General features: G+C 48.1%; 2 protein-coding genes across 3 annotated transcripts; both read right to left on the bottom strand.

Annotated features, from left to right (window-relative positions):
- Positions 1–6,729: 6,729 nt before the first annotated feature.
- FAM83F (family with sequence similarity 83 member F) lies at positions 6,730–38,279 on the bottom strand. The gene is made up of 5 exons (XM_045554858.1): positions 37,723–38,279; positions 15,918–16,085; positions 15,221–15,342; positions 13,519–14,204; positions 6,730–7,037 (listed from the first exon to the last, which is right to left on the bottom strand). The coding sequence occupies exons 1-5, from the start codon at positions 38,206–38,208 to the stop codon at positions 6,991–6,993; spliced, it is 1,509 nt and encodes a 502-aa protein (XP_045410814.1). The 5' UTR covers positions 38,209–38,279; the 3' UTR covers positions 6,730–6,990.
- A 12,505-nt stretch (positions 38,280–50,784) lies between these two features.
- Positions 50,785–121,397, bottom strand: GRAP2 (GRB2 related adaptor protein 2). Of its 2 annotated transcripts, none has more exons than XM_045554860.1 (8): positions 121,144–121,349; positions 79,990–80,081; positions 72,797–72,888; positions 69,594–69,713; positions 65,189–65,357; positions 63,107–63,325; positions 61,946–62,068; positions 50,785–50,929 (listed from the first exon to the last, which is right to left on the bottom strand). In XM_045554860.1, the coding sequence occupies exons 2-8, from the start codon at positions 80,065–80,067 to the stop codon at positions 50,921–50,923; spliced, it is 810 nt and encodes a 269-aa protein (XP_045410816.1). In that variant the 5' UTR covers positions 80,068–80,081; positions 121,144–121,349; the 3' UTR covers positions 50,785–50,920. The 2 variants fall into 2 exon arrangements, with proteins under 2 accessions (XP_045410816.1, XP_045410815.1); XM_045554859.1 differs by lacking the exon at positions 50,785–50,929 and adding an exon at positions 58,992–61,321 and having other exon boundaries at positions 121,144–121,397.
- Between the last annotated feature and the right edge of the window lie 499 nt (positions 121,398–121,896).

The raw sequence follows: 121,896 nt of genomic DNA on the forward strand, positions 1-121,896 counted from the left end.
CTTGGCCAGGTGTAGTGGCTCACGCCTGTAATCCTAGCACTTTTGGGAGTCCAAGGTGGCAGGATCACTTGAGGGCAGGAGTTCAAGACCAGCCTGGGCAACTTAGTGAGACTCTACCTCTAAAAAAAAAAAAAAAAAGGTCAGGTATGGCAGCATGTGCTTGTAGTCCCAGCTACTCGGAGGCTGAGTCAGAAGAGTCACTTGAACACAGGAGTTTAAGGTTGCAGTGAGCTATGGTGACGCCACTGCACTCCAGCCTGGGCAACGGAGCAAGACCCTATCTCTAAAACAAACACAAAAAACAAACCCTCTGGGCTCTTGCATGCACCTCAGCACACGGCTGGGCACTTAATAGGTACTTACATAAACTTATGAAATGGGTGAAAGCCAATGACAGCTCCAGAATTTTGGTTCCAAAAGTTTAGTGGGAGCAATCTGGTTGTAGGAGTGGGAGTAGAAGGTTCCTCTTGACAGAACAATGCAAAGTAAAGGTGATAGTTGAGAGTCCATGTTGGGAGCAGCAGCATAGAGACATCCTTGGTCAGAGGTCAGCAAGCTAGAGCTTGGGGGCCAAATCCATCTCACTGCCTTTTGGCACGGTCCACAAGCTAAGAATAATTTTTACTTTTTTTAATGATTGAAACAAAGAATAATAATACCTGTGATGCATGAAAATTATGAGATTCAAATTTCAGTATTAGTAAAGTTTCACTGGGACACAGCCGCACCTACTCATTTATGTACTGTCTATGGATGCTTTGGTGCTACTAGAGTAGTTGCAACAGACACCGAATGTCTGCAAAGCCTAGAATATTTACTTTCTGGCCCTTTACAGGAAGTGCTTGCAGACCCCTGGCCTGGCCATCTGTCTAGCCCAGAGTGAGAAGGACACATGCTGCCAGCCAGCCACAAGGTGTCAGCCTTTCGCCACCATGCTTCCATCCGCATGGGCTCCTTAAGGAACTTCTCCACTGAGGCAGACATGCAGTAGTCCCCAGTGCATGAGGCCACATGACGGGGGGGAGGCCTGGCGTCTACACGAAGAGTGCAGGACTGGCTGGGGAAGCCCAGAGGCTTCGCGTAAGGTTGGCAGTCTCCTCTGGACCTGTTCTGTTCCTTTGGTTTAGGTTTTATTTGTATTTTATACACAAAGAATTCTCCAAACAAACTAAAATTTTTTATTTTACCCAAAATGATTACTCAAGAAAAGTTGTGAGACTTTTACACAACCAGATAAGACCGTGGTCGTCTTTCTGAGGTGGGGACGGAAGGACCTGTGCAAGAGGAACACAGGTCCCCGTCAAGCAAGGTGGCTCACAGGTGGCATCTCTGGCCTTGAAACTGTCTCCAAGTGAACGAGCATGTGGTGCTGTGTGCCAACTACTCAACATGAAAGTGGCAAATATACAGGGGGCTGGGGGGGAGCAAGGGAGAAAATCCAGGAGAGAATGTCCCAAGAGGGAAGTAAGAAGCTACTGGACGTAGCACAACCCCAGAAGTTCCTCCGGGCGCCAGCCCTGTGCTGGGTGCTCACGGGCTCACTCCCCCAGCCTCAAGAGGGCGGTTCTGAGATCATCCCCATTTGACACACAGGGAAACTAACTGGGACATGAAGTCGCTTGCCCGGTCGCTAGCTGTTCAGTGGCAGAGTCGGGACTCCAGCCTGTGCCTGCCTGTTCTGAAGCCTGTCCTCTCTCCACCACACTCCCCTACTGAGGTCACAGTGAGCAGCATGTAGCCACATCACCTTAAGACCATAAGCTCCACCAGTGCCTTCCTTGTTCACCCCATATCCCTAGGTCTGGTGCCCACAAATATCCCCTGAACAAACAAATGAATGCTCCCTGCCAAATGCTGCAGTGAGCTACCTTTGCCTGTCCAATCACCTAACTTCCAAGACGCTTCCTGGAAGAGACGAGTCCAGGAGTCAAAGCTACAAGCAGGAAGTGAGAATCACGGTTCTTTGCACAGGGCCCCGTGGGCACTGCCGGCCAACTGCCTGTTTTTGCCTTTTGCTCCTTTCCTCCACCAGGCTCCCACGCACTTGCTGGCATCATGGCAGGTCCTAGCCCATCTCCTTCTATGACGTGGACATCTGTTTCTGACACTGCTTTTAGGTGGCTGCAGGCAGTGCCCTAACCTCTAGCCACTTTTCTGGATGAAAACTTGTTTCCAGCTGGCTGTCACTTGGAGAGGCCATACAGTGCAGTCAAAGTGCTTGAGGAGGGTCTAGATAACCAGGTTCTAGCCCTTTCCGTGACTTCTTGGGTGACTTTGGACAAATTCCCACAGCTTTAAGGCCCCCGCCTCCTCCCATTTCTGTGTTAACCTTTTGAAAGGAAGCATGCAGAGAGAGAGGGTCATCCCTGAGCTTGGGGACTGGATTCTACCCAGTCTGGAGGGCCTGGAAGATGAAGACCATCCACTTAGGACACACAGTGAAAGGAGAAACCTTCCTAGAGGAAAGGATTAGATCAGGAGGGAGTTTTGATATACCCAGTCCTTAGGAAATTAAATAGCCTAATCCTATTTGGCTTCCATGTGCAGTATCAGGAGTCAGGAAGACAGAAAGGGTCAGGATCACTTCTGGAACCTCTAACCCCTTCACCTCCCCTTTATTACCCCAGCTTATTTTCTGTATTGAATGGCTGTCAAATTTTCAATCACTTAACAAATAGGTATCAAGCACATACTGTGGTTACAACAGTGAGCCACACAGGCAAGGCTCCTGTGCTCAGAGTCTGGTCTCCAGGATCAGGAAGCCCAAAGACAGATGGGGAACTACTGAGTCAGGCAGCAGCCCATGGCACCTGGAAGCCAGGCCTTCTGCAGTCCTGGGCTGGGAGGGCAGAAGCTTCAAGGGGAGGGGTGAGAAGTTCAGGCTGCCTAACTTTGTGAGGCTTTGGGGCTGATCTCACAATTACTTAGCTCAAGAACACTCTCATGTCTGTGCCTGCCACTTCCTGCCCTTCTCCTGGCCCAACCTTAGTCTGGCTCAACTCACTGTGCCCAGGTTGCCTGTTCTGCAGCAAGCCTCCCGCCACTGGAACAGCAGTGTAGATGATCAGTGACAGCCACTGGGGCCTCTGGGCAGGGAGGCGTGAGGGTGGCACACCGCCAGATGATAAACTATATCCACAGCACATGGCAGGGCTAATTAGCTGCCAAAGGGTCTTTGGTGATGTTCACTCAGAATGCGGTCATGACAGTCAGGTAGCAATCCCTGCTTGGCTTGACTTGAGTATGGAAGGCTCTCTGTGGTCAGCCCCGGCTGCTTTTGGAGGTGGGGCCACTGCTGGGCAGACACAGGCATGTCCAGTGGAGCTTTCCATGCAGGACGTAGGTGAGACTGAAGGAAGGGGAGCAGACTGGGAGGAAACTGACAGGGAGCTGAGCAGAGTAAGGCAGATGCGTGTACATAAACACACCTGTTCTGGGGAGCACAAGGCAGTAACTAGAACAGAGATGGAAGATGCTATCACGTCTGTCCCACAAAGCAATGTCTCAGGCAAGTCAGCCAACCTTGGCCAAAGCATTGTGTCCAACATGCCCTGGGCAGGGTGCTCAGGAGCACTTCAGAGCAGCAGGCTATGCAAGCCCCAGAGTAGAGCCGGTGAGCTCAGTGAGGGGCGCGTCTACACCCCAGGACACATTTGCTAACATCTAGAGACATTTTTGGTTGTCTCATCGGCAGGGGTATTACTAGCATTTAGTCGGTAGAGGCTGCGGATGTTGCTAACATCCAACAACGCACAACACAGCCTTTTCCCCAAGGGGGTTTTGCGGCCCCAAAGTGTCACGAGTGCTACAACCCTGAGCTCAGGGAGCAGGCTCAGATCTGCATTCTATGGGATGTGAGATTTGGAGACCGCCGTGTACCTCCCCATCTGAAGAATGGGGAAAATACAACCCTCACTGCTCCCCACCAACTTTACGAGGCTCACTCCCCAAACACACAGGGAAACTGTTAACTTTGTAAAGGGCCCTTTCCTGAGCTTTTCTTAGCTTGAAACCTGCATGGACCAAAACATCTAGCACAGTGAACGGCATTTAGTGGGCACTCAATAGACGAAAAAGAGAAAAGTAACACAATAGTTTAAAAAAAAAAAAGAGCCCACTTCCCCTTTCTGGTTAGCTTCTTTCATATCTCTAGGCTTCATTTTTTGTCGAGCCTTTCTATAAAGTTCTATACAGGCACAGGGAACGCTGTTAGCAGAGGCTGTCTTAAAAGCATATCCTGAGGACAGACAGCTGACAAAGGAGATGGGAAGTGTCGAATCTCAAGGGACAGCTCCTCAGCCCTATGCAGGAGTCCTATGCTTCCTGCCTTATGGGGCAGAAGCCAGGGCAGCCACTCCAGGGGCTCCCTGGGAGGTTGGCCTTGCCAAAGAGCTGCACTAGTTGGTAACACTCGCCCTACAGACGCTGGACTCAGCAAGTGAGACAGCAGCTTGGGGAAGGGGGGAGCGATGCCAGCCCCCAGCCCCGAGGGTGCTGCTCCATCCTGTTCCCCTCAGGGCCCTTACAGCATTACCAGCCTTGTGGAAGCTGCTGTGCGGGGACCAAGGGCATGATCCACCCTTGAACTTGCCATCCAACTGGGAAGGCCAGATGTACCCTTGAGATTTGATGAGTAAGAGTATTTCACCAAGTGTGTGCAAGTGCTGGAACAGAGGGCAGATGTACTCAAAGCTGAGAAGCCAAGAGGAAGAACAGAGTGGGCCGGTGCTTAGGCAGACAAGCAAACATTATGAGCTGCATTTTACGACTTCAAGATCCTCAGCAATCTGTGGACTACAGTCTCTTTCCCAAGCATTTCAGAGCTGGAGGGGGCCAGAGACCATCTTGCCCAAACTCTGTAAGGATGAGGATGCTGAGGCTGTGGGGGGAGGTGCCCTGCCTGGGCAGTCCTGTTCTGCAGGCCGGCATTCTTCCCACTAAACTCAGTTGCTTCCTCTTCAACATATGGTCTCCCCTTCATTTCTACCAAGAAAGTGAGAAAAAACCCATCTTGGCACATAGAGAAACTAAGGCAGAAAGGAAGGCCTGCTCAAGTCTGCAGTGATTTGGAACTTCCAATTGGCAATCTATCAGGGCAAGAGAAGCGCCCGGGCCTGCTTTGGGTCAGGAGCAGGCGCAGGGATAAAGGAGGCCTGCTCCTCTCATAGGGGAGGCACAAGAAGCCCTGGGCTGACCTGCTTAGAAGTTGGTCTCTTCCCTAGGCCTCTTCCCTTGTCCCTGGAGGTGTCCACCCTCTACGGGGAGGATGATGTCTTTCCCCCATTGTAATTTACGCATCTCATGTCTCATGCCTTTGAGGTGACCACTTGGAGCTGAGGTGTGACACCCCCACATCCCCAAATCACCCCCTCCCTTTTCCTTCCCCTCCAGAACAAGCTCATGCCACACTGCCAGGTCTTGGTGCGTAAGGAAGCACTTCCCAGAGGTGTTTAATCCTCACAAAAGCTCAGACAGGCAAGTCAGGGTCCCTTCCCCACACCTGGACGCTCACCTGAGGACTAGCAGGGGTGCCCGGCTCAGCTCCTCCTTCCTTTCCCCTCCCCACTGCCTCAGCGGAAGCTCCTCAGTGGTGCCTGGAAGCTCCTCAGTGGTGCCTCGGCTGCACCGACTTCCTGCTTTCTCTAGAGGATGGGCTGGCTCACCGCAGCCCCTCCACCCTTCTCTTGCCTCTCACATGGGTGGCCCTGCAGACGTCTGCGCCCCTCCCCCAGGTGCTGGTGGTGTCCCAGGGGTTTTCAGAAGAAAATAAAGAGGACAAGACTTTAGGTCAGAGGTCAGAGGCCAAGACCCTTTCATGGGAGCTCAGCCCTTTGCTTCCCGAGGCTCTGACCCTCCCTCACGCTACCCACAGTCACGGGGGAGGAGGCAGTGTGGCAGCGTCTATCTGTCCCGTCTATCTGTCCCCCTGGCCCAGCATCATGGCGCTCAGGCCGACTGCTTTGGGGAGGCTACGGCTCCTAAACGTGGCCTGACTTTTCGCAGGGGCTAAGGCTAGTCTGTGGCTGAGATGTAACAGGGGATGCCCTGGCTGGTGAAGGGGACTGAGGACCCTCTGAGGGGTGGAAGAAAAGGGCAAATTCTCCTGTCCCACAATCTATCCCCCGTTGGGTTGGATTGCAGCCTCCCACAATCCCCCTTGGCCAAGCCCTCCCCTGCCTCGGGCTGCAAACCAAGACATGCTGAGGGAGGTGTCGTCCAGGTAAAGGCACTACGGGAGCCCCACAAGGGCTTGCAGCCCGCAAAGCCAAGACTGCGAGGATGGCTCCGAGGGAAAGGAGACCTCAGTAGGAAGGCCCTCAGAATGGCAGTGTCAAATTCTGCCCCTGGCAGCAGGGAAGCTAAGGCCTATTCCCCTCATTGCATTCAGAGTCTAGTACAGGAGCCTGCAGGGACTGGGCCACAAAGGCCACAGCAGCCAGTGTCCCCGCTGTCCCAGCTGCCTCTTCCACCTTGAATTCAGAGGCTAGAGCAAGGCTGGGACTCGGAGCGCCTGGCTCCGAGCCCTGTCCTCTTCCCTTTTATTCCAGCAGTCTCAGAGGAACCAGAAGCACCAGGAAGCTCAAGTAAGGAGGATCCAGGGAGCTGGGGCTGCCCTCAAGACCCCATCCTGATAAGGTATAAAGACATTCCCTCGCCCCATATGGGGACCTGCAGAGCGAGGTTAGCCCAGTGGAGGGAGGGTCAGGCATAAAGGAGAACGGACACCAGTCAGGCTTCCACTTCATGTAAACAAGGCAGCAGTGACCCTGCCCAGCCACCGACAGTCTGGTGGAGGTGTGTGATCATCTTGAGATGCTTCAGACCCTCCCATTTGGGATTCAGGGTCCCTGAGGCCAGGATGGAGGCTGCAGGGCAGGAGGTCAGTTGGAGTCTTATGTGCAAACTGGTATAGGGTGTGACCTGTGCTCTCGACAGCCCAGGACAGGACAGGTGGACATCCACAGGTCTTGCCCACCACCGTCCTGCGGCTCAGGATATCACGCATTTGCTGGGCTTGGCACCAGGACTTGTTTTACCTGTGGAGGCAAGGGACACAGGCAGGGAAGGATGTGAGTGAAGCGCTCAGTGGATCTGCCTCCAGCCCCACCCTGTGCACCGTCCATGCCTCAAACTTGGGGGCTCGGGTTACTGTCACCCTCCCAAGCTGCTGAGATCTGGCAACCAGGTCAACAGGGCATCCAGGAAAGCAAAAGGAAAGACTTTTCCTGCCCTGGCAGCCTCAGCAGGACCCCACTGGTTGGGACAACACGGGTCTGCCTTCCCCTGACCAGAGGGGTGAGGCTGGGGGAGGGATCCAGACTCCAGAATCAACGACAATTGGCGACTTAGTCTTGCCAAGAGGCCGTTCACCGGCAGCCAATGTCATAGGCGGCATCACAGCTCACAAAGTGCAACCAGAGACCTCTCCAGTGTTCCTCACGGTGGCCATGCTGTGAGCCAGGTGCCATTTGCCCTTTACTACGCCCAGAGCAGTGGGGCCCACAGCCCCCAGGGCCAGTGAGCGACAGTGCCAGAGCTGGTCTGGCCAACCCAGTTCCAGCTCCTGCGGTTCCGGCCGCCTACGCTGGAAGAAGAAAAGCCTGCACCTCAGGAAGGGTCGGTGGTGCTGACCAAGAGCCAGGCCCTGCTGGGGAGGACAGAACTGCTTAGGGGACGGTTTGAAGGGAGAGGGTGGAGAGGAACACCCTGCATGGAGGGGAGGGACGGGAAGAGAAAGCTGCCGTCTTCCAGGCCAGAGACACTCATCTCTCCTCTTCCCCAGGCCTCTCTTCCCACTTCCTTTACGACCCCAAGGTGAGGCCTTGACCCGACACCTCCCACTCTGTGAGTTGGCTCGGTGTCCTCGACTGCTGCCTGCCTTCGCGGGAGCCGCGCGTGTTATTTCCCGCCAGTCACCTCCGCACGGCAAGGTTGTCTCCCTGGCGCTCACACCACCTCCCCATATCACTTCAGGCGGGAGTTTAGCTAAGGTGGCGTCTGCCTCCTCTCCCACAGAGCTGGACCTGGAGCCCCGGTGCCGGCAGCACCCGCCCCGCTATGCACTGCAGGCCGCTGCTCACGCCCCTCGTTGCGCTCAGTAACCATGGCCTTGTCTGGGCCAGACTGAACTAACTCTTCAGGACCTACTACAAACCCAGCCGAGCCCTTGTTATTGGTCCTGCCCCAGACTGGGGCAGGAGGCTTCCCAGGAGGCAGGAGGGGAGATGGATGACCGTGCCCTGAGGGCTTGGGGGGCCAAGGATCTGGGGTTCACCTTCCATGGTGCTGCCGAGGGCCTTTCTGCTGTGGCTCTGCTGAAGTGATTAAATTCTGCCATCCCAGAGCCCCCTCACTGCTCAATACACACCTCTGTCCCCGTTTCCTCTCCTCAGGGGCTTGTTTTACTTGCTTGGCCTGCTAAGCAGATGTCTGGTTCCTCCCCAGAGGCAGCAGCATTTTGGAGCAGGTAAGCAAATCAGTCCCCAGATCTCAGCGCAGGGGAAGAAGCTGGGAAACAGCACAGCTCTGGGGGGCAGAGGAGGCAAGGGTGGCGGAGCCTGCCTCCAAGGCCTGCACTCTGCCCAGCTCTGCCTGGGAGAGGCCTGGGAGAGGCCGGGGAAGAGCCTGTCTTCACCAGGACTTGCTGCCACTATTTTACAGGGCTAGATGAAAGCCAGTAGAGAGACCCTATACTCAGAATTCATCCCCATGCCTCTGACAGAAAACATGGTTTGAGAAAAATTCTTTGTGTCCCAACATTCCTTCAGTGCTCATGTACTGGGAGACCACCCTGTGCAGGTGAATCAGGCCTGCTAAGATCAATGGGGAAGAAAACATTAATAGCCAAAAAAAATTTTTTAAAAAGTATGTGTGGCCTGGGCATGGTGGCCCAAAGAAGCCTATTGAGAGAGTCAAGCTTCAAAGGAGGGTAACCAGCCTGGGCAATATCGAGACCTCGTCTCTATAAAAAATAAAAATAGCCCGGGGTGGTGGTGTGGTAGTCCCAGCTACTCAGGAGGCTGAGGTGGGAGGATCGCTTGAGCCCAGGAGTTCGAGGTTGCAGTGAGCTATGATTGCACTAGCCTGGGCAGTGAAGTGAGTCCCTATCTCTAAAAATAAAACACAAAGGGGGAATAACTGGAGGTGAGGCTCAAAACAGAGACACCAATGGGAGGAGGGGGGCATGCAATGTAGTGGAGCAGCGTGACGTAGGTGTCAGGCTCGGGGAGGACAGCCTGGGGCACCCAGGACCTGCAGTTAGTCTGGTTCACCAGCCAGCAAGGTGGTACAGCCAAGAGGGAGGCAGGGGACACCCATACAGAAGACCATGACCAGGACAATGGGTTGCATCTTCCTATGGTTTCAGGGCTTCACATTCCCTTCATCTGGAAGATTGTCCCCCGATGGCCACATGGCGCTCTCCCTCCATTCCAGTCTCTGCTGCAGTGCCCCTTTGCCAGAGAGGCCTTCCCTGAGCACCTTTCAGAAAAGGGTCACTCCCTGCCCCTCCCCAGTGTAACATGCTCCATGGAGCAGGGACTTGTTCATTCTGTTCCTGGTGTACCAGGAACTTAGAACAGTGCCCAGCACAGAGCAGACATTTCATAGATACGTGTTTATTGAACAAAAGGAATGAGTGGGCAATGGCAAACTACTCAAGGGTTTAGAGCACTACTAATAACAACAGTACCAACGGCAGCAACGGCAGATGTGGGTCGGGTGACGTACACACCCTCACGCACCTAGTACTCCTTGGGGTGGTGACGTGTGCCCTGGCCAGGCCCAAGAGAAACTAGAAGGACAGAGGGATTATGACGCCTGCCAGTAAGAATGAGGACAGCTGCCTCTTTTCTAGAGCTGAGTGGGACTGGTCCCTCGGAAGATACTCACTCTGCTCCCCTCACCCACACTGTGAGCAGGACCCCTCGCCCCCTGCTGGGAAGGGACTCAGGTTTATCAGGTCACACTGCAGCCTCCAAATACCAGCTGGGGCCTGACCTGGGCTTCTCAGGGCTGCACTGAATTTTGAAACCCTGCCTTGACAAGACAGCACTGAGTAGATTGACCCTAGACCTCAGGCCCACCTAGGTCCTTACAAAACTCTGAAGCCAGGAAGCACTTCCCCGACATTCCATCCCTCACAGGGATCCAGATTTCCAGAAGAGTGATCTGAGATCCCCAGGCCCCAGCGATGACACAGGAGAGCCTGAAGTCCCCAAATCCAGGAGCCCAGTGGTCACAGCTCTACAGAGCTAGAACATGCTGCCAGCCAGGGTAGCCCATCCACACATGAGTCAGGGGAAGTCAGGAGAGTTCTGGAAAGGCACTGTCACCTCACAGAACTGTAGGAAGAAGAGCCTGGGCCCAGGGGCCCTGGAAAAGGTAATGACCCAGACGCACTCTGGAAGTTACTCCTCCCCTTTGCCTCTCAGCTGGTAGGGAAACAGGGGGAGGGCCAGTCCTATATTCAGGCCTCTGGCCCTTCCCAACAGTCTTTAGGGATGTAGGGAAATGGTGGCAATCTTAGCCTTCTGGAGACAGCCACAATGCTCTGCAGAAGGCCCTGGAAGCAGGAGACCACACTGCCCTGTCCTCACTGTATGACCATGGACACAGGGGTGTGCCTCTCTGTACCTCAGGGGTCTCGTTTGTGAGACACTGTCATCAGGTAGGCTGGCTGGGAGGACAATGCCAGTTCTGTGTGACAGCATACAGTGAGGGCATCTCCCTGAGGGGACCGTGTGGGGTTTCGGGCACAGCATCTGGAACCTCCTCTCCCGGCCTGGCAGCACCTTGGGAGCGGGGTCTTGTCTGAGTATCCTCTGTGTCACTGCAAAGTCTCTGGCCCGAGGACCCCTACATTGGAGAACCGCACTGGAACATCAGAGCCTCTGTTTAAGGTCAGGACTGTATTGATGGCATTTTTAATGGAGCTCTCCACTGACTGCTGCTCCCTGAGGTTTGGGATCTCCGCCCCGGAGCTGGATGGGCGCAGACGGCGAGCCGAGCCCTGGTGCGGAAGGGAGCAAGGTCCAGCGGAGGCGCCGGCTTCGGCCACTAGAGGGAGCTGCGAGCCTTCAAACCACTGGGCGGCCCCCCACCCCCTGCACCCACAGCCCCACAGGTTCTCCCAAGGGCCACACCTGGGTTTGCAAAAATCTGCATGCCGTTTGACAACTATATGCTTCTTATCAAGCAATTTTACAGCCTGTCAGCTCTTAGCTTTTCCTATTTTTCTCTCTGATGACAGAATCTGTCACCAACCCAGGCTCTCCCTTGACAAGAGGGCAGCAGAGAAAGAAAGAAGAGTCAGAATCTGAACTCGAGGGGACCCCAGAAACCTTGCCTGGCTCACCCCTCCTCTTCCAGATGAGGAACAGCCTGGGGGAGGGGCAGAATGTGTCCTGAGGAGAGGGGTGATGGCTGTGCTGGGGGAAGGGAGCCGAAGTTCTCACTAGTTCCCGGCTGGGAGCCCCACTGCTGGGCGCCGACCTCCCCGCATGCCCCAGGAGGGGAGGCACTGAAACAGCCGCTAGGCCAGTCGGGAGGCTGGAGGCCAGCAGCCGCACTCCTGCTCCTCCCTGCCTTTGCGGGGAGACAGAAGCAGGGAGAGGAAAGGTCTCGCTGGAGAGCGTGGATTTTGGGGCCGCGGGTCTGGGACGCCCAGCCTGGTGGGCAGGGTGGAAAGCAGGAGGGTGATGGCTCTGGGATCGGACGCTCTGAGAGGAGCTTCCCAAGGGCACAGTCAGGGTCTGCCTGCTGGCTCCGGCACTGTGTGCAAACACTAGAGAGCAGCAGCGGCGGCAGACACCGCAGGAGTTGTCCATGCAGGGGACCCCCGATGCTGAGAGACACACTGAAGGTAGCAGGAAGGGACAAGACAATGGGCCTTGCGTTTCCATGGAAACAACACCTCGGGGTGAGGGGCTGAAGGAAGGGAAAGCCCCCACTTCACTTCCAGTCAGGACCTGGGAATCAGTCCTTGTTGCGGGGGGCCTGCCCCTCCCACTCCCTTTCCTGCCAGGTGTTCTCCATGGCAACCCTCCTCCACACCAGAGGTGCAGAGCAGTAGCAGCATCTGGTGCTGGGGGGCCAGGGAGCCCAGGAAGAATGGGGACACGGCCAGCCACCCTTCTGCTGACAGGACACAGCCCCAGGCCCAGGCCTGGGTTTGAATCCTGACTCTACTACCACTTCCTATGCCCTGGGACCATTTAATTCACCTCTCCAAGCTTCCGCCTGCCACTTCTGTACTTGAAGCTTGCTGTGAGGGCGGACAGCAGAGAGCACCTATGCAGGACCCAGCAGGTGGAGGTGCTTAGCCAGTGTTTCCAGGCCAAATGGAGGTGAAACCCTGGCACCCCTGCTGTGCCCACAGCCACAGAAACGCCCAAGCCTGCTCTAATTCTAAGAAGCAAATTTATCTGACATTTCCTGAGCACAGACTGAGTGTGTCAGGGTCTGTAGCAGGTGTTGGGGAACAGCAGAGGGGAAGATGGTTGCAGTCCCTGCTCTGAAGCTACTTGAGATCGGGTCAAAGCTGGGGCTTCTGGGAACGTGTGGGTCCCAGGAGCCCTCAGGCTGCACAGGATGAGACCTCAGTCCCAGCCATCACCTGTGTCGCCAGCCAGGGAGCCTAGTTCTCATTGCTGCAAAGCCCCACAGCCACAGAGGGAGAAATCCAACACGGAAACCCCTCCGACTCAGGGATGCCGAGATGAGAAAGGCACCACCACAGCCCTGGCTGTCACCACCAGCCTCCTGAAAGGCCACACCAGAGACTGCTCCGGAGAAAAAGATAAAGACCAGAGCTCTTGGGGATCCCAGAGAGAAAGGCTTTCTAGAATGATCTCTCCCAGAGGGTGAACAGCAGAGCAAACACCACTCATCAGACAGACACATGGAAAACATAAACTATTTACAACAGAGACAGGAAAGTGGGTCAGGGCACTGGTAGGGCACAGGTGAGGGTGGGGTGTGTTTGACCAGGTGAGGTCCTGACAACAGGAGATCCAGCAAGGCACAAGGTTTGCTAGAAAGAGCCTAGACTTCAGGCCAGGGGTGGGGCCTTAGCCCTGCCACCCAGCTGTGCTGAGCCTCCATTTCTTCATTTACAATGCAGAATCTTTCTAAGGTTACTTTATTTACTTGAGTTATAGTGAGGGCCAATCTGAATGTTCTCTAGGAGTAGTAATGAAAGCTCTCAGACTATGCCATGGGCAGCATTATATTGGGCACTTTATAGCCTCAGCAGAGCTGGGCAAGGCAGGCATCATTCTCCCCTTTCAGAAAAGAGGAAACTAACTCAGAACTGCAGTGACTTGCCCAAGCCCACAAGGCAGACACAGGCCAGAGCCAGAATGGGAAGCAAGGCCCTCTGACTCCAGAGCTCCCGCTCTCCCCGTGCTGGTGGGTGGACGGCTGCCCCTCTGCAGATACCAGGCACTGCTCCTTGATGGGGCCAGAGGCAGGGCCAGAGGCCTGGGGAGGCCGTGGCCCCGAGGGAAGAGGGCTCACCTGAGACATCGGCACTGGAACCCTCGTTGGGCCTCCTCCCCATCAGAAACTCCACTTCGGCAGAGGTCTCGGTGGAGAGGGAGCTGGCCGCGCCGTTGGGTGCTGCAGGCCTCTTGGCCCGTCGACTCAAGAACCTGCTGCCAAACCGTTTGCCCTCCTTGGCTGGGGCAGCCTCCCCGTTGGCAGCTTCTCCCATGCCATTTCGGGTAAGTGCCTCTCGGGATTTGGGCTTCAGGTCTATGTGCATGTGAGAGACCATCCTGCCATCCTTCCGGCTCAGCTCTCCCGAGGGAAGGGGCTCCACGGGGGGCAGCACCTGCTCCACTGTAACCAGGTCATTCAGGAAGCTCTCCAGGCGCCGGGCTGACTCGCCACCTCCACCACCCTCCTCCTGCCCCTGTGGGTTGCTGCCAGCCTCCTGCTGTTGCCGGGTGGCCCAGCGCATCATCTCGCCCGGCGGGTGGCGGCTGCCTGACACCAAGGCATACTTGGGGTTGATAAGCTTGCGGGCCACAGTAGATGAGTAGTTGAGGCCAAGCCTGCCTGCCAGGCCCAGCTGCCGGTACAGGTCCACCTCCTCGGAGATGGCGTACAGCTCCCGGAACTCTACATCAAAGGGCTCCACATTCTGCCCTGTCAGGAGGAGGAGAAGGTTCCTGTCCACGTAGGAGGAACTCCATGTGAACCTGGGAGCATGGGGACAGAAAAACAGGACACGTGTGCCCAGGCCTCTCTTGCCCTCCTAGCAGCCACCTCACACCCCCTTGCCTGACCCCAACCTCATGTTGTGCTGTCGCCAGACCCCTTGCTGCCCGGTGGAAGGTGCCTCCGGGCCTCCATGCTGGACTATTCTCCCTCCACTGACCCAAACCCTTCTTTTCTCCAGATCTTGGCCTCAAATGCAGAAAGCAAGCAGCAGAGGCAGGGAAGAGGTTGAGACATCAGGCCTGGACTCACCAGCTTATACCCTGGCATGCCTTGTAAAGCAGAGCTCACAGGAGACATGCTCAGAGTTGTCGTGAGGCTCACATGAAATAACTTACAGAAAACATTTAGGCACAAACACACATTTAAGAAAAAGTACCTGCTGCTGCCACTATTATTAATATTACCCCATTCTTTATTGGTCCTTCTCTGAAATTTAGAGCACTTAAGTGTGTGCAAAAACCCATCCTTTAAAGAAAAAAACAAAAACAAGACTCATTGTTTAACCGCATAAGAGAACTTATGCCATTTGTTAATTGTTTCATGTGCTTCGGTATTTCTTCTCCTCGCCTAGATTTGAATTTACTTGGAAGGCAGAGACTACACAGACACAGTCTCTCATGTTCCTGGTAATTTACTTTTAAATCAAAATTCTGGAGACATTCTTGCCATACCACACCCTCATGTTTCTTTCCCAGGTCTGGTCCATTCTACTTCCTGCTTGTCCCACCCACCAACTAGCCTCAAAATGCAACTGGTTGCAACTGGACCATGAAAGGTAGCAGTGCTTAGTACTCAGTAAGAGTTGATTCTGTTTCTAAAATAACTCATCAACCAGAAAGTTGAGGGAAGGGACTGGGCAGGAGGCTGTTCTTTGCCATTCAATCAGAGAGTACTTTTTAAAACTCATGACTGTGGAGGCTCCAGTCTAGCACTTTCCTGAATGGTTACCAAGAATAAGGCCTCCTGGGCTCTTCTCTGACCTGGCCCAACTCACCTATAAGATCCAGTGGCTACTTTTTCACCATCCACCATCAGGAACCTTGATGACAGGGTCCCCTGGATCTTCCCCATGGGCATGTAGAAGCCGATGCCTGTCACGGAGCGGACACGGATGTTCTGTTGAGAAGACGAGAAGGGCCCCGACACCCAGTTTGGGTGGGCCTACGAGGCTCTGTGCCAAGTCTTTGTTTGGGTTGGGGAAGAGCCAGCTTGTCCACAGACCCCGCCTGCTGGCTCCTGCTGCCTTCACGAGAGTCTCTGCTTCCTACAGCCTTACACATGAACCCCTCTTTGGTGAGCAGGAAGAAGTCCCCAAGTCTTGCTTTGGGCATGAACAAGCCCAGGGTGGGTCCTACCTGTTCCCACAGCTGCCCAGGAGAGAACTACAGCCCTAACTTTGAACCTGACAGTGAAGTCAGTGATTCTGCAGGCTGAGCCCCCAGGACTGGGCCAGAGCTGCCTCCTTCAGTCTAAGCAGCCTTGGGATAAAATTTAAGCTGGGCATGTAATTTAGTGGTTATCAGTTCATGAGTCAAGGCTTTAGACAGAAGGAAAGGAGTTGAGATCTTGAAGTTCACCTGAGTCTCTCAACTGGGGAAGAGACAGAAACGGAGCCAGAGGAAGGAGCAGAGGAAGTCTCTGTCTCCTTCCTGGCCACCTTCCTACACCCGCGCTCCAGTGGGACAACTTACCCGAATACGGAAGTCAGTGAGTTGCAGGCCCTGACACATCTCCAGGAAATACTTCACTCCTGCCTCGTCCAGGATGATGTACACTGGGACCCGGCGCTTAGAGGCGGCATCCACAATGTCTTGGAAGATATCACGGTCAGTGAAGAGGTCCATGACCACAGCAATAACCTGGACAGGGAAGGGCACTGGTGAGGCACGTTGCAACTAACCCCTACAGAGACACACCCCACCCACAAAGGACCAGCTCACCCTTGGATAACAGTGGCAGCCAAGAGTCAAAAACTCCACCACTCCTGGGTCTCCACGCTCCCACCCACCTCTGAGCATATCCCAGCCCAGGAGAGGGGCCTGGGGGTGCAGGCCATGCTGCTTGTACTTCATCTTGGACAAATCCCCACCCCCCCACCCTGGGGATTTTCCGGTAGCTCTTCAGAAGCCCTATCAGGGGAGATCTAGAAGGCTGAGTAAAGTTGCTCCTGGTGCCCTAGGGAAACAAACAAGCGTAAGGAGATGCCATCGCTGAGATGCAAGGGACGGGCTTGTTTCCACAAGTCACAGATCTGCTCAGACATCACTTTCTCAGCAGGCCTGGGTGCTTTGATCTCCCTGCAGCTGTGCAAAGCCCTGTGCTTCCCCAAGCACAGATCTGGGCAGAGCTCCAGTTGGCTTGGATTCCCTGGCCTCCAGGTATCCATCCCACCCCATCCTCAAATCGGGGTCACTGCTCAGGACCCCTCATGTATAAAGGTCAGTCCTGATTACCCAACCTGGAAGGTGAGGCCTTTCGCAGCCTGGGACAGGTCCACCTTTCTGACCATAGCTGCCTCCAATTTCCTACACACACCACCCTCTGCTCCAGCCACAAGGGTTTTCTTATTGGCCCCAAACATTGTGCACATGATGCAGAGGAAAGGGCCTTGGCTTGGGGTCAGATCTGGTTTTAACCTCGGATTCACCACTTTCTATTTATGTGACCTTGGGCAAGTCACTGAACTTTAATAAGCCCCTGTTTCCTCATCCGCAAAGTGGGGATACTGGTGAGAGTTAGGGACAAAATCTATAAAGCACCGAACACAATGCCTGGAGTGCAAGAAGTCCTCAATAAATGGTGGCTGTCTGGATAGTTCAGGGAGCCTGCTTGCCATTATAACTGAAAGCGCAGACTCTGAAGTCAGGCAGACGGGGCTGGGATACCACCTCCATGGCTGGCCTGGGCTTCCTGGCAGCAAAATGGAGCCAATACCTGCACGTGTCTCAGAGGGTTGTTGAGAGGACTTAGCGAGACGAACCAGGAAAGCACAGAATGCAGGACCTGCACGTGGTGAGCTCGATGAGCACTAGTCACCATCGCCAGCACTAGTCACCATCGCCAGCGCCACCTACACACATGCGCTCTGCCATTACCCCTGCCTCTAAAGCCTCCCTGACCCCACATTCATACAATATCAGGGAAAGCTCTTCACAGTTCTTACATTTTGAGAAAGGAAAAAAAAAAACCTTTTTATCTGAGGAATCCAAGATAAAATCCCTTTAAATTACTGGACCCAAACATGCACTGAGATGTGACAGTAGTCACTTCCTACTCCTCCTTGAGCTAAATAACCACCTCTCGAAGCCACTTGTTATAGGGGTTCTAGCTTGAATGACACCAAGTAGGCACGCAATGCCTTATACCCTATAGTCTGACAATGTACAGTGAGAATTCCTGACCTACGACTTTGCCCCCCTCTCCTATTGATCCTCTTTTCTTTAGAAACCTGAGCCTCTCCCCTGTTCCCTGGAGCACTCTCCAAGGCAACCTGGAAGTGTGTCCGAGGCTGCAGTCCTAAACCTCAGCCCAAATAATAAACTCTCCATATTAATTTTGCCTCCGCTTCTTCCTCTTAGGTCGACTTATTGACGGTCATCCATACATGCAGAATGAATGACTGCTGAGCCCCTCAGGCAGAGTGAGGATCTAAAAACAGATAAGCTACAATTGATAACCTCAAGAGGTTAATCCATGTGGAATGATAAGATATTTACACAAAATACCTGCACATAAGGTAAATGAGTTAAATGCCTTAGGAGCTGCACAAAGGAAGCCATATGGGTTAGAGGGGGATGGGGGAGAGAGAGATCACTCGCAGTCAGGAGAGAGCAAGAAAGACTTCACCAAGGAAGCCGAAGCTTGAAGAATAGGAAGCCTCTGGGCACCGGGAGACATGGGCAGACAGGAGAGAGGCAAGCAGGGAAGCTGGCTAGGCTACCGAGCAAGAGTGTGCCCTGCACACGGGCACCACGGGGAGGAGGTGAGTGGGAGCTTCACCTGCCCGAGGAAGGGTCACCTTTGTCTAATCTACACACAGATGCCACATGGCCTCACAGGGGCCGATGAGGGGAACATTTCAGGCAAAGGGCACAGCACAAACAAAGGCACTGTAATGGTTAATTTTATGTGTTAACTTGGCTGGGCCATGGCACCCAAATATGTGGTCAACATTATTCTGGGTGTTTCTATGAAGGTGATTTTTGGATGAGATTGAAATTTAAATCAGTGGACTGGTCAAGCAGATTACCCTCCATAAAGTGGGAGGGTCTCATCCAATCAGTTGAAGGCCTTAATAGAACAAAGACTGACTTTCCCCCAGCAAGTAGGAATTCCGTCTGCAGACGGCAGACTGCCTTTGAACTCGGACTGCAACTGTTCCCTGGGTATCCAGCCTGCCAGCCTGTCCTGGAGATTTGGGAGTTGACTCTCCACAATCCCATAAGCCAATTCCTTAGACTTGATCAATCTCTGTCTCTCTCTCACTCACACACACACACACTTCCCATTGGTTCTCTTTCCCTGGAGAACCCTGACTGATAGAGGTACCGAGGATGGGACTTAACCTGTACCAAATACTTTCAGTACCCCATGCTGTTGCATGTGCTTTAGGTAAATTTTCTAATCTGGTCCTCACAACTATTCTGCAAGGAAGGGTTGTTATTCCCACTTCACAATCAAGGAAGTAAACACACAGAGGGGTAGAGTCATGTGTCCAGGGTTGTAAAACCAGCATGCGGCAGAGCAAGGCGCTCAGGTCAGCCTGGCTCCAGGGTCTTCATCTCACTGCCTCATAGAGAAGGGACCTCTGCGAGGTATTTTAGACACACCAAATCCAAAACTGGTTCTTTAAAAAGACTAAACAAGATAGACAAAATTCTGGCAAGACTGACAAAATGAGAGGAGATGTAAATAAAATACTGAAAGAAAAAGGAGAAATAACTACAAACATAATAGATTTTTTTTTTTTTTTTTGAGACAGAGTCTCACTCTGTCACCTGGGCTACAGTGCCATGGCATAAGCCCAGCTCACAGCAACCTCAAACTCCTGGGCTCAAGCAATTCTCCTGCCTCAGCCTCCCGAGCAGCTGGGACTACAGGCATGTGCCACCACACCCAGCTAATTTTTTCTATTTTTGGTAGAGACAGGGTCTTGCTCTTGCTCAGGCTGGTCTTGAACTCCTGAGCTCAAGTGATCCTCCTGCTTTGGCCTCCCAAAGTGCTACGATTACAGGCGTGAGCCACTGTGCCTGACCCATAATAGATATTTTTAAGAAATAGTAAAAATGGTAAAAAAAAAAATACCATATATTATACATTAGTGAATTTTATTTTATTTTATTTTTTTTTGAGACAGAGTCTCGCTTTGTTGCCCGGGCTAGAGTGAGTGCCGTGGCGTCAGCCCAGCTCGCAGCAACCTCAAACTCCTGGGCTTCAGCGATCCTACTGCCTCAGCCTCCCGAGTAGCTGGAACTACAGGCATGCGCCACCATGCCCAGCTAACTTTTTCTATATAGATTTTTAGCTGTCCAAATCATTTCTTTCTATTTTTGCTAGAGACGGGGTCTCACTCTTGCTCAGGCTGGTCTCGAACTCCTGACCTCAAGCGATCCACCCGCCTTGGCCTCCCAGAGTGCTAGGATTACAGGCGTGAGCCACCGCGCCCGGCACATTAGTGAATTTTAAAAGGCAAATGACATGGCTAATACACTACAAAGGCAAACTAAACATAATATGCCATAATCAAGTAAAGTTTACTCTAGGAATGTAAAGATGATTCAATATCAGGAAATGTATCATTTTAATGTAAAACATTTCTGGGGTCAAGGAGGAGAAAATCATGTATTATCTTAATAATTTAAAAAGTATTTAATAAAGCTAAATCGCTATTTGTGATTACAATTCTCAGAAAACTAAAAATAGAAGGGATCCTCCTTAACTCTGTAAAATTTATCTACCAAAACCCACACAAAACATTTCAGTTAACAGAGAAACTTAAGATGCATTCCCTTTAAGTCTCAGGAAAGTCAAGGATACTCACTATTGCTACTACTGTTCAGCATTGTATTGTCCTAACCAATGCAATAAGACACCAAAAAGAAATAAGAAACACAGGATTAGGAGACAAAACTACCAATATTTAGAAATGATATAATTTTCATAGATAATCCAGTAGAATCAAGAGAAAAGCTATTAGAATAAGAGAATTTGGCAAGATTGCCAGATACAAGAAAAACTTACAAAAATCAATAGCCTTCTTCTACTGCAATAATCATCAACTTAAAAAAAAGAAAGAAAGAGAGAGAGAGAAAGAGAGAAAGACCCATTCACAACTGCAACCTAAGCACATAGTATCTAGGAATTAATATCTTTAGGGAGAAATTTTCAAAACCCTATTAAAGGACATTTAAAAATACATGAATAAATGAAGAGATAAATCATGAAAAGATACTATGATTTACTATTTTAAAAAATCCAATACTCCCCATATTAATAAAAGTCAAAGGAACTCCAATAAAAGTTCAGTAAATGTTTTTGAGAAATTCAAATGCTTCAAGGACATGAAGAAGAATAAAGATCCACAAACCGCTATCTCAGTTTTGAAAAAGAAAAGCTAAAAGAGGACACTCATTCAACAGAGAGTAATACCACAGAGCCACAGTAGTAAGAGTTGTAGTACTCAGGTAGGAAGGAAATGACAAATAGACCAGTGGAACAGAATGGTGAGACCAGAAACACACACACACACACACACACACACACACACACACACACTCGCACACACCTTTATGTATAAGGGTAGAATCATAACTCAGTGGAGAAAAAAACGCTGTTTGTAGATGCTATTGGGAAAATTGGCTTACTACAATATATAGAGAAAAATAAAGGTGGATCCATCTCTACCTCACACCATACATAAAGGTGAATTTCAGGTAGGTTAAATACCTAAATGTGGAAGATAAAACTAATAAGGGAATTTATGAAATGTAGAAAAATATCTTCATGACATAGGATAAGAAAGGATTTAAGGTTCCAAAAGCACAAACCATAAGGCAAATAAAATGAAATTTAAAAGATGCATTTGACAAATTGGGGATTTTTCTGTTCAAATAAAGAGGTCATAGACAGAGGTAACCAACAGGTGACAGGAAGTGCAGTGTCTACAACCAGAAAGAATATTACATATGGGATCCCTACAAATCAGCAAGAAAAAGACAGGAAACTAATTAGAAAAATGGGCAAAGGATATGAAGAGCCAATTCCCAGGAGGAGATACCTGAATGGCTAATAAGTATATAAAAAGCAGCAGATCTCATTAGTAGTCAGAAAATTCAAATTAAAACAAAGAGATGAGAGACAGAAAAAGAGAGCGAAAGAGAGAGAATGCTTTATAAGATTAACTAAAAATTAGAAAGTTGGATAATCCTAACTGTTGATAGGAATGAGGGGACCCCTCATTCACTGCTAGGGGGAAGGAACAATGGTGCAGCTATTCTATAGAGCAACGGGCAGAACTTAGTGGATTTAAGTATGTGCATAACTACAAGCTAGCAGAACCACTCTTGGCCAGGCACCCTGGGAACCTCTTGGATCTCTGCACGGGTCTATAAGGGGGCAGGCACAAAGGTGCTCACTGCAGCTTTTTTGGAGACAGCAAGCAGTTGGCAACAACTTAGATGTCTATCTCTAGAAGACTGGATAAGGAAAATGTGAGGAATGTGATAGAATGTTTTATAGCAGACAGAAGCAACGAACTAGTTCCACATGGAGTAACTTGCATAGTTATTTTTAAAATGGATATTCCAGCCGGGCACAGTGGCCCACACTTGTAATCTCAGCACTTTGGGAGGCTGAGGTGGGATGAGCAATCACTTGAGGCCAGGAGTTTGAGACCAGCCTGGGCAACATAGTGAGACCCCGTCTCTACAAAAAATAAAAAAATTAGCCAGGTGTGGTGGCATGTGACTGTCATTCCAGCTACTTGGGAGCCTGAGGCAGGATGATTGTTTGAGTCCAGGAGTTCAAGGCTATAGTGAGCCATGATCGTGTCACTGTACTCCAGCCTGAGTGACAGAGCAAGACCCCATCTCTTAAGTGAATAAAATGGATATTCCATTTGATGGCATGGTGAAAAAAAAAAGAAAAAATTGATCATTCAATTGAAAATATTAGAGAATGAGATCTACAGTACCATTTATGTAAATAAAAACACAGTACATAAAATAATACTGCATGCTTTTCAAGGATACAAACATGCCCAGGGATATATACTGAACGCATAAAGGTAGCTGCCTACAGAAGGAGAAAGGAGAGGAGGGAAGACGAAAGGTGAAATTAAGAGGGAACTTCCACAGATCGATGATGGCCGAGGACTGTGAACTGAGGTCCATAAACAGCTGTTTGCACTTGAGTTCCCAAAAAGCCAGCCAATAAAACAAAGAAAAACCACATTCAAGTCCTCCAGCAGGGTTGGCACGGTTCAGGGTAGGTACCGTACCGGGTAGGTATGAGAGGGCTGGGCTGGATCACGGAGGGTTTTGACATGACCCTGCAGCGTGTAGGCTTCGTTCCATCAGAAACGCAGTTCCTGGGGCAGATACTTGACACCATCTCATGGTGCTCCTGAGAGTTTACCTCCCAAGTGTTGTCCAGGCCAGAGTTCATTGTCTTCTCATTTCTGAACTCACAGTTGACTCATGTCCTTGACTGGTTCCCAGAGGCACTTCTCGGATTCGCACTCTTCCTTTTGTTTTGTAATTGAAAAATAAGCAGCGACCAGCCTAAGGATGCTGGAGAGGCAGCAGTCCCCAGGGCCTGGCTTTCAGGAGGCTTGGTCTGCAACACCCTGGTGAGAGCCAGCCATCTGTGTCACTACCAATTAAACAACGAAATATCTGTAGTAGGAAAGAAATCAATTGCTCAGGGACTCCTGCAATCTACTTGTGGAGAAGTGATAATTACCCTCCGCTTTGGCCTCTGAGGGCCCTGCTTGACATCCAAGCCCAGGAAAACCAGCTCCCCACTCCCTCTGCCGGGTCTCTGACTGCCCATGTGATTTTCCATGCCAAGCCAAACGTCAAGGCTCCCAGTGTAGATGCAAAATCGGGTTTTAAAAAAGGACAACACTGGCTCAGAACCCAGGGAAACAGAGTTTGTCAGGAGAGAAAATCACCCCTCCTCCTGGCTGGCTCCCTACCCCCGGCGTCCTTTACCTGGTCACCTGCTGATAGGAAACACCCAGGGAGAGAGGTTAATTTGAGGTGGCAGTAGTTTTTATAAGCTGTCGCAGGCGTGCTGGCAAAGAGGCTCTGATGTTGTAAGACTTCTCGTCGGGTGTTTCATGAGCTCAACATCTCCTCATTTGATGTCCTGCCTAGGCAGCAGGGTGGGGAGGGAGGGGGGGTTCGGGAGGCTCAGAATGTCCCTGTATCTGCCATTCAACTTTAATTAAACTGCCAGCTTTTCCGATTCTCCTTCTGGACGCTTTAATAACCATTAGATAACAAAAATGACAAAAAGGGCTCTACCTTGCCTACACTCCCCTGGTGTGTTTGGATGATCCAGGCTGCAGAAGGCCCCGCTCTGCCACACGTCCACACGCACAGAGCTCATTGCCACTTGGACACGTCCACCAGCCTGCCCCACAGGCATCCCCAAAACCAACATCCTCTCAGGCACCCTGGCCAGAAGCCCACACCCACCAGCCTCCTCCTCCCCGCTGGCCAAATCCCATGGGTTGCCGGTCCAGTAGTCCCCCACTCTCGGGACCTTCTCTGGGTCAACTCCTTTCTGCTCCCGCTAGAAACGCTGCCCTAGCTCAGACCCTCCTCATTTCCTCATTCCAACTTCTGGAACAGCTTCCTAACTGCTCTCTCCTGCTCCATCTCCGCTGTCCCAGTCATTCTCTGTGGAGTAATCCCCCTAAAACAACAGACTCATGAACCACTGGGTCCTGCAGCCCTCAGGAGTGGTCCCAACTTCTTGACTTGGCATTTGTAGGGCCCCGTTACGTCTTGGGCCATAGCTCACCTCTGCCCCAGTTCTCAGCCACACAGGATGCCCTACGGTTACCTTAACACAGTGTCCCACTGCGGCACCACTGACCTTTGGGGCTGGATGGTTCTCTGTTGTTGTCGATGTTTAGCAGCATCCCTGGACTCGACCCACCAGATGCCAGTAGCATCACCCCCAGTCATGACAACCAAAATGCCTCTAAACATTGACAAATGTCTCTTAAGAGGCAAAATTGTGCCCCTCCCCCTCAAGAACCTTGTAGGTATCAGGTAGTTTAAAGTCCTTTGTTTCTACTCCTTCCAAGCCCCTGTAAAACATCTATGCAGTTTTCAAGACTCAGCTAAGAATTTCCTGAACTTCTCCCCATCTTATAGTGTTAACCACTCCCTGCTTCCTGCCCACATTGTATTCCAGGCAGATACGAGAGCTCCTTGATGCTATACTGGAATGTCTGCTCAGTGTTTCTGTCCCTTAGGAGGCTCTGGGCTTCTGGACAGCAGGAACCATCTGATTCTTTCAGAGTTTCTACCCTCAGCACAGAGCTCAACACAGAGTCAGTTCTCCATGTTTGTGGAATAAATGGCTAAATGAAGGGAGTTTCACATCTATTGCTTTATTTGTTGGGTATAGGTGTAACTTTGCAGTTTTCTCCTTTATTTAATTAATGACAAGGCACTAAGGTGAAAGGAAAAAAGAATGCTGAGCAAGATTTCTGGTTAGATCATTTTGCTGGACGTTGAAGTTCTCCCACAGGGGTGCAGAGAAGGGAAAAGAAGTTAGCATGTTTTGGGACAGTTGCCTGAGTGACAGCTTAAAAGTCTGGTCTCTGTCTTTACTCCACCCAAGATCTTGAAGGAGCAGCCAACCCTTACTGAGGACAGTATTTAACCAAGGGGTAGAAGTCCACCCCGAGGAAAGCAGACAAGGAGGCAGGGCTGCCACCAGCACATATAACAAGTGCCTTTGTGTACATTACAAACAAGCACCCGCCTCCCTGTGACGCAGTGCAAGGCCAGGAAGTAGAGCATGGCTGCATGTTAGCCCTGACAAAGCCCCTGGGCTATGCCCACCATTGTTTTTGACTCCTACACTCAAGACATTCCAGGCTCAACAAATCTCAGAGCTAGGAAGAAACTCAGATGGCATCTGGCCCAGCCCAGGGATTAAAGTCACCAGCTGAGTCTTGGGAGAGCTGAATTAAAGCCTGGGCTTCTGACTCCAGTACCGACCTTTTCTACAACACCAAGTTGTCACCCCTAGACAGTGTGGACATGGAAGGCTCTAGGGACAGATCTATTCTGGCTAGGACCATAGGCCTCCTCTGGTCACACAAAACCAGGATGCAAACTGAGCTGCATGGTTAGAGACAGAGAGTACCATCCTTCCCCTTGCTGGCTGCCCCAGCCCTGCTGGTGTGGAGCTCGAGACTCTGGGGCTGTTGCCTGCAAAGATCCCAAACTCTACTCCTTCCTTACCCAGCTCCGTGGTGTGAAAAAGAAAAGGCCATAGGCCAAGGTTGCTGACCTCAGGGGCCTGCTGCTGATGGTTACTTTTCCTGGGGGAGGAAGGGAAGAAGCCAGGGACACTTTCCCACTTATTACCCATGTGAACCTGGGGCCCCACTTTGCACCCTCTGCCTCCCTGCCCACCTCCCAGGGCTGTTGGAGGGTCCCAGTGGGATCACGCCCATTCCCAGGAAAATGCTGTGAAGAGGAATGATTAAATTCCTGTTCTACAAGGCAAATGGAGCTAACTACCCATACCTGAAGCCCCAAGGTCCCTCAGGGTAGGGAGGGCAGCAGCTGCACAAACAGGTCAACTGGCCAGGAGGCGGCCTCCCAGAATGGCCGTCCATCTGTCAGCCCAGGGGAGTTTGTCTGTTTGGGACCAGAGGGCAGAGTCCTTCCCTTTCCCGTGGAGGATAGTGCTGGGTCTGCCCAACCAGCCTCCAGCTCAGACAGCTCTGACTGTGGAATCTCCTCTAATCTCCCCAAAGAGAGGGATCAAGGCCCACAGGCCAGCAGACAACCTTCAGTGCACAAAGAATCACCTGGGAGTGGGGTGGGTGTGTGTGTGCACACACACCTATTCAAAATGCAGATTCCAGGGCCCCATCCTCAAAGATTGATTTAGCAGACCCAAGAAAATGCATTTTAACAACACCCCTTCTCCACCTCCCTCCCAGGTGACTGAATGCAGGAGGCAGATGGATCACACTTTGAGAGAAGGCTGGTGTTTGGAAAATAATATATAGTCTGGAAGCAGAAAGTCTCACTGGTTGTGTGGCCTTGAGTGAGTCATTTACTAGGCCTCAGTTTCCTCATTTTAGAGTGGGGAGGTGAACCCTTCACAGGGTTGTTCTGAGTTTTATTTACTTATTTTTTATTTAAGAGATGAGGTCTCACTATGTTGCCCAGGCTGGTCTCAAACTCCTGTGATCCTTCTGCCTCGGCGTCCCCAAATGCTAGGATTACAGGCATGAGCCACCATGCCCAGCCTGCTCTGAGTTTTAAATGGGACAATGCAGGCAGAACGATAGCATAGTGCTTGGCCTGTTGTGAGCGACAGGTAAATGCCGGTGCCCCCTTCTGTCCTCAGAGATGGAGCCCAGAACAAAGGGGCCATCACTTCAGAGGAGGGGCAGGAGGGAAGGAGCCGGCCAGCAGGGACCTGCTGAGCTCCTGGGGAGCCAGCCAGCCAGCGCCTGCTGCGGCACAGACACCGAGGTGGAGATGTTGCTCCTCTGCTGCACGCAGAGCCCAGCAGGCCCAGCCCAGAGTGGTGATTAGAGCCCAGGCAACACTATGCGCTCACAAAGGTCACAAGGATCTAATTGAGGGGAAGGGCAGCCCAAGTGAGGAAGAGTCTGCAGGATGCACTGTTAGTCAAGTGATGCTTGGCGTCTATACCAGCACACCCATCAGTGCAATCGCAACACAGTGCTCAGAAACCACTGCCAGGGAGGATCGCGCCAGCCCAGGAGCTCAAGGTTGCATGCAGTGAGCTATGATCGCACCACTGCACTCCAGCCTGGGCAACAGAGGGAGACCTTGTCTCTAAAAAAAGAAAAGAAACTGCTACCTGAGTAAAGTACCCGGAGGTGGGCTCCAGGGAACAGAGGTGACTCCTTATAACTGGAGCAGCCATTAACTGGAGCACAGAAAGGTGCTGCTGGAGTATGGAAGCAATTCACTTGGGGGTGGGGGGCGCTATAAGTACTCTGGGTACACTGCCAAGACTTCCTGTGTCATCAAGACTGCAGCAGGCCCCCTCTGAATTATCACCCGTTTTTATACCGGTGGGGTGTAAAACAAAGCTTTACCTTGAGTTTCCCACGTATGTACCGTGGGGACAAAGAGGAGAGGAGAGCCCAGGAGAGGAGGTCTGCACAACTGCGCATGGCTCCCGTGGCATGACCCCACAGAGCACTGCCTGCTCCCCACCCCTGGATTCCAGATTCATTTCACTAAATCCCACAGTCCAAAAGTGTATTGCAGTGTGGAAAGTGTCAGAGATTCCACGCTGGCTGTGCGACCTTGGACAAGTTACTTAACCCCTCTCAATTCCATTTGTAAAACAAGGCTACTTTACCGTTCTTATGAGGGTGAAAAGAAACATGATAAAGCCCCGTGTTGTACCTGCTCCAGAGGGCCAAGCGCTGGCCTTCCTCTGGGACAATGGCTGGCCGCAGGTGCTCTGTGTCAGCTTCACGCGATACTAGCTTACTCTGTCCTGATCATTCCCCTCTCGGCAGATGTATCCCATAACACAACCTCAAGCACATCACTTCCCTGCTCAAACACTCTGTGGCTCCCGATTGCCACAGAATCAAGTCAAAGGCCCTCAGCCTGGCTGAAGACCCTCCGTGTGTGCTTCCAGCCCAAAGATGCATTCTTCCCCTCCTCCCCTGACAATCGGCCCACACCCCATGAGGTTACTCTATGTTCTCCAAACACACCCAGCAGGCTCCAGCTCTGGTCTTAACGCACACTATCACCACCCTAATCCCATGGTGACAGGAATGCTCTACCTCTGTGGAGGTCCTTGTCCCACTCTTCCCAAGACTGTCTCAGGATCATTTTCTGTCTCCACTCCCTAGTGCAGTGTGTGCCCTCCCCAGGATGCATGTCTGCTCAAGCCACTGTCTGTCTAAGCACACAGGAACTTCCCCCATCTACCCAGGAGGGGTGGGGGACAGAGACCTGCCATTCCTTCCTGCACAAAGACTGGCACACAGTAAACATTCTGAACAGAACACCTCCACACAGGTGAGCTGTGGATGCAGTTTGGGCCTGAGCTCTGGCCCACAAAGAGGGCAGAGCCAAATCCAGAGCTCCAGCAGGTCCTCTTGCCAGTGTGGAAGCCAGGCTGCCCCCACTCCACCAGCAGGGCATCTGTGCTTTGTCAGCTGCGGCTTCCCAGCTGTCTGCAGCCATGTTAGTGTTTCAGCTCACTAATTAGACATCATTAAACACCAGTTCCCTCTCTGCACTGGCAGCACTGGAGCCCAATTCTGCCCAGCCAGGACACATGCTGTCCCAGGCCTTTCAACCTCAGTGTGGGGCTGTTCCCGACCCTGTGGGTCATGTCTCCCTGCTGCACCCACTGGGGTTCACTCCCTGTTGAGCTGACCCTCTGAGGTCATCACTTTTGAAACACATTCCCTAAACAAGGTTGAATGAGACGGAACATACAAAGGAGACCCAGGCTAGCTCTGCAGAGAAAGAGAACAGACTGCACCCACGTGAGGAAGGTCAACTAATTCAGCCATGAAGAGCCATTTATAGTGCCCCGCCAGGGAGTAAGCATCGCAATTCTTTCTAAGATCCTAGGTCAGGCCAGCTTTTCCCTGACCCACAGCATGCTTCTGGGATGACTTCCCCAGCACTAAGTTAGTGTTAATTAGTGAAAATTATCTAATGCAAGCTCATTTTAACATTAGCTTAAAGCCAAACATAATTACAAAGATAAATCAACTGCTAAAAAAAAAAAATCCAGTGAAGATACACAAACGATTTTTAGGATCATCTGCTAGTTTGGGTTATGAGGCTTGAGCCCTCAGCAAGATGCAGCACGTGGACAGAGCAAGGCAGGACTCAAGGCATTTGATTGATCCATCGGGTTAGACAATTGGAGCTGGCAGTTTGCCTGGGAGGTTCTGAGAAGCGGCAAGGATAACTTTGTGGCTATTGCCAGGTGATGTTACCTGAGAGGGCTTACCCAGAGAGGCAAGTTGAGACTGCAGGGAAAAGTGTGGCTGGTGAAGGTGATGAGGAGGGCATTCCAGTGATGGGAACAGCGTGAGTCCACGTGCCTCCAGCCATGCCTCTGCCTGCCCTGCCCTTCCACTGGCTGACTCAGCCATCAGTTCCCAGGAAGCCTCTGTTCACCTGGAACTCAGGGCAAGTGCACAAGCCTGGGAATTGGACTCATCTCAGTTCCCATCCGGCTTCTCTAGTTACTGGTAGTGTGACCCTATCCTCTCTGAACCTCAGTTCCTCACCTGTAAAATGGGAAGTTGCTGGATTGTTGTAAAAATTAAATGAAATAATATACTCTAAAAGGGCTGCACATGTCTGGCACGTAAATGCTCAATAAATAATAGCTACTGGGGCCAGACACAGGGGCTTATGCCTGTAATCCCAGCACTTTGGGAGGCAGAGGCCAGGAGTTTGAGGGTCCACAGAGTTTGAGGGTCCACATTTGATTCATCTGTAAATTTCTGATGCCTGCCTGGCACATGGTAGGTTCTCAGGAAAATATGTTGAGTGAATGAGCAAACGGGAATCTCCAGGCAGTCCAGAGATCCTCCTAGGTGAGGGAGTTAAGGACACTCGCAGTCTGTCCTCAAAGACTCACTGAAAGGTAAAGAGTCCTGGTCCCCACCTCCACCCCACCATCTCCTGACTCACTGCTAAAAAACAAAACAAAAAGAACCCGTATCAGGAGGAGCCTCCTACATGCCCAGCCAGTACCACAAGGAGCCCAACAGAATGATGGCTGGCATACAAGCTGTGCCAGGGATGTTTCCAGATTATTGGAAACCTGGGCCAGAGAGAGTAATAATTAGAAAAGCCATAGGCTCTCTTCCAGGACTAAGATTCTGGGACCATTACCAAGTCCACACACTCCATGGATTTTAGAGAGGGAAAAAGAAAACCAGGGAAGGCAGCAGCCCCAGCTGAGGCTGACAGTGGGCACCTGGGAGGTGGGGAGTGGTGGGGGTGGGGGAGGGGGAGGGATCTCTAGAGTGACTCAGCCCGAGGGGCAGCTCAGGACAGCAGAAGCCGGTGGTCAGCCAGGACCCAGCCCTGGGCTCATTTGTTCTCTGCCCTGCTCCCCACCCCACCCCCAGCTCGGGTTGGAAGCCTGCTTCAAACAGCCTCTGCTTTGTACCTTCTAAGACAAGAGGGGCGGATCTGGCCACCAGGTGAGGCAGCATCCCAGGGGGTGAGAACATGGAGGGGCTTGGCTGGCTGGGAATCCTCTCAAGGCCTCAGCCTGTCAGGGAGCGGCAGAAGTCCAAGAGGGCCAGAAAGTGGCCACGAAGAGGTCAAATAGGTCTCTAGAGGCTACTTATACCAGATTCCCTGTGTCACCTGCCCCGCTGTCACCAGGAAGAAAGAACTTTTCTCCCCCAGTGTGGCACAGATTGGAGCAGCTAGCAGTTGTGTATTTGTCTGTCTCCAGAATTAGTCTGAAATAAACTTTGAATAATAATAATAAACTTTGAATATTTCTGGAAGTTTCAGAGAGAAGAGGTGGCCCCAGAGGCAAATTCCCAAGGGTAACCTGCATTTGTAGTGGAAGGACACAGCCTTGAACTCAGACTGGATGGAATCCCAGGAGCCTCTTGTGAGTTCTATGACAACGCTTTCCCAGACCCTCAGGGAAAACACCACCTCCCTTGCAAGGTGCTGAGGATTGGGTTAAAGGAAATAGCATGCGGGTCACCTATCTCATCTTGAGAAAAGTCCCTTTTACCTGCATTACATGCATTAGGTTCTTAGGACAATCTTGCGCAAGAAAGCAAGAATCATCCCCATTTTACAGATGCAGAAACACAGAGGCCCAGCAAAGGCCATCCAGTGAGCTAGGAAAGAGACAGCAAGAGCAAGAGTGAGGATTCCCAGGCTGGCTCCCTGCAGGGGACCCCCTCCCCTGGCAGTAACCCCTACACCCCGCCCCACACCCCTGTCTACCGGGGCCTCTTCTCCCAATGAGAACTTGGGGTATTTCCAGACTGCCCTGGGGCTCTTTGAGCTGGGCCTGGGCAGCCAGTCAGGCCCTTCAGGATGCCTGTGTGCCGGGAACATCCTCAGGGGAATCCTGGTTTAGGGTCAGGGGAGCCTCTGCACCTGCCTGTCTTATCTCTCTCTGCCCACAGCAGATCCCAGAGAAGACCCAGGGCTGAGGATTCAGGAGCCACAGCCTCTGGCAGGCAGCCTGGAGGCAGGCAGGCCGCCCTCACCACCCCCACCCCCACCAAATCAAGGCAAACAGATAAATTCGAGGAGAGGAGGGGGTGGGCAGGGCAGCCACTGCTCCTGTCTCACTCAAAGGAGGAGCGACTCCTAACTCTAATCTCCTGGGTCGGGTACCCTAACTTGCTGGGAGAAAATATGGTCACACCTCTGCAAGAAGAGGAAGAAGGCAACAGTTACTTTCCCGGACAATGAACATTTGTATGACACTTTCTAGTATCCTCAGCTTTCACACACCAGTTTCTCTAGTTTGTTTTAAACCATTCAGAAACCTAGATATTATCCTCCCCATTTTATCAGTCAGGAGCCTCAGAGAGAAAAGTGATTTGCCCAAAGGAACACAGCTAGTAAATGGCCAGATAAGACAGAACCCAAGATCTTTCAACTTCAGAGCCTGTCTTCTGTTCTTGAAGCTGGGTCTCATTGCTCAGGAATCCCAGCACCTGGGATCAATGGTTAAGCGTACAAGAGAGAGACTCTGAACCCAATAGCCAAAGTGCCCCGAGCTTGCCAGGGATGCCTGGACAGGCTGGGGCAAGATCCCAGAAGGGCTGTGAAGTGCTTATTCCCTGGAGCTGCAGCTGTGCCACTGCCCACCAGCCTTCCTGGGACGAGGACTCTGGAACTGCCTGGTGCCTCTGAAACAAAGCTCGTGTGGAACGGTCACTTGAGGAAGGGTAGAAGGGTTAGGAGAGGGGACAGTGTGTGGGGCCTGTGGGGCCCTGGACTGTCTGAGAGGCCTCCTCTTGCTCTGTGCATTTAAATCGGGCTTCCAAAAGGCAGCTCAGAAGCTCCTGGGTAAAGTTATTGTCCCTCTGAGATGGAAGGGGAGGAGAATAGGGAAAGGATGGAGGTATGGCGGTATTACCAAGTCAAGAACTGGGACCAGCATGCGAACTACATGGTGAGGTAGCTAATGAATGCATAATCTGACTCTTGGAATTCAAACACCAGTAACATTTTAAAAAAATTATATATGTATGCTGGGTTTTTTGTGGTATCTGCCTTATCTCTGTATTTCAATGCCCAGCACAACACTTGGTATGCAGAAGGTGATTGGTGCTATTTGCTGGATGTAGCTGCATGAGAGAGTTTAGGCAGAAAGATAGTGGGCTCTACTCAGAGGCAGAGGCTGCCATCTGCAAAGCTGGGGCCCATGGTGAGGTGAGACGATGACTCCAAGACTTTGCCACACCCCTGGGCATCTGTATCCCAGCTGTTCACTACACCCACTGATCAGCGGCCTAGATCTCTAACCAAGGCTGCTAACCTGGCCAGTCATGCCTCATGCTCTGCATCTTCCCCGAATCCCTCTGACCCACCCCTCTCTCTGTTCCCACACTGCTCTAATTTAGAGTATTCTTCTCTCTGCTGCCAGACTGCTTGTTTCAATGAGGATTAAAGGAGTCCTCTGAGTAATGTGCAATTCAACAGGGATGTCTCCAGACACTTACTTCCCTAGAGGGACAGGTGGCCAATAGAAGACAGTTTTCAATTCTTTAAACAGATTGTTGACCACCTCTGACAGTCAGGGCACCACTGGGGTCCTGCAAAGGAGACTGAGAGGAGTAAAACAGAGTCTCTGCTCTTCTAACGCACCCAGTCCGGCAGGATAAAACGGGCTCTCCCACAGCAAGCTGTGTGGAACTTTTGGATTGAAAATTTGACAAAATCCCAAGGAAGAGGTGGCCTCTCAGCCAGGCCTTGAAGCAAGGGGACAAACCCATCAATAGGCAGAGAGGGGGTAGGACTAGCCTGGTTACCCACTCCTCGCTCCTCAATCAACCTGGCAGGACTATTCCATCAATTACAACAGGACTCAGAGGAGTAGCTCCTGGTTAATAATAGTTACCTATTCCAGTGGCCTCCCTCTCCTGGGCTGTGTTTATAATCTTCGTGGGGTCATTGGTATTCCTGACCGAGGGCCTGGGGATGTTGTGTAATCTCCTTGTTCTTGGTCTAAAGACAAATCATTTCACCTCTTTGGACCTCAGAGGGATCCTCTGTGAAATGAAGACAACAACCCTGCCGTACACAGTTATTGAGGCTCCAAGGAAACGGGGCAGTTTGTGATAAATTGAGAAGAGCTGGTGCATTTGGGGGTAGGGCCTAGGAATGCAGGGGTCAAGGTAAGTCTTCAAGGTGAGGGCCAGTAAGGTTTCCTCTGTTTCTGAAGCACAAGGCAGTATTCTCTAAACCTGCCCAGCAGCCTCAAAAATGGATGCAGCCCATCCCAAGGGAGCCTGGGTGCGTGGACGGCTTAGCACCACCTCATCCTTCCTGCTGCGTTCGGACGTGCCCATAGACAGCTCCTCGGCATCAGAGGCCCTTCTTAACCAGGTTTAGGGGCTGGGCTAGTGCCCCTCCTGCCATGCCCCCGTCAAGCACTCCTCTTACTGTATTACAAGGATGGATCAGCAGATGATCAGGCTATTAAAGAGCAGAGGGGTGTTTTACATGTCTGTGTTCTACTAACGTATGCTTACTACACAGTAGACCTCCGAATATTTGTCCTATGACCAAATGGATGCATAATCCTTCCAAGTTGACCACCCATCCAGATTGTAGTTGTCTGGCTCTCTCACTCCAGCTTTGCGAATAACAACCCAGAGTTGCCCTGTCTATGCACAGTCCTGCCAGAAGTCCACCGCCTGGCAGTTACAATGATCTGAACAGCCTACGCAGCAGCGACTTCCCCTGGTCTTCTCTGCTAGCATGGCACTGGCCGGGGCTCATTTCTGGGTCCCTAAAGGTACCCTTTCCGCCTGTGGTTTAAGCAGACAAAGTACATCATAAGCAGATTACTCAAGGGCGGGGGGAACAGCAGAAAAAACCCCACTCCACAAGTAAATAGCCCATTGTTTGAATGCCAGTTGCCCAGCGTAGCTTGGGAAGGGCTCTCTGCCATTTGCAGAGGCCCAGGGAGCAGAGCGCTTAGGCTGACCTCAAAGGCCTTCCTCCCATTCCACATGGCCCCACCCCCACACCTGCTGGGCTGTTTCCTCACTGGCCACCACCCTCTGCCCCTCCTTCCCAATCATAGTTTCAAAGTGTCCCTTCATTAGGCTCCTTTCTCCATATCCCCGAAGACCAGATACAGAATTCCTCGCTGGTCTGTGACCATGGACAAGTCATGGCAACTCCTTAGTTTCCTGTTTGTCATTTGGGGACAAAAAGGATAGCATCTTACAAGGTTACTCCGAGGATTAAATGAAATAAAATCAAAACTCTCCGGCACATAATTGGATGTGAGCATGTCCTTCCGCCTCCCCTCCATGTTACCCGTGTCTCTGCACATAAACCGTCTCAGCCTGCCCCACCCGGCTTCTGGGCAGTCAGACTCTCACTGCAAACAAAGGAAACTCCCTCCCTCAGGGTGAAAAGGAAGGAGGAAGGATCTAGTTTAATGGCCACGGAAGGTTGCCTGCCAGCTGGACAAGCCAGTGTGGGGGTGGGGCCCAGGCAGGTGTCAGACAGTGCAGCCTTTAGAGCAGAAGCTAGGGATCTGGGTTCTTCCATAACCAGCCACATGACCTTTGGGCAAGCCCCTTTCCTCGTCTGTGCCTCAGTTTCCTCCCCTGCGAGACAGGGTCAACCTCTCTGTCCTACCTACTTCACAGAGTCTTTGAGAAGAAGAGGCTACACATACATGAGGCACAGTGATTAAGGGTGAGGGCCCAGAGAGCCTGGGAGTTGAGTGGCCACAGACAGGGTCAGACGCTGGTGCTTCCAGGGTGGCGGTCACCTACCTTGGGCCCAGTTTTAGGGTCCGTACACCAGGCCTCCCCCAGCACTAAGCTCCCACCATGACAGCTCTTTTTTCCTGCCAAACTGCCTTGCTTTTTTCAAGGGAAAATCTCTCGTTCCTGCTCTGGAGTCTTACTAAGAAACTGCCCGTTCCAGTTTACTTCCCTCTCTGCTTCCAACTCTGTCACTCATCTCCCTCAGGGAGCCTTCCCAGATTGGGCACATCCAGCCTCAAACTCTTTCCCTTCCAGAAGAGCCCCAGCATTTGAGTAAACTCTTACAAGGCTACAGCTTGTGTTTTCTTTATGGCTAGTGCCTGGCACACAGTAGGTACACAGGAAAAAACTACTGATTAAATCTGTACATATTGGATTGGTTCACAATTGTTAAAGTTTCTGTGAAATATTTAAAAAGTTAAGAACACCCCACTATGCAGGACTAGAAGCTTCAGTGGCCAGGGGCCCTGTCCTTCCCTTCTTGTAACAGGGGTACACAACCTGTCCCCCAGGTTGTGATCAGGCTAGCTCTATTCAAACTCCTTGCTTAATCCTACTGCACCATTATTTCAGACAGTGGGGCAGGGTAGCACAGTGGCTAAGAGCAAAGGCTTTGGTGTTTGGAGCCTGGCTCAGCCTCTTACTGGCTACAGGACCTCCAGCAAGAAACTTAACTGTTCTGAATCCTGGTTTCTTTTTCTCCAAAACTAAGGAGAGTACATATCTCACCCAGTTGTTGTGAAAAGCAAATGAGAAAATGCACAGTGGCTGGCACACGTTAAGTGCTAAATAAATGGAGGCTTTGTTCGTATTACATCATGAGACTTGACCCCTGACCTCAGCTGCAGCCTGCTGCCCAGTATTGCTGCTCACTTCCCTTACCCCTCCTCTGTGTTCAATCTTGCCTTTTTCTTCTGCAGAATACAATATATAAAGAAAGCCCAGTCAGACAAAGAGGAATTATTTAGAAAGGGAGGGTGGAAACATGGACAATGAAAAGTTAACCCTTCCTTCTGGAAGCCAGTCTAGCTAACTACCTAGATCAACCCTCCAGGAAGAGGAGCCCTGCCACTGGTCTTTCTAGCTTACTTTTCCCTTCTCAGGCCTATGGCTTCCTGTTCGGCATCCAGTCGAAATAGGATTCCAACCACACTCATTGAGCTGAATCAGCACAGTGAACCCAAGCTACTTCTGTTGTGTATTCTGAATTATGCACCAAAGGCTGCTGGTGTTTCTTAACAAATCTCAGTGTAGGGGAGTCAGATTTAGCAAATAAAAACACAGAATGCCTCATTCAATTTGAATTTCAGATAAGCAATGATAACTTTTCAGTATCAATGTCAGTATCAGTAATATTTTGGATAAACTGATACTAAAAATGTGCTGTTTATTTGAAGTTCGAATTTAATGGGCATCCTGTATTTCACTTGGAAGCTCCTACCCTACCCAGATACTCCTACCCAAAGGCACAGAGTAAAGATTAAAGTCATTTCCCTGTTCCACAACCTACTGGCCCCACCAGTATTCCTAACCCGCCACCATGGAAACACCCTTCCTCCCAACTCTGGGCAGAGCAGATGTGCTAAGTAGGAGCCTTCCCCCGAGCTGCTGAGTCCAATGAACTGCCTTGTCAAAGTGCCCAGCACAGTGCCAAGGCCTTAGTAGGTGCTCAAAATACATCCCCTCATTCATTCCAGGCTGCTTGAGCTCTAGTACTGGTCCCAGGAGAGGGTGTCAGAGGGAGGGGGCAGGCCAGCTTTGACTGTGGGTAGGGGCACTCCCAAGAGCATGGCTGGGTGGGGGTGGGGAGGCCACCACCACCGGCTACTTCCGGGAGTAGTTTTGAAGATAACATGAGAAAATGGCAAGGGATATGTTCTGTAAGTCCCTGGGCAGCAGATGCGTTATTATCAAGACCTCTGAGTGGCCCTTTTTCCACATTTTCCTTCTTGGCGTCCACTCTTCCCCAGGGAGATGGACACGACAAGGTAATTCCAGAAGTACAGAGCAAAGCCAGACCCTCTGGACACTAATAACGATGACTAACATCTGTCCAGCACCTTCTAATTTGCTAAACACGTTCACGTCCATCCTCTCTAGACAGAGGCCCCACCATAGCCCCAGGAGGGAGGGTTGGGGCCCACTGTACAACCGGCGTCAGGGCGGCCTGCTCCAGGCCCTGCCTCGGAGTTGGGGCCTGGTCCAAGCGGCCGGGGTTGGGGTCCCACCGGTGTGGGGGCGGGGGCAGGGCCTACCTTCTGGGCCTGTTGGATCATCTGCCTGACCACCTGCTTGAGGTGCGGCGCCTTCTCCTCCTTGGGGGGGTGGGTGAAGAGGGTGATGCGGCTCACGCCGCGGTAGAAACCGGTGTCCGTCCAGCCCAGGTCCAGAGGGGGCACCTCGGTGTCCGAACGGTCGGGCCAGTAGGCCAGGGACTCGCCGGGCTCGTCCGGGGGTTGCGCGGGGGCCTGGGCCCTGGCCTTGGCCTTGCTCTTGCCCCTGGCGGCGGCGGCGTCCTCGTAGGGGATCCAGGCGGCGCGGAGGTCCTGGCGCTCCCGGCTGGAGAGGAAGTCCCCCAGCCGCTCCTTCTTGACCCGCTCGCGGTAGGCCTGCTCGCCGCCGCCCAGCAGCGCCTCCAGCGCGGCCCGCCGCCGCTCGCAGTAGTAGAAGGCGGCCTGCGCCTCGGTCACCCGCTCGTTCACGTGCGCCTCGTCCAGGCAGCTCAGCTGGGACTCGGCCATAGCGCCCCGGCCCCGGCCCGACCGCGGCCCCGAGGTCCCACCGCCGTACCTGGAGCCGCCGAGGGGCGGGGCGCCTCACCTGGCCGCGGGGTCGGCCTCGGCCCGCCCGCCGCCGCGGGCCGGCCAATCCGCGCGGGCCGGAGCGCGGGCGCGGCCGTCGGGCGGGGAGGGGCCACCGCGCCCGCCGCCCGTGCCGGCCTCGCCGGGCCCAGGGCCTTCCCCGCGGCCGCCGTCTGGCGTCGGCCTGCACGGCCGGCCCGGTCGGGAGCCCCAGAGTGGAAGCAGAGCCCGGCAGTAGTTAGACCCACGTGCGGCCTCTGGCCCCCGTCTGCCTCCTGGGCCCGGCTCTCGTGGGTGGCCAGGGTGGGCGACCTGACCTTTCCTGCCGCCAGCCCCCGCCCGACGCGTCGCCGTGGGCGTTCATTGTCGGGGCAGGTAGGGCCCGGAGCACGTGTTCCTGCCGGTTCAGGCTGATTCTGGCCGGGCGCCCCCCGGGGCCGCCGATCTGACCTCGCCCTAGTTGAGGGTCTGGGGGCCCCGCTGCCGGACAGGATTGTGACGGCTGAGGAGGGGGCAGTTGGTGTGCAAGGCGAAATGCTAATGAATCTCTAGCTCCCTCCCACTCGTCCCAGTTCTGAGATCAGAGGCCTCCAGGGGCTGTCAATCCAACACCCTCACTATAAAAATTCTTAAAAAAAAATCCCTCCAAACACAGAAGGGATGTAAGCAGCAGCAGTGGAATCCCCCACCCTATTTTAATTTGAAGTGGGGTGTGTGTGTGTGTGTGTGTGTGTGTGTGTGTGTGTGTTTGGGCAACATAGGCTGCCAGAGGCCTGATTACTATATTAGTGAATCAAAATATATGTTTGAGCTCAAGGAAGGAAGCCACATGTGTGGACACACACACAGCAGCAGTTCTGCTGTTTCCCATTGGATTAAATACAGTCTTCTTAGTCATTAACATATTATTTTGTTCATGCACTGCTGTACAATTTGATTCTCCACATTCAAAATATTTTCAGATCATAGCAACCAAAGGTTCACATTTCTCTCATTTTATAGCACAGCATCTTAGAGCTGGAAGGAACTTTTTAAATTAGTTCAACCCCCTCATTTTGCAGATGAGGAAATTGAGGCCTAGAAACGTGCCTTGCTGGGGTCTCCTGCAAAGGAGAGGCAGAACATGGGGACTGCTAGGTTCTCTGTGTCTTGGAGGTCTTCCCTCTACATCGCAGCCACCTTTGCCTTTTCTCCTTTTCCTGTGAAATGACAGGTTATTGGGGACCTGGTTTTAACTCCAGGGGATTTGAAGAGGTTGCTTACCATTTCTAAGGCCTTCCTTTGATGGTCTGGAAAAAGGGTTAGATTTTCAAATACCTGCAAATTTTATGACCATAATCAGTTCTGACATCCTGTGCCCAAAGATTGGGGGTGGCTGAGCAGCAATGTGTTCTCACTTGTCCTTTGCTCATCTTGGAATTGGAAGGCTTCACTGCTGGTCATACTCCACTCTTTTTTTTTTTTTTTTTTTTTTTTGAGACAGAGTCTCACTTTGTTGCCCGGGCTAGAGTGAGTGCCATGGCGTCAGCCTAGCTCACAGCAACCTCAAACTCCTGGGCTTAAGCGATCCTACTGCCTCAGCCTCCCGAGTAACTGGGACTACACAGGCATGCGCCACCATGCCCGGCTAATTTTTTCTATATATATTTTTAGTTGTCCAGATAATTTCTTTCTATTTTTAGTAGAGACGGGGGTCTTGCTCTTGCTCAGGCTGGTCTCGAACTCCTGACCTCAAGCAATCCACCCACCTCGGCCTCCTAGAGTGCTAGGATTACAGGCGTGAGCCACCGTGCCCGACCCATGCTCCACTCTTAAGTACCCATAGACAAATTATGTCTTTAGGTGGGAGAGCATTTAGTTTGTTACCTAATGACTTGTGAGGCCCTATAACATGCCAGACCCTGTGCCCTGGGGACAGAAAGGAGCTCAGGGCAATGGGCGGGACAGACAATCAAACACAGAGAAGGATAACAGAAGTGTGATGAAAGTGCTTTAATAAATGCCGTCAGAAATGCTTTGGGAGCAAATTATTTCCACAGACGTTTACTCAATGCCACTATGTGCCTGACACACAATTTGTGTTTAGTATGTATTTCTTAAAGGAAAAATTAGGGCCAAGAGAAAGGTATGTGCAGGGAGTTTATGGGCATTATGAAGGAAGAAGCAATTAATCTGCCCAGTGGGATATGGATAAGAAGAACTTTGCCCAGCAGGAAGAGATTTTGAGTGGAGCCTAAGAAGATGAGAAGAATTCGAAGAAAGAGGGCGTGAAGACATTCAGGTGAAAGGAGGGGAGTTTGGGTACAGTCAGTGCATCATGCTGGCATCAGGCTCACATGGGTTCAGTCCAAGATACTTGGAACCTTAGTGTCCTCATCTGTAAAATGGGATAATAATGCTGACCTTTCCTGGCCTTCCAAATTGTTGTAGGGGTTAAAATGAGATCATGTTTTTTGATTTAATTAGCACTTGAGTCTAACTGGTAGAAAGCACAACAGTGCTTCTAAAATTTTACTGTGCCTAGTAAGTGTGTGGGGAGGGTTGTTAAAATGCAGATTCTGATTCAGGAGGTCTGGGGTGAGGCCTGAGGTTCTGCTTTTCTAACAAGTTCCGAGGTAATGCTAGCAGTGCTGCTTCACTGACGGAATGCAGCATGGCGATGAGAACATGAACTTCCATGTCAGAGAGTCCTGGGATGAAAGCCAGCTTTCCTGGTATTAGCTGTATGTCCCTGGGAAAGTTATTTCTCCTTTCTGGGCCTTGGTCTTCTCCTCAGTGAAATACGGGCAATGATAGGTCCTACCTCACTGGGTTGTTTGAGAAGGAAAACAAGTTAAAGGATGTACACCACTTAGTGGAATGTCTGGCGCAGGTGTAGCAGTAAAGGGTAGCTAGAGCTAAAGTGTGGGAAGATGGGACTGGAAAGAGAGGGACATTGAGGCCAAATTGTGGGGACCTTGACTTTAGATCTTATTCAAAAATAGCAGCAATTACTGTGTGCCAGGCACTATGCTCAGTATTTTATGTACACTTAAATGAACTATGGAATCCTATTAGAAAAATTGTTATCCCCATTTCACAGGTGAGAAAACCGAAGCACAGGGAGGATCAGTAGCTCACTCTAGGTCACCCAGCTAGTAAGTAGAAGAGTCAAAATCCAGACCCAGACCATCTCATTCCAGAGCCTGCCTGCCCACCCACTTTGCTATACTGATTCAGTTGGGAATGTTAGAAAGGGACGTTAGAAAGAGAAAGTGTTCGCCTTGTTTAATAATTCATTCAACAAACATTTGCTGAATTCCTAGCACCGTGCTAAGGGTTAGAAACCATTCATTCATTTCCCAGATCCTTATGGAGCATCACTGAGCACAAGGCCTTGTCCTAGGTGCCAGGGATGCACTCTGAGCAAAACCGAGTCCTTGCCCACCTGGAGAGCTCCCATTTAAATAGAATGAGTAAGACATCGTTTTTTGCTCTCACGGAGCACAAATGTTATGTGATGTGAGTTGCGATTGGATGGAAGGTTAAAAACAGAGCAGAATATTTTAGTAATAAACAGTTCGCATTGGAAAAGGTTTTTCCTAGATCTGAGATGAAACACACTGTGGTCTTTTTGTAATATTCACCTTAACATACCAATGACTTCTTTATTCAACCAACATTTTTGAGCAGTTAGTGTGTACTAAATAATATGCTTGCCACTGAGAATAATAATAAAAAAAAGAGGAATCGGACATAATAACTAGCTGTCCTGGTGGGTCCCTTAGTTTAGCTGGGAGTCAAATTCTCACAGCAATCTTGACAAGGCAGGGTGCTAAGTGATACAATGGCCTTCACAGAGAGGTTGCAGGCTGTGGAGGCATTTTAATGTATAATTATCTAATTTGATTTGTCTCCTCCCCCTAAATCTATCGAAGTAGACTGTGAAAGGGATTACTGTTGGGTGTCACAGATGAATAAACTTCGGCTCCAGGAGATGTCCCATTCAAGGTTATCAGCTGTGCACTGGAAATGCTGGGGGGCATATCCACATAGCCTGATCCCCAGGCCCTCCACCCTACCCACACCTAAACACTCTGTGCATTGCTCTTGAGATTTTTAAAAAACCTTACTCCCGGGGAAAGTGCTTTCTTTTAGGTGCCGGCCCTACAGATCAAGCTACGTATCTTCTCATCCAGGGACATCCGTGGGGCGGTGGCCCCCTAGGAAAGCCCCTGGTCCTCTACTAGTCCTTCTGGCCCTGAGTCTGGAGTTTCCCTGAGCTAGGTGGGGCCCGGTCATGGTTGCATTTCCAACGTTGGAGGCCACCTTGCCCAAGGTGACTGCCACCTTCCTGAGAAATCCTGCCTCCTCCAGATGCACCTCCCACTCTGCTCCCTCCTCCTCCCTCGGACAGACACCAACTGTGCCCTTCTGAGTACTTGGCTCTAATTCACTTTCCTCTTGCCCGCCGCCGCGCACCTCGGGCTGTATGTTCACAAGATAAAGATATGACACCTTATAGTTAATGTTAATTGCAGCTGTGTTCCTCCCCGAACACATCTATTTTCCCAGGCCCTCCTGTGTAATTTGAGTCCCCAAATAGCCCACCTCACAATATATTTTTAGATAAGTTTTCCAGGGGTGACTTTCTTCCTCCATAGCAATTTGTGTCATGAGTGCCTCTTACAATACTTCGGGGACTCTCTCGTGCCTCTGTAAAATTCTCGCTCACTCCTATCCCCAGAGAGGGTGAGAGAGTAAGGGAAAGAGGTTCTGCCGGCCCGCGGGGAGGAGAGGCAGAGGTCCTAGGCCTGAGCAAGCTGAGCGAGCCTTCCCCTCCAACCCACTCTCCCGCCCCAAGAAATGGATACACTGCGGCCTCGCACCTGCAGCCACTTACCTAAGGCTTTCATCTAGTCATTCAGTGAGTAGTTATTGAGCACTAATTATGTATGAGGCAAGTTCGTGCCCCAGCAGATCTTCCAGACTCCGGACTTTGTTGAACCTGCTGCCTTGGAGGCGTCTAGGCTCCCTCTCCCATAACCACTGTGCAGCTTTCTCTGACTTGGTGATTCCTGGTTTTTCTTCACCTCCCTGCCACTCCTTCTGTCTCCTTCATCCATCTCTTAAACACTAGTGCCCCTCATGGCTCATCCTTGGCTTTCCTGTCTTTTCCATCTCACCTGCTCCATGGGCATCTCACTTCCTGTGCTCAGAAGACTCAACTATAGAGCTCTCTCCACTCCCAGCCAGTTTACCAGGCTGCCTGCTGGTCCCCTCTGCTCGGATGTTCCACAGGTGCCTCCAATGCAGCATGTCCCAAATGGAAGCCATCAGCCCCTTCCCCTAGGGGTCTTGAACGCTAGGTTAGAGGTGGAATGGGGGTTTCGCTGGAGAGAAGCAGCTAGGGCCTGACTTCGGTTTTGTACGAGTGTTATCAGATAGTGGAGAATACAGGGTCGGAAAATGAGAGCCAGAACCAGAAACACAAGGGGCCCTAATAAGGTGCTAACCAAGAGAACCAGGACTACCCATGGATTTTAAATCCCACCAGTGGAAGCCGCCAGCAGCTGCGTGCTCATGAAGTGTATTTGCCCGCTTTAAAGTGTTTCGAAGGTTAGTTTGTATTTTCTCTGACTGCAACAGTCTCCTCCCAGCACAGCACACGTGCCTCCCTGATAGCAGTTGAGAGCTGGAGAGCTCTCCTATTCTGGAAGACAACTCCTGCCAGGGAGTTTATTTGCTGTAAGACAGTAATTTGTTGGGCTGATTCTGTGGCGAATTGGCTTACTTCTAAAGACAGTTTTTGTGCCGAAAAGATTGAATTAAGTAAACCAGTGGTGCCAGCAGCAAGTCCAGCTATTATTCCAATAATTTCAAGGATGCCAAAGGCCTCACGGTTGGCCTGGTGGTACGAGGAATAAATGGGAAGAGGCATAGTATCATTGACCAGAGTGGGGTTAGGAAGTATGTACACTAGAGGACAAATTCCAGTCCAGCTGGCCGGGAGGCAGGGATAAGCATTTGATCCACAAAGAAAATAAGATGGATTTTTGGGATCTAGGCAAGTATCAATGGATATATTGAAATAAGGCTTTGTAAGGTGGTCTCTAAAGTGTTCTATGCCTTGATAAGTGGAAGCTAAAGTCATTCCAGCCAATGGAGGTAAGTGTGAGGTATATTTAGGAACAGTGGAGAGGTTATATGCCCAATTGAAAAAAGGAATAGTAGAATTCCATCCTACTTCATACGCCTGGGAGGTGTTTTAGTTTCTGACATTCCTGGCGGTTGATATTATCAGGTTGGAACCAAAAGTTTTGTCCTTTAAAGGGGCACGATTGCAGAGATGGGGGACAAATGGTATTTTTCCCCGCAACCTGTTAGGGTCCAGTTGGTGGTAACATAATGGGGTTTAGGAAAGTATATGCTGTGAAAGGAATTCGAGCAGGCACTGTGACCCAAACTTGGTTCGTAGATAACTGGAAAGTGCGCCTGCAAGCCTGGGAGCCATCAGAGAACTTTCCCACCCAAGGGCCTGGGCAAGAAGAGCTAATTAGGCACAGGGGAGCTTGCTGTTCCAGTGAGACTGAGGTGAGCATTGCTCCCTGGAGATTGAGGTTAGCTCTGCTGTACAGATGGCTTAAGAGGAGCTGGTCTATTTCGAGTCCAGATACTGGGTTCAGAGTCCACCCCATGTTATCAGAGTAGGAGGGATTACACAGGGCTCTAGCTGACTCCATTCACGAGGTGGGACAGGAATAGTGACAAGCCCCTCTTGTGGAGAAATACTGGCGCATATCCAACAGTTTGCATAGGATTGAGAAGGGGCAGCAGTTTTAAGAAGGTGGAGGGCCTCTTGGACTGTAGGCAAATAAAGATGCTGTATTACGCCCGCGGTGAGGGTGTGTGAAAAGTCAGACTGTTATTGTGGTCCTCGGCATGGGCAAAAGGGGAATAAGCTCGGTACGTGAGTTACAGAAGTACGAGAACTGCGAGATGTCCTAGATACCACTGCATATTAACGCTCACGGTTTTGAAGCTTATGTCGAGTGAATCGGAGTCTGGTGTCTGTGAGGGGCTGGCAGGTATAAGCCGGTGGGCTCTCAGGGAGTTTGTCGTGGGTGGAGGCAGGTTTTGGAGGTTATGCAGGTTTGAGCTGAGAGATGTGAATCCAGGAGGGGTTCCCAGAAGCTTAGCTGCAGTGGGGGTGGTAAAAATAACTTGAAACGGACCTTTCCACAATGGTTGTAAGAGGCCTGTTTGTCCTAGAGGATCTTTAAGCAAAACCAATCACCAGGCTGCAGAGGTTGCCCCTCCTTTAAATCAAAAGGTTGAGGTTGAGGAAGGTGTACATTTGCATACTCTCCAAGAAGTTGTCAGTTAACTCCACTGCTGGCAAGTAGGTACCCAGAGGGGGTGGGGACATTGAGGGGAAAGATGTTAGGAGGACTGAGCACCCACACAGCGGCTCAAAGGGACTTAGAAACAAAGGGAGTCTGAAGAGAGCATAAGGGAGGAGATTTAGCCACCAAATGGTAGGGCAGAAAGCTCAGTAGGTGCTCACGGCATGGGTGGAGAAAGATTTCTCATGCAGAAATTAAGATATATAAAAGTAAAAAAAAGTTTATTTTATCCTGTCAGAGGAGGAGGGTGGGGAGAGAGAGAAAGGGAGAGAAAGAGAAAGAGAGAAGGCAAAGCAGGGAAGAGAGCAGGGAGATGGCGTGGCATCCCAAAGAAAGAGAAGGGGGTGCCAGCAGCAAGGCCAAGCGCTCACTGATTTTAAGGGGGACGAAAGGGGAGAAAAAAATAGTGACAGCTGTCAGTTGAGAACAAAAGCAGCTGCAAGTAGGTAACAAAAACTGCAAGGATGTCAAAGTCCAAGACTTGGTTTCCTGCCCTGCCTTGGAGAAGGGATTATCACAGGAGATGTGACTCTGTCCTCGAGGTAGAGTTGAGGCTGTAGCTCGTTCTTCTGCTGTTTACTCAGGAACTCTGTAAAAGCAGAGTCTCAAAAAACAGTTTTGAAAGAGAGAGATGTACATCTCTTTTCTGTCCGTTCAGCTCTCTTCAGAAGTCGTGCAAAACAGAGTTGCCGAGTGTCTGGGAGTGAGAGAACCCATAGGACTGATCTTTCACCATTACCGGGGAAATGGTGGGATTTGGTATTTTCCTGTTATTTTTGCAAGGCTGCCCCTTTCAGCCATTATCACTTTGGAGAGGAGTTGGGAGCCCGAAGGGGGAATTCTTTCCCGGAGAAGAACTTGGGTGACTTCAGAGGCTCGTTCCGTCTTAGTAGGGAAAGCTTCCAATCAACCCGAAAACAAATCTATCAGAGTTGAAAGGTATTTATGTCCCTTGTGTGGAGGCATGTGTGTAAAGTCTGGCTGCCAATCTTGTCTGGGGAGATGACCTTGGAGTTGACGAGCAGGAAGAGAAGGAGGGGGCTTAAGGTGGCCTGAGGGCTGACTTGCCGACAAATAGAACAGTCCTTAAGTAATTTTTAAAATTTTTCTTCTAAGTTCTGACAATGAAGGTATGAGGACAGGAGGGTTGTCAAAGGTCGACTCCCTATGTGACTTGAGGTGTGAATGTGGTGGAGGATAGAGTTCTCTGGTTGAGGACATAAAACAAATTTGCCTTTATAGAAAAGCCAGGCTCCATTCCAAATGGCCCCTGCTTGTGGAACGTGGGTAGTTTCTTTAGCAGAGTAGTTTGGGGCCAGTGGTTGAAGGAAAAGGGCTCGAGTAGCTGGAAAGGGAAGCATCGCTGCTCGTTTTAGCTTCTTTATCTGCCCTGTCGTTCCCCAAGGGACTGAGAGGTTGCTGTGCCTTGCAGTGGATGACAGCTACTTGTTTGGGTAACTGAGCTGCCTGTCTGAGTCGTCTGATGAGGTTAGCATGTCTGACAGAAGTGCCTTGTGCAGTGAGAAGTCCTCGTTCTTTCCAGATAGCTGCGTGAGAGTGTAGACTATGATAGGCTTAGAGTCAGTGTAAATGTTAAGTCTTTGATCTTTACCTAATTGTAAGGCCCTAATCAGGGCGATTAGCTCTGCCTTTTGAATGGAGGTGACAGGTGGTAGAGGAGGTCTCTCTGCTGTATGAGTAGTGGTGACAATAGCGTATCCTGCCTTGCGATGGACATCTCAAACATAGCTACTCCCATCCATGTACCGGCTACGATCTGGAGAAGGCAGTGGGGAATCAGAGAGGTCCAGTCTAACTGCAGTGGATTCCTCCAAAATTTCTAGGCAGGAGTGTTCTGGGGGCTCAGGAGAAATGGGAAGCAGGGTAGCAGGGTTTAAGGCTGAACATGGGAGAAGAATGATAGAAGGGTTGTGTATAAGTAGGATTTGGTACTGAGTAATACGGCTAGAGGTAAGGAAGTAATGAGCTCTGTCGTTTAAGACAAGAACCTGATGAAGGGAATAAACCTGAGTTGGCTGTCCCTAAGTCAGTTTATTAGCTTCTTGGACAAGGAGGGCTGTGGCTGCCAGGGCTCTTAGACAGGGTGTCCATCCCTTAGTAGTGTTACCCAAATTCTTAGAGAAAAAAGCAACAGCCTTGAAATCGGGTCCTGACTTTGGTCCTAATACTCCAAAAGCCACTGTCCCCGGTTCATGTACATACAGATAGAAAGGCTTGTTCAGGTTAGGAAGCTGGAGCAGAGGCTTCTACCAGTGCAGCTTTGAGGCTTGCAGGAGAGGAGACTTCCAATCTAAAGGTTCCTGTTCTGGGCCTCGGAGGGCCTCACATAGGGGTTTAGTAATGAGCCCATATTGGGGAATCCATACATGAAAATAGCTTGTTAACCTCAGAAAAGCTCTAAGATCCCTTTTGGCTGCCAGGGGATCCATAGAGGAAATAAGTTGTTTGCGCTGGGTGGTAATAGCTCGCTTTCCTGGAGATAACTGGAACCCCAAGTGACTGTGGGTTGATTAATCTGAGCCTTCCCTGGTGAAACCCGATATCCTTTATGAGCGGAGTGTGTGAGGAGAGGATAGTGTTATGCAGTGAAGTAGACTGGGCAGGACTGCAAAGGAGACCATCGACATACTGCAGAAGTGAGCTGCAGGGTAGAGAAAGCACAGACAGGTCCTGGGCTCAAGCCTGTGCAAAGAGGTGGGGGCCGTCACGGAGCCCCTGGGGCCAAGAGGTCCAGGTGGGCTGTTGTGAATGGTTTGTGTCAGGGTTGGTCCAGGTAAAAGCAAATAAGTCTTGGGAGTCAGGAGAGAGAGGTAGAGTGAAGAAGGCATCTTTGAGGTCAAGGACAGGGAAAACCTGTGTGTCAGGTGGTACAGTACTGAGCAGAGTGTAAGGATTGGGGACCCCTGGACGGAGGGGGGTGTGACGGCTTCATTAATAACGTGCAGGTCCTGGACTAGGTGGTAGGAGCTGTCAGGCTTCCTCACTGCAAGGACACGGGTGTTATACGCAGAGTTGGTAGGAGAAGGAGGCCAGACTGGAAAAACTTAGTAATGAAGGGCTTGGTAATGAGTCCCCTAAGGTCATCTAGCTTAAGGGGATATTACTGAGTCCTGCAGGGGAAGTGAGTAGGGTCTTTGAGGGAGATAGAAATAGGGTGTACGTATTGTGCCTTTCCTGGGGTGCTAATGTCCCACACCTCAGGTGGCATCTTTTGAGATACCTCAATAAGAACAGGAATGGGGAGGCTCTGATAATGCCTTTCCTAAAAACCCAAAGAAGGGAACCGGAGACGTCAAGAGGAGTTGGGTGCTTAATTTAACCATCAGATCTCTTCCCAGCAGTGGGGTGGGACACTTGGGAAGCACCAGAAAGAAGTGTGTAAAAACTTGATCTCCCAGGGAGCAAAGCAGTGGTGAAGGGGGAAAGCAGGAGAATTGTGCCCCAGCTCTAAAACAGGCCTGGTGCTGAGTGAGTTATGTATACGTATGTGAATATGTACGTGTGTGTGTTTCAAGGACGGGAGAAGGACAGGGAGAGGGATCAGACTGGAAATATAGGCTGCCTCATAGAAATTCTTGAATCCTTAAATTCCAGGCTGAGTTTGAACTTTGTTGGCAGCGAGGAGCCATGGAAGACGCGTGAGCCGGGAAATGGCGGGATAAAAATGGTGTCTGAGCTGGCGGTACATGACAGCACAGGTGGGACCAGCGGCAGGAAGAGCCCACGCCGGCTCCAGCAACACTTAGTATCACGAAAAGGAGGCTGCTCAGTTTCTGAGTCTAGGGAGGTCTTAGGAGGGAACCTCCTGAAGAGATGGGGTCTTTTCTGTCTTCTTCCAGGCAGCAGCACAGAAACAGGGAGCCCTGGAGCGCAGTCCCTGCTAGGCTGTGCAGACAGCACCCCCCTTGCCCCGCCCCGTCCTCCGCCCCCCACCCCCATGGCAGAGCGCTGCTGCAACCCCAGGAACGTTTTTAGACAAATTTTAAAACAGCTCTGACCCCAGCCAAGACTTCTGGGCTGGAATTACTTATTTCCTTAGTGTCTGCTCATCCCTGCCCTTGGGGCCTGTAACCTGGACATCCCAGGGCTCAGGCCCTGAGTACACACACCTCTCCAGGGCAAGGCTGACAGAGCACCTGTCAGAGAAGTGGAGCAAGGGCTGGTCCATCTAGGGTGAGGGTGGAATCAAAGGCAACTTTGTGACGGAGTTGGTGGCTTCCCTTGAAGGCTGGCTAAGATGCGGACAGACATAAATAGAAAGGAAGGGGCCCACAGGTGGAGGGACCTGCATGAACACAGTCACCAAGGAAGGAAAATGTATGGCAAGGTTCAAGGGTGAGAGCAGCCCAGATGTCCTGCCTCCATGCAGCCCCACCCCCAGGAGGCAGCCTGAACCCCAAGCAGAGCATGACAGCAGAAAGGCTTCCTAATAAAAAAAGTGCCTGATCTGGGTGAGGTTCTGTGTAAAGTAGTGGAGGGCCCCAAAGGAAGAAACCCAAGGTGGCTGGTATCCCTGTGGTGGCCCTGGGCTGCTGCCCACCCCCCTGCCTAGCCTGGCATTCCCCTTCAAGAATTATTCCCTTGCTTGGCCAGCACCCCCAGCGCTTTGTCCTTTGCAGGTGGCCACTGCAGGGCAGGCATTACCTGGAAGAGGTGAGGCGAGGGAGGAGAACTCTCCCAGAGTTGATGTGCTCCGTCAGCAAGTTATCAGTTGGATGGGTGCAGGGAGATTACCCCGAGGAGGGCAGCATACAGGACAGGCAAGTTTCAAAGGAGAGGAGGCCTTTGCAGCAACATGTCCTCACTGGGGATGGGGTGGGGCGGGGTGGGGTGAAGAAGGCTGTTTCTGCCAAAAATGGAAGATAGCTATCGGGGGGCTGGGGGGGAGGGGGTAGCTGGGCATGGAAGGCAAGACTCCTGCAGGGGTCAGGGAGGTCAAAAGCCAGCAGGAACCTAAGAGTTGAACTGGATTCCTTCTTTTCCATGCCCCGTTGCTTGGCCTGGGCCATAGAAATGAATAGAATGAAGAAAGCAAATAGTCGCCACATACCCACCATTTGCCAGGCCCTTACCAAGTAGTTCCTGTAATTTTGTTTACTTCTCTTGACAACTCAGCGCCCTTAGCCCCAGATCTCTAGATTAGCTCCGAGAGGTCAAGTAACTTGTTCAGGCTCATGCAGTAAGTGGCAGAATCTGGACTGGGGCCCAAGTGCGTCTGACTCAAAGTTTGTGCCTTTTCCACTGTTTCATGTTGCCTGGAGGAGAGAGCAGAGGAGAGTTAGAAAGGAAGGGAGGGAGTAGAGTGCACAGCTCAAGGATGGGGCTTTCTCAACAGGGCTGGAAGGTTCTAATATGCCCCAGAACAAAGCTGTCAGCTGAGAGACTGATACCATTGGATCACTCACCCTGACACCCCGGTAGTTCTCACTCCCTATGTGCAAGGTATGAATTCCTCCTTCTGCTCTCAGCTGAGGGGAAACTCAGCTTTTGAGGTGGGATGGAGAAAGTTCCTGATATATGGCTCTAGCATCCTTGGCCACACTCAGACATTGCCCTGTTTGTCCTGTTCGTATGGTGGTGGGGAGGGATCAGGAGTGGCCAAGACGTAGAACCAGACCCTGCCTCCAGGAGGAGGAAGGGGGAGGACAGACCAACTGCTGGGGGTGTGACAGGGCCTGACCTGCCTTCTGGGCTTACAGGAGCCCCTGGCGACTGTGGGCACAGATGGTGGTGGTGGTGCTATGCAGCCAGTGGCAACAGGGGCTCCAGCACAAGGTCATCGGAGTCCTGAGGGGACAGAGCGCGTGGCGGGGAAGGGACCAGTGGCCTCCAGAATGTGGAGAGTCAGGTGGGCTGACAGGAGGATGGCAGCCAGCGTTAGGACACGTCATCTGGATTCTGGGAAGGGGATTGGCATGACCAAGGCAGGGGAGGGAGGAGCTGGGTACTGCAGTGGTCCCGTTATCTGGGCCTGGCAGGGATCTTGTTGCAGGAACGAGGGAAGAAGGTGGGGCCGGGTCTCAGGAGGAAGGCAGGGACAAGTAGCACACCCAAGAGGCTTGTGCAGAGGTCCACACCAGAAGCGTCTGATGGGTCCCAGTGACCTAAGAAGGGCTGGGCTAGTGCCACAGCTCCACCTGGGGCAGAAGGGCCAGCGGAGCCCAAGAACTGGTAGACCTTGTCTGACAGGACATCTGGCTCTAGCAAGCTGGGTGTTTTGGGGGCCCACGTTGCGATTTATTCCTTAGGGAGTCTAGGTTCTAAGAGGGCCTAGGGAGCCCTGGGGACTTGTGAATACTAATTCCAGAAACTAAATTTCTGTTAACAGAAGGCAGAATCTCCCTAACTTTCATTTGTCCTAATGGAGACACAAGCTTGCTAATTTGTCTATTTTTTAAAAGACAAATAAACTTAATACATTCCTTTTCTGCACCTATCTTGAGTCATTCCTTGCCTAAGAGGGGTCTTAGGATCAGTGTTTATTTAGTTTATGCCATCTGCATGCCTCAGTGGTTTAGAGCCGGAAGAGACCCAGCTCCTTCATTTTACTGAAGAGGAAACTGAGGCCCAGAGGGATTTCCCTAAGGTCCAGTGGCTCAGGAAAGAGAGGACAGAGTCCCGGCGCTGACGCCAGGCCAGTGCTCCCTCTCCCCTGCCCCCCCACCCACTCATCTGGACTTGCCATGGTAACTAAGGCTCCTCCAGTGCGGGAAGCCGTTGCCTGGCAACACCCCATAACCAGGTCAGAGCCTGGGGAGTGAGATGCCACTGGCTGCCCACCCTGGGGAATTCAGACGTGTATAAATGGGATAGCCCACGTCACAACGTGGCCACTAATGACCTTGCACAGAGCCATGCCTGGAAGGCCTTGTGGGGGAGAATCTCACGCCAGGATCAGAGAGTCGCTGGGACTAGGGCACAGCCCCGGGCTGGCTGAGGCTCCGTCCCCACAGCACACACAGCCTCACTGTGTACAGGGCTGATGGCTTTGAACAGCGTGGAACCTGTCCCCATCGACTTGCTGGCTTAGTGTGGATGTGGGGGTCCACAGAGGAAGGTTGATGGATGGGTGTGTGTGAGTGTGTGAGAGTGTGTGAGAGTGTGCGTGTGTGTGAGCATGTGTGTGTATGTGTTTATGTGTGTGAGAGTGTGCGTGCATGTGTGTGTGAGAGTGTGTGAGAGTGTGTGTATGTGTGTGAGCGTGTGTGTGAGCATGTGTGTGCATGTGTGTATGTGTATGTGTATGTGAGTGTGTGTGTGAGAGAGTGTATGTGTGTGAGCGTGTGTGTGTGAGCATGTGTGTGCGTGTGTGTGAGAGTGCGTGTGTGTGAGCATGTGTGTATGTGTGTGTGTGTGCGTGCATGTGTGTGTGTGTGTGAGAGGGTGAGAGTGTGTGTGTATGTGTGTGCGCGTGCGTGTGCGTGTCACAGTGTGTGAGTGTGTGAGAGTGTGTGTGTTCACGTAGGCATTTCACCTTACTGGGGAACGCTGGGGAGTCGTGCTCCCTTGTGCTACCTTCTTGTTCCATATTTATCTCTAGGAATGTTTAAGAAATGACCTGATTGTAGAATAAATGACTCTTCCTCTAATACTCCCTGTACGGAGGGTCTTGACAGCGGTTCGCACCTCCGCTCCCTCCCCCGTCGGCTTCCTCCCGTGGGCTGGCCCTGCCTGGGGCCCCAGCTTCTGCCTCCCGCAGGGTCCCGCCCGCCCATTCCGGGGGGCCCATCCTCTTGGAAGTGGTCGGTTTAAGAAAGGCCTGTGATCCAGCCTGGCCCCTGGGGTCTGAGGAATGGCTGCCGAAGGACTCCGGGGAGGGTTTTCCTCACTAGTTAAACCGGGAGGGACCCGCCCCTTCTCCACCGGACATCGGACATCGTGGCGCCTGCGCGCGGTGTCCGGAGACACGTCACACTGATGCGGGCCAACGCTGCCCGGCCTCTGGACTTCTCGTCGCGAGAGACCGTAAGCCCCTTTGTGTTTAAGATACTTTTGGTCGGGCCCCTATTTTCTGGCCGCAGGCTCACTCACTTTCCACGCGTCTGAGTGGGCCTCTCGGTAGACGCCTGGCCACGTCCTGGTATTAACGGTAAAGGACCCAAAGGAGAGCAATGTGCCTCTTACTGAGTAAATCAAAGACATGATCCTTGATCCTCCATCTCCTGGCTTGGAACTGAAGTGGGACTTGCGGCCGCAGTCCCAGCTTCTTGCAGGTCTGAACAGGCTGCTCCCGAAGGAGCCCAAAGGCGTCCCCTGCAGTCCCAGCGTCTAGCACATTCATTCATGCATTCGTGCGGTGCTGTCTGGAGCTGGCTCCTGTCTGCTCATGACAGCCAATCGGGCACGTCTCTTCCCACCTCTGAGTTCAGTGATGTCACGTTGGTGGCTTGAAATCAGCCATGGTGGGAGTTGTTCTTTTTAAAGTAGACTGTTTGATTTTTTTTTTAAAGCAGTTTTAGGTTCACAGCAAAATGGAGCAGAAGGTACAGGGAGTTCTCATATGCCCCCTGTCCCCACTGTCCACATCTTCCAGCACAGTGATGTATTTGTTACAACTGTTGAACCTACACTGACACACCGTAATCACCCAAAGTGCATAGCTTATATTAGGGTTCACTTTGGGTGTACATTCGGCAGGTTTTGAAAAATGTATAATGACACGTGTCCACTGTGGTAGCACCACAGAGAGCAGTGTCACTGCCCTAGAAATCCTCTATGCTCTGCCTAGTCACCCCTCGCTCCCCTCTAACCCTCGGCAACCTTTGATCCTTTCACTGTCTCTCTAGATTTTCCTTTTCCAGAATATCATCCAGCTGGAATCAGACAGTACGCAGCCTCTTCAGACCGGCTTCCGCTTGTAACATGCTTTACGTTTCCTCCACGTCTTTTGTGGCCTGCCAGCTCCTCTCTTTTCCGCGCTCAGTAGTACTCTGTTGTTTGGATGCACCAGTTTATTTATCTGTTCATCCCCTGAAGGACGTCTGGGTTGTTTCCAGGTTTTGGCAGTTACAGAAAAAGCTGCTGTCAACATCCATTTGCAGGTTTTTGCGTGGATATAAGTTTTCCACTCCTTTTGGTAAATAATAAGGAGTGTGATTGCTGGATTGTATGGTAAGAGTAGGTTCAGTTTTGTAAGAAACCACCAAACTGTCTTCTAAAGTGGCCATGCCCTTTTGCATTCCCACCAGCAATGAACAAATTCCTGGTCCACATTTTTACCAGCATCCGTGCTGTTGGTGTTTTGGATTTTGGGCATTCCGGTAGGTGTGTCGCCGTATCCCACTGCTGTAGTGTGCAATTCCCTAACAGCGTATGTGGAGCATCTTTTCATGTCCTTATCTGCCATCTGTATCTTCTTCAGTGAGGTGTCTGTTCATGTCTTTTGCCCATTTAAAAATAAATCAGGTTGTTCATTTTCTTATTGTTGAATTTTCCGAGTTCTTTGTATATTTTGGATAAGAGTCCTTTATCAGATATGTCTCTTGCAAATACTTTCTCCCACTCTGTGGCTTGTCTTCTTACTCTCTTGACACATGGTGGGAGTATTTACACCATGGGATTGGCCAGTGCTACAAATTGGGCTTTTGCTCAGAGAGCTGATTGTTAAACATTCAGCAGCACAGCACCGCGTTCATGCACCAACCATTTATGGAGTGAACTGCTCGCCTTTGTTCTCAAAAATCTTCAGTCTAATGGGGGAGGCAGATCAATGAATCCCTGATAGTAGCACAGTGTTCTGAGTATTGGGGTAGAGGCAGAACGAGGACAATACAGGAACATAAAGAGGGGGCGTATGTGTCAGCCACAATGTTGAGATGATTTCCCAGTGGAAACCCTGAGCCCTGAGCTAAGTGTTTGGAAGTGACAGTTGTCTGGACCCATCTGCCCAGTAAGGTAGCTGCTTGCCACACGTGGCTGTTTCACTCACATGCACTAGTCACATTTCGAGTATTCAAGAGCCATGTGTGGCTAGTGTCTACCATGTTGGACAGAGCAGATGCAGAACTTTTGCATCATTGCAGAAAGTCCTATTGGACAGCATGGATCTAGACAAAAAAGCGGGAGAAAGGCATTCCAGGCAAACTCAGAGGTCTGAGACAACATGATTTATTCTGGGGACCACAAATAATTCTGCGGGACTGATGTAAGAGTATTTGGGAGTGGAGAGGTGGGAAATGCAGCTGAGCAAACAGGCAGCAGTCAGATCACAAAAGGCCTTTAGTGTAAAGCTAAGGAGGTTAAACTCCAGCCTGAAAGTTATGGAAAGCTCTTGAAGGATTTGAGCAGAAGCCTGATGTTATCAGCTTGCACGTACATAAGATCTCTCTGGCAGAGGAGACTGGATTAGAGGGGGATAGCCACAAGGCAGGGGGACTATGGCAATTACCTGGGAGAGAATTGAGAGGTTTGAAATAAGGCAGTGGCTGTGGGATGGACACAGAGAGGATAGAGTTGAGAGATGCAAAGAACCCGGTGACTGATTGTGTCTGAGCCCTAGGAAGTGCTTTGTAAACATTTGTTGATTTAGTGAATGAATTATAGCTGAGCCAGACTGTACAACTGGGTGCACATCCATGTGGTCCCTGTGTGGTGCCTACTGCACAAATGGAGAGCTATCGGGCATTTCTTTTCAGCTGAAGGAGAAAGGGGCAGCAGAGAGAGAGGAGAGTGGGAGGGAAGGGTTGGCAGCCCTGTCCTGTCTGATGGGGCGAGGGTGCAGGTGAGAAGGGAACAAGTTGTGTTCATGGAGGACCGTGAGGGACCCTGGGCCCAAGCAGGGCCTCTCAGAATAGGCCACTCTCCACCCCACCCATTGTCCAACCTCCTTGCCACATGGACTACAGGGAAGATTTGGTACCTGAGGGATCAGGCCATTTCACCAGCAGACAAGTGCGATGCACAGTGGATCCACGGCATCAGGGAAGGCGACAGGCATCAGCAGAGGACGTGTTCTGTGGGGCAACAGGACACAACCCGAGTAGGAAGCCTGAGCGGACTGGTGCCTGAACATGCAGACTCTCTTGGGCTCTCAGAGGTCACTGGAGGATAATCTGAGGGCAGTGGCTGAAGCTACTGTAACCTGATCATAATGTTAACATGACCTTGTTTGCTTCTACAGGTCTGGAAGACCTGAGATATTTGGGTTACAGAGTAAATGGGTGGGATGAGGCAGGTCCACTTGTTCATCCATCAGACAAGTATTTGTGGAGCCTCTGTGTGCCATGCACGCTGCTGGATGCTGGGCATTCCATGGTTCACAAAACAGAGATGATCCCTGCCCCATGGAGTACGTGCAGGATGTGCATTCTGGGCAGCAGGGGTGGAGGGGGGAATAGCAGGTGGAAGGATCTGAGGACAAATCCTTGGCCACCTGGAGGTTCAAAGGTCAGCAGGGCAGGGTCGTGAAAGCAAGTGGGGGGTGGCGGGGAGAGGCAGAAGAGGAGGCTGGAGAGAGGCAGGGGCCAGACCTTGCAGGGCCACATTAGGATTCCAAATGTAAGCCTAACTCCAATGGGAAGGGGAGTGATGTGATCAGACTGATTTTTGTAAAAATTGCCCTCGAGTCTGTGTGGAGAATGAATTGGGGGCAAAGGGGCAGGGAGAAAAGTATGGAGGCTAAGACAGTTTCCAAAGGCAGAGATGACAGTGGCATGGCTGTGGTGATGGAGTGAATGCAGGAACCTGAGAAGTATTTTTAAAAAAGAATTGAAACAGGCCAGGCACGGCAGCTCACGCCTGTCACTCTAGCACTCTGGGAGGCTGAGGTGGGAGGATCACTTGAGGTCAGGAGTTCAAGACCAGCCTGAGCAAGAGTGAGACCCCGTCTCTACTAAACATGGAAAGATTAGCTGGGCATGGTGGTGCATGCCTGTAGTCACAGCTACTCGGGAAGCTGAGGTAGGAGGATCGCTTGAGCCCAGGAATTTGAGGTTGCTGCGAGCTATGATGACACCACTGTACTCTATCCCAGGGCAACAGAGTGAGACTCTGTCTCAAAAAAAAAAAAAAAAAAAAGAATTGAGACAATAAAGGTTTTTCTCACACCCTTGCCTTGGAACAGACAGGTTGAAATGTTGACTTTAGACAAGGCAAACAGCAAATATTTCAACCATGACCATGCCATCTATCCCCAGTGTGGGCTGTCATGCTTTAGGTTAGCTGGGAGCTAATGCTGTCACACAGGCCCATTCCCCTGCCTTAGCCAGCGCCACATCCAATGGGAATCAGTTTTATGTTTAAAGATTTCCTGAGAAAGCTTTCACAGCTTCTTCTGCAGCCTCTGCTCATGTTTAAAATAATTATTAGGAGATTCCTGTTTGTATTTCATCTGAATGTCTCTCGCTCTAAAGTGTTTTGATTGCTGATGAAGATGACGATGCTAAGATAATATGAATGATATCGTAATGACAGTTCTGAATTGCATGTGTTCCAAAGCCAAAGTCATTTGTTTGTTAGCAGCAAAGAAAAATGGCTGCACATCCCCAGAAAATTAGAATTTTGTAGCTGTTTAGCTCTCTGCTAAGTTCTTTGCCCTTGCTACTGAAAGTGTGGACCCCACAAGAGCACCTGGTAGCTTGTTAGAAATTCAGGACTGAATTGGAATCTGCATTTTAACACGGTCTCCATCTCCAGGCAATTCCAGGTAATTCATCGGCACTTTAAGTTTTCAGAAGCCTCACCTCAGATCACCCTTAGGCCACGTAAAAGTGGGAGGGGAGTGGCAGGTGCAGGCATTTGAAATGCAGTGTGCGGCAGCAGTCCAGCAGGGACTGGCTTTTCTCTGGAAGTTCCCTGCTGCCAAGTCACGTAGAGCATTGCAGGCAAACGCAGACACAATGTGTTGGTTGCTGGTTGTGTGGCTGGTGAGAGGCACCGGGTGGACACTGCCCTGGTGCCGAAATGCTGCCAGGTAGAAACTGGGGTTCGGGGGGCACACGGCAAGTTGCTCCCCTGGGCAGCACCAGGGGCTGAGGAGAGTGAGCTCTCCCTCCCCCTCAGTGTGGACAGTTTGGTCCTTGTCCTCTTATCCGGTCCCTCGTTCTCCATGGTGATCTCGGTGACTCTATCACTTCCTTCTGAATTGAGCCACACTGATGAGCAGGGCAAGGCAGTTTTAGTGTCTTGATAACAAATACTCCCACATACTCCCACAGTAGCCTTTGCTAGAACAGAACACGCAGTTCTGGGGGTTCCGAAACTCTGCTCACAACGCCCACGTGGTCGGCCTTTCCAGGCCAGTGACCCCTGCCACCCCGCGGCCTCACTCCCGCTCCCCACCCGAGGGGCATGCGACACAGACACCAGACACAGCGCAGCAAAACAAGGACACCTGTTTTATTTCTGCTTTCTTGAGAAGAGTTTCGAGGCACAAAATCTAGTCCAGAATCGAATCATGTACCTTTGTCTGACCGGGGCTGGTCCTCCCACAGGATCAGACAAATGGACGAAGTTTGTGGGCTGCTTATAGCATATGGTTTGTAGATACTGTAAAGTCAAACGTTGCTTTCGGCTTTCATTTACTGTCCCAGTTCACGTTACTCAGCCCTGAATAGCTTATGAGGTCTCCTTGGCCTTTGCTCTTTCTCCCCGTGCTTTTCATTCTGGTACTTCTTTGCTCCCTGCCTTCCACAGCTGCTGCTTCCACCTTTGCCCACCTGCCCGGCCCTCCCTCCTGTGCTCCGCCTGCCACTGGCTGTCACCCTGCTCTCCCGCTGGCCCACTTCACCTCTGGCTCCCTTTCCTCTCTCTGTGCAGCTCGCGCTCCTCCCTGGCCCTCTGAGATGTGTCCGTCACTGTTCTTCTCCTGCTTTCACTTCCAAAGGCTGCAGATGCGCCTCACTCGTGCTCGTCTCCCCCACCTCTGCCAGACTATTGTCTTTTCCCTCCCAGACCCACCCAGGGGCCCTTTCTCCGCTTTTTCTCTAAAGGGAACATGGAGATCAGAGAACCATAGAATCAGAGTCACAAGGGACACAGCTTATGTTACACTGGCCGTTACTTCTGAGTCAGAAACTCATTCTTCTCACACCACCTTCAACAATGGCTGCTCCCCGGTCCCTCCTTAGAGCAGAAAGTGCTGGGGAAGAGAACACCCCACCCCAGGCTCCCTCACCAACACTTTCACTCCAACCCTTTCTTTCCTGTCTCAGCACATGAGCACACACATGCATGCACGCAGAGGTCACACCCACCCACTCACACGCACACACTCCTTCTAGGTACCCTCTGTGCAGACTCGTTTGCTTGTAGGCTCCACTAAGGCCCTGAGCTTCCTCTGCAGTGTCTCTTCCCCCCAGCCAGGCTGGGAGCCCTAGGACACAGGATTCTGGTTTGAGGTGAGAAGGAGGGACAGTGGTGGTGGGATGGCTCCTCTCCTCAGGTGCAGCTCTTGGGGGGAGGCCAGCAGTGGGTCAGCTCGAACAGGAAGCTCATTTCAAAGCCAGCTTCCGCCAGGGGCCATGTTCAATCAATCAATAGCTGATGCTCTTGTTAAGTGGGCTTCTCTCTGTGCCACTGGGCAGGGCCTTTTCAAATCACAGAAAATCAAGAGGAAAAACAAACAGAGCCCTGAAAACACACCCTTGTAACCATCAAACGATGACTCTAAACTTTGGCATTCTCAGCCAGGGCTTCCCCAGCACGTTGCAGAATCTAGGATGCTACTTTGCTCGCAGCTGGGGAAGCGGAGCTTACATCTGAGTAGCCACTGGGGGGCTGTGAAAAACCCCTCGATTTCCTAGTGCCGGGCTCCTCACAGCGTGTCCGTTTCTCCGTGTTGGAGACACTCTCTCCTGTCAGCCGCAGGGAACATTCATTTGAGGGACATGAAAGCCTTGGCTGGGCATCGACTAGGAGGCCAGCCCTGCCCAGGCGGGCCTCTCCAGCACCGCGCTGCCTCTCCGCCCCAGCCCGCTCCCAGCTCAGACTTGCTCGGCTGCCTGCGGCACTGGATCGGCACCTCGGTTCTCAGTGCAGCCGTGCCCACAACGTGGAGAGCAGGAGCAGGGCTGCCCTGCACACCCTCCAGGGGAGCCAGAACGTGCCCCATCAAGTCCAACTCCACCCTGCTGTTCTGCGTCCAAGGCTGTCCAACACCGGGGTGTGGTCTCGGCTTAGCTACTCTCCATGAAAATACCCAAGGCAAGGAGGAAGCGTTGTGAGTCAAGGACAGAAGGAAGTTCCATTTCATTTCCCTGCACCCCCCTCCCCATCCCCCCACTGCCTTCCGCACACCCCGGAAGGGAATAGACAAACAAGTATGAATATCATTCTCCACCCAAGCTCCTGTTCATACCAACTAATTAGCCAACCCAGTTGCCAATAAATTACTATTATAAAACATTGTGTGTGTACATAGGCATACATAGACATATGTATGTATATGTAGTCATGCAGTCCAGCCTTTTTTCCTTGTCCCCTCTCTTGTGGGAAGCTTCAGACTAAAGGCCTCTGGCCCCCCGAAGGGTTCATCGAGTCATGGGTGCCACGTAGTTGGCAGGGAAGAGGCCCAGTTTGTTGTGCAGTCGGCCGGTCCACCAGGACGGGTTGGAGCTATCCAGGACCTCGACCACCTCTCCGCTGTGGAATCCTAGCTCGTCGTCCTCGAGGGCCTCGAAGTCGTACAGTGCCCGGGCCCACCGCACTCGCTGTTGGGGGAAGCACAGGGAGCTCTGCTGAGCCGTTGGCCGGCCAGGCTCTCCTCGGAGCAGAGGGTCCGCTGGCTTCTGGCCACAGCCACATCCTCCCAGAGCCTGGGGCTGACCCTGCTGCAATCTAAAGCTCATGCAGGGGCATAGCCCTGTGCATGGGACTCAGGACTGTTAGTGGCAGAGATGTTATCGTCCAAGGCCCCTAGAGAACCCTTGGGAATTACCCTCTCCACATCAGTAGGTGGTATTTTTATTTCTTCAAGTGACAAACAGAATGGCAACATGCCCAGAATAATGGCCCCCCGTGTTAGTGCGATGGAGTCACGAGTGAAGATAGACCTTGGTGATAAAGGCAGCGATAAAGAACTGCCATAAAGATGACAAAGACCAGAGCCAAGAACGATGACAGCAGGGAAGGCCCGACAGCCAGACTGGGACAGCAGACTGGGTGGAGCTTCGGGGACAGGCTTGCCCCAGACCTCCCCACACCGTCACTCGCCGGGCGCCCCCGCCTTGAGTTTGAGCTCTGTGCAGTTCGGGTCCCTCCTGCCCTGCCTCCTCCATTGAACTCAGTCCCTCAGCCTTCCCCCTGGGGAGTCTGGAGAAGGACAGTCCACCTACCCCTGCTGCCTGCAGCTGCACCGGGTCTGTGTGTCTGCGATGCATGAGGGCTGCGTTCATTTCGCTGCCCAGGCCGGTGCCACAGTGTCCATCGTTTATGTCAAGGCTGCCTCCTCGGCGCTCCTAGAAACAGAGGCAGCAGAGGACCCGTCACCCCGCTGCTGGGCTCCCCCAGGGCCCTGCTCGGATGCCATCCACACAGCCAGTATCCCAGGGATACTTGCTGCTTGCTGACGATGGCAGTTAAACCCTCGATGACGGAGAGGGGGAAGGAGGACCAAGGGGCCTTAGACTCTGAAGGCAAACACGGGTTTCACTTATTCAATCAAGAAATATTTAGCAAGCTCTGACCCTCTGTCCAGGCACTAGGGATATAAAGCCGCAAAGAGAAGGTCCCTGGCTTCGGGGCACTTCTGTTCAGAGTGGGCACCGTGCACATGTACGTGGTAAGTGAGCAGGGAGAAAAGTGTCCAAGTCTGCCGGGGTAAGTCAGAGAAGGCTTCGTAGAAGAGGTGGTGCTTGCTCTCCAGCTTAAAAGAGGAGCAGGACTGGCCAGGGAAGGGCACTCGAGACAGAGGGATCAGCATATAAACAGCCACAAAGGCATGAGAGAAAGTGAAATGGACCGTTCAGGTAACTAAAGGTCTTGTAGGGTCGCTGGAACGCATGTTGGCTGGGGGTGCAGGGAGGGCGCAGGAGATGAGACTGGGGAAATGGATGTGGCAGCTCACAAAGGCCTTTGTGTGCCCTGCTAAGGAATTTAGGAACGATGTTATCTGGCTGCATTGTCCCTCTCGGTAAGCCGCCTGAAATCCCATCTGGACCAAGGTGGAGGATAAATAAATAAATAAATAAACAAGGCTCCACGGCGGGTATTAATCCTTTTTGCCTGTGGCTCTCGATATCCAGATGGGTTAAGGGGCAGGAATAGATTTAGAATTGTGCAGATGGGAAAATGGAGAAATTGCTGCGTATTCAGGCAGGGAGCCGTTTAATTCGCAGAGGCTTCTTTGCCAAGAGCAGTTTCCATATTTCCGCCACGTGGGGAGCCCAGGATCGTCTTCGTGAACTCTGTGAGACCTGAGGGGCCTCGGCCAGGCCTGCGGGGAGGGCGGGTCCTCCTTCCCACCCCCTCGTGCCCTCTCCATCCTCGCAGGCTACCTGGTGAAAGTGGGGGTGCTGCAGGTAGCGCTGCGGCGGCGGCTGCGGCGCCAGGGCGTACTGCAGGGGCGCCTGCGCGGGCTGCTGGGGCTGCGAGGGCAGGGCCGGCGGGAGGTCCGACAGCTTCCGGTTCACGGAGGGCCGCACTTCCTCTCCGCCAGCCCCGCTGAGGTGGGGGCCTCCCGGGGACCTCCGGTCCAGGCTGTTGCCCCGGCGACCCTGGGAGAGAGAACAGAGATGCTTCCGGGATCCTCTGGCCCTACCTGCCCGGCATTCGCTCCTAGACTTTGCTCACCATGGCGCCAAGAAATAGCAGGTGGGACGGTTCACGGTAAAGAGAATGGATGGGTCAGACCTTCACATTCTCCAAAGTGGCCTCTCCGTTCTCGGTTTCTCCCAGTGTCAGGAGTTCAGGTGTCTGGTTCACAGACACACTTTCCATGCCGTACCCCTCAATCCATTCCTAGTGGGCTTGTCTGTTTTTCTGTGTAATCAAGCTTAAATATTCCATTTTACTGACACAGTGCCACCTCTCCTTATCACATGTTGCCACTCTGCTGGACATTCTACCCTCCAGATAAGCTCCGCTGTTGACTTTGCATGATTTTGAACTGTCATTTATAGCCTGGTGACCGAGACCCAAACAGCAACGCTCCCGCAGCACCATGGAAACCAGGCGGCCGCTGGGCGTGCTGGGAAGGAGCAAGGCCTTTCTGCTCAATGTTAGAACAACCTCATGCATCAGAAATATTTTATTGTTATTTTTATTTGACAAACAATTAATTACACAGGGCCCATGGGCTTAGTATATACCAAGCACTGTTCTAAGCACTTTACAAATATTAACTCATTTAATCCAGTTTAATGCTATTATATATTGCCTCTCTTACCTCTGAACACACATCCTAGTAAGTTAATCTCTCTGTTTCCTGGTTAAAATAATTCACATGGTCTTGGTTAACCTTTGTGTTCCTTTCTGAACTTTTGTATGCCCTTGGCGGGGCACCGTTTTCTCCTTGGACAGTAACTTCTCAGGCTTAAAAGCAACCAAGGGCTTGAAAGGCAGGGTTTTCTGTCCTTCTGCAAAGCACATGTTGCTTTTACAGTCCTGGTGCCATTTCAAGTAACCTGTCCCTAGGATTTCAGCTATTCTTGTGAATGCTGCTTCTTATAATATCTATCTCTTATAACCATATTATTTCCTTTGGAAAATAGTTTATAAATTGTGTGTGTGTGAGTGAGTGTGTGAATTTATTTATAGAAGGCAAGTTAACGTTTCCTTAGTGCCGACTATGGGCCAGGCTCCATGGCCATGCTTAGCTATATTATCTCATTTAATCCTCACAATGGCCCAGTGAGGGAGGGATTATTGTTCTCTCCATTGTACAGATGAGAAAACTGATACTCAGGAAGGTTTCTTGACTTGCCTAGGTATTAGTGGTAGTTAAGGGATTAAATCAGGATTCAATGCCAGGTCTGTCTGATGCATTTTCTATTAAAACAATAGTCTATGTTCCAAACAGTTCCAAGTGTAAGAATTCCAGGTACAGTTTTCTCCTCCCATGTCCCTCTACCTCACCCCTGCCCCAATCCCATCACAAAACTCCACCTGCTGCTTTAGTCCTGGACTCTAGGCTGCTCCTTACGATCCCTGTCTGTAGCCCCCTGACTCTGTCATCCTTGATCAACTCCTGAGCTAGGCTGAAAACCAGGATATAGCAATGTCTATGAATAACAAGACAACAGCATCCACACCAAGAGCTAATATTTGTTGAGTGATTAGGAATGATGGAAGGGATGAAGATGAATTATCTTCTCCAACCTTCACAACCACCCCGTGAAGTAGATATCACCATTACCCCCATTTTTTGAATGAGGAAACTGAGCACAGGAGGACTTTCCAAAGTCACATAGCTAGGAAATGTTAAGCTGGGGTTTAAACTGAGATCTGACTTCAGAGTTACTCTGCCTTTCAGGATGTTCAGAGGATCTGCTCATCAGATGCATTTTCTTGGTGGTTCACATGGAAACCTGAGCTGCCTAAAATTTCTAGATTGGGGTTCATTGGGACCCAGAGCGTACCTGATCTTCTCGGCTTCTGTCCCTTAGGAGGATTTGCTTCTGTTTGGAGATGGACGTTGTCCTGTAGTAGTCCACCAGCTTATTTAGGGATGGGAACTTCTCAGTCCACAGGAAGTAATTACCCTTGTTGTCTCGCATGACCTTGAAGTGCTGAACGTCATCCTCATGCCTGGAGACCAAGGCAAACCCAAATTGTATGTTACATGGTGACAATGGCCCCTCCTCCAGGCTGCTTGCATCTAGAGAGGGTGGAGTTCTGTTTGAGCAGGAAATGTAGACCTGGATCACTCATCACTGGGCAGGTGAGCTGGCCCAGCCAAGCTTTAGCAGGGGGTTTGCGGGACAGACCACTTAGGACACAGGCTATGCTAGATTTTTACATTATCACAAGGCAATCAGATAAGCTGGAATCTGTCCCGAACACTGGAACCAATGTTTTACAAGAAAGAAATGTTCCAGTACCTTAAAGACTAAGAGATCAAAGTCCTTTTCATAATGTTTGTTTGAAATATGGCAACACCCAAGTCCTGTACTGTGTTAAGCAGCAGTCCCCAACCTTTCTGACATCAGGGACCGGTTTCATGGAAGACAGTTTTTTCCATGGACTGGGGGGTGGGGAGGGTGCATTACCAACTTGACTCCACCTCAGTTCATCAGGTGTTGGATTCTCACCAGAAGGTGCAACCTGGATCCCTTGATACGCGGTTTGCAGTGGGGTTTGCACTCCTATGAGGGGCTGATGCCAATGCTGATCTGAGGGGGGTGGGGTTCGGGCAGTGATGAGAGCGATGGGGAGCACCTGTGGGTGCAGGCAGGGCTTTGCTTCCTCATCACCGCTCACCTCCTGCTGTGTGGCCCAGTTCCTGGTGCTGGTCCAAGGCCCAGGGGCTAGGGGACTGCAGGTGTTAAGGACTCAGCAGCAGAGGTGGTTTTTTAAGCCCCATTATCTTTCTGTTAGAAATACTTTGAGGCGTCTCCTTTAAACTATAACTATAAACTTGCACTGGCAGGTAAGAAGCTACTTGCTTCCCTAATAAAACTGTCATGTTTATTCTGTATATATTGAGGATCTCTTGATCTTGGTTTATGTTTTGCATGAATAAGGTTACCAAGTCTTTTGAATTTGGGGGGAAAAGCATTGTATGGAACTGTAGAGTTTTAATAGGAAAGGACCTTGGAGACTGGGTAGCCTTACTTCTCCATTTTACAGATGAGGATGCTGAGACCCAGAGAGGCACAGGGTTTGGTCAAGGTCACAGTGAGAGAGCGGCAGAGTTGGGGCAGGGACCCTGGGTCTCTGATTCCAGTCTAGTGAGTTTGTCACACCACGTAAACATGCTGTTTGGTTTTTGATCAGCACCTTTTGATACCAGCCTGGACTCACAGTGATGGGGCACATTCATACCAGGGCTGGAGAAACTGAATTTTATCCATCTGGGAAGGGTGGACTGAGCCTTTGCTATTAGACCCAGTCTTACTCCATTGCCAAGTCATTCTCTTTTGGATATAAAGTTTATTTTTCAAACAGACATACATTTCTGTCTAAAAATAAGCTGGCATTAATGATACCAATTGCCTGATCTAGAAGAAGGGTCAAGAATTTAAAGGGTCTTGGAGAGTAAAGACACCCCTGAAGGTAAGTGGAGGTTCTTAGGGATGGATTTAAGGATCTGTGTTCAGAAGGGGACAGAAATTCTGACCCTCAGTCTCATCCTACATGCTGGGCTCTGCTCATAGCTGGGTGAGGCTAAAGGTTGTGCAGTAACCTCTTGCTTGATTGATTTGGGGTAGTAATTAACACATTGCATTCACTGCATGGTCTTCCCCTTTGCTTTTGGCCACTAACAGATACTTTCTTCACTCTAAGACTCCATGGCTCAACTCATAGTCTGGGTGAGGAGGAGGAAGTAGTCTTGTGATATTATAATTATTCATCCATCACTTCATAGTCAAAGAACTTAGAGTGTGAAACAGTATCCATTTCACTCTTGTAAGCTGCAAGGATAAATGTCAGGGTTGCAGTTGGTCATCTTGGTCTATGGAGAGAAAATGGCCTGACCATTGTCTCAAGTCCTAAGAGTGACAAGAAAAGGATGTAACTCAGGACTCTAGACTCCAAATTCTAGTACTTTAGATCTTTACCAAATGCTAAGTTATAGAGCTACAATTAGCTCTTAATTGTTTGTGCCCATGACAGAAAATAGATGTGAAAATAAATAAAAATGATTTTGCTTTGGAGTACATGATACAACATTCCTGCAGAAGATGTGACAGTCAGTGTGGTAATCATCACCGTGACAGGACGCTGCATCGCCTCGATATCAGGGAAGACTTTGGCGGAAGTCAAGGCTGACTGTTTGTAGAACTCACTCTAATACAGGAAATATAAACCATAATTCCTACCTGAAAAAGCCAGAGTCATCTTCATGCAAACCAAAGACACCAAGAGATGCCTTTCAATCTAACAGATTACTTGGTCCAGTTTATGGTGGGGGTGGGGTGGGGAGGGGACTTAGGAAATAGGTTTGACTTATAAGATATATTAAGAGAGCAAAATTTCATGAATTAAGACCTAACAAGTTCAGAATTTGTGATACATCAATATTGCCTGAGCTAAAGTTTACCATCACCCAAGCTGTGAAAAAGAAAATTTCTGTTAGGGAAAATTGAGAGTTTAAGCAAGATAGCAAGAGCAACACTAAAGAGACCAAGTGATTTTCAAGCACCTTGGAAGCACGTGTGCAGCCAACAGTTGACCCATTATTTGTAAGTCCTTCCTGCCTATCCTCTAAAATATTCACGAACATTCATTCTTTCTAAATAGCAACGTGGCCACCGTTTATTACCTGAGATTGGATTTCTGTTCTTGAGATGAGTAAAGTTGCGTGCCTTTCATATATTGAACAATCCAGGTCAGCACTTCCTGTTAATTAAGTCGACGGTAAGGTTTTATGGTGCAGGTTGTCACCCGCCTCCTAATCTGCTATCAGCATTATTTCTCGTACTTTCACATGTGGTCACCAAATCTAAGGCGTGACTTGCAATCCCCAACGTGCTGACCACACGCCGTGCGTTCAGACTTGGGGCTTCTGAGTTTGGGGCTGTGTAATGTCTACGCCTGGACTGAGTCACTTCCTCCCAGGTGCTGCACATGAGAGACATTTCGCTGTGACAGCCCCCAACCCTTGGCCCTCCTTGGCTCTGCTGTTTTCACTTTTGCTGTATTGTGCTGTGCCAAGGTAGCCTTTCTGTGTGTTCAGCTGCCTGTGACTATATCTGTATTTGTTGGGGCTTAGAAAATGATTCCCCTTGTCACGCTGAGTACTTTGAACCAAAGGGGACCAGAAGGCCTCAGAAGCAAAGTCTCCCTCTGACCTTCTCCTGCCCTCTTTCTCTCCCAAAGCGAGTCACAGAAACCAGAATTCCTCTTCCCCAAGGCTGGTCATAGACACTAGAACCCCTCTCCTCCAAAGCAGGCCATAAAACGGTAGCTTTTCCTCCCCTTTCTGTGTAAGAGATGGCCATAAAGAAATTCTCTGACCTACCTTGTCTGACAGTACGTCAGAAGACCCTTGTTCCAGAGGGGTCCTGCCCTGTACCAGGAGGAAGGAGTGCCACAGGGAGGCCGAGAGGAATCTGAACAGACGGGCCTGCTGGGCCTCCTCGCCCAGTCTGTCACCAGCAGATCACACCCTTTCTGTCCAGTCACATTTCTACATGGCTGTCCACCCTTTATCACAACTGAGCATAAGAATAGACAGTTTTCCCTGGGTCTTTGGGTCTTCATTTTTGAAGGCTCCCTTAATCACACAAAACTTTGATTAAACAAATTCATTATGCTTTTCTCTTGTTAAACTGTCTTTGTTTGAGGAGTGTGGGCTGTGACCCCTGTGGTGGGGAGGAAAGGTATCACCCCTTTTCCTTCCCTGTGTATCCTACAGCAAGGACTGGGGATTCTGTTTTTTTCTTACCCTTCTTCAGACATACATCAGTAGTAAAAGAAAAGCTTAATATTCAAGCCTCCAAGTGGATGCAGACAAGTGGAAGCTCCCTTCCTTCTCCATCCCCTCCTTCCTTCCACAAACACTCATCTGTGCCAGCCACTGTTAAAGGCACAGAGATGAAGTAGAGAAAATTCCTGCTCTTCCAGAAGCGTCTGGGCTAGGGGGGAGGCAGATGAATGTATAAATAATTTTGAAAACAAACCAACGTCCTAAAGAGTTATGTATGCTCATTCTGGGAAGAAAAGGGACGGTAGCACCGTTGTTAGATGCTGCCATACTTGGTCTCCTTGGCTACCCACGCTTCCGATCACTGGGTCACCTTCAAAGGTCACCACTTGGCTTCAGTAGTTTGAGTAGTTACAGCTGAGAAGGGCCAGGGCAGTGTTGGGAATGGCCAGTACCTGACAGAGATGGAGAAGTCCCCTGGGGAGCTCTGGCTGGCCCGGATGATGAAGAAACCAACCTCCTTGCCCATGAGTAAGTTCTCTGCCTGGTGTCGTGAGAGGCCTTCATGAAACCATCTATTGGGCAGGATAAAAGAAGAGGATCTCGGTGAGACACGTGAGGGGCAGGAGGGAGACACGGAGAACAGGTGACTGAAAGGGAGAGAGGTGGGGACTCTGTTCAGTGGAGAGCAGGGGGAGACCAAAGAGAGGCCAGGAGCTTTTTGAAACCAATCCAATGCTCTAGGCAGTTCTCAGGAAAGGCGAGTGAGTTCCCCTTGATTCACTCTCTTTGTTCCTTCCCTCCAGGAGAAGTCACTCTCCGGCTTGGAAAACCTGAATCATGGAAATGTGCCACTGCACCAAAATGGGGCAGTGTGGGAGTGACTCGCTGTGGGGAGCAGCCGCCTGCCGCAGTGGCATGAGGGGCAGAGAAGAGCTGCAGGGACAGAGGGGCACAGGGAGGGAAGTGGCAGCTTCAGGCGCTGGGGCCACCGGGCTGAGAGTGGCCGCTCCTCCCCAGGGCACTAAAGGAGAGCTACCCTCCTGGGGGGTCTTGCTACCTGGCTGGCATGCTTTGTTTGCTCCGTGTGCCCGGCAAGGGCTCCGAGGCACCCAGGGAGCGCTGCATATACGTGTGAAGATGAGCGGGGCTGGCAGCAGCCAGAGAGCAGTGTCTACACAGCAGGTGGGCCCTCCCCCAAAAATCCAGGCTGGAAAATAATCTTTACTGTGCAAACAAACAGAAAAACAGAGGAGAAACTGCTCTTCCAGGAGAACGGTCAGGGTGGCAGCCTCTGGAAGTATTGCTGCACACGGCACAGCATGTATGAAAAAGGCAAACACTTACACAGGGCAAGGCAAACAGTGGCTACAGGCTGAGGGCAGGAGGCCAGAAACCTCCCTCCATCACAGACACGCAAAATGAGTGTTTGCAATCACTCAGTGGGCAAAGGGGACTGTGTCACATTGGTTCAAGGTGGCTGCTCTAATTGCTGCCACAAGAAGGCTAATACTCATGTCCCTTTAAGATAAATGCCCAACAGGCCTAGGCTTTGGGTTTCTTTGTGAGCAATTCCCTGTGCTTTCTAGAATTTGGGAACGTGGATTCTGAGACAGGGGTAGCAGGAAGGATGTACTTATTCCAGACCTGGGACTTCAGGGGTAGGTTGGTTGTGCTTTGAGGGGGCTGAAAGCAGGGGTTCCTGGTGGCCTGCAGATCCTGCCCGAGTATTTGCCACATACCCCTATAGGGCTGAGCAAGTGACACTACAACATTGCCATGTGCAGGAAGATAAGAGGAGCGGGATGCACTCCACAGCAGCAGGCCCACAAAGGATATATTTTAGAAGAGGCAATGGGCAGTTAGGGGAATTTAGAAAATAAACATTTTTCCTCCAACTGGAATTTGATAGGTGGCTTCTTTGATAAGTGGCTTGTTTCAGGGCTTGCAAAAATTTTCACATACTACGTATTAGACATGGGTGGCCAGGAGTTCAGTATTACATATCATTCCAAAGCTTTTCATTCATTCACTTAACAGCTTTATTGAACGTCTACTATTGTGCCTCTTCCGGGCACCAGGGACAGAGTGACAAGCAGAAGAGACAAGCACCTCGCTCTCAGGGAACTTACATTCTAGTGTGTGGGGGGGTCATGCAATAAACAAAATCATTAGAACATACGTGTGTCACGTGATGATGAATGCTGTGGAGAAAATGACAACAAAGAGGAGGGACAGGGAGTGGGGGTGGGAGAGTAATTTAAAATACGGTGATGAAAAAGATGTCACCAAGAAGGGGATATTCTGAACCTAAGGAGATTGGAGAGGAGGAGGAACCCGCAGAGAGATGGGGAGGAGCCACCTTGGGAGGAAGGGTGTCCCCAAGCCCAGCAAAGAAAGTGTTTCCCTGGGAGGGAGAAAGCCCAGGTCAAGTCTGCTGAGAACGGGACCTGTGGCCCCCTGGACAGGAAGCTCAGGCGCCAGGAGGAGTAGGAAAAAGCGAATGCAGCCTACTTTTGAAGAAATGGAATGCAGCTGGAAGGGGATTTGAGATCAAGAGGTTTTGTTTTGTTTTGTTTGTTTGGTTTTTGGTAAGCTGGGAGAAATTAAGCATGTGTGTTTGCTGATGGGAATGACCCAGCAGAGAAGGAAAGAAAGTTAACGTGGGAAAGAAAGGAGAGAATTTCTGCTAGAAGCACCGACAGTTCCTTCCAGACAGCTGCAGGGAAGGCAGAGTCTGAGCAGTTACAGGGGCGGGCGGATGTGGTAGGGGTGGGGGCGGGCATGGCGAGCTTCTCTTCAGGCGGCTTTCACTGTCCCAGAAAACCTAGAGGCAAAGCCATGGGTTGAGAGTGAGGTGGGGGACAGGCGGGAGGTTTGAGGAGCAGGGAAGGTCATGCAGTCACCTAGCAGATTATTGGTAGCATCAAGGGCATGGTCAAGGTCAGTGTTCATTCCACTGTCTCTGGTCAGCACTAGCTCACCATGAGTGCTGCTGTTGCACTCACTGCAGTCACCAATGCCACTTTGGTTTCCAAACAAACTTTTGCTCTTTGGGCTAGACCCTGGCTCTGAGACAAGATTAGATTTCTATCTAACCCTTGTGGTCAATTCTTAAGACACAGGAGACCCAATCTCAATTTTTCATTTCCTCTTTATGAAGGGAATTCCCCTTCCCCCCACTGACTTCTCTCACTGCGGTGAGCGCGCTTAAGGAAGGCAGGCAGTGTCCACGCTCCCACCCGACCCGATGAAGGGTGGAGAGCCTGGTTAGCTGCGAGGTGGGGCTGGGAGGTGACGAAGTGCCTTGAAGGAGCAGCTCTTGAAGTGGGGTAGCCGACAGCACCCCCTTTGCAATTCTTGGAAACTCTGTGATTGCAATCACTGTAGATGACTTGAGTTTATAAACTTATTTTATAAAAATTTAAAATCGGCAATACATGTACATGGTGTGAAATTCAAAAGGCAATGAAATAAAATGCAAAATCTCCCTCCTGCCCTGGCTTTCGATGTGTGGCTCTGGAGGCTCTTGGGAGGAGCTCCAGAGGCAGCCATGTTTGACAGTGGCCTAGGTGCACACGGGTAATTCCAGTGACTGCTGAAAGAGCGAGAGGAGTGTGTGTGGGCAGGCGCGCCCCAGCAGGCTGCAGATACTTACTCAGGAAACTGGATGTCTATGAAATTCTTAGGCACGTATCCTTCTTGGCTCCCAAGTTCCGCCTTGAACCACTCCTCTTGGTTACTTAAAATCTACACAGAGGAGAAGGAAGGACAAAAACACTGCAAGGACGACACCAAAAAGCAAGAGAAAGGGGCTGCAGGGCAAAGAAGGGCCTTTGGACTTAGAGGCAAATAAGCCAAAGGAACCAAACAGCTGCCCTGGGACTTACCCCAGGCCCGGTCAGGGAACAGTGAGCTTATCTTTGGAGTTTGGCTTCTCTTGACCCCAAGTTATTTCTGTCCCCTTGGGACACCTACTCAAGTCACCCCACTGTGGCTTGGCCTCCCAGACCCGGCACGCAGGGACTTTCCTGAATTCCTTTCTCCTTCTATCTTGGAAATTCGTTTGTCCCAGATCTTAGCACCTTAAGTTCTTCCTCTGAGCAGATGGTGGGAAGGCAAGAATGGCTACTCCATGGTGGTTTTGTTTGTTTTTCTCTTCCAGGTAAGCAAGAAACTTTTAAAAATTTAATTTGTTTTTATTTTTTAAACAAGCAGATTAAAACTTAAACAATCCAAGTGAGGCCAGTGTTGGAAACAGTTACTGTGTGTGTTTCATCAATCATTTGGATTGAACTTGGGTTGCCTTTTCTAATCTTGCTCTTAGAGCCAGATCAGAAGCAAAACCAAAACTTCTGTCTCGTCACTCTATGGTTGCACCTTGACTGTGACTCCAACGTATTATGGCCTATCTTGATTATGCCTATTACTCACCAGGCCTGACGCTATGTAGCTTCTGGTTATTTCAGAAAATGAGATTCATTTTCATTAAAAGACAAATGTTTGCCACCTCTGACTGAGAATGTTTCTAAAGTCTGTGACGTAGAGTTGAAGAATAATTCTAAATGAGGATAGCAGAGTGAACGAGGGGAAATGTTATTGGGCCATTGAATTAACCACCTGGGAGCCCTCCTGCTTCTGGACTTTGAGAAATTATAAAGCTTTGTTATTGTTTTTTTATTTTTGTTTTTATTTTTGAGACAGAGTCTCACTCTGTTGCCCGGGTTAGAGTGCCATGGCGTCAGCCTAGCTCACAGCAACCTCAAACTCCTGGGCTCAAGCGATCCTCCTGTCTCAGCCTCCTGAGTAGCTGGGACTACAGGCATGCGCCACCATGCCCAGCTAATTTTTTCTATATATTTTTAGTTGTCTGGTTAATTTCTTTCTATTTTTTGGTAGAGACGGGAGTCTCTCTCTTGCTCAGACTGGTCTCAAGCTCCTGACCTTGAGCTATCCTCCCACCTTGGCCTCCCAGAGTGCTAGGATTGCAGGCGTGAGCCACCGTGCCGGGCCAAGCTTTGTTATTGTTTAAGCCATTTTTAGTTTCTGTATCTTGCAGCTGAAAGTGTCTGCACTGGTAGAAGTACGATGAGAAAGGGGAGAGCAAAAGTGGATAGGAAGGACTCCTTGGAGGAGAGCGACCTGCCCTGTCTGTGAAAGGAGTGACCCAGATGCAAAGGAACTTCCTCTTTCTAGGATCCAAGGGGGGAACTGACGCCCAGCATGGCTGGGGTTTAGACGGTGGATCCAGGAGGAGAGACAGGGGAAGCTAGACAGATGCACAGGCCTCGTGGCCCAGGTGGGAGAGTTTGAATTTTTATCTTGAAATTTATGGGGAGCCATGGAAAGATTTTAAGCAGGGAAATAACAGTAAGATTTAGAGCTTGAAAGAGTTCTGTGTCAGAGTGTAAAGACAGATGAAGGGCAAAGTCGGGAGGGAAACCAGGAAGTCGAGTGTAGCCCTCCAGACACAAGACACCAGGGCCTGGGCTGAGAAGAGGGGAGGACAGATTTCAGAGGATCCAGGAAGCAAAACGGGCAGGATTTCATGACTGTTCTTGGGAGCTAAGGGAGAAGGGATTTCTGGCTTGGCAGACTGAGTGGGTGGTGCAGCCTTTACAAAGTAGAAAACACAGGAGCGGGCAGGGCTGGGGAAAGACCCCTGGACTTCACGACACATGCGGGGATTTGAGTTGAATTCTCAGCTGAGCAGGAAAGCTCAGGGAGCAGCTGGAGTCTGCAGCCAGGAGAGAGGTTGGGCTGGAGTTTGGGATTTTGGAATCATCTGAAAGTGGGTGGCATTGAAGTCATGGGTCCCTCGGGTTTCTCTCTCCCAAAGAAAAAGATGGGAAGAGAATTGAAAGAGCATTAAGTACTGGAGAGGCGATGACGACCTATTTCTAACATCACTTCCAAGGTGGAAAGAAGACAGAGCTGAGAGTTTGGAATGGAAGACCTGGTTTCTAGCTCGGTTCTTTCACTAGCTGTGTGACCTTGGGCGAGTCAATTAGCCATTTGAAACTCGGGGACAATAATAACCACCTAGGGCCTCATGGAGCCGATGCGAGGATCAAATGAGCCCTGGAACCTGAAAGTCCTTCAGAAAGTGTAAACTCTTTTTTTAAAAAAATACAATTCCATCAAATGTGATATTCTTATGAGGGAGGACTGCAGTGTCCATTCTGAAGGACATGGAAGGGTCTATAAGTTCTTTAAAGCATTTTATGTGTATGTTTTGAATTTAATCATTTGTTCTGAAGAAATAAAAGTGTGTCCCATATTTGAGTTCGAGATTGCTGAGAACAGAAAACTTTATAGTTTCTGACATCAAATGTGACTGTTGCTATCACCGAGGATGCCTGGGTATGTGTGTGCCGACGGGGGCAGGGGCAGGCCAAAAATCTAGGTCAAAAGAGCTGGGAAACTCGGCGGCAGCCACACAAAGAACACAAGGACATGTCACTCCAGCCAGCGCTCCTGAACTCATGGCTTCAGAATTCCTTTCTCCATCACATGGGAATGTGGCGTTTGGCCAGGGTGGCCCGTGTCAAATGCGGAAGTGAGCAGGGATGAGGTGGAAGAGGCCATTTGGAAATTGGCCTATCACGGTAAGAGCCACATTCTGTGCTTTGTTCCCTGACCTGAAAGCAGCTGTAATTTTAGTAATCACGGCTCATATTCATCCACCTCCTCTAGCCACTGAAAGATTATCCCACAATGCCGGCCGTTTCTCTCCTCCACCTGGTGCCTGTTCTGCCGGAGATTGTGTTTCTTGAGAGGTGAATTTACAGGCTTTTTATGGGGTAGAGAAGGTGAGGTTTTAAAAAATCTCATTTTCCGTAAAGACAGGTATGGGGGGAGGGGAGAGGTGGTTTCCTCCTGCCGTTGTGGGCCCAGGCCCCGCACTTCCTGCCCCTCGGGTCTATCTCTCCATCTCTTCGGTCCCCCTATCTCTTGTACCCATCGCGTAAACCTGTGGAGTTCAGCCTGAACATTTGAAGTTTTACACTTAAATTTACTGTACCCTGATTCTTATAATGTTCCCTGAAAGAATAATTTTCTGGGTTACATGGCCTGAGAATAAGTTAGATGTGGGAAGAGAAGGACCAAAAGTACAGCTGGGAGGATTTTTAAATTGGATGGAATTATAGCTCCTAGCAGCATGGCAGAAGGATTGAAGAAGTTAATTACGTAGAATTAACTCTTAGTGCTTTTAGGTTGCTGTTTTAGTAGGAAGAAATGTGGGTGAGTTAGATGCATTATAGAAGCAGATAGAAATGGACTGGGTCGAGATGTTTTTCAAAGCTACTGGCAAATTCGAAGCCAAATTTAAATGTTAAGTCTGGTGCCATGTGTAGCTGCAGGTGCAGAGGTTTGTGGCATGAACAGAAAAAAATCTGATTCCTGACTTTTCACATATTTCTCTTACAGGACAAGTGGGATCAAGTCATTTGGCAGGAGTTCCCTGTTTACTGTCTTGTTTACCGTTCCATGCAGATCAGCATCTAGTGAGCACCTGTTGTTTGCACTTAGGTGCTGGGAATGTAGAGATGAATAAGCCGGGGCCTTTGCCCTGAGGAACTTGCGGTGTGTTGAGAGTGGGTGTCTGGTGAGCTGGTCAGATATTTTTTTGTGCCTTTTCCAATGAAGGACTCTGTTTAGTCGTTAGCACTAAAGACATACAAGAGACAGAGCATCCCGGAAGTGAATTGCTGTGGAGCAATGAAGAGCTGGCTTTGGAAATAATTGTGAGGATCCTGGGTGTGTCACCCACCTCGAGAGGGGAGGGCAGACACTGCAGTCGCATGTGGGAGCCCCAGGCACGGGCACCGACCACTGTCCCACAGACATCCGGGAGGCTCAGGCGACAAGCCCTCTCCACTTTTCTCTTTATCACTACAGCTGAACTGGACAGACTTTGAAGAGAGGGAGGCAGTTGGCTTTTGGATGGAATTTGAAATGAGCATGCAGAAATGCAATTTTGCAATTCAAGAAATACGTACTGGGCACCTATGCACTTGGCTGTGATTTAGATGCTGTGAAGATACAGAAGAACCCAGCATGGCTGTGCTCTCAGGGAGCTCACCAGGGGAGGAATCAACAGTTCACTCATTCATCAAATATTAGGGAATTCTAGACACCACCGTTCTAGACACTGAGGCAGACACGGCCCCGCCCTTGCAGAGCTTTGGCCAGTGGAGTAGTCCACACACAAACCGGCAGCTAGGATCCCACGGGGCAAGGGCAGCAGTGAGAGATGGAAGAGGAGGTGTGTGAGACCACAGGGTTGTGCCCGCCCATACGTAACGGTCATGGGGGGCAAGTCATCAGTGTCTGGAAATGAGTGAGCTGTGTGTTGGCTGCTGGAGAAGAGCTGAAGAGGGAGGGGTTCATGTTGCTGGGGTGGCATAAATGGGCACTTGGAGTATGGACGGTGGAGAACCTGAAAGAGGCCAGTGTGTGCGCTGCAGTGTGACCTGGGGGCATCGTGTCCACAGAGATGTGTGTGTGTGTGTGTGTGTGTGTGTGTGTGTGTGTGAGTGTGTAGGCTGGGATTCAAACTCAGATCTATCTGGCTCCAAAGTCTATGCTTCTCTTTACTGTAACACTCTCCTTTCTAGTGAAGACGGGACTTGCTTGAGAGACACCATGAAGGGAGAATATTCAGAGCCGAGCACAGTGCTCAGGAGTCAGGCAGAGCTCTGTTCGGATCCTGGCTCGGTCACATTCTAGCTGTGTGAGTTTGGACAGGTGATTTAACCCCCCATTTTTAAAATGGAGGGAAAATTAGTGCCTGCCTTGCAGATCTGTTGAGATAGTGCAATAACGTTGCAGACCACTTAGCCACACCCGGCCCGACGGGAGGAGCTCAGGCGACCTTGGTTACTGATCACCCGGCTTTGGCAAGGGAGGTGCGGATGGGAACTGAGGCTTCTGGCCTGTCGAGTGACCTCTGACAGCACTTAGAACGTGGATGGGGAGTCGTTTGAGCAGAAGTAGGGGTGAGGTGGGTGTGGGATTTGAGTGATTCTGGACTTCACAAGTTAGGAGTTGGCATCTGTGTGGTAACATCCAACAGACAATTGGCAGCGAGGTTCTGGAGTTCAAGAGAGGTCAGAACTAGAGCGAGAGCCATAGACTTGAGGGTCTTTGGTCTAGAAATGAGGGTTGAAGCCAGAGCAGGGGGTGAGCTGGCTCAGAGTGAGGAGAAAAATCAGAAAGCCAAGGGCAGAACCTTCGGGGAAGCATATATTTCCAGTCAGAAAGAGAGGAAACGGGGCACTTAAAAATGAGACCCCCTAGGAGTGCCCAGGAAGGGAGGAGAAGAACCAAGAGAGGGTGGAGCTGCAGACGCCAGGCGGGAAGAGCTTCCTGGAGAGGCACAGTGCGGAAGGCTGCAGGCTGCAGGCCTCCCCTAGGGACGTTAACTGCACATTAGGGAGAGCACTGGTGGACCTAAGGAGAATGTTGGGGGTGAAAGGTCAACTCCAGAGAGTTGCAGAATGAATGGGAAATGAGGAAGTGGAGAGTGCCCAGTGCAGAGAATTCTTCCCAGTACTGGCAACAAAGGAGAAGAAAGAAATTAGGAGCTGGATTGGGAAGCAGAGTTGAGAAAAGTTTTTTTTGGTTGTTTTTTTTTTAACGTTTCTGGGGAATAGAGAAAACTTAAGCAAGATATTAGGTTCTATTTGCAATGGGAGATAAGGGTGGGAGTTAGCCCAAGGATGCTCTAGAGGGGTTGACAATCACAGGATCACAATACCCCACAGAGAAGGGAGGAACTTCTCACAGCTGCAAGTCCCCCCAGGACGCTGGTAGATCAAAGCAGTGATGGCCGCCTTTTCCTGGGTCAGCAGCAGCCCAACCAATATTTTAAGCTTGTGAAGGCCTACGCTTTGCCACCACTATTCCTAGAACTCGCAAGCTGAGAGCAGTTAGAAGGCTACACACTGGGCATGTTCGAATTCCAAAAGAAGCCGTTCTATGTGTTTTGTGGTCAGTGGACACTTTCCAAGTCACCCTGTCACATGCTGAGAAGGTTCTCTCTGGCAAGCAAGATTCCTGGTGGTGAGACCACGCTGGCCATCTGGGCTGCTGAGAACCAGGGGGTGGGCTGCCTAAGCGTGCTCTGAGGTCAGGCAGGGGGGCATTGGCTTCACATACTTCCAAATGGCCTCTTGAAGGGCTTGTGCTCTTTTGCAAAAAAAAAACAAGGGTTGAGTCTGTAAGTGTGGTGTGCGAAACGTGGGAGAAGTCCAAGGCCACTTCAGCTCAGCAAGCGGCCACTACAACTGAAGTGTGGGCTCAAGACAAGTTTTAAGAAGCCCCTGAGTGGTCAGGTGTGCATGGCCTTTGTCAAGCCACATCCCTTCTGGCTGCCTTTCCCACACCCTCGTCTCCTAAGTCCCAGCCGTGCTGAATCTGGCAATGCTCTCTGAATTCAGCATGCACTTGCACAACTCTGAGCTTTCGTTAAAAGCCCACTTTGCACACATTCCTACAACCCTCCATCTTTCAAGGTAGCATCATTTGTTCCATCACCTGTGCTCTTTGAGCACTGAGCCAAGAGCAGCATCTGTAACAGCCCTTTGGATGGGTGTTTTTCACCGTCCAGACCACGAGCATTTCAGGATGAGGACGGCGGCTTATGTCGACTCCATTTCCATCACCTGGCCTGGTGTCTGGCACACAGGTGCACGGAAGGCACCCTTTGTTTAGAGGTGAACTTCTCTTTTTAAAAGGAACTGAGTGCAGCTCTTGAGACAAAGGCACGGATTGTTAGGTTACTTCGGTGGCCAGACTCAAGTAACCCGAACTCTTTATCGCTCCCCTGGGGCCCCCGGCACGTACCTTCAGAACATCTCCAGTGTGAAAGCTCAGTTCGTCCTCACCTGAGGCAGTGAAATCAAACTTGGCGACAGCTTCCATGTTGTCACGTGAAGCTGGAAGAGAAATAACGTGGTCATTGTGCCTGTCTGCCAGGAGGAGGGCAGCAGAGCCCACAGTGCTGCCTCGCAGTCTTAGCAGCTCATAGGAGAGTGGTCGGAGGAGTGTCTCCAGGCCCAAGAGCAAGACTCGGGCACACAGAGAGGCCTTGTGTTTGCCGGAAGAGCTGCTTGAGTCCTTAGGATCTGGGTCCCAGGATCATTCTCTGAATCCCCGGATGCCAGGAGCAGGAAGCGAAAGCCAGCGACAGCCTTTCCCCTCTCCTTTCATCTCCCCGTGCTGGTCCTGGCCTGACACCACTTCTGGGGGCATCTGTTTCCAGCTGATAAGGACGGAAGGCTTGCTATCATCTGTAACTTGAGGCCCAAGGGGCTGGAAAGACTATTCTGTAAACACTGTCCCGAGTCTATCCCTTGGCAGCTATATTTAACCAGGCAGTGTTAATTAGACAGTTGCCATTTCCTCTTTTACATCTGAATCATTTAAGAGAATTAGACAGCATTAGCCATTGGGGAACGCAGCTTCCTTCTGCATGGTTTGAGAGTAGAAAGCATTTTGGTCTGAGAGTTGGGAGACTTGATTAGTCAGATTACTTATTTTATTATTAGAGTGTAAACCAAGTCCACTTTGGAAACTTTGATTTTAATAGTTTTGAATTGAGTTAAAATACTGGCCCCCTCCTCATAGACCTGTGTAAAGATAAACGAGTCAGCCTCCATTCTACACTGAGTAGGAAATAGAGTTGATTTTTGGGAGACAGTGAGGATGGAATAGCAAAAGAGCCAGCTTGAATCCTAGTTCTCTTGGTGAAAATCTGTATAATTTTGGGCAAATAATTAAGCCTCTTGGAGTCTCAGTTTCCTCATCTGTAAAATAGAGATCATAATATTGAGCTAATAAAATTGTGAGATTAAATTAGATAATAGATACAAAGCATTATACAAGATAAGGCTAAATAGTAATTATGTTTTAAAGCAATTTTATGGAATGAATTTTTCCCCCAGCAAAGGTAGCCTGAAACACACAAGTTTTCTACCAAGCCTCCCATTTCCTATAAATGTTTCTTATTGAAATGTGATGCTTGGTCTCCATGACTATCAACTCCCGTGATTCTTTGCTAAGACAGCTCACTCTCAGGACAATCTTGAAAGCTCTTGTTTGGCATTTATGTTTTTCAAAGTTTCTCTAGGACTGAAACCCTCAGGGTTAGTTTATCAGTACCGTCAAACCTAATGGACTTTCAGAGACCAGGAAACTGGGACCATAATTGTCCTCTCAGTGGGAATTTCTGCTCAAATGGCCAGGATTTGGGTAAATAAGGAAGGTGCTGCTGGTGGGCAGGCATAGCACCAGGAAACCCGAGGGTTACAGCCACTTGCAAGGGACTCGTTTCTCTCATCCTCCACATGTGCTTGGTCTTCCAAAGGTGATAAGTGAAGGTGAATATTACCCATCCACAGGTAGATATTAAGTAAAAAATAGCTTAGGAGCCAAAGTAAATGTCATAGTTAACTCTCTGAGCTTTATCACCAGTCAAAACTTATTTCCAAACAACAACAATAACACAAATATACCTTTTGCACACTTTCCTCAGGATCTGTCCATCTAAGGCAAATTAAAATTTTTGTGACCTAGGATGACCCACTTGAGAGGAAGGAAATCAGCTAAATGCCTTTGCTGATTTGATTCACCCCATTACTTTAACATGCAAGGCTTCTCCTAATTAAGGACTTGCGTCTAGTTTGCAGGGAGACGTGGCTTCTGTGGGTCATCCTCATCGTATCAACAGTAGACACTGGTCACCTCAAGGGATCAAGTGTCAGGTGAATGGTCCTGAAAACCAACATCCCATTTACATGCAAATTTACCTTAATAAGCAGGACAGAGACAAGGGGAGGGCAAATGCTAAACATATTAGAAAACTACATAAATTAGAGATGAAAAAATATCCAAGGCATGCTCTAGATATGACCTTGATTTGGGGAAGATCTTTCCAACATGACATGTAGCTCAGCTGAGGCCTGGGCGCTACGTCCAGGCTGGCTGTAAATGACTTTGGTGAGGAGGCCAAAGCAGAAGTAAAATTGCTTCTGAACAGAGGCACTTTTCTCTGTTTTCCCCAGGAGGCAGGCAGTGTGGCCGAGCCAACGACACAGGCATATCACAGAGCTCCCAGCTTATGGTATTAATCCTGGCTCAAAAAACCCAATTAAACAGGCCCACTCTTCATGAAATCGCTTGGAAAAAATTCGTTTGCTCCCATTTCCATTTGTGAAATAAAATCTGCTCGGGCCACTGTTTATTTAGGGTGGGGTGGGTTATGTTCTCTTTTCATTCAAATCACAGGGCTTCCGAAAACTCTTCCCTTGAAACACCCTAATAGCAGAGAATGGCAAATATGCCACCCCCAGGGGTCGGTCTTCTGTTTGATCATAAAAATGCATGAAAATCTATATCCCATTTCTCTATATCCATTAGTGTTAATTTTGAAAAGTTTTAAAATTACCACCAGGGAAAAAGAGACCTGAACTAATATAGTTTATTCAGTATTTATCCACTTGTTTTATAAGCTGTACGTGCTTATAAAACTACAGACTGCATCTGGGAAACAAAAAAAATATGACGGTGATAAAAACTGGGTAGCAGCACTTCAGAGAGGGAGAGGGACTTGGGGGAGAGAGAGAAGGTGCAGCAGCCTGAATTCAAGAGTGCAACGGAGCCTTCTTGCTACTGCCTGCCATTTCCGTGCTTCTGACCTCTGGGGGAGATGAAGAGAGAGACCTCTCTTCAGAGAACCTCACAGAGGGATTCAATGTGTTTCCCTGCCAGTGATGGGCTTTAGAAATGGCTGCAATGCTGCCATGCAGCGTGAGAAACTGCAGCCTCCAGGGTCAGCCAAGCCACCCCAAGCAGCGCCGCCCCCACCCTGCCAGGCCTGTCGATGCTGCCAGTTGTCACCCCAGTGCTCGCTCTGCTTCTCCCCAGCCCTCTGCGGCTCTCTCACTTCCCCCCTTGTGAGTTACACGAAATATCCATTAGCAACCCGGCGACACAGATCTGCTTCACCACAGGATAATGCCACACAGCACTACCCCGACATGATTTTCTCTGCCTTTGCATTTCCACGTAAGCTTCTTTTACCACCAAAAAGCCTGAAAAAATATTCAGGCTATATACCAAGAATGCTTGTCTACTTCTAAAATATAGTCATCACAGAGCCCGAAAACAAGCCATGAGACAGCTCTTTAACCTCCATCTGAAAGCCAGATTATAAGTGGATTTGTTCATAAATGCGTAGTTACCATCAAAATGGTACCAGGCAAGAAACTTCTTGAACAATTTCAGCTCCTCCTAAGTTGGCTATGAATAGCCAAGGTTTCCATTTTATGTATCTCTCAGAAAGAGCAATTGCATAACACCACGAAGCTACGCGAAGATTCAGGCTCAGGACCTCGGTGACAGAGGGAGACGGGTCCTAAATTGATATCACTTCCTATTTTGCTGGGGAGAGCTCTAATTTGAATCCTTGCCCCAGTTTACATTGCAATTCAGATAAGATAATATCTTGGGATTTAAAAAAAGAGAGCAACATTGCTTTTTATAAGTATTCCTGTAGCATATTCCTATTTCATACGATGGAGCTTAGCTATAATCATTTTTCCCTGGCAGTGTGCGGTTTCCTACTTCTGGACATTAGCAACAATTTTTATTAGTTTATCCTGTATATGAAATGAAGTAAGAGAATAGTGAGAATAGTTTACATTTGAGGACTTTGGCTGCAGCTACTGAGAGGAGCTTAGCAAAAAATGTAAAATTATACCAGCTGCCTAATGTCACACAATTCAGAGACTTAGACTCCACAGCCTTTCTGTTCTTTCTGTGTGACAGGTAAAGCCTCTCTTGGAGACAATAAGGGAATGTGTTTCCCCCACCCATCGAATTGACAAGGTCAGTTCAATTACTTTCCAGAAGTAGGAAACCTCACACTGCCAGGGAAAAATGATTATAGCTAAGCTGCATTGTACGAAATAGGAATATTCTTGAAAAGTTATTATGAACAGAGTATTTGTAAATGGAATCATATTAGCATGTATTATGGAGGCTCACTCTATAAAGGAACCCTGTCGTGAATCGCTTTATAAAATGAAAGCAAAATTTGTTATGCAAATAACTGCCTTTTAATTTATCTGTTTTAAAGTCTGGATTTTTATGCGTTGAGTCTTAAAACAGAGCACACCTGTATATCCCCTCCAGTTCTGCACACTGTGGGCCAGATAAATATTTGCTTCTTTTCTTCTCAGTCCTAAAGCATGTTAAAGAAAAACCTCTCCTATTGATACAGAACATTCCACCTTGGAATATAGACCAGGCGTCATCAAACCTTCTCTGTGTAGGGCCAGAGAGTAAATATTTTTGGTGTTCTAGGCTGTCCAGTCTCTGTCACAACTACTCAGCTGTGCTACTAGAGCCAGGAAGGCAGAGTAATTGAATGGGTATAGCCGTGTTCCAATAAAACTTTATTTGTAGGCACAGAAATCAGAATTTCATAGCATTTTTACATGTCAAGAAGTGTTGTTATTCTTTTGATTTTTTCCCCAATGATTTAAAATTGTAAAACCCATCTTAGCCAAGGTCAAAATCACAGTGAAGGGCTGAATTAGGCCCACTGCGGTAGTCTGTCAAACACTGATATACACATTTATATCTATATCCTATCTCCTTCAATAATCTGTAAACTTCTTGAGGGGAAAGATTGTGGTTTAGTGGACAGAGTGTGGGGCTTAGAGGGAGGTGGACCTGGATCTGAATCTAAAATGTGCCACTTACTTCCTGAGTGTGCTGGCTCCTCATCTGTAAGATGAGAGTAACCAGTTACTTCGTGGGGTTGTTGTGTATTAATGTGTGGACTGACACATAGTAGGTGTCCAGTGAATGGTAATCATTGCTATTTATTCCTAGATTCTGTACACTACCTAATCATTGCTTAGTAGGCACTTAGCACGTGTTTGTTGAGTCAAAGAAAACATGCAAATGACCTGCCATCGGAGTTGCTATAAAGTTGATTTCCTCAGGGCAGGGGCAGCACACAGGAGGACCCATTTACAAGGATCAGTGAAATTCCCACGCGAAGGTGCCCTGACTTCTCAGCAAACTCAGCCGGAGATAGTGAAACGCACACCCACTGAGAGGTCAGATTTATTTAATCCAATAGAGGGCAATGGTGCACCCCGAACCGTCCGTTCCGTCCCCTAACTTTTCTCTGCATCCCGAGTCCCTGCAACCTTTACCTAGACAGGTTTGGTGATTGTCCTTGCTGTCTCTTGTGAGTTTTAAGGCACCTAAATGTTAACACTTCGAAGAGTCTAAAACCTATAAAATACAGAATTGCTTAGGTGGAAAAGAATTAGAAATCACCTTCTCCTACACTTTTTCTGATGCTAAAACGCCTTCTGAGCATCCCAGAGAGGTGGTCCCCATGCCTCTTGCGGTGACTAGTCCCTCACTCCTGCTTTGATTCTAGGTTAATGATCCTGTATGAAAACCCCTACTGTGTGTTTTTCTTCTATCTGAAACTTACAGCTGTGTTTGGGGCCTTTCCGTCTCAGTTTATACCCTTGCTGGGCATTGGACATTGGGAACAGGAAACCGAGAAAGGTTGCAGATGGCCCTTCTTGAAAATTCGTGAGCATAGCATTGCCAACTACCTTACAGCTCGCCTGTCAGCCGCTGCTTAAATACTCTTCTAAAGACCCAAAACAATCTATTTTGGAAAAGAAAGTGGAAAAGAGAGGAAAAAAAAAAAAAAAGGCTGGGCTTAGCCAGAAGACCAAGGTCTGGCCTTTCCCTGTTTTGGGCTCTCATGTGACAAGATTTCCACTTCATTCTAAACCAGCAGAATCCCACGTACAGAATACCTCTTAATCAGCCGGCCAAGCTGGAAATGTTAACCTTCTTACTGAATGTCTAACAGGGCTTACATGTTTCTTTACTGCACCTGCTCTTGAGTTACTGCTAACTCATCCTCTGGAGCCTTTGAAACAGAGACTCTCAAATCCTTCTCTTTGGTTTCTCTGGAGACGCGGCTCTATGGCCAGGTGCAGGGGGTAGAGTGGGAACTGGAATTGTGGTGGCCACAGCCAGCCCATGTTGGGTCCTCCACCTGGCCTTCACCAGATCAAGCTTGCAGATAGTCGTGCAGTTGGGAGGGGTCCTCAGGGTCCTCTGCTTGAGAAGATTTACAGCCAACAGTTCGTGTGCTTATCTGGACCTCCCAAATCAGAGACACAGGACTATTTCTTTTGGGGTTCAGGATCCTGGGAGAATAAACAGTCTGCTCAAGGGGATCTGGACTGTTTGCACAGGTGCTCTCTTTAGGGGATATAAACATTTCTGATTGTATTGCAACCAAAGTAAGCAAAGGCAAGCAAAATATACCCCCACCAAACCGTTCCTGGCTAGTTGGCTGAGATTTTAGTACCCTCTAAAAGCCTCCATTTTAAGTGATTTTGCACAGACAGAACATTCCTATTTTTCGCGTGTCCCTGGGTGACTCATTATTTCCCCCCTCCTAAGCCCCAGGAAAGCATAAATCCCCCAGCGTGAGTGGCGGGGTGAACACATGGAACCAGAGGGGGCCTCTGCAGCCTGTCCAGGAACAATAATTCATCAGCAGCTGAGCTGCTGACGCTGGCCTTGGACACCACAAGGATGGGCTATGAATGGAAACCGCCAGGGTGCTCCCCATCTCCCGTCCAGTCCCGTCCTGTGCGCAGGTGTGTTCCCGGAATAACAATTCATCCTCGGGCTGCTTCACTTCTGCAGAAAGCCGCCAACAGGGCTGTCTCTGATGACAGGTGACTAATGGGCAGCTGGTTCTCAAGTGAGACACTGAGCGTGGGCCAGGGAGGTGTGCTGCCCTCTCCTCCCAGTCTGGGAAGGGCTCGGGCTTAGCTCACAACCACTCACTGCCCTTACCTTCTAATGCCTCAACCAGCACCCTCCTGCAGGCCCTCGGCCAGCCTCTCAGGGTTCCATCCTACCTGGGATCCCCAGCCCCACCTGAACCCTTTGACCTTGCCTTGCAATTGCTTCCGGTTTCCAAATGGGAACCATCTCCCCAGTTAGAAAGCAATAGGTCTTCAGGTTTGGAAGCCAAATAAATATATTTTTCAGACTTGTGGGCACACTTTACACAACTGGAGAATCTCTCTAAATCCCTTATATCCTTATTTAATCAAATTGCTCTTCTGCAGGTCTCTGTCTGTCACTGTGGATTATGGAGATTTCATTGGTCTCCAGGATGTTTTTCTCTTTTTTAATTAGCTCCCTTTTTCCTGCTTAAGGTTTTTTGGTTTCGGTGGGGGAGGGGTGACGAGGGGAGGGAAGTAGAAGAGGGAGGAGACACGTCAGGAGACTGTCCCCACACAGGTTTCCCCCTCCGCTGCCTTGTAACTTGGGTGATGCCCAAGACAAGGGATCAGTCACTTGCTCTTCCTTCCTCTGCGTATTATCACCTTACTCTTCCTTAATCAACACCAGTCTGGCTTATATAATTTAATTTTTTTTAGTGCAAGGCATACTACATAAAATCTCATTTGTCCTCAAAGTTTTTGTAAGAAAAGTATCTTTTTCCTTAAGCGTAATGCATATATAAGTTCTGTTAAACTCCAGCAAATTCCATTCTTTTTTCCCTAACTCGCCATTCTCTGCAAGGTGAGGCTCCCGCGGCAGTGGGAGGCTTACAGGACTCAGGTGTCAGACGGACCTGGTTTCAAATCTCAGGTCCTGTTGGTTACTTGGCGGTTGGAAAAGCTTCTCTGTGTCTCAGTTTCTCCACCAGAAGTTCTGATGACAACCCTCAGCCCACAGTGTCACAGGGAAGAGGATGTAGAACGTGTGGCTCAGTGTTGGTGTTTGACCACTGAGTGTCTCTTCTCCCAAGAGTTTCTGCATTGCAGTTAGCTACTATCCTTTCTTGTAGAGAAAAGAAAATTTCAAAACAGTTTTTAAAAAGTGTAAATCCGCCAAGCATATACTCCTTTGCAGCCTCTCAAGCACCTGTTCCTCCTCGTTTGCCCTAGGCAAGTGCTAGCTTCTCTCTACCAGCTATGAAGTCCCGGCTGCAGTGTTACCAAGACGACCCAGCTAATGAAGAGAGAAGACAGCACTCACCAAGGACAAGGAGGGGACAGGCAGGGTAGAGAAACAGAAAACTGATCTGGCTCCTACCCCTTGCCATCCACCTGGAACTCAGTCACTGCCTTGCAGTCTTTAAACAGGAAGTGAAGTGCCAGGACAGCCACGAACAGTCCCAACACCCCACCCAAGCCTCGCCAATGTCTAGACACACGAACCAGCTCAGAATAAGTTACCATTTATAAGCCCAGGTGCCAGGGGCTTTTCAAAAGATCATCCTTTATTATTATTATTGTCACCATTCACATTTTATAGATGGGAAACGGAGGTGAGAGATGAGAGCACATGTCTGTTGGCTCCCAGGCTATGTGCTCTCTTTACTTTGCCGCTCTCTGCCTCTGCTGGTACTAGCAAGATAACCAGAAGTCCTGCTACTAGTTCAAGCTAATTGCTAACTAGCTTAGGCCCCCTAAACCTTTCTGTCCTTCAGCCAAGAAATTGGCAGGAGCAATTCTCACACACCGGAGAAATTCAAGCCCATTACTTCTTGGTCAAAGAGGCGAAGACTGCAATCTGCCCTGCTGACCTCGGACCAAGCAATCATGAGCTTTAAGGCAATTGCACAAATGGAAACAATCTCAGTTAATAAACTTACAATCTGCTGCTCTTTTCCTTTCCTTCCTTTTCCCTTCCTCACCCTCACAGTTTTCTTACCTTTCCCATCATCAACTTTCCCCACCATATATTCCGCTCTTTTTCAAGTTCTTTCTCTTTCTCCTTGAAACATTGGTAGCTTACCATGAATCTAGTTAGAAAAACTGTGCATCTATGATATTTCTGCTTTTAATTCTCCTGCATGTTTCTTATTAAAATGACACCATGCAAACATCAATCCAAAACAACAACACAAATGAATCAGAAAGAGCCCACCAGCCCCGCTCTGGCTCTGCGGCGAGGCTGGTTTGTCATTTGCCATTTCCTCATTTTATCCTTATTGTCTCCTCACGCAATAGCAATTATCTGCAGAAACACCAAGAATCCTGCTGGCAAAACCGAAACATAAATGAAGCATTGAAAATACCCACCTGGGATCAGGAGGCATATAATGAGCCCTGCCAGAAGGGTGGGGTGTGGGGCGGGGTCGGGGGAGATGACAGTGAAACACAAGAGACAGACAGACAGACAGACATTTCACGAATTTCCGGGCTTCACTGTTTTTTTCCGCTTCCCATTTTCTAGTCACATCATGATTTCCCCCCAAATATATCACCAGGATTTTGTGGCACCCTCGTGCTCTCTTTTTCTTCTCTTCCCTTCTGCTCACTTCGTGTTTGTTTTTATTGATTTGGGTTCTGAAAGCTTATTTATCATGTATTTGAAAGGCATCATCTTCTTGCTCTGTTGTCACCAGGGCTGTGACATTGTTCATGAATGCTACAGACACACTCAGCTCCTGTCCCTCACTGGCTGTGCCCTGGGCTACCTAAATCTTATTTGGGTACAAAAGTGTAGAGCAGATGACTACATGACCACAATTACTTGAATCTTTTTGTCACTTTTACTTATGTTTCTGAGCCCTCGTTTATTATTGGAATGCTGGTCATTTTTTAGCTCACTGGTCTCAAAGCTTGCAAAAGTGATTATTAATCCGGATAGCAGCTTACCTTGCTTCATTCAATAAAACTATCCCTGAAATGTTGGAGCTAATGGTGTTTTTATATATCAAGTCACCTGGTAAAGTTACTAAAAAATTGCCAATGAAAGGGATAATATTGCAAATCCATTTCATTAGGGGAATAATTATAATAGTCTCAATTTTTGGAAATTTGGTTCTTCCTTGTTTGAGTTGGGCTCAACTAAGGAGCATCTATATTCGTCTCATTTAAAGTAGTTCTCTCGGCCGGGCACGGTGGCTCTTGCCTGTAATCCTAGCACTCTGGGAGGCCAAGGTGGGAGGATCACTTGCCATCAGGAATTTAAGACCAGCCTGAGCAGGAGAGAGACACTATCTCTACTAAAAATAGAAAAATTAGCCAGGTGTTGTGTTATGTGCCTGCAGTCCCAGCTACTTGGGAGGCTGAGGCAGGAGGATCACTTGAGCCCAGGAGTTTGAGGTTGCTGTGAGCTAGGCTGATACCACTGTACTCTAGTCTGGGGCAACAGAGTGAGACTCTGTCTCAAAAAATATATATATATAAAGTCGTTCTCTTTCTTTTTAATTGCCAGTTTTGATCAAGTAGGGCTGCAAATCTTAGATCCAAAAAGTCAGGCTTTCCCTAATCCACTGAGATAGTAGCGAATGGGCAGGAGGCAGAGTGGGAAGGGAAGAGTGAGCTAACAGCTTGCCCAATTGGTTACACTGAGCCCAAAAGTCGTCTTTCCTTTCAGTCTGAATTCTGCCCTAAGAAGCATTAAAAAAAAAAAGAAGAAGAAAGAAAGAAAAAAAGAAGAGAAGAAAAGAAGAAAATGAAAATAACAGTCAGAAGTTCAGAGTTCCAAATTCTTTTTCCTAAGTATAAATAAGCCCAGGGTCCCCCAGCACCCTCCGTGTGACAGGGTTCCGACTCCTGGTCTCCTGGTCATTTTCCTCAGGCCCCATCTCAGCTATTCGATGTGCTTCCCAAAGTGCACTCCTTAGACTTGAACCCAGTATTCCAGATAACAGTCTGAGCTGGGCTGAGTGGAATAGGATGATTTAGTTACTTTAATTACTTTATTACTTTAACCCAGATTTTTATAATCGTGTTACATTGATGGCTGTTCGGGCTGTATGCAACTATAAAAAAGCCCAGGTGTTTCCCAACAGGCAGGTGGTCTAGGCAGGCCTCTCCACCTCTGCGACGGACTTTTTGGAGCCAAAATATAGGGCCTCACGTTTAAGCTTTTTAACTTCCGTCTCGTTTTGTTCTCTCCCTTTGGCTAATTGCTCAGCCCTCACAGTTCGTTCAGGCATAGATCTGTGCTCCTAACCCTCTGGTTGTATCTTCTTGTAAGTGAACTCCATGCCTTCGGCCTTTATTTCATCGTAAATGGAACATGGGCTTTGGAGTCAGGACGGCCGGGCTCAAGTCCCGGCTCCTTCGTGCCCCAGCTGTGTGACCGTAAGCACGTTGGATATCTCTGAACTCAGTTTCTTTACCCAGAGACCCGTCCAGGTTGACACTAACCCGTTCATCAACATTCTTTGAGCGTCAGCTGCAACCCAGCAGGTGAAGTTATCGGTGGGCCTATCTTCATCTGGTCCTCTAGGGTGTCAGGAAATGCCTTGCTGAAGTCGAGCTGTGCCGTGCCCGCCACCCTCTCTCTACATGCCGGCTAATAACCCCGTAGGAAAAGGAAACAAACTGTCACGGGGTTCACTCTCCCTTCGGGTACTTGGGGAGATGCCAAGTGGAAGAAATTAATCTTCTCACTCACTGTCCCTCTTTGGGGTTTTCTTCCCCCACTCCTTGTGCTCTTTTCCAAGCCACAGACTTTCCTTTAGTTATGTCACTAAATAGGCTGCTGCCACCTCACCTGCTGTGCCCGTCCCCCTCCAGCCTATCCCTCCTCCCTGGTGGAGCAACACCCCTGTGTGTTGAAGCTTTCTGCCACACACTTTCCGAGGGTCATTTTCCCATTCAGAATTTGTCAATGTCACACTGTCACATGACCTCCCAGATCCACTCAAGTCTCTACTATTGTCATTCCAGGCCTTCAGCAACCTCTCCCCATCCTGTCTCTCAAAACTGGCTTTAGAATACTAGCTACTCCATGCAAACGTGCGTTAGTAAATGGCTTCTCATTGTTCTCTAAGCACCCCATCTGCATCCTTGCCTCTGCCCTGGTCCTCCTTCTGCCATCTGACTCACACAGCTATGCATAGTTGTGCAGGTTGTTCACTGCACAAGACTGAGGCTGTAGTAGAGGCTGAAATTCATCCAGTGCTCTTCTAGTCGTGGTGTGGGGCTGCATTCTGCCTAGAACTAGGAGCACATTTTTCTTACTTAAACAAAGGCACCTGGTCTAGTTTCAGATGCTCCTTTAAGGCCTTCCTCAGGTCCTGACCCCATCATACCATGTGGTCTCGCACTGTCTTATTCCTGGGGACTTGATGTATCTACCCCCTCCCTAGTGCTGCCGCCATGTCTTGTGAGGTGGGCAAGCATGTGGGCTTTGGAGTCAGGGCGCCAGAGTTCACACTCCAGCTCTACCTCTAGCGTTCTGGGTGACCCTGAGCAAGTTATTTAACCTCTCTGAGCCTCAGTTTCCCCATTTTAAAAACAGGGATTATAACAGCACCTGTTTCATAGTGTTCTTGGAAAGAACATATGAAATATCCATTTAAATCACTTAATATGGTGCCTGGCACATAGTAGGTACTCAATAGTTGTTTGTTATTGTTACTCTGACGAGTTGACACTCCTCAACAGCTAACAACTGTTGAAATGTGTTGTGGCTCACAGGCAGTGTGACTGAGAGAGTGTACACCTCCCTAAGCAGGGCTGCCAGATACAGTGCAAAATGCCCGGTTAAAGTTGCATTTCAGATAAACAGCCAGTAGTTTTTTAGTACATAAGTATATCCCAAATGTTTATCTTCTCCACAGAAATCTCAAAGTGTGGACTGGAGCATCACTAAGAGTACTGGCCAGGAAACATCTGCTCTTTATTTTCACGCTTTCTTCTTGATTTTCCCTGATGTCCCCTCACCTCACATAACGCCTGTCCCATGAGATCTCTTGCGTGAAAATCGGGGCGTGGGCCAGCCGTTGGGGTCAGAGCTGAGGTCCTGGAGTGAAGCCTTAGGTGTTCCAGTGAAGGTCGTGGTTTATGTGTAGAGTATATTCTGATTCATATGTCCCGTGAGCCGCAGGATACCATACCTCCTAGTAAGTCTACTTTTCTTGTGTTATTTGCTGCTTTTAATATCGTGTGTGTCAAAAGGCATGCTTTTAACATTATATATTATGGAATGCTATGTGTTTTGATAAGGAGGCTTTATATTTTGGAATTTCTGTTCTTATCAGTGAATTTTTTCATAATTCCTATTTGTGGTAAGGCAAGAATCCTCTAAGCCCTCTTACATATTCATAATATTTCTCTTGTGATTATTCTGGCATTTTATGTCGTTATTTTCAAATTCACCATCTACTTTCTTATGCTTATAACTTGTCAAATTTTTCTATGCTTGGCATTTGTATCACAGTGAAAGATTCCTGGGCACCAGCCCTGGTAAATTATTACTATTTCTATCACATAGTCACCAGGTTGACATTTACTAATATCGCCCATGTATCTAGTCCTGATGAAAAATAATCCTTGAATCAGTTGATAATACCTCATCCTTTCTTTATATGATTTGTGCCTTCCCAGAACCTTGTCTCTTCCTGGAACCATTTTAGAGGAAGTTACTAAAAACCACCAAGAGCACCAAATGTGGTTCTGTTGTTTTAATGATCTCTTTTTTATAGTATTGCATTTCAAATCCTACGTTACTTGCTCCTTGCTCAGATTCTTCTCTCTCCTCCTTGATTCTATCTACACTTGCAGGGAGTGATGATTTCTTGCCGGGTTAGTTTTCATATTTTCTGCTGTTTGACCTCACTGGGCTTTCCCTCACCTTATCTGTGTCAGTAGTATCTATGTGTTTTGTGCATTCGCTCAGCAAACATTTGCTAGGCCCCACTCTGTGCCAGGCACTGTGCGGAGCATGAAGGCCTGGGGTGAATTCGACAGCCCAGCCTAGACCTGGGATTGCTCAGTCTTGCAGGAAAGACAGACAGACCAACCAAACAAGTGCAATCAGCGTAATAAGGAGCCAAACCTCAAGGGTCGAGGAGCCTCAAGGAGAGGCTCCTAATTCAGCCTGGGTTGGAGACAGGTACAGGAGGGATTGGGCGAAGTTTCCTAAATGAGGTAACACTGAGGTGAGTATTGGAGAAAGTAGCGAGGCAGAGTAGAGAGCACGTATGCCACAGAGGGAGAACTGTGTGTGCAAACAGGAGTTGGGGACCCCACTGGTTTAGTCGTGGACTGGCAGGGAGTGGAGTCGGTGACTGGAGTGGGGGCAGATGAGGGAGGGCCTGCATAGCATGCTAAGGACTTGGAACTTCAAGCCAAGGGTGATGGGGAGTCTGAAAATTTGAGAACATTTGCATTAGGGAATGTTTAATCTGATAGCAGTATGAGGATTGGAGGGCAGGGTGAGCTGGAGATGGAGAAACTGGTGCAGCAGTCTTGGCTGGCAGTGACGAGGACCTGAGCTACCGCAGTGAGAGGCACACTCTTTCTCTTGGCATTGGGTCTTTCCTCGTGCTTTATCTCTGCAGTAAGAGCTTTACACATGTCTCATTCAATGCTTGCAAGAGTCTGAGAAATAAGAGCTGCTATTATATCCAGCTGACAGAAGAGGACGCTAAGACTCAAAGAGGTTAAATAATTGCCCAAGTTCACATGTATCAAAAAATGGTGGAGCCAGGATTCAAACTCAGCCTGTGCCCTTAACCACTGCTCTCCCTTGTCTTAACTCAAGAGAATCACTATGAATTACTGACCAACTGGAAGTGGCTAAAAGGCAGAGAAGAGTCTATAAAGTGCTATTCAATGGAAATAGAATACAAGTCTATTTCAAATATGAGCCACATAATGTTATTTTAAATATTCTGGTGGTGCCGGGCTTGGTGACTCAAGCCTGGAATCCTAGCACTTTGGGAGGCTGAGGGGGGAGGATCGTTTGAGATCAGGAGTTAGTGACCAGCCTGAGCAACATAGTGAGACCCTGTCTCTACAAAAAATAGAAAAATTAGCCAGGTGTGGTGGCATGTGCTTATAGTCCCAGTTACTAGGGAGGCTGGGGCAGAAGGATCACTTGAACGCAGGAATTTGAGGTTGCTGTGAGCTATGATGACAACACTATTCTAGCCTAGGCAACAGAGCAAGACCCTGTCCCAAAAATAAATAAATAAACAAACAAATATTCTAGTGGCACATTAAAAGGTAAAAGGGAATTATTTTTAATACTTCATTTAACAAAGCATATCCAAAATATTATCATTTCAATATGAAATCAATATAAAATATTACTGAGATTTTTGCATTCCTTTCTCTTTGAAATTTGGTGTGTATTTTATACTTTCAGCACATCTCAATGTGGACTAGCCACATTTGAAGTACTTGGTACAACACGGGTCTAAAATGACTCTGATTCCTGCTACAGGCACTATGGCAGGTGGAAGTGGCATTTTCTGAGATAAAGGGATATAGGGAGAAGAGGTAATTTGGGAAGAATTTGAAATGCTTGTGAAGCATCTAGGTAGAGACTCCCAGTCAAGGGTCGGATATGCAGGTGTAGATCTTAGCAAAAAAGTCTGGATAGAGATATAAATTTGGGAGCTCGTCTAATATAGACGGTTGTTAAAACCCTGAGTAATAAGGAATTCACCCAGAGGGATAATGCGGATGAACTGAGCCTTTGGAAGCAGCAGGAAGGGACGGGACGCCCTGCTCAGGTGCAGGAGGGCATCTGCAGCAGCAGGGGAGGTGTTTCCCTTTGAATGGGAAGGAGAGAGGTCAAGGTGAGCATGGGTGCAGGTGAATCCGTGTAGGTAAAGGGGGTGGGGAGAGGCAGGAAGTAGGTGGCCTTCTAACCTAATGTGGGCAGGGGTCTCTCAACTCATTCTATTTTCTCTCTTCTCTGCCATGGAAAAGGGAGCCCTTGCTTTTATTCATGACTGCTCACAAATCTGTATGTGAGAAGGGGAGGAAGAAGCAAACAGAATGTAAATATTTGCCCAGCGAGGGACTAAAACCAGTGAGCACTCATTTCTCCTAATTGCCGCTCCTTTCCCTCTCTCTCTCATTAAATTCTTTATTTCGAAATAATTATAGATCCACAGGAAGTTGCAAAAATAGTGCAAAGAGGTCCCCTGTACTCTTCACCTCCCCTCCCCCAAGGGAGATGTATTGCGTCACCATGGTACAGTATCAAAACCAGGAAACTGACATGGTACAAATACCATTAGCTGGACTTCCACCTTCTCTTTTATTACTTCCTAGCAGGAAGAATCCTGAGTAAAGAGAATCAAAACGATGTGAGATATAATGTTCAACCAGCTCAGGAGCTTTATGTGTGTTCAGGAGGGTTTCTTCCTGTAACTAAACGACAAGCATCAAATACAAAACTAAATGTCACCGAAACACTGGGGTCAAAAACACCTTCTTATGACCATGTGTAATTTGCACCAACATTACGTGGTTAGATCAGGCTTTTCATTGTCTGCTGTGCTTTATCTCATTGTGGAGAACAGCAAAGACGAACTGGCTGTTCTCTTGCTACCATCAGCATCTATAATAAGGGATGTGTGGCTCTAAAGAGAAGCATCGTACCTAAGATTACACCCCCGGACCACCCAGGTCTCGCTGACATTAGGACTCAAGCTCAGTTTATGACACTGCACTATCTCTTGGCTACTTCATGCCCCTGTCTACACAGCAGAAAACCAATGGATTTGGAGGAAGTTAGTATTCAGATAGGTGACTCCATTTAACTTTCAGGTGGGGAGAATTTCAGAGGAGCCCACGGCACCCAACACAGCAGGCTCCTTAATAAATGCTAGGGATTTACTCAAACCAGCTCACTAAACAACAAACCCAGAGGAGGCAGGCACTTTCCTCAAAAGTAGAATCAAACAAAGAAACAAGAAATCTCTTTGCTTCAAGGAAATGAAAGCCAAGGAGAAAAAATTAAGCCAGCTTGACTCGAACAGTGCCTGTCCACCTGCCAAGGTCCAGCCAAGGTGAATAACCCGTTTATTAATAGAGAGTGAGAGAGTTCCCTGTATTTTCACAGTAAGCGGTAATTTGTTAGCGGGTACACATGAAATGACTTTCTTCCTCCCCTGGAGATAAATGAGCTCTGGTTCTCAAAAAACAATAGATCTGGCAAGAGGTGGAAGACAAAAAAAAAAAAAAGTGTTTCATCCATTAAGATTTGAAAAGCAAGGCTCACACCTGTAATCCCAGCACTTGGGAAGTCAAGGCGGGAGGATTGCTTGAGGCCAGGAGTTTGAGACCAGCCTGAGCAACATAGCAAGACCCTTGTCTCCACAAAAGATAAGGAAAAATTAGCCGGGCATGGTGGTGTGTGTCTGTAGTCCCAGCTACTTGGGAGGCTAGGGCAGGAGGATTGTTTGAGCCCAGGAATTTGAGGTTACAGTGAGCTATGATTGTGCCACTGCACTCCAGCCTGGGCGACAGGGTGACAGAGTAAGACCCTGTCTCTACAAAATAAAAAATAAAGATTTGAAAAGCAAAGGAAATACATATTTCTGGTACCCAGGTGGAAGGAGTTTGGCCTTGACAATTTCTGAGCAGCCAAAGGAGGAATAATGTGGCTGGAAGAGGGAGGAACATAGGTGGCCAGATGCCTTTAGGCAGAGTGATCACTATAAATGACATTTCTTCTGCATGGGCTGCTTATTTATTTTGTGCATTTACACCTTCCCACTACGTCTTCACATACCATGTTTGTGCTACCAGTAATAAAATCATTTTTGTCAACCAGGAAGACAGGCCTGAGAGCCATTTGCCACAGTGCAGACAAACCACAGGATGGAGAGCACAGGACACAGGGAAGGGGTCTCCTTACCCTGCTGTTGCCATTGGGAAGGGTCCTCAGCCCTCAAGTGGCTCGAGAGAGCAGCACATATGTGATGGGGTGAGGAAAACAGCTGAAATCAACTCAGCTCCATAAATGGCCAGTATCGAATGGTCAGGGGTGAGGAAAAAAGGGCTATGCCTTTGATCAACTGGGTTGAAATTCTGCAGCGAGATGTTTTGTCACTGACCTCCCCCACAACGATGTGATTTGGCTACTCGTGTCCGACCCTGGCCATCTGTTTGGGGACGAATGGATGCCACCTGCATTTTGAAATCCGTGCAGATGCCCAAACAGACCCTGCTCTCCAGCCAGACAACAGGGACGCCACCAGATGTGACTTAAACGTGCTTCCTTTTCAGCCATTTAAATGGGAGAAATTCCTCCCTTATCTAGTCCACTGCAGGGGACTGTTTTCATCAGGGTCTTTCAACCCCAGCTCTGAGACACATCACAGATATTGCCACAAAAGCTCCACAAGTTGACGATGAAATAAACCCGGTGCCAGACGCACTTGCACACGCAGGCAGGCCAAGAGGGTCGGGGGTCCTGTCAGGGCACTGTTCCCCGACATCACTTTGAACCTCAGAGAAGCTAAGTGGGGACAGCATGGCCAACAGGACAGAATTAAAATGTGATCAATGCGACATCTGCTTTCTCTTCTCTTTTCAGCTTTCACAGAAGTGAACATGAAAAAAAAGGGAAGAAGAGAGGAGGAAAAATAAGAAGAGACAGGGCTCCTTCTGGGAAAAGCAATTCTAGTCCTGAATTTTCAACTGCGCATTCCACCTTAGAAAGCCGGTGACTGCCTTTGCTGAGCACGGGTGACGCTGGGCTTGATCCCGGCTGGAGCCAGGCAGCAGGTGGTGGCTGCTGCCTCGATCTTTCTGCTGTCTCCTTTCCCCATTCCAATCACGATGAATATATTTATACTTACTTGATTATGTCAGCCAGACAATGTTCCCCTAATTGGCAGTGATCAGGGTTCCAGAATTGTTTGGGCCGGCCTGCTGTCTCTCTATCAGGCAAAGCGATAAGGGGCCGCTAATGCAGTCCCCATTAACAATTTCCAGTGGAAGAAAAAACGCTCCCCAGACTCATGCATGGCAATGAATTTTCCAAACAGCTCCTAACAGCCAGCCCTTGAGGAACTCAGACTTATAGGAACGGGCCCAGCATAGACTGCTTTTATAAATCTTCCCCACCCCCGGCTCCAGTGCATAAAAAAACCATAGCCACTTCCTTCTGCTCGAGGTTCTTTTATTCTTTCCTTTTTTTCCTTTTTCCCTTTTTCTTTTTTCTTTTATTGGGCTTATGGAGCTAACTGTCTTTTTTGGTTCTTGGTTCTTTGTAAATTGCAGAGACATCTGGCACACGGTTTATTGCATTTGCTAGCTCTGGTATTTGTAGATATGCCCCCTCTCTGCTGTGTGTGCATGTTAACACTCCCCATGCATAATTTATGCATGCATAATTTGGAGCTTGAGTGCATAGGCTTATTTTGACATTTAAGTGTAACTACACAGTGCTGATCCGATCTTAAGTAATTGCTCAATAAATATTTATTAAATGAATGAATGCACCAAGAAGGCAAATAGGCAACTATTAATGTCATTCATCAGGTATTTCAATACCTAGTATCTACCAGGCACTGTGATAGATGCTAGGTATTTAATGATTTGTACCCACAGTCCTTGCCCTCAGGGAGCTCACAGTTGAGGGGCAGGAGGCAGACACATAAATGGGCAATTATAAGACATAATGGAGACATCGCGCCAGAGCCCTGTGTGGGGTGACGGGGAGCTCCAAGGAGGGACCGTCTGAGCCTCAGGAAGGCTGTGGCCATGGAGGTTCTCCTGAAGGTGGTGAGGCCTACATAGGCTGTAAAGGGTTCAGACAAGAGGACAGCACGATCAGCGACAGGTGCAAGAAACAGCAGGGTGCTATGGGAGAGCAGTGAGGCTGGAGCTGGCAGCGGCAGGCGGGCACTTGGGCTTGGGCTGCAGCAAAGGAGAGGAACCTCGGCTATCTCGATGTGGGTGAGGAAATAGGAGCAAGTCCTTCACTTGTCCACATGCTTCTGGGTTCTATCAGAATTTGTGCACACACACCTCCAAGTGGCATTGGGACCAGCCCAGGAGCACTCCTGGAGTGTAGGAAGGAGGTCTGAGGTCACAGCCCGAATCCATCATTAAGGAGCCATGGGAAACAGCCAAGGCCGGCTTCTGTATCGTAAGTTGAGAAGGTGAACTTGGAGGGCTCCAAGGTTTGTTCCAGCTTTTACAATCTATGTTGCCTGGATTCTCTGAGGTTTGTGTACAGTCCACACCTGGGCCTATTCCATGGACAAATTGTGGGCTCTCAGGGAACCAGACTAGCTCCAAGCAGCACATGGTATCACAGTATCACTGTCCTACGGTGCAGAGACAGGTAGGCACTTGGAGGCCCAATTTTATATGAATCCCTAAGAAGTATTCACTGGAATGTGCTGTATGATGGAGACATCCCACAGTCCCCAGCCTGGGTCAGGGTCTTTCAGATCTTGAGTCTGAAAAAACCCCCAATTCGTTCCTAGCACCGATCCCTGAGAGATTTAGTTTCTAAAAAGCATTGTTCAGCTCACATCATTTCTACTCAAAAATTCTCAGTACATCCAATTTACTTATAAAACCAAATCCAGAGTTGTTAGGGTGGCATTCAAGGCCATCCCCAATCTGTCTCCAACCCTTCCTGCCACAACCTCCACCTCAGGCAGGCAGGACATCTAGCAACAGGGTCTACGAGCGTTCCCACTGCTCCACCTTTCCTCACTCCAGCCCCCATTAAGGTCCAACTCAAATTCAAGTCCGTCTCCTTTAGGATTGCTGTCTTGTTACCCTGTCCTCTTCTGAACCCTGTGTAGCACTTACTGACAGCATTGTTCATTGGTGACTGTTAATTTCATTTTGTGGTCTGTGTTTTGCTTCCGCAGCTAACGTGTAAGCTCAGGAAGATAGGACTTGAGCCTCAGTCCTCTTTGTAGTCCACGGACCTAGCACAGTGTCCTGCTCATGGTAAATACTTGCCAATGAATGGGCTTCCTGCATTGTCACTCTGAGACTACTGCATAAAATCCATGGAAAGGGTGACGATGACGATGATGATGATGGTGATTGTCATCATAGTGCTGCTGCCTGAAGTGCTTTTTCCCTCTTCTTGGAAAAAAAGGAATCTTGGAGAGAGAGGTTTGGTGCGACCATTTTGGAGTAATGAGAATGTGAAACATTTCTCCCACGATGCATAAACAGTATTTTATATGTGTTTCTTGGAAGCTTAAAGTTCATCCAGGAACGAGCTATTTCACAGATCAAAAGGAGCATATGTGCAATACACCAGGAGGAATAATCACTCTGCTAAATTTAAAGGGAGAAAGATTCCACACTCCATCCCGAAAGTAGAAATGGTTTAACATCATATGGCTGGAGAGGAACATGAGTGACTTATTTAACTTCTGGCCCCAAATGTTCAGTTTTTATGGTACGTGTGCCAGTGAGCAGCACATGGGATTTTTCACAAAAGAGGAACTGGCATTAAATCAATAAGGAAAATCACCATTTCCTTACTGATCCAATGGCATTTAAGGAAGCTGAGCACTGCCAATATGTACAACTGTGCAGAATTTGTAACTGGGCAGTTAAAACCACCCTCTAAGCTGGCAGCTGTGATTTTCCCAGAAGTAGAGCTGCAGGGAGAAAAATAGCTTTGAAACTTCAGTTCCATTTTTTGCAAATTGGATCTTTTTGTGAAAAACTGTTTTAAGTCCAGGTTTATTTGTTGTGTTTTTTTGCCTTTTCTTTGCTTGTTAATAAAGGAAATGACTGTTTCTTCTTACCCACATGGAAATTCACTCATTTACTCAATAAATATTTATTAAGCACCTATCAGGAGTCCAACAGGGTTTTAGGGGCTGGGGATTTGGATGAGGACAAAAGAGATAAAGTCCGTGACTTCATGGAGCTTGTCTTCTAGTGGGGGGTAGGAGGAAATTATAAATAAGTACTGTCAATATATACTGTGCCAGGCATGGATAACCGAAATAATGCCAACACCTTATTGTATTTGAAACTTAATTGCCAGAAAAAATGAAAAATTAAAAGTCTTACACGAATACTATCTTAGCTCATGTATGTCACATATGTTATGGGGTATTTTAAAAAGAAGAGCTAGTAAGAAATACATATATACTTGGCACATGAAGTTGGCCTTCCCTACTGACCTTCAGCAGGACACATGTCTCTGAGGTGACTTTCTGGGAGACAGATTTGTGCCAACTTGTATTTGCTCCATTAGGGTACTAAATGGCACGGTCGCCCTCATAGTTGTTCACAGCAAAAATATGGAAATTCCTACTGGACTCCTCCCTGTCATTTCCCTTTCTTTCCCAAATCTGGTACCCCTCTTGAGTGGGTCTCTAAACATGACCTTTTAAATATACCTGGAACTGATGTCCTTTTTTCTATTACCTCCCCTTTCTTCAACTCTGTGCCGGCTTTATAATGTCTCTCCATGACCCAGCATCCTGCTTCTGCTCCCTGACTCTAGGCTCAAGCACCTCCACTTTTCTCTCTTCCTTGCTTGCAGAGTGATTGGTGTAAAACACAGACCACATGGTGCCCTGCCTCTGTTTACCACCCTCCTCTGGCTCCCTAAGCCCGCAGGATGGAGCTCAGCCAGCCTTCTTAGCCCTGGCCGACCTGGGCAGCTTCATGTCTCTGTTCTCTTCCTTGACCCCAGGCCTGAGCCGTAGCCGCCCCACATAAGGTTAACTGGCAATACGACGTGTAAATTGTCCCTAGGTGTTTCTTCTCTGAACACCCTCCTTTTGGCACTCCTTAATTCTTGCCATTTTTTAATACGGCTCAAATGTCACCTTCTCTGTAAAGTCATCCCTGAGCGTATTCCTCTCTCCCTTTCTCCCTGAGGGTATCCTGGCCTCACCTTCTCATTTCAAGTATGGCACCCAAAGGAAAGGCATCTGTAATAATTTGTTGACTTCCATATCTTCCCTCCTAAGCTGTAAGCTCCTCTAAGTAGGGAGTATCTTCTTGGTAATCTTAGTGCTTGGCACATAGTAGGCGCTCATGTTGACTGAATGAATGAATGAAGGAATGACCTGGGTCGCTTCTGGTTTGGCTTGTGCTGACTACGCATCTGAAAATTATGTGGCTTTCACAGTATGACAGCGTGAAACCAATTGACCAACATGGTAAAGAACCAATGGTAAAGAAACCAATTGACCAACATGGCTTTCCTCTTAAGGACAATGGGTTTTAAACATTTGAGCTAATGGGATGCACATGATAAGGAATTTCAATACCAGATTTTCCTAGACAATATTTCTGTGTGTACTACATCTGGAGATGGTTCAGAAGTTCAAATAAATGATTAAAGCATGTAAAATAGAGCCATTAAACAATCTGGATCATTTACTGAGAAGAGAAACTTGAAGAGACTTAATGATGGTTTTTAACAAAAGGAAAGATTGTATTCCAAGGATGGCTAAACATTCTCTTTCTCCACAAACACGAAAGAAGAAATGAGATTAAAGTGCTTCAAAGATTATAGTTAAAAATAAAATAGAACTCAGTGGGTTTTTTTTTTACTGGGATACGTGAACCCGTTTCAAATTACTATTACAAATAACTCACATGTGTTGAGGGCATACTCGGAATCAGGCACCGTTCTAAATACTTACTATGTATTATCTCACCTGATCCTCACAACAAACCCACATTTCATTATTCCCATTTTATAGGTGAGGAAATGGAGGCTTAATGTGGCTAAGTAACTTACCCAGCTCACACAGCTCATAAGTGGTCGAGCTAAAATTCAAAGCTTCTGAGTCTTTGCTCTTACCTACTCCACCTACTGCCTTGCTAGGGGCTGAAATAGATGTCAGACCTCCAGGTGAGGATGCAGGCCTGAAGTTCAGCTCGAGAAAGCTTAGTAAGTTCAAGTGGCTAGTTTGAATGTAAACAAGAAGATCTTTGAATATATGAATTGTCCTCCATTGCCAGGTCAACTGGCCCTCTTTATCACACCAGTGCGTGTGTGTGTGCGTGCGTGCGTGCGTGCGTGTGTGTGTGTGTGTGTGTGTGTGTGTGTTTGTAGAGAGAGGTTAAAGCAGTGTTTTCCTATTCTTTATTCTGGTGAGTTGGCCTACCAGGTCTTGTCTTTCTAATGAGACAGTAAATTGTTTTGTTTTGTTTTTGGCTGTCAGGGAATACACGGCTTCAGCATCCGTATGTGTATATGTATTTATAAGACCTGACATAAATCAAGTCATATTTAGATATTATGATTTTACCTCAAGAACGATGGAACTTACTCTGGGGGCTGAAGAGTCAGCATCTTCTTCCCTGTTATTTTTTCCGAGACAACTTTGTTTCGCCTGCCTTGGGGCATACGCAGTGGGGTCACAGTCAGCACAGAACAGGGGCAGCTTGCCCCACAATGCAACTCAAATGCCCGTTCAGGAGAAAGTCAACACTTCTCTGATCTGTGGAGGGGAGGGCCATCGGGCTCTGAGCTGCTCCGGGGCTGCCGGCCGGGTCAGGAGAACCAGGCAGCCCAGCAGGAGCCCTGTGAGAAGGGTGGGAATGAGTCATCAGACTTTTCAGGTTGACTGAGATGACTTCTGTTGATTTTCTTCGAATTGAGATGTGTTATCAGTGCTCACACATTGGGCATAACGGGAAGATGAGTGAACATTTTCTTGATAGTGTCTGGCCTTTGGCAGGGTTGCAATAAGATTGGGGGTAAGATATGAGTGACTCTGCAGGAATACGTTGGGCAATGTGCGTGTCCCAATGTGCCCCAGGGGCGCAGTGGCAGATAGATCACCTCTCTGGCCTCAGTTTCATCTTTAAAATGGATATAACGATGGTACCTATCCCCTTGGATAGGAGTAAATAGATGAATATGTGTCAAGCGCTTAGAACAGTACATAGCCAGCATTAAACTTGTATTTACATTAATGCATATGTTTTTATTTATACAACTTCATATTTCTCAGAGGATCTACTCCAATGCTTGATCAAAATAGGTGCTTGGTAAATATCTGTTAAGTGTTGAAGGAGCTAGAAGAATGGATTTAGTGGAATACACGTATGGCTACCTGTTCTGGCTGCTCGGTAACCTGCAATTCAGGGACAGACTGGCAAAACTGGGTTGTTAGACTTAATTTCTATTGAGCAATATTTCAAAAAAGATGATTGTTCTGCAATCAAACATCTCTGCAGAATAAATAAATGGGAACAGAGATGATGATTTTGCTTGAAGATTACAGAGGGACTGTCATGAAGAATTGGGCTGGAGAATGTCACACATGAAGGACAGGTGGCAGGGACAATGACTCTAAGGAGAATCAAGAGCAGGGTCTTATATAATCAGAAACTTTAAAACTACAAAATACATGTTGTGAGTCTACAGTAATAAATAAATGTTAAGAACGGGAGTCAAATCTCTGACCTGTATTTACCTTCTGTCGGTTATCTAATAATGACAGCCTCAACTTGAAATGAACCATTTCATTCAAAAAAATAGAAAGAAAATGAAAAGTATAATGTTTTAGGTACTGGAACCGTATGACATGAGTACCTTAAAATTAATTTGAATCATGTAAGACTGCCACTTTTTGGATTAAAAATAAAGGTTGGACATTGTCAATTTCATAAGGTTCAATCTAATATATTTCATCTAATCAACACTAAATCAAAACATTTATAATACTTTGCCTTTTATTGCCTTGTAACTAGGGCCATAAAACCAAATTGGCCTGTTTTATTTGTAATCGCCTCCTTTGCCTCTCAGAGTTTGTGCACAGTAGGTGCTAAATAAATGTTTTGTTAATTGAGTGGTATTTTCTGTTATCTTCTCTCGAAAGTTAGGTCTAAATTATGCCACACTAACGGATGCTGAGACTGCCCTTAAAATATAATTACCAAAGTGTTAGCTCCATTTCAGTTTTCATGATTTAGATAAATCCTTTCCGTTCCTAGTTCGGGCAGCCCTGGGAAGCTAATTAATACATTATTAATATATTGTAGAGGCAAACAAGACTCTGCTTGCTCACACAGCTATGACAAGAATAAATTTAGGTCAGAAATATTTTTGCAATTAAGGGAAAATGTTATTATAATGAGAAATTATTTTTTATACGACACAACACAACTCTGCGCATTAAGACACGTTACAGACTTACAAATGAGCTGGATGCAGAGTCAGGCAAGCCTTTTCCCAATGGTTCTAATCATTTAGAGCCTCATAGGGGCATCCAAAGTGCCCTCCGATGAACTAGAAATGATAACCTTTTGGGATCCCAGGAATGGAGAATGTCATTATTATTCATATAAGATTTCATAACAGTTGGGATTGGTGCCAAACTTAGGAGCAAGTACTGAAATAACTGAGCAGGAGGCATGAAATGGTTTTCAATTGAGAAAATAAAGAGCTCCTTCTGCAGTGGAGGAAATGGGGCATGTTCAGGAGGAGTGTGAATAACCCGTGAGTTACAGTTCCTCTTTGAGGCCTCAGTTTTCCCATATTTGTTAACTACCTCCTGGAGAATATTCATTCTCTAGAACATCTGTTGTTACAAGGATACATGGGATGATGCCTAAAAATGATCTGCGTTTCTTGAAGGGTGGGGGGACGCTAGCGCTGCAAAATGTATTACTTTGTTTTTTGTTGACCCAGAGCTGTGGCAGCAGCCACATTGCACAGGCAGAGTTCTAAGAAAACAGAGTTGCTTTCATTTTTCAAACAGAAGAACCACAATCTCCTTTATGTTTGGATCCTTGCACAAATCAAATATGTGGGCAAGAGAGGGTTCATGAAATCACCAATTTTAACTTTTCCTCCAATGCCATGAATTTTTCTTAGAGATTTTTTTGATCACAGAGCAGGCACAATTCTGCTCCATTTTTACCGTCTAATGAGATCCCAGCCCCAGGTGATGTGCTCCTACAATAATGTCTCAATGCTAATTACATTTTAGAATGGTTAGGGCAAGAATAGTTCCAAACATTCTTGAGGTAATAACTAGTCATATATCCAGAAGGTCAACAGTTCAATCAAAGAGTAAAAAAAAAATTAGCATATCTTAAGAAAGAGTTCAAGTGGTTTTGTACAAGAGCTCTCATTTAAGTCTACAAGTATACTTAAAATACTGCTAGAGCTAGGTAATTCTATATTTCCCTTTTTAACTCACTAAAAGCTTCTGACTTCAGGGTGCACTGTCTGCGAACAAGAAGCATCTGGCAGGTGAAGGGAGAAGGTGTGTTGTTAGGGAAATTGGCTGGAGTTTTAGGTTAGGGGTCTGTGCCAGGGCTGCATGGCACCAAGTTGTAGAGGCGGGGGGCCTTGGGCTGCCAATGAAGGAACAGAGGTGATGCTAGAGAGCTTTGCACCGGGCCAGGGCTCTGGGCCAATCTTCTATTGCAGTAACAACACAGCTTTAATCCATGAGAACAATAAATCCCTCAAATGATTGTATATCAAGCTACTATCAACAAAATTACAATCTGCTATCATCAATGCAGTTCCTATAATGCTGTCTGATCTTTTCCCCAACTTTCCTCTTTTTAATGATTTTTAATGAACACCAAAGAGAAGCAATTGGAAACTGTACCCATTACTTGCTTTTTTAAATGACTGAAGTTATCTTTTGTTTAGAACTAACTGCACAATATTTTTTTTAAAAAAATGTTCATTGAGCACCTGTTATGTACTTGGCAATAGTCATATGGCTAATAGTTTCAAAGATGATTCCTAAAAATATCATCTGCCAAAATCCCCAAATAAATCATTTCTGTTTTGCCAAAGGAAAAGTATTAAAAAAATAAAACGCTCAAGGATTTTTTTTAACGTGCTAAAAGTGGTTCTTTTGTCCTCCAAGAGCCCCATGCTCTGTGCATGGAGTTCCTTTCAATAACGGTGCAATGCACCCTGGCATTGTGTGAAACATAGTCTAAGAACTCATGATTGCATGGTGGATCATATTCAGTTGATAAAATATTAATACAACTAAGCTAGGAAGCGAAGAATGACTTTTATAATTCGAACTACAGGAAAACTTTTAGGCAGAAAATCAAGTTACAGTGAAACTTATTCAACTCACTAACTTTTAAATACGATGGGGTCTTTTTTATGTTCATTTTAAAATATAAAACATTTCAAATCTACAGAAAAGTACAGAGAATAATAACAGCAAACTCATCACTCTTGGGGTTTTGATGAGTCTATTCAATTGAGGCCCAGTTCCATCTCAGAGGGGTCCTACAGTTGCTCAGGTAAGGACTTGTCCAATCTGAGACCAGGCTCTGGGGACAAAGCCTTTACACAGGACACTTCTGGTCCATAGAATTCGCTTCTTGATCCTCTGGCCACTCTAATTTGAGCTGTTCCTTCCATTCACTTCTGTTCTTAGAGGTGACAAAGCACTATGGGGTGAGAGGGCCCCTTCCCTGCAGCAGGTCACAGGCCCCCGGGCAGATCAATGCCCACGTAAATAATTCTAAGGTAGGACTGCTGTGAGTGCTGGAGAAGGAGATTTACTCTGTCTGGGGAAGAGCTGGGAAGAGGGGGTAGGTTGAGGGCTGGCTGGGATTTTGGAAGGTGGCAATGTGAGGGGTAGGGGAACGGAAGCAGGAGTGGAGGCCCTTGGTCCAGAACTGTGAGCACACAGGCCTTGGAATGGAGCGTATGTTCTCAGCCCAGTGGGTGTGCATTGGCTATAAAAGATGTTGAGAGGCTGTCGCTTGCTGATGGAGGCGTCAACGCCCCCAAATTTTCTAATTTTCTTTTCCAACTATGCTACCAAGCTTTACTGAATTTTTACATATCATCCAGCTGCTTTTAAAACCCTAAAGTCAAATAATACAGTAATAATTTACTTTTGGAGAACATGTTACAGTTTACAAATTGCTTTTTTCTACACATTTTTACATTTGATCCATGTAACAGCCCTGTGACACCCCAGGCTCATCTCCACAAGCTATTTCCTTTGAAAGTAACTTCCAGTTATAGAAGCTACTAGCTATAGAAATCAGAAAAATTTTCACTAGCAGCCTTATTGTGTTAGAAGCACAGGCTAGAATAAAATCAGCAATTTGGGAGAAAGGAAAGGAGAGGGCCCCAACATAGACAGAGATTGAGAGTCCTGGGAGGATGACCAGATTGTGGCTTTGGAAGCAGAGAGTGATGTAGAAAAAAGGGATGAGTGTGCAGCACAAGGCAGAGGAGGAGCGAGGAGTGCGGTGGTCCTTGGCACAGTGCTAGCACGGAGCACGCGCACGGTCACTACCTACCCAAGCGGGGCTAGGTGTTTATCTTGAGCAGTGCCCTGTGAAACTCAAAAATATAAAATGGTGGCTTTCAGAACATGGGGATAGAATAAAATAAATATTTTTTTATAACATTGGAGAGCAAAAGACTGGTTCAAGATCTAAGAAGGGAGGCATGAATGCTCGTCTCATTTGACATATCTCTGTTCTCGCTCATCCCACAACACCCCAGCTATTGTAATCTTAATAAACTTTTTCAAAGCACATACTAAAATGGTACATTGTTGCAACTACTTTACAGAAGCAAAAACAACCAGGAACACCATTATTGTTGCAATCTAGTTGGAATAAATCTTACTGATGTTGGATGCATCAACATATCCATTTAGCCTCCTGTAAATCAGTTTACTTTTCTGCTTAGAGACATGATGTGAAATGAAATTAATCCAGTTGCAGCAAAGTGAGTGAATTCAGTTGAATAAATCCCTTTCCATGGAAAAAAATTTTGTTTTGTAGCTCATTTCAAACAAAATCCACAGGACAGTATAATGCCTTCTCTGGAACTAAGCAAATACACTTATCCTAATTTCACTGACAGCTAAATTCACATTACAACTATTTTATATGATAGTGTACTCTATTGTCCTTAGGTGAGGATCATAGTGAAAGTATTTGCAGGACAACGGAAATGTTTTGGTGGAATTTAGCCTAAGGACTACTGGTCTGATTAAACTGTAGATTCAGCAGATTGACAACTTCTTGGAGAGAGAAGAGAGAGACTAATAAAAACTAGCAGAACTGTGCATAGTCTTTTATATTTTCCCTTCTTTATTTACCATGGTCAAAAGGGCAGTTTGCACACAGTATACATTTAATAAATACAGTTTGGTGGTGACTATTACAAGCAGGCAGGACTTGGAGCAGGTCCAGAGGATAACAAAGAGATTAAGAGGACGGAGAGAGACTTTGAGGGCAAGCTAATGGAATTGAGATTCTTTAGCCTAGAAAAGGGAAGGCTGAGTTTGGCGGTTGTGGAGGGTGATTAGTGTTATTTATCGTTATTAAATATTAGGAATCACATTGTGTGCAGGGTAGGATGAAAGAAAGTCGACTCACAGCCCAGTAAGGAGTATTTAGGGTTAGGAATGGGGAAGAAGTTTTGACCTAGATGGATTATAAGGCATTGACAGGTCCTTAAGAAATCTTTCTCTGGAAGTGTTAAAGTTGAAGAGTAGATAATCTTTCCGAAGTGATGATTTAAGTGCCCCGCAGTAGAGAAATGACCCAGAGGCCCTCGCAAGTTCTATTCCGTTTCTTACGCCGTGATTTCCAATGGCCAGTGTCGGGGCCTGGCCTGCTCCTTGCCCACCTTCCTCCTCAGCTGGAAGCACTCGACCCCTTCTAGCAAGTCAGCCGTGCGGAGCTCAGCGCTGAGCCTTTTCTCGGTTGGGAGGGATTTAAGAAGCTCACTGGAGCTGAACACTCAGCTGGCTCTGCATCAGGTCACCCCTGCTGCTGGCCTGGCTCTGAGGTGTCCCAGTTCCAGCAAGCAGGATTCTACCTTGTTTCTAAATCCACATCTTCCTGGACTTACCTGAAATCTGCCCTTGTACTCCCATGCCAATACTCGAAATCTTTTCTTGTTTTCCATCCCTAACATGATTGTGAGATAATGCCCAGTATCCACTCTAAGACTGAAGCCCTCTCTCTCTCTCTCTCTCTCTCTCTTTCTCTCTCTCTCCAGCTCACACCTCCCCCAGCCCTCTGCAGCTCATACCTGGCATGCAGTCGCTGAACCCCAGCCCTGTCATCGAAAGCTGGTTGCCTTTGTGCACAGAGCACGGGTTACTGTCTGCAAGGGGTGTCTCCTGAGCCCAGCCCCCACCCCACCATCACTCCAGCTGCCGCCAGTCTGTTTGTCCTTTGCCTGGCCATATCATGGCATGCTCCATAGCTCCATTTTCCTACAGCATTTCACTATTTATGGTTGCACATCTGAGTCTTTCTCTACAAACCATCTACCTCACCAACAGGGTTTTTCAACTTTGTCATTGTTGACATTTGGGGCCAGTTAAGTGTTTGTGGTGAGGGCTGTCCTATGCGTTGCAGGATTCTTACCAGCATCGCTGGCCTCTACCCACGGTAGACTCCTTCCCCCCAAATTGTGACAATCAAAAATGTCTCCTGGCATTGCCAAATGTCTTTGGTGGGGGTGGGGCGGAGTAGCAGGGAGAACCCTCGCTCTGCGAGGACCCAGAGAGGCCAGAGGACTTTAAAGCCAGTTATATATACGTTGAGACATAGCTGGATGTATACAGTATATCTAAATCTGGTAAAATTTTAACCAACGACTCTAAACACTTAATAAACACCAAATGGAAGTTTGTAAGTTTTGTATCATGACACAAGGTAGATGAGGGGTAAAATGAGGTGGAATGCCTCAACCCTAGATCGGTTCTTCTCAGATTTTATTGTTCATAAGAGTCACAGGAGAGCATGTTTAAAGTTCAGATTCTGATTCAGGAGGTTTGAGGCAGGGCCGAGGTCCTCGTTTCTAACAGGCTCCCAGGTGGTGCCGATGCTACTGGTTCTGGGATCACATTCTGTCACCAGTAATGAGGCCCTACATCAAAATCACTGGTGAGCGGTGGGGGAGGGGCTTTGGGCATGTTAATAATCATAGGGTCACAAGAGCAGCATTAAATTTTGCATAAGAATGATAGACTAGAAGAATTTGGATGTTCCCCCCCGCCCCCAGCTTTCTATAACGAACAAAACTGCTCACAGAGATGTTTTGACATGGGATATTTCTATTAGTTTGACATTGTGAATATTATGCAAGTTACCTATGAGCTCTCTGCTTTGGCCAGAGATAAAAGCCTACGGACTGCTAAGCTAGTTTGGTAAGACTTTTAGAGGTTTCCAAAAGTCTAACAGAAACTGAAACTTCAAGGTCTTTGTAGTCCTGTGTTACTAACGGAAGAGGATAAGGCTGGGGGAGGGGAGAGAGAGAAGAGAGGGTCTTGCGATGAAATAGATATACTTTATGGCATTTGCTCAAATTACAAATAATTCTGTGCAAACATTATACTGACATCACACATTGTCACTACAACCAAAAATGAGATAACCCAGTTATTTCTTTAAAACAGTTGCAAAAATGAATGCCATTAACTGTAATGTGCAGTGATAAGGATAACCAGATACGAAAGCTGCCGGAAGCCTGAAATAATTTTTTTCTCCTCTCATCTAATACTGCCTCTGAGTCACATTTACTGAGGGTTTTGCAGACATCCAACTCATTGTTGCATATTTATGCGAAGCAATGGCCATTCACATTTGTTCCTATTTTACAGTTAGGAAGACTGAGGCACCCCTGGTTTGTTTAAAGATGCAGATTTGTCCAGGGTTGCAGATGACTTATGGATAGGAAGGAGAGAATAAAGTTCTGGGGCTTTTGAAGCCAGGGATCCAGCATGGGATTAGCTACAGCAGCAGAGAAGTGCTCACCTGCTGGGAAGCAAAGCCAACATGCTAGCTCTGAAATATTTTGACAGGTTGTTATCAATATGATCAAGTGTAATAGGGATAAATGTTTCTACATTTCAACCTCTGTGCCTAGAGATTTAAAAAAAATTAACAGTGTAAATACAGAATAAGGAAGATCTGGCTTAATGGTAATGCATGGGAACTCATGGGTTTTAGCTGACCACAATTTCAGTATGAGTCAGCAGTGTGTGACATGAATGCCAAAAAGGCACATGTAACTGTGGGCCATATTAATAGAAGTACAGGGTACAGACAAAGGGAGGCAACTACCCCATGGTGTTCTGCATCATTAGGCCACTCCTGGAGAGCACTGTTCCATTCTGGGCACCAGGATTTAGGAGAGGTCTTAAACTGGAGTCCATCCAGAGGCGAGTGCTTAAAACGATGGCAGTGTGCAAAACTACCTCACAGGAGGAGTAGTTAAAAGAACCAAGGATATTTAGGCCTGAAAAGAAGACTTTGAGGGACGTGATTAGAAGTGGGAGAAGAGCAGGCTATCTGGGAAAAGAGCTTGAGGTAGGTTCCAGCGGTAGAAGTTTAATTTCTGAATTCCCCAAGGAAAAATCTTCACAGTGGCCTTCCCTTGGTTGTTTGCAAAATAAACAGATCTTCAGCAAAGAAGACCCTGTTCCTCCTATGATTTCCTTGAGGTGAAAAACTCTGTGGATGCATTTATGCCCCCTTGCCAAACCACCTCCCTCCGCCTGCAGGTGTGCCTCCTATAAGAGGCCCTCTCCAAAAATCCCCCATGACTGTTCACTCTGTTATCTCCTTATCATGAGTTTTGCCTTGTGGTAGCATTTTTTTTTCATTTGTCCTAGTTTCCCTAATACACTGTTAGTTCCTTAGGGAAAAGGACCCTATTATGTCTTTTTGTTTTTATTACTCTAAACGTTCTCAGTACATCTGGGTACCCTTGAGCCAGGGGTTGAGGGAATTTCTGCAGACGGTAGCCAAAAGATGAATTAAAGTAACCAGACAGGTAATTTTTATAGCATCTATATGACAAAGCATTACAGCATGCTCTCTTGATGATAATAACACCTAATTGACCCTTCACTTTATGAAATAATATGAGCTGACAAAATTGACTGTGTAGTAAATCTTACTTCCTTACATCTTGCATTTAAAAATGGAAGCTGTATGTCTATGCTGGAGAAAAACAAAGTCTACTGTCTAAAATCTCCATTTTTCTTGTTCCAGGTATGGGAATTTCTTTTCAGCTAGAGGATTCCTTGACTTCACACTTTCTTCTTTGTTTCTTTGGATATTTACAGGGCAACAAATGTCAAGTCACAACATCTTATGGTACCTGGTTTCTAAAATGAATTAATAGTCCATTTAAAGACACTGATCTGAAAAATCAAAAGGCCCCAAAATGAGTTTGTTTAAATAAGAAAGCATCATGTTATGTATTGTACAAATGAGATATTATATATTTATGTCATATCAAAGATATAAAAATGCTTTTGGGATAGCAACACACGAATCTTCTTAAGTCTCTTGCACAGTGGGTTAAGGAGTGGTGTCATTTCACTCAAGGCCAGAGGGGTGGAGGGGGCATGCTGAGTCATCTGTGGGGCTAAGCACAGAACACAGGACACAGGAGCTCTCGCACTGTCACCACTGGGCAGTGTTACCTCCCACAGTCTAAGGACCTGACACGGTTACACTTCTCTGTAAGAAGTTGATATAACTCTACTCGTCAGCCTGAAATATACTTAGAAAACTTGAAGAGCAAAAAGACTGAGAAACAGAGGCCCAGTTTCCTATCATCAGCTGTTAATCACAAATAGAGTTGGTCACTTTCCTGGCTATTGAGGTAGTCAGCCTGTCCATGCTAATAGCACTTAGCTTGGATTAGTCCAAAGGCCAAGGGAGGGTGGCTATGTTCTTTCTTAGTCTCAGAGCTTCTGCGTCCAGAGCTGCAGGCCCTCTCATGAGTCTCTAACTTTCAAGTACATTTCTGGGACATCAAAGGATATAACTTTTAATAATGAAAAATCAGCTGGAAGGTTTTGTGTCCTTCAAGAGGAATAACCTCTTTAGAAGGATAGGGTCTATCAGCCTAAAATAAGTCCATCAGCATTATTTATTTCCATAGCACACTCTGAAACACCCAAAGAGGGTAATAAAATATCATGGTATATCTGCCTGGTACAGAGCACAGGGTTAGAGTGTAACTGCGGTGAGATAGTCAGCCCTGCTGAGTGACAAACAAGCAGTGCACAAAAGCACGATTGATGCTTATGGTTTCTAACAGGATTTGGACATTGCAAAGGAATCCGTCAAGAATCGGATGCCAGCTCTTATGACCTACGGGGAAGGGGGAAGGGTCTTGCCATCTACGGCAGAAGGTTATTTCCCTCTGTTCTTGGACCCAGGGTGATTAGGTAGTTTCCAAAAAAAAAAACCCCAAAGGGCTTCAGGGAACATGCGCTCTCACCTCTCGCTTGATGGAGAAGGAAACTGAGGCTAAGTGACTTACTCAAGATCACGTAGGCAGGTTCTGATAGAGTCAGAATTCAGCTTTCCAGAAGCTCCATCAAGGGTTCCTACATCTCCAGAATGCTATACCTGGACCAGTGTGGTAGAAGAAGCGTGGGCTACAACCTAATGGCCTTGGTGCCAAGTCCTGGCAGACATTAGCAAAATTACCCTGAGCAAGTCTCCTAAACACTTCAAGCTTCGCTTTTCCAACTCTGCAAAATGAGAGGTAAAATATGTGGTCTATCTACCTCAAAGATCATAGCCAGATCAAACAAGATAATGAAAACTCTTTTTAAAGTTCTACTGGGATCAGTGTGCAATAAATCTAGATAAGGGAAGTTTTCCTTTGGAGGATATATGCTGGACACCAGGGAATCCAGGGACCACAGGAGATTCTGGGCAAAGTTGTGTGAGCATGAGTGCTAGGCATGGTTGCTTTCTTCCCTCCCTGGGGAGAGTTCTCATAGCGTTCATCAGCATCCCAAATGTATGTGTGACACTCGCTTGCCCCTACTCACCCCCTCACTGCCAGTAGAGAACCTGTGTGCTACGGATATCATCAAATTTATCATCAACTTAAAGAGCTGATATAAGGCATTGAAATATGACAATTTTCTTAGATTTGATTTATGGTGGTGATCCTCTTGCTAGTCTGATTCAATAATCCATATCAGTAGAATTAGTCTATTTGGAGGAGGAGAGACTTTTCAGCTATCTGACTTCACATTTTGTTCCACAAAGGGCTATAAATCTATGACCTATACAGTGATGAATAGAAATTTCAAATTACAAATCAACCAGGTTCCCCCTCAACTTTGTACTTCCCTTGTAATATTTCCTAGTTATTTAGAAACATTTTTCTTTAACATCGTATTTAACAAGAGAACTATCTACTTATTATTTACTGAGTTCCTACTGAGTTCTCAGCAGTTTGTTTCTAATATTTTCCCATAAAGTACTAGACAAAAGACAAATCATAAGCCATTTGTAGGCGGACACATTCGGCCCGTGGTTCTAGAAGGCTGGGGGTGTGGAGAAAAACAAATGAAGAAGTATTATTCATGACCAATTGATCATGCGTTTCATTAAAAAACATAAAAAGGCAGAACCGATTTAGCAATGAGTATGTTAGAAATGCAAAAAAAATTATTAATGCTGGATTTTTTTCTCTCATTTATTTTTAGTTCTCTTTAGGAAATTACTCTTGAGAGCTTTCTGTAATGGCAATTTAAGGAGTGGAAAAGGCTTGGCGCAGCAGTGGAACCCTTTTGTAATGCTAATGAAGGGGCATGGACCAATACCTAGTTTGCAGGGCTTTTTTTTGAAAGCAGTTATATGTTTCCGAAGCCATGGACTGACTTATGGAATATCTGAGTATAGGTGATAACCAGCCAGGGAAGTTACCTGCTAACAGGAGTCATCCTTCGTCCCGTAAGGAAATCCACTGTGGTCTTTTATAAATCTGACAATGGCTTATCCTCTTGTGTTTTAATAGTAAAATCTTACATAGTACAAGAATGTGAAAAACGAAAGGGATATTTTCCTTCCTAACTATATCAAAATATCATCGTCTGTCCCGAGGCTCCGAGGTCTCATAACTCCCCTCTTGTATTGTTCTTTTCAGGTTTTTTTCTTCCTATTCCTGCACAGTTCTCCTACTCTTTTTTTCAGTTCCAAGAAATTTGTGTTTAAAGTTTCTTGTACAGAGCCTTAAGCCATGTACATATGGTAAGCGTGCGTATCTGTGCTTAGTATGACACCATTCTAACTCATGTGTTTGGGTAGCAATGCTCCCAGATTTTCAGTGACTTCAGATCTGGGTGTGTGTATGTGTGCGTTCCTGTTGCTGATGTCCATTTGGTTCCGTTTGTGTCACTCCTCATCACGTGTGCCAGTCTTCAGAGAAAATGCTCTGGAGTGAGACTGCCTGGGTTCAAATCCTGGCTCTACTGCATTTTAGTTAAGTGACCTTGTCCAAGGTCCTTCCTCTCCATACCTCAGCCTCAGCCTCCTCATTTGTGAAAAGGGGAAGATTAGCAGTTTCTTCACTGTGCTTGCTGTCAGGAGAAGTAAATGAGTTAACACCTGCAAGTTATTCGAACAAAGCTTGGCAGTAATAATAACAGACTGTTTTAGGAATTTTACAGGTGTAAGTTATTTAATCTTCAAAACAATCCCATGAGATAGGTACCATTATTAATCTCATTTTATAGCTTAAGAAACTGAAATATAGAAAAACTGAATAACTTGTCCCAGTTCACTCCGTTAGTAAGCAAAGCCTGGCTCAAACCCAGGCTGTCTGGCTCCACGGGGAGCATTCGGTACACATTACCTATTATTATTATTATTACCTGAACTTATGCACTCAATAAGTATTTACAGCTGCTGTTGCTGCTGCAGATCATGATGAATTTGTATGTCTAATCCATCTTCAAAGTGTATTAAAAATATGTATGACCTCCCGAATGGAGTCATCGATTTAGGCAAAGATTATCACCTAAAATCATTGAGGGAAAGTTTGTTGGGAAATAGGATATTACCACAGTGCCGAAGTGTCACCCCCTCAGACTATGTGCTCCTCAGAGCAAGATCACTACCTTCAGCCAAGATCAAGCTTGGCATACAAATAGCGGAACCACCTGGCAATGTGTGCCTCCTGATAAGATGCAATGTGGAACACCCAGCAGCACGTTGCAAAAAATCTTCAATCAAAATCTAATCATGACTATAGTCCTAACCTGGAGTTTATAGGAAATGCAGGGGGTAGAGGAACAAATTAACCATGAGGCACCAACAAATTCAGATCATGGGATATTCTACAAGATAACTGGCCTCATCATTAAAAAAATCCAATGTTGGCCGGGCGTGGTGGCTCACGCCTGTAATCCTAGCACTTTGGGTGGCTAAGGTAGGAGGATCACTTGAGGCCAGGAGTTTCTGAACAGCCTGGGCAACATGTGAGACCCTGTCTCTACAAAAAAATACAAAATTAGTGGGACATGGTGGTATCCACATGTAGTCTCAGCTAATCAGGAGGCAGAGGCAAGAAGATTGCTGGAGTCTGGGAGTTCAAAGCTTCAGTGAGCTATGACCACACCACTGCACTCCAGCCTGGGTGACACAGTGAGACCCTATCTCTAAAAAAAATTAAGTGTTGAATAAAGAGACATAAAACCCAACTAAAATATATTTTTAAAAAGTTTTTAAAATTAGATTCTGTTTTTTTAGAAAAATGGTAGAGATGACATTTGGGATGCAAATGAAGGTTAAATATGGACTAGATATTAGATGATATTAAAGAATTACTGTTCATCTTCTTAGGTATAATGATGGTATTGTGGTTATATAGGAGAATGTCCTTATTCTTAGATGTGTCTTGAATCAATTAGGAGTGAAGTATTATTTTATCTACAACTTACAAGTAATTCAGAAAGAAATACATATAGAGGGAGCAAATATGGCAAATAGTTGCCTAGGTAGTGAGTACTAATATTTCAACTTTATGTTTGGATATTTTCTTCACTTTCTTCATAAGATAAATGTTTACAATACATCTTCTTTGGAGAACATGCTTTTTATCATCATGTACTTTGTAATAGTTTCTTTTAATTCTCTAAAATTTTTGTCTGTAAATGCATATTTAAAAGGAAAACTATCTTTAAAATTATTTCCTGAATTCCTATTGGTTTAAGTTTATTGAAACCTAATGTTAACGTTGTTGAGGGGAACTCAGTACCTAGCACAAGGCCTGGCACATAGTGATTGCTCAATAAATGTTTGTAAAATGTTTATTTGTTAAACAAGGTTATGCTTTTTTGAGAATTGTCAAGTGGCCAAAAAAAAAAAAAAAAAAAAAAAAGGCAGAGACACATGAGGCTGTATTATTCTTTTATGAATCAAGATATGCTGGTCAAATACTTCAGATGGACAGAATGTGGGCTAATCAACTCTATCCTTTGATTCAGACAACTAAGCTTATGAAGATTCTTGAATGAGTTTTGAGTTTGTTTTATGGGGATGCAAACATTAAGACTCTGTCCCTAGGATTAATCCAGCAGCAACCATTACTTATTTGAGAAATCCTGACGAAATCACACATAATGACACATTTGTGAACAATTGCAGACTTTTCTCGATCCAGGAAAAGAGGCAATTCTACTCAAGTTTAGGCATGAACCCTACAAGTCACCAATACCAGCAGATGTTGTTCTCATGAGAATCAATGAATATGTGGGAACTAGGATCATTTTCAGCTCTTCCAGAAGGCTAGGGTTCTAAAAGAGTTGGCTTCAGGCAGTAAGTGAGATACATTTTGTATAAGAGGTGGGGAGAAAATGATCAAGATTCAAAGAAACAATTAATAATGATATCATCTTGCATTCTCATAGTGCCTTTTTCCTAAGGCACTTCATATCTATGTTAACTCATCTATTCTCACAATATCCCCGTGAGGTAGACATTGAACAATTGAAATAAAAAAAGAAAAGGGGTTTTCATCAGGGCCTAGATGTGGAAGATATCCAAAAGGATATTAGCAACAGAGATATTTCATCATATTGAACAGATCAATCATTTCCTTCCTCTCTGCTTCAGTAAAGTCATTTTAAAAAAGATAAAGTCTATTACAACTTAGGGAGAATAAGATTTCATTTTACTACATGGGAGACACTCAAAGTTCAATCTAAAAAGGTAGTTTTATTCTATAATATAGGGCCACCTCTCTTACAAAAAAGCCCAAAAACGTTCTCAAAAAGGGTACAAATCAGAATTTTAAAAAACTTGAAATTTAAACGCACTTAGGTGGTTCTCTACTTACATAATGTTCTTTATTTAATAGTGGATGCTTTTGTAAAGACGGTCACTATAAAATTATTTTACAAATATGAAGTTTTATATACAATATTGTGTTGTTAGAGTAACTTATTGTTCTTTCTGAAACCAAAAAATAAGACAAAAACAAAGGGACTTGCTAAAGAACAAAACAGTTTATAATAAATGTAGCTGCATAGAACAAAAGATTCTTCAACATGAAGTTTCCACCCTCAGATAACATAGCATGAGCACCTCACATTTTTCCCATTGGATTTTCAGGTCCTAAACATTTTCCCTCCTCTTAATTTGCCTAGGGATGTATATTTTCAATAATGTGCAAATGAAGTTACATATATTTTATTAGCAAGGCCTAATTCCAGGTACGTAAACATGTTAATTTTTAAGTTAGTGAAATCTGTGGTGGGTAGACTCAATCCCTTTGTTCAGCAACAGCTAGGACAAAGAGCATAGAGGAGCTATCTTCAGATTGGACGCCTAAACTAGAGACAGCCACATGGATGGATATAGCCTAACTATTAATAAAGACACGAAGATAGGCAATACCTTTTCAAAATATATGTCAATGTAAAGATTTTTCTTTTTTCTTGTAAAGGAACCCAAACTGGTGTTCTTTGTAAAGGTAACAAAAATACTAACAGAACTGGAAATTTGAGCGAAGAGAGGAAAACTCCTCAGAGTGCTGGCGTTCACTCATTGCTGCTCAGCCCTCCTCGCTGCAACCACCCATCCGCCTGATTTGGATTCAGTGCTGGCCACGGTGAAATGCAATTTTACCTCTGTGACCCTAAGGCCCAAAGTCTTTCCCTGAAATGGCTCTGAAGCCAATTAGTGGCATTTTTGTTGTCACAGACTGAGTGAGGAACGAGTCTTCTCTCAGTTCATTTGATAGAAGTCAAATACCATCACCACAAACATTGTCACGGCAAAAGATTTAGAGACCTTAGCTGGTGGGACTGAAATATTAAAAGCAATATTTAGAAAACCCAAAAGATTCATTTGAATTAGATTTGACTTATAGAGAACACTCTGCAAATTATAAAACTGTTCAAAGTTTCTAGAGTATGTGCGCTGATGTTGTATGATGACATACCTTTTGGAAGAGAAGAGGTTGAGTCTGTGTCTTCGCTTTGATACTGAGTTCTTAGAATCCTCTCTTGCAAGAAGGAAGATGAATTCAAACATCAAAATTACTGCATTTCAGAATACAGATCCACCTGTGCTGTCTTCCAAGTATCACACTGAAAAGAGGGTGTGAGCTTATAGATCCATTAACAGTGAATGCCTCCTCCTCCTACCTCTCACTCCTTCCTCCAGACTGGCCCCCGTCAGCCCAGCAGTCTGTAGGCAAACCACACAGGAACTAGCACATACAGGGCTTCAGAGAGTTGGGCGTGAGCCTCAGATTATGCGGTTTTGTTTTCTTGCTGCCAGTGTTGAACTAAAATGCAGGAGGTTCACTGGAACACTTTTGCTTCTTTATGCTTGGTTTCAGTTTTAACAATATCCCCCCTGAACACTTATGTTCACATAAGAAACTCTCTAATCCTAGATGTGGTCCAGCAGCAAGCTGATCTTAAGGAAAACTCTCATTTTTCTCTAAGTATATTCATGCATCCAGAGAAACATTAGGGCTTCTTGGGGGAACTTATTTTAGACCACCCTCGATCACTCATTATGTTAAAATCCCAGGGAAAATGTTTTCTTAGTGCACTCAGCCTATAATATTACTCTTAGCCTGTAATATTACACTTGACAAAAAAAGAAAAAAGGCTCTGAGCTGTGATGAGTTCTAATCCCAGGTTTGCCACAGTCCAGCATGAGCTGGGACCAGTTCCTTAGATTT

The sequence above is a fragment of the Lemur catta genome, chromosome 6, assembly GCF_020740605.2.
Source record: "Lemur catta isolate mLemCat1 chromosome 6, mLemCat1.pri, whole genome shotgun sequence".
NCBI classification, from domain to species: domain Eukaryota; kingdom Metazoa; phylum Chordata; class Mammalia; order Primates; family Lemuridae; genus Lemur; species Lemur catta.

Excerpts from the sequence above, each read along its gene's own strand:
- FAM83F (XM_045554858.1), bottom strand. The coding sequence starts at position 38,208 with ATGGCCGAGTCCCAGCTGAGCTGCCTGGACGAGGCGCACGTGAACGAG. Across the intron at positions 16,086-37,722 it reads TGATCCAACAGGCCCAGAAG|GTTATTGCTGTGGTCATGGA; the intron begins GTAGGCCCTGCC and ends TTCCCTGTCCAG. Across the intron at positions 7,038-13,518 it reads TTCCAGTGCCGATGTCTCAG|GTAAAACAAGTCCTGGTGCC; the intron begins GTGAGCCCTCTT and ends TTGCCTCCACAG.
- GRAP2 (XM_045554859.1), bottom strand. The coding sequence starts at position 80,067 with ATGGAAGCTGTCGCCAAGTTTGATTTCACTGCCTCAGGTGAGGACGAA. Across the intron at positions 72,889-79,989 it reads ACACTGGAGATGTTCTGAAG|ATTTTAAGTAACCAAGAGGA; the intron begins GTACGTGCCGGG and ends TCCTCTGTGTAG. Across the intron at positions 69,714-72,796 it reads ATAGACATCCAGTTTCCTGA|ATGGTTTCATGAAGGCCTCT; the intron begins GTAAGTATCTGC and ends CCTGCCCAATAG.